At 38.4% G+C, this 144,179-nt stretch overlaps 1 protein-coding gene and 1 pseudogene across 4 annotated transcripts; one reads left to right on the top strand and one right to left on the bottom strand.

Moving 5' to 3' along the window:
- The first annotated feature begins 22,999 nt into the window (after positions 1 to 22,999).
- FAM184A (family with sequence similarity 184 member A) lies at positions 23,000 to 143,482 on the top strand. Of its 3 annotated transcripts, XR_013830837.1 has the most exons (19): positions 23,000 to 23,307; positions 79,926 to 80,780; positions 81,491 to 81,626; positions 83,062 to 83,243; positions 87,398 to 87,595; positions 91,216 to 91,338; positions 99,461 to 99,622; positions 101,824 to 101,945; positions 102,410 to 102,560; positions 122,059 to 122,271; positions 124,306 to 124,435; positions 128,127 to 128,254; positions 129,618 to 129,802; positions 130,246 to 130,392; positions 136,684 to 136,801; positions 138,766 to 138,870; positions 141,358 to 141,560; positions 142,420 to 142,514; positions 143,152 to 143,264. XR_013830837.1 is itself a non-coding variant. In XM_079939502.1 (18 exons), the coding sequence occupies exons 1-18, from the start codon at positions 23,140 to 23,142 to the stop codon at positions 143,231 to 143,233; spliced, it is 3,408 nt and encodes a 1,135-aa protein (XP_079795628.1). In that variant the 5' UTR covers positions 23,000 to 23,139; the 3' UTR covers positions 143,234 to 143,482. The 3 variants fall into 3 exon arrangements, 2 of the variants coding, with proteins under 2 accessions (XP_079795628.1, XP_079795629.1); XM_079939502.1 differs by lacking the exon at positions 142,420 to 142,514 and having other exon boundaries at positions 143,152 to 143,482; XM_079939503.1 differs by lacking the exons at positions 130,246 to 130,392; positions 142,420 to 142,514 and having other exon boundaries at positions 143,152 to 143,482.
- On the bottom strand, positions 67,783 to 68,802 carry LOC307195245 (spindlin-1-like; annotated as a pseudogene). The gene has a single exon. The product of its transcript is annotated as a spindlin-1-like (transcript).
- Positions 143,483 to 144,179: the final 697 nt, after the last annotated feature.

The following is a 144,179-nucleotide window of genomic DNA, read 5'->3' as shown; positions in this document are numbered from 1 at the left end:
GAGGGAGAATGGGGCATTCTGAGGGCAGGAAGTAGTATAGAGGAGCAAGGGTTAGAACTTAGGATAAGGATGGAAAGGTTTACCTTGAAGATCTGAAAATTCAGGGAGGAATGAAAGAAGAATCTTAAGATCAAGGGAGAAGGTCAGGGATGAGGTCAAGTTAAGCAGGGGATGTTCACATGCCCTGTTCAGTGCTGGGGCTGACTCGTGTCTGATTTGAGAGGCAGTATGCATAGTGGTTATAAGCAGTTGGGCTGAACATTTAAATCCTGGTTACACTAATAACAACCTTGGACAAGTTACTTGGACCTGTTTTTTTCTGTTTGTTTAAAATTTGTAAAATGGAGGTAACAGCCCATAGGATTGTGAAGACTAATTAAATGTTTGCAAAGGGCTTGGAATAGTGCCTGACAAGTAAGAAACAAAGTTAGCCATAGAGTTCAGTCAGAACGGGTGCCGTCTCTTTCACGGCACTGTTACCGTCTCATTTTGAAGTTTATAAACAGTGTGCAGTATGTGATAAGGCCGATTACCTTTAGGCTATTGCAGTAGAACATTTTGAAAATGTATATTCCAAAATTTGAAAAAATGTACTACCAAAGTAAAATTGCAGTAATTTGATTTGTACATACAGAAGCAGCCCTTTAAAATCTAATGATTGTAGGATTGGAGTCCCTGGTGCAGTCAACAGGTGACAGATGCAAGCCTGGAACCCCGATCTAGGGCCTCTTCTCCACTGAAGTTTGCCCCAAACCCTTAGACTCTTTATTCATTCCTACTAGATAGGCTTGAGCTCCTTAAGTCATACAATTAACTTAAACCTAATTTTTTGGAGAAGAGGAGCCATGATTACCTTCCTGTCTGTGGAGAAGATACTGATGTACTGTGCAGATCAAGAAGACAGGAACTCGTTAAAGGACTTTGTAAGCCAACTTTTCATAACAGTGTGAACTCCTGCAATGGGGGCTCACCTGTAATTCCAGGTTATTCTCCCACTAGTTGAAAATAAAATGGTTTCTTTGCTTGGTTCCAAAAAATAGAATACATAAATAAATATAAATTAATTAATTAAAAGTAAGCTAAGTCAACTATACTCCAATAAAAAATTAATTTTTAAAAATGTAAGATAGGGCTTCCCTGGTGGCGCAGTGGTTGAGAGTCCGCCTGCCGATGCAGGGGACACGGGTTCGTGCCCCGGTCCGGGAAGATCCCACATGCCGCGGAGCGGCTGGGCCTGTGGGCCATGGCCGCTGAGCCTGCGCGTCCGGAGCCTGTGCTCCGCAACGGGAGAGGCCACAACAGTGAGAGGCCCGCGTACCGCAAAAAAAAAAAAAAAGTAAGATAAGAGAGTTTAGAGAAAATATTCCAGAATCAGAGCACCTGGTAGAATAGAACTAAATAGGAGGAGGGGCAGAGGCTCAAGTGCTAAAACCAGTTCTAAATCTATGACCTTAATTTCTTTACTAAGAGCAGGCTTTTGTATTTGTAAAGTGAGAGATGTGAAAAGTCTCATGACACTTATAATTTAATTTGGAGAATAAAAAATCTAAGACACATTAACACTAGAGCAAATAATGGGGCACAACATGTAGTTAATGGCTAAATCATATGGTTCAGAGGATAAGTGCTATAGAGATTGCGAATATAAGACAGAGAATATAAGACCAAGGATATTCGAGAAAGATCTTATGGAGGAGATGGGAAAAGGGAGAAATCAGGAAGGGAGAAGTTTAAAAAAAAAAGAACTTTCCAAATAGAAAGGCAAGGAGGTATGGACACAATCAACTTCTTTGTGGGATGCAGAGGAAAGCTTGTTTGGGAAAATATGTGAGAAATAGATATAGATTTGTGGTATTGGGTCAACTCATAGGTGCCCTCAAAAGCTAGGAAGAAAAAGTTTTGAAGCTGAATAGGAGAAAGCAATCCTATTTCCTAGAGAACAGAGATTGTTGGTTCTAGCATTTCCAGCTCCACTCAGGCACTGGATGATTGGAAAGCCTAGCAGCATCCCAAGGTGCCCAAGCTTGTACTGAGTCTCAGCTTGTACTGATCAGCGGCTCTCTTCACTCTCCATCAAACCATCCATCCATCGAAGCCTGGTTGATTCCTTCCAAAATAGAAGTCAACCCAACCTCCAGAGGGCAATGTCATTTCCAATCCATGGTGAGGGGCTGGGAAGCCAGCTAGTTTCTGCAATTTGAAGAGAAGTATACAATTTGAAAAGGTAGATAGAGAATCCTAAAAAAAATTCAAGAAAAAATTCTCAACCTGGGTGGGATATAGAGCATTTAACAGTGTTTCAGAAGAAAGAAGAGACACTAGGTCCCTGGCTATGGTTCTACTCTGCTCTAGGCAAGCTCTCCAGTTCCTCCCACTTCTACATCCTCATTCGACAAAAGTAACTATTTAGTAAGGGTGTCAAGGGGAATTCACCCATCCTGTATCAAGGCATCAAAAGGTCTAGATGAGCTACCTATATCAACCACAAATAAGAGGAAAAGGAATGTTATGGCAATCATGCAAAAACTCTGCATGAAAAATTACCATCATCATCATCATATCATCGTTAGTGCTTCTCAAACTTTAGAATACACAGAATTATATGGAGAGCTCATTAAAACATAGATCTGGACCTTATTCCCAGAACTCCTGATTCTGGTCTCTGGAGAACCTGGCCTGACTGACCTTTTATTCCAATTCAGTTTATATTTGTAAAGAATGTTGCTACCTAATGAATTGTCTTAAATTTCCTCAGACTATTAATAGCAGGAAAAAAATCAATGCCTTCTTAATTTATATCACAAACTCAAAAGAAGAAAAGTTTGGAGATTCTCTACTCCATCATCCTTCTTAATACAGAAATTCCATCTATGACATCCTTTTAAAAATATGCCCATCAAATTTATCCTTGTAGCCTGCAGTGGTGGAATGCTACATTTCACATTTCAGCCCAACACTTTTGGGGAAGCTATAAAATCCCCCCCTGGAGATGCTAGTCTTATCTTCCCCTGGAGAGATTTATTTATATTTCAAAGGGTAAGAGCAAGAACCTAGGATCCTTCTCAAGGAAAAAAGGTTTTTGTCCCCATCTTTCAGGATAGGAGGAGAGACAGCAGTCCTTTTCTACATAAACGCCCAGATTTATATTTTCAGGGTGTTTAACCATATTACAAACGCTGATATGTGTGGGATGATGCTAGATCTACCTCTTGTCATGTTGCTGTATGGTTAAGAATTAGGACAAAAGAGAACTGGCACAGTTATTTGCTGTAAGCAAATATTAATCTTCTCTGCTTCAGAAACCTTGAGTTTACATTCGGGTTAATATTAATAAACCATGACAACCTAGGAAAGTAGTATGAACATGAGTATCTATGAGAGAAGTTACAGGCTTTAGCAAATTAAGATCATGCGGTATTTTTCATATGCAGTTTATACATTTAATGTTTACTATATGTTAAGTGGTATTTTCAATTAATTATTTATATTAATTATCTTAAATTTTTATTTATTTATTTATTTATGGCTGTGTTGGGTCCTCGTTGCTGTGCACGGGCTTTCTCTAGTTGTGGCAAGCAGGGGCTACTCTTCGTTGCAGTGTGCAGGATTCTCATTGCAGTGGCTTCTCGTTGTGGAGCACGGAATCTAAGCACATGGGCTCAGTAGTTGTGGCTCGTGGGCTCTAGAGCACAGGCTCAGTAGTTATGGCTCACGGGCTTAGTTGCTCCACGGCATGTAGGATCCTCCTGGACCAGGGAGTGAACCTGGGTCCCCTGCATTGGCAGGCGGATTCTTAACAATCGTTCCACCAGGGAAGTCCCTATTAATTATCTTTTCTTACAAGTTTAGGATAAAAGATCTAACCCCAAATTTTTATATTCCCTTGAGAGCTGGGAAAGGAATATATGGCCTACAGAAACATTCCATAAAGTGAGTAACCTGGATAAATTAGTATAACAAATATAAATGGGCTTTTTCCCCATTTTTTGGAAAAAGTTACTCCCAGTTACTAATCTTTCCTCTTACAGAATCTTTCCCATTCACCATAACTTCTGAGATTTTTTTCAGTGAATGTTTTTATTTACAAAGAACTTTTAGTACTCTGAAAAATAACTTACCTACCATATAATTTTCATGCCTTATTACTTTACTTATCGTCATGACAACTTTGTGTCATATGAGATAATTACTAGCCATCATTCTTAGAGATGAGAAAACTGAGACAAAAAAAGATTAAGTAATTTACCAAAGTTCATCCAGTTAATTAGTTCTAAAGCTAGTAAGAGCCAAGCAATTATGTAAATATATTGAGTTTACTCTGAATATTTCATATGACCTCTAATTATAAGAGTTGAACTAGTAAAAACAACCTAATGGCATTGTCGGTACTTGGCTTCCTATTTTCCAAAATCATAAGAAAACAGACGAGAAGACAAAAGGTAACATTCTGAGTAATAGCTATACAACAGTAGCTATTATTATATAATAAGTTCTTTTTAAAAATAAGTCAGTTTGATTTTTTAAATAGCATTTCTCTTCCTGGTAATATCCAATTCACAAATGACAGTTTATAGAAAACATGCCAAAAATCCAAGACAATTCCCTCACCTTGGATAGTGGTACAGTTTCTTTAGTCATAGAATTGGTAACTTACTGACACTTGGCTGTTCATGATTGATGCCTTTAGGTTAGTTACACATAGTTAATTAAAATTAATGTTTACCAACTAACTTACTATGTATCTTGGCAATAAATGTACTTGATATTTACTGTCAAACTACAGATTATTATTAATTTCTGTGATGTGAATATGCTTCTGTGTGTATGTCTATTACTGGAAGGGCAAAAACAGCTTTGTATGAGATGGAAATTATCGGAAAAACAGGAAACTAGAAAGCTAATATTTCTGTTTTGACTATTTGTAGCCCATATATTTTTAAAATAATTTTTTGAACTATTTTAGATTTACATGAAAATTGTGAAGATAGTATGGAGAGTTCCCAATATTCCATGTCCAGTTTCCTCTGTTATTAACATTAATGTATGGTACATTACTATTAACTAAAGTCCATAGTTTATTCAGTTTTCCTTAGTTTTTACCTAATGTCTGTAGTCTGTTCCAGGATTTCATTCAGGATACCATGTTACATTTAATAGGTATGTCTCCTTAGGCTCTTATTGGCTGTGACAGTTTCTCAGACTTCCCTTGTTTTTTATGACCTTGACAGTTTCGAGGAGTACTTGTGAGTATTTTGTAGAATATCTCTCTACTGAGATTTGCCTTACATTTGTCTCGTAATTATCCTGGGCTTATGAGTTTTAGGGAGGAGAATCACAGAGCTAAAGTGCCACTTCATCACGTTGTATCAATGGTACATGCTATCAAAATGATGTATCACAGTTGATATTCACCTTGATCATCTGGCTAAGGTAGGGTTTGTCAGTTTCTACACTCTAAAGTTATTCTTTTCCCTTCTTTCCATAGTACTCTTTTGGAAGAAGTGTGCACTCTACACTTGAGTGGAGACCTATATACTTTTTACAAGTGAATAAAATGGAATTTAAAATTTTGAAAGCATGCACTGTTAAAAAATGAAATAATGAAAGTCCTGGTGAGTTTTAGCATCTTGAAACTTTGAACAGTTAAGATTCTATTCTTGGAATCTTTGTAGGAATACTCTCTGTGTGATACCATTTGGATACTCTCTGTGGGTAACTAAATTTTCCCAGTTTTTTAATTTTTAAAAAAATATTTATTTATTTGGCTATGCCGGGTCTCAGTTGTGGCATGTGGGATCTTTGCTGCCGCATGCGGGATCTTCGTTGCGGCATGTGGGCTCTTAGTTGTGGCATGCAGGATCTAGTTCCCTGACCAGGGATGAAACTGGGGCCCCAGACATTGGGAGCGCAGGGAAGTCCTCCACCAGGGAAGTCCTCCTAGTTTTTTAGATTATTTGACAACCCCTTATTTATTAGGCACTATGCTGAACTCTGGGAATACAAATCTGAGACATCATCCTTGCCCTCAAGAGGTTTAAGTCCCATCATAGATTCCACGTCCTGAAAGCCAATACTTTCTTCATTTCTCTTGCTATGGTATCTAGAATATTTGGAAATTCAAATTAATCTTCTAAAACTAACTATCCTCACGCCCCCAGCTAACATCATATCAAATGGTGAAAGGTTGGAAGCTTTTTCTCTAAGGTTATGAACAAGACAAGGTTACCTAATCTCACCACTCCTATTCAACATAATACTGAAAGTCCGGGCTTCCCTGGTGGAGTAATGGTTAAGAATCTGCCTGTCAATGCAGGAGACCTGGGTTCGAGCCCTGGTCCAGGAAGATCCCACATGCCGTGGAGCAACTAAGCCCGTGAGCCACGACTACTGAGCCTGTTCTCTAGAGCCTACGAGCCACAGCTACTGAAGCCCAGGCGCCTAGAGCTCATGCTCCACAACAAGAGAAGTCACCACAATGAGAAGCCTGCGCACCACAACGAAGAGTAGGCCCCCCTCTCTGCAACTAGAGAAAGCCTGCATGCAATAACGAAGACCCAAAGCAGCCAAAAATAAATTAATTATTTTTTTTTTAAAAAGAGAGAATCAAAATCAAATTAAATTAAATTTTTTTAAAAAAATACTGAAAGTCCTAGCCAGAGCAATCAGGCAAAAAAAGAAATAAAAGTATCCAAATCAGAAATGAAGAATAAATAAAATTGTCTCTTTTTGCAGATGACATGGTTTCATGTATAGAAAATCCTAAAGACTCCATCAAAAAACAAAAATAGGCAACTCTGACATCAATGCCCTGCTCACATCCCCTCAGCTCACCCCAGAGGTCAGCTGTGTTTGGGTAGACAATTTGCTTACCTCCAGCGACTCCTTACCTTAAGTATTTCTCTGCCTGAGGGCTCCTATGGAGTTAAAGTCCCAGGAGCACATCTTCAACCATTAATGAGTGGATATTGATGGGAAAATACTCCCACTTCCTTGTCCTTTGTTGGAACTACTTCGACTGTGTTTTACACAGCCTCCCAGAGAGTCCACAGTGGTAGTGAAGGCCAGTTGCTCACCCCAGTAACCTTTGCAGTAACAATGCACCATCCTGCCCTGTCTCCTTCCATTTTCTGTCTCACTTCCCCCCTCTCTCACCCTGCTTCCGTGATCACTCCCCAAATAAACTCCTTGTACCCAAATCCTTAATGCAGAATCTGCTTCTGGATGAAACTCAAGAGAAGACATCTCAGTTTTCCATTTTCTAAATTCAGTGTCAACATGTGAAACTTGTTTTACAGGCGTTCGTTGTGATGGCTCTCAAATTGTTTCAGTCTTCGCTTTTTTTTGGCGGTTCGCGGGCCTCTTATTGTTGTGGCCTCTCCCGTTGCGGAGCACAGGCTCCAGACGCGCAGGCTCAGCGGCCATGGCTCACGGGCCCAGCCGCTCTGGGCACGAACCTGTGTCCCCTGCATCGGCAGGCAGACTCTCAACCACTGCGCCACCAGGGAAGCTCCAGTCTTTGCTTTTAATTGCTCTTTTTATAAAGGTAGCCCGAGAAACTGGAGAGTAGGACGGGAAGAAGATAGAGGAAAAGTGGTGAAGAATTGAAAGCTAAGCTCTTTTACTTAAGTGAATAAGCCTTTTTGAAAAAGGAAGTATCACTTTTCAAGTTGTAAATAAAATCAGTCATGAGGCAGAGGTGTGAGAAAACAGTGTGAACCGCTGGATGGAAAGGATGGAAGATAATGTCATCATTGTTCTGACCCAAATACTCCTTTAAATATAATTTCTCTAAATCTGGACTCTTCTCATTATTGTCTCTTCTGGCCCCTACTCTGTACTCCCTTCATTCCTTCTTTTTAACTCCGTTTCTCATCCCCCTAGGGTGACACATCAACTCTTCAAATGAGAAAAGAGAGGGAGCTTTGATTAGTATGTGCCAAAATCTACTGCTTTGTGTCTAAGCTATGAACTTGGCTGGGCTGCCTGGAGACCAGCCCATATCTACCAATGCCAAGGACAGGCCAGGACCTGAGAGGAGCAAGTGTGGGGGGCAGAGGGAGATAAATATGTATCCAAACATCTACCCAAAGTGCTGTCTCTCCCACACTGAATGTCAGCCAAGATTCAGACACGATGCTAATGATACTCTTAAACACTACCCTTTTCTTTCTTCCTATTCTTCCCATTCTCTGGAACGATGGAATGTGGACCAGAAGTTCACCAAACAGTACAAAAACCTGTATTATTTCTCATCTAGATATTTTAATATCTTCTCTGGGAGAGGCCCTCCCAGAGACTGTCATGAAAAGTGAAGCAAAATTCTATCTCCTGGACACTGGAGTTTTGAGCCTGGAGCAAGAGATTGGACAACTGATAATCTGCTTAATGCTCTTCCCCCAATATCTTAACACAGGTTAACACACACACACACAGACACCTGACAGGAAGTCACACCATCACACAACTCCTAGGAGCAAGGATCTTTCCTGACCTCAGCACTAACTTTATAAAATGTACATAGATTGTTTCTTCTCTCACTCAGTGACTTCGAGTAGACAGAGGTTATTCTGGTAAGAATGGATGCGGCTTATAAAACTGGAATATTAATTCAAGGAGACTAGGAGACCACTTACTGGTGTGTGGAACTGGCTTTGGTGATGAAGCAAATGCTCTTAGTAACCTGCGCTGTGTCCACTCAGCCCACCTTTGATTTTCGCTGCAGGAGTAGTGGATTTTCCGATGCGTGCTGACAGAGTCCCATCCCAAGTGCCCTCTTCATCTCTCTGGCTTTCTTTTCCAAGTCTTTCTCTGAAGCAGTGGGAGCTTATACAGTGTGCAGGAAAAGCTCAAAATGTAAGGAAGAAATGCCCCCCAGGTATGCTTCAAACAACGGGGCATGGAAGCCAGGGGATAAATGCTTCAGCCTCCCATTCATTGGAGGAATAATTCTGAGGTGTATTCCACAAGGTTCTTCAGAGGATCCTCAGAAACTTGAGCTCTGTTCTCCTCAGTGGTAGTAGTTAGCTCAATAGCATAGCTTTCACTGACTTTATCCAGTCTTTCTTTTCCTTTCTTTCTTTCTTTCTTTCTTTCTTTCTTTCTTTCTTTCTTTCTTTCTTTCTTTCTTTTTCTTTCTTTCTTTCTTCCCTTCCTTCCTTTATTTCTTTCCCCTTCCTCTCTTCCTTCCTTCCCTCCCTCCCTCCTTCCTTCCTTTCTTTCTTTCCCTCTTTCTTTCCCTTTCCCTTACTTCCTCCCTCCCTCCCTACCTTCCTCCCTTTCTTTCTTTCTTTTTACTGAGGTATAATTGACATACAACATCATATTACTTTCAGGTGTGCAACATGGTACACTATTTGTATATATTGCAACATTATCACCACAATAAGCCTAGTTAATGTCTGTCACCATGCATAGTTACAAATATTTTTCTTGTGATGAGAACTGTTGAGAATTACTCTCTTAGAAAAGTTTTTTTTTTTTACAGTGTAATAAACATAATTTATTTCATCAAAAATTACTGTATCATAGTAAACATCATTTATTTCACCATATGTTCTCGGGTATACCATGGGTTGTCCTGATAGTTGCATTTGGCTCTTCATACCTCAAGGAAACAGTAACACCCTGTAGGTTTCTGGATGATACCCAGGTCTTTCACTTTTCAGTTTAATTTACTGACCTTTTAAAATAATAACTTTTTACTCCTGTTCCACCTCATAGCAATTAATAGTTGATGAATGTTTAAGTGTACATAAAGTCAGGTGACATGACTCGCGAAACTTATCCTTATGAAGAGTTATTGAAATCTATCCAGGCTTTCTTTAAGCCCAGTAGTAGTTAATTCATAAATGTGAGATTTGGTGAGATATACCAGGTATATATACAATACTGATGATTATGGAATGGGATAGCTCAAGAAGATTCATATGAGGCCAAGAAAACTTGGGACATATATGTTTATAGAATGGATTCTTCAGGGAGATTGACCTTTATGAGGTTTCTATAGTTCTCCAACTCAAATTCTTTTCTTATTGCTTTTCTAACACCCTTACCTATAACAAAATACTCACTAGGGTTGTTAAGAGTTAAAGCTGGGTATGAAATGATAGATTTGGCTTATTTTACTGACTTGATGAGTACAGGAAAACTGTAAAAAAGACTTTGAGATAAAGAATATGCTATGCTTTTTAAAAAATATGTTAACTTATTCCAAGTATATTATAATAGAAGTCAGTAGGGGAAATAAGATTTGATATATAATTATTAGATTTTTCTACTGAGAATTAATATAATATGTAAAATTGGGTCATTCTATGTGCCTTTTTAAAAAAATACTTAACACCTAAGTGCTACTTGTATGTTTAAGATTCTTAGAGGTTTTTGGTTTGGTAGCAAGACAAAAATTCTTCTTTCACTTATTGTGTGTCAGAGATCTTGGAGAAACATGGACTTGAGAAGCCGATTTCATTTGTTAAAAACACTCAGTCTAGCTCAGAAGGGGCATGCAAGCTGATGGTTAGATTGACCAGGCGCACTGGTTGGAAGTAATAAACAAAATTAATTGAGAATTGTATATGATTAAAAAGAAGTACTGCTCTTTTTCTTTTTTTAACTTCTTTGGGTTATAATTGACCAAAAATATATTGCACACATTTTAAGTATAGAATCTGATGTTTTGCTATAGTTATGTACCTATGAAACCATCACCTCAGTCAAGATAATGAACATATCTGTCATTCCTAAAAGCTATGTGTTGCTCATTTATAATCCCCTCCCTCCTCCTGCTTCTCCCCTTCACAACCCCATCTCCTCCCCAGGCTACCACTGATCTATCTTCTGTCCCTACATATTACTTTGCATTTCCTAGAACTTTATGTGAATGGAGTCATGTAGTACACACTCTTTTTGGCTTCTTTCACTCAGCATAATTATTTTGTGATGCATTCATGTTGTATCATGGATCAATAGTTTCTTCTATTTTATTTCTCTCGGCAACTTTAAAACGTGTAATGCAAATAGTATTATTAAATGTAGTCGCCAAGCTGTATATTACATCTCCATGACTTATTTATTCTATAACTGGAAGTTTGTACCTTTTCACCACCTTCACCCATTTTGCCCACCCCTACCCCTCCCCTCTGGCAATCACCAATCTGTTCTTTGTATCTATTGGCTTGGTTATTTTATTTTATTTTTTTAGAATCTAAGTGAGATCATATGGTATTTGTCTTCCTATGTCTGACTTATTTTACTTAGCATAATGCCCTCGAGATCCATCCATGTTGTTACAAATAGCAAGATTTCATTCTTTTTTTGTGGCTGAATAGTATTACGTCACATTTTCTTTATCTGGTCATCATTTGATGGACACTTAGGTTGTTTCCATGTCTTGGCTAGCGTAAATAACGCTGCAGTGAACATAGGGTGCATATATCTTTTCGAGTTAGTATTTTTGTTTTCTTTGGATAAATACCCAGAAGTGGAATTGCTGGATCATATGGTAGTTCTATTTTTAAATTTTTGAGGAAATGCCATACTGTTTTCCACAGTGACTACACCAGTTTACATTCCCACTAACAATGCACAAGAGTTCCCTTTTCTCCACATCCTGGACAACATTTGTTATCTCTTGTTTTTCTGAAAATAGCCATCCTAAGAGGTGTAAGGTGATATCTCACTGTGGTTTTGATTTGCATTTCCCTGATGATTAGTGATGTTGAGCAACTTTTCATGTTGCTGTTTGCCACCTGCATGTCTTATTTGTAAAAACATCTATTCAGATCCTCTGCCCACTTTTAAAATTGAATTGGTTTGTTTTTGCTTTTTTTTTTAACTTTTGAGTTGTATGAGCTTTTTTTAAAAATATATTTTGGATATTAACCCCTTATCAGATATATGATTAGTAAATATTTTCTCCCATTCACTGACTTTTTCATCTTCCTTCTCTCAATAAGCTTACTCACTTCCCTCCTATTTTCTGGAGTCATCCAGAAAATTAATTACCTAAACTCAAGTCCTTCAGGCTCGCTTTTGAGGAACCCCCAAACTAAGACAGTAATACCAGATATAACCCTAGAAAGCAGACCTCAGGATAGTATTCTGAAAATGATTTATTCACCAGTTAGATGGAAACAAAAACTCCATTGCTGGTGGTATTTGTAATGTCCATACCTCTGGCATAAATACCAAACTCTCAACTGTGGGGGATAGGATGTAGAAGAAGAGGGAGATTTGCTTATCCAGTATCTCTAATACTGGCATGAAAAGGGGCAATGGTATTTACACATGGAGTGAAATTGGATGGCTCTTGTAAACTGCCTTAGAAGCCTTGAAGAATGATTTAAAGGAAAAGAGAGATAAGTTCAGTCCAGCCAACTATCAACTCATGGCATTCTGTGAAAATCAGAGTCCTCCGTGACAGACAGTAAGGAGATCCTGTGGCAAAAGGGCAGGCTGTGCTGAAAGCCAGGTTCCGAATTTAATATTAAGAGTGACACAATGGCAAAGGAGAATGAACATGAGGGTCTCCCTGCTCAAGTGACAGCTTTGAGAGAGAAAGACCGGGACCCCAACACCTGGAATGTAGGCATCAGTGAGGACCTTAAACCCTGGATGCTCTTGAGTCATGGAGGCTGTAGAAGCCAGTCTCCTCCCAATGGCTAGAGGACAGCAGTCTCCCCTTGCCTCAAGAGGATAAACATCTCCCTGAGAGGAAGGACGTACAAGATGATGCCGTCCTCCTTGGGATCCCCTCCACTGACTCCTCCACTTGCTTTCAGATTGATAATGTGAGTCAGGACCTAGAATATGGTAAGAGGGAGGTACAGTCTCTGCTATGGGAAGAAATAACCATGAAAGAATTACAGTATCTGGTTAGTATGTACTGACAGGAATGAGGGAAAGATCTATGGGAATAGATTAAAAAGTGTTAAATTGAATAGTGAGTGGGATATAAGGGTCAATAGGGGAGAGTTTATTGGAAAATATAACATGACACAGGATTTAACATCCTTTCAATTGTCCCTGGAGCTTGTCCCAACACACTGCTAAGATGGTGCTTGGAAGCTTGGACAAGACAATGACTTAGAGATGCCAGAACTGCCATCAGAGTATAGAGGAACAGGTCAGAAGGCTCAAGGAGGTAGCATATTAGAATGAGCTTTTTATGTGAGACCCACTCTTTGACTGTGTTTCCCAGAATACTCCCTTCACTAGGGCAATAAGAAATGCACTAGCATTTTTTAAAATCTCAGTGTCATTGTTGTCTATGAACCAGGGTTCATGGAATAAAAGGCTGCCACAGAATTGGGTTCCCTAGAGTCAATGGGATTGAAAAAATTCCATGATATTAAAGGCCAAGTAGCTGTACTTAAACATCAAAGGCATAATTACTATAATAGGCAATAAGATTAGAAGGGTAACCAGGGTGCCTGGACCCAGGGATTTGGAGTAATTGCTAATAGACCTTTATGTTCCTAGGGATAAGATAGATAGTCAGCCTGCAAAAGTATTACTTGACTTTCATATTCAGAAAAAATTAAAAGCAGGTGAGTAGCAGGCGAAGATCAGCAACCGTAATAGAAAATCATAATCCTTTGTTGAGTTTCCATATCTGAGATAGTTCTCAGACCCAGACCCACTGCCTGAGGGGGAAGCCTGATCCCTCTTGAGGAAAGACCCTGAAACTCCATTATAAATAGATACATTAACTCTTCAGTTCTTCCCCTAAAAAAGCCTATGACCTTTTACCCAAACCTTTCAAGGGCTGTTAGATACAGCATTTAAGGTGACACTGATAACAGGGAACCTAAATGCCAACATGGCCCCGTCAGTAAAGTGGGAGCTTAAGGAGGTCAGGGGATAAATGGAGTCCTGGTACAAGGCATCTCCAGTAGGCTTGCAGGCCATCTTATGGTTACTCTCCCAATTTCCGAGTGCATAACTAGGATGGATATACTTAGTTATTGAACTTTGTATTCCTAACATTTAGAAAGAGGTACAGCACAAATTTGGTCCTTAATTTTGGAGGCAGCAGATACCACATGGGGTATACTGTTCCAAACCATTTATTGAGTGACTCAGAAATTTTCCAATTACAAGTAGGGTCCAAAGCAAGAGAAGACTTTATGGCAGCTTCAGGCAGTGGTACAAGCTTCCTTGTATCTAGGACTACGTGACCCTACAGATTCAGTGGTGCTAGAGATACTTAACAAAAGAGTGGCAACTCAGAGATCTGAGAATCTGAGTCAAGACATGACTATTGCTACAGGGAACCACCCAGTGTTTGAAAAACAGTTTCTGTTATATTCCAGGGTCCTAGTACAGACTGAAAACATGACCATGTGACATCAAGTGACTGCAACTGGAAATGTCAAAACATCTAAGTTACAAGGTGAGCTTGCACAGCAGCAATTCATCATATGATAGAAATGGTACATACAGGATGGGGCCTGAGAAAGTCCAGGAGGCACAAGTAAATTTTATAAACAGGTAGTCAGATTCTCATGTCACTATCCTCTGTTGCATCAGTGAGTCTCTATCAGTCCACATCCATGGCTTCGTGGGATGTTCCCTGTGACCAAGCGATAGAGGAAGAAGAAAATCAGAGCCTATTTTAAAGATGGCTTGGCTCAATATGTTGGTACATGTGCAAATGGTCTGCTATTGCACTATACCCCATTCACAGGTAGCCCTAAAAGACAGTGATGAAGAGAAACTCTCACAGTGCTCAGAGCATGGAATAGGCACTGGGTGTATGGAGGAAGAACTAGCCTAACCTAAGGTTATATATGCTCTCTTGTGCAGTTGTGAATTATTAGGCTGATTTGTCAGAGGCCTAGAATGAGCAAGATCATAATATTTAGTATAAAGAGATTTGAGGAAAAGGCATATGTAAGTACCTAAAGGAATAGAAACAAATATGCACAGCTGTATGGCTCACACTAACGTCTATCATAAAGCATCTTTCACTGAGTAGGCTCTTAAAAACCACACAGACAGGATTCTCCTCAGGTAAATGTCAGCCAGCCTCTATTCTTTTTTTTTAAATTAATTTTATTGGAATATGGTTGCTTTACAATGTTGTGTTAGCCTCCACTGCAAAACAAAATGAATCTGCCATACGCATACAGATATCCCCTCCCTTTTGGACTTTCCTCCCATTTAGGTTAAGCCAGCTTCTTTTCTTGACATCTCAGTGCTAGTGCGATGAACCCATGAATATAGTAGCCTTGTTGGCAGGTATAGAGACTATACATGGCCCTAATAGTATTGGCTGCTTCTAACCAAACTGACATAGCTACTGCTTCTGCAGAAGTTCTGACTTGTCAGCGACAAAGACCAGTACTAAGCATTGGGAAGGGTATCAATCCTCAAGGACACAGCCAAGCACTTAGTGGCGAGTTTGTTACATCAGATCTCCCCACCCCCACCCCACAGAGGAGGAAGCAGTTCATCCCTACAGGAAGCATCTCCTATTCTGGATATGTGCTTGGCTTCCTTGCTTATAGTGTATCTTTCAGGATTATTATCTGAAAGCTAAGGTTAGTTTGGGACAACATCCTGCATGGTTGAGAGTTGTCCTACAGGATGTGGTATATGCGTTTAGCCAATGACCGATATAGGGTGCTGGGTACCAACAGCTAAAATACATGAGTCTGGGAACCAAGGAGGGGAAGTAGGAATGGCTCCTCTCACCATCATACCCAGTAACAGAAATACTTGCAGAATTTGTGCTTCCTATTCCCATGTCCCTAGGCTTTATGACATTTTTAAGTCTTGGTTACTGCTAAAGGTGGGAGAAAGAAAATCACTTCTAGTAGGGGACACAGTAAGAGTCTCACAAAACCTATAGCTGTGACTACCACCGGTTCACTTTGGCTCTTTATTCCAGAAGATCAGCACTTAAAGAAAGGCCACTTTTTATACTGGTAGGGTAATTGATCCAATTATCATGAGCACCTAGGATTTTTGGTAAATAATGGAGAAAAGGAGGAGTCTTTCTAGATCGCAACAGATTCACTGGGATTCACCTTATCCTTCCATGCTTGGTGATAGCACCGCATGAAAAATTGTAGCAACCTCAGCCTGACATGGGCAAAGCTTAAACTCCTCAAGGTTGAAGGCCTGGGTCTCCCCACCAAGCAAATAACTTATATCAGCAGAAGTGTTTGCTAAGGGTAATAAGGAATGTAAAATGGGTGGTGGAGAAGGAACCTGATGAATGTGTTATGGCCTTTGGACCAGTTGCAGCAAGGGACATCTGCTTGCTACACTAACTCTCTTGCCTTAACTCCTTTTGAAAATTAGCAGCTGGCCGTGACCTTAAAGAACCGGTGGTAGAATGGACTTTACACACGGCAAAAAATGTATCTGAAAGGTGCAAGTCATAGGCTACAGCAGATAGTTTTGGCGTACTGTGCCACTTCCTTTGATTTCAGCTGCAGAGGTGCTGGACAGTTCCTACACAGGCCGCGGTACCCAAGTGCCTGCTGCTGACTCACAGCTCTCTCCAAAGCCCCAGGAGCTAAACCCATACTGAATGACCAGACACACAGGGAAGTTAATTCCTCTGAGAGCCACTCTCAACCAATGAGTGAAGCGATATAGTGGATAAATATGTCAGCCTTCTGTCCCAGCAGGGAAAATTTTGATATGCATTCTACATGGTTCCTCAGAGAGTCCTTAGTGAGATTGAGTCCCAATTGATCAAAGTGGTAGTCAGATCAATAATGTATCTTCTAATGGCTTTTCCTTCTTATCTTTGTCAATTTCTCTGGCTCCCACAATCACCTACGGGGTAAATTACCTGATTCAGTCTCTGCTTTCAGAGAAACTCACACAAAGCAGGTTGATAAACCAGTTAGCTGCTGGTTGATCATGATGTTTATAGAAAAATTTGGCTTTGTTAATAAAGGAAAAACTAATAATATTTTTGGTGGATGAAGTCAACTAAAATTCAGAAACAAACAGTTATTAAACATTTGTTATGGATTGTGCCCTTTAGAAGGTATTCAATACTATTTTCAGTTGATTGATGTGACAGAGATTAGTTTTCTGAGCTCAAGGGGAAGGAAAAAAAATAACAAAGAGGTTAAAAAGAGAAGGAAGCACATAGCAAGACATCAATGAATGACAATCAAACTCATTTATGGTGCTGTCTACCAGCTTGTAGCCATCTGGATTTATCTGGACAGATTCGAAACCTGATTTAGGATTATACTGTGTACCATGCTTTGGGTGTGTTAAAAGGTGAAAGTGAAGGTTGGGACATGATTGATTTGTGGTATATCCAAATAAATGTAACAAAATTATGTTCTAAAAATACAAGGTAATTCACCATGTAATATGTGAGAAATATAAGAAACCCTCAAGATCATTTGGGCAATGTCTTTGCTTTAAAGATGAAAAAAAAAAGAGGTAGCTTAGTGGCACAATCAGGGCTGGACTATCAGGATTCTGATACTCTTTCCAATTATACTTGGAGCCTTGCATTAAGAGAAGAGTGGTCATCTGAAAAATGTTTAACGCAAAATATTTTCTGTATTTGTGTGACATCTTACACAGATCTACTGTGTTTATTGATTCCTCTGGAGTTCAGTTGCTGGTAGACAGTCTCTATTGATTCTGAGTTCCTTATGCAACTAAGCCTTGTTGCATGACCTTAGATTAAGTCCCATTCAAGTACTGAATGTTCCCAAGAGGCTTAACAATGTGATGCAGATGAGAACAAAAGGTTCCTTGGAGATCACCTGGCCAACCCCACTTGTCATGCATTTTTGTAGATATTTAATACCATTTTTTTTTCGTGGTACGCGGGCCTCTCACTGTTGTGGCCTCTCCCGTTGCGGAGCACAGGCTCCGGACGCACAGGCTCAGCGGCCATGGCTCATGGGCCCAGCCGCTCCACAGCATGTGGGATCTTCCCGGACCGGGGCACGAACCCGTGTCCCCTGCATTGGCAGACGGACTCTCAACCACTGCGCCACCAGCGAAGCCCTTGAGCATCTTTTCATGTGCTTAGTGACCATTTGTATATATTCTTTGGAGAAATGTCTATTCAAGTCCTCTGCCTATTTTGCAGTTGTGTTGTTTTGTTATTGTTGAGTTATAGTTCTTCATAAGTTCTGGATATTAATCCCTTACCAGATATATAATTTGCAAATATTTTCTCTATGGGTTGCCTTTTGACCCTGTTGGTGAAGTCCTTTCATGCACAAAAGTTTTAAATTTTGATGAAGTCCAATTTACCTGTTCTTTCTTTTGTTGCCTGGGGTTTTGGTCCACTAAGTTTTGAGTATGCATCTTGATCCTCATTTTAAAAAAAATTTTACCATTTAAAAAATTTGAAGTATAGCTAATTTACAATGTTGTGTTAGTTTCAGGTATACAGCAAAGTGATTCAGTTATACATATATATAAAATACATACGAAATTCTTCTGAAAAATAATATATATATATATTTTTAGATTCTTTTCCATTATAGGTTATTACAAAATATCGAAGATAGTTCCTTGCACTATACAGTAGGTCCTTGTTGTTTACCTATTTTACATATAGTAGTGTGCATATGTTAATCCAAAACTCCTAATTTATCCCCTTCCCCCCACTATCCCCTTTGGGAACCATAAATTTGTTTTCTATGTCTGTGAGTCTGTTTCTGTTTCGTAAATAAGTTCATTTGTATCATTATTTTAGATTCCATATACAAGTGATATCATATGATATTTGTCTTTCTCTGTCTTACTTCACATAATATGATAATTTCTAGGTCCATCCATGTTGCTGCAAATGGCATTATTTCATTCTTTTTATGGTTGAGTAATATTCCATTCCAGTCCTCATTTTACTTCTTAACTTTAGGTACTGCTGCCTGGGGTTAATCTAGGTTTCCTGGAGCCTGAAGTATACACAATTTGGGAAGTTTAATGGAAAAATACAAAAAATGTTATCTTTATAAATTTTTACTAAATTTTATAATCATGGTATCACTCGTGAGGACACATCCTGGAAGGAATCACGTGAGCCTCATTAGCTTCATCATTAATTGGTCTTTACAGTGACCACTACCACTTTCTTCTTCCCTCCTCCCACCATTTCTAACAATTCAGAAAGTGTGTAGGGGATTTGCAAGCCTGTGCGACATCATTGCAAATATAAATCATAGTTGAAAGATCAGTGTATGGAAATATTAGCATAAGAAATGTCTAGTTAAAGAATACCAGAACAGAGATTCTCTGATAAACAGCTTTAAACTATTGTTTGGTAAACCAGAGAGAACTGGGGTTTAAAATATCTAGGTCATAATCTAGCTCTAACTGGTTTTTAAAATCTGTGCAACTCAACATTTCTAATCTTTAATATGTGTAAAATAAGAGACTTGAAGTTCTGTTCCAGCTCTAATCCTCACAATTATTTTTACTTCCAGCTCATTCCTCTACTTGCTTTCAGTGACTGTTCCCCTGCATCAGCCTCTACTCCTGCTGTGCCCAAATTCTGCATTAAAAGCCCACTTCTCAGGTATCATTCCCTTGGGCCTGATGCTTCCATCTATGGATTACAACTACTTCTCAAGGATAAGTTCTATCATGTCATGGATGACAACCCACCTAGACAGATGCTTCTTTTCACATACCGATGGCTTCTGGTCTTCTCACGTAAGCAATGCTTACCTTCTCTTGTTGTATTCAAATTTGATTACTCTTTTTTGTCTTTTTTTTTTAACATCTTTATTGGAGTATAATTGTTTTACAATGGTGTGTTAGTTTCTGCTTTATAACAAAGTGAATCAGCTATACATATACATATATCCCCATATCTCCTCCCTCTTGCGTCTCCCTCCCACCCTCCCTATCCCACCCCTCTAGGTGGTCACAGAGCATGGTGCTGATCTCCCTGTGCTAAATGTGATTACTCTTATTACCTCTCCTATTCTATATTCAATTGCAACTGAAATCTCCACTTAGGCGTTCCACAGGCATCTCAAAGATAACACGTTCTACCTTGAACTTATCACCTTCCCCCACCTCTTCCTCCTTCTCCAGTCCCTGTCTCAGGGGGAGCCCCTGACTACTCTCTCCTCCTCAGCCCCAGTGTCCTTTCTATTTTAACTTATGGTTGTTTCAGATCCATCCATTTCTTTTATTCTCACTGCCATATTTTAGGTCACTGGTCCATCCTCTCTTACCTGAGTAAGTGCAATAGCCTCCCAGCTAACTAGTCTCCATGTCTACAAAGTTGCCCATGTAACCCATTTTCCACAGTCACAAGAGTTAACGTTACTAAACTGTGAATGTGATTATTTCAGTCACCTACTTAAAGCCCTTCAGTGGGTCTTTATTGCCTTTAGAATAAAGTCCCAACCTCTTTATCAAGGCAAATAAGTTCTCCTTCCCGAATAATCTTGCTACATACTCTGCCTCATATTTCGACATCCCATCAAACCCTTTGCTTCAGCCATATCATACCACTTGCTGTTCCCTAAATGGGTTATGCTGTCCCTCATCCCCAGGGCTTTGCCCTTGCTGTCCTCAGAGCCAGCAGTCCACATCTACTATCTCTCGTAATCCGAAGAACTCATCCTTCAGGAGTCCATTCAGACAGGACCTTTTCACGTGTGTGAAGCCTTCTCAACACTCCAAGGCTGGGTTAAGGGCCCCTCTTGTGAGTTCCTTTAATTAACACTTACCACACTGTATTGCACCTTATTACTTGTCTGTCTTTCCCACTAGACTGCTAACAGAGACTGATTCTTAGTCATCACTGCAGCCTCAGCACCTGGCACACAATAGGCTTTTGAGAAATATTTCTGCATAAACCATCTCACGGGAGATACAGGTGCTAAACAAAGATTTCTTGCCTAACTAGCTTTTCCTCTTTTCTCTCTTATTGCACAACTTCTTTACTGAATTTTTAAAAAGTGTGATTCTGAGTGATGGGATTATGAGTGTATTATATTAGACTTTATATTTCTATGTATCATTCATAATTAAATAGAATTCTGTATCAGATGACCTGTTTTAGCCCACTGTGGTCAGGTAGAACTATCTGATTCATGGAATGACACTGGGTGTCTATTGAGCAGAGTATTTAGGAAAAGGCTCCTCCTGGGCTATGCTGTATAGCAATGGCAGGAACTCTTGTGATGGGGTTCAGAGTGAACTACTAGTGGACCAGAGTTGCAACCTTTAACTCCCAAGTTAGACCGGGAAGGGGCTGATAACACTCTGCAGAGGATGCACTTGAGGGATGAACAAGATTGGTGACTCAGTTGAGGCTACATGTTGGTCTTATTTCCAGTCCTATATTCTTTCCACTATATCATAGAGACAAAAACAAAAAACACCTTCTTTGCCCTAGCAAAAGTTAGCTATAAAAATTTAGGGAAACTTAGGAGCATTTGGAGCACACACACTTCTGCATAGAATATAAAGGACACGAGGGTTCTAAAATGATTGTGAATATTCCATGCCTAGAATTTGATGAAATAACTCACCTTCTAATTCTCTTTAATTTCATTTAATCATTAGAGCTTAAGAAGGGAGCAAAATTTGCATGGTATTTGTTTCTGGCCATCTGCTCCATTCAGGACCTTGGAACTAGACAACTTATTTTCTGAAAGTTCTGTTAGAGGGAAGGCTGAGTACTTAGCATCTGGGAAAAGAGGTAGCCAATTTCAAAATTCCTTTCTGGAATTCCAACAGTTCCAGAAGTATTTCAAGATCCTATTTGACCTTCATCTTGTAGGTTTAGATTTTGTCACAAATACTTTAATATGGCCCCCAATCGGATTTGTTAATAATATCAGATTTATATGGTGGTTAGTTGCATGCTAAAGAGAAATTACATATTATAACAGGAGAGGATTCAGACAATGCTCTAAAATGACTGATTTACTTCAACAGAGGACAGTACGTTAAAAAAAATTATTTGACCTGCAGAAGTAGAGATGTTAGGAGAAAATTAGTAGGAAATAACACATTTAGTAAGGTGAAAATGCACAAGTAATGACACATTTTAGCCCAGCTCCAAATCCTTAAGGACATCTTGTTCAGCTTCTGTTTTCCCCTTTACTTGCAGCCAAGTAGATTTCATATATAATTGTCTGGGGCTCCATTAGACTGGGAAGAAGTAGTGGTGCAATGCTATACCAATTGACTGATGAAATGTGTTCTCTCCACATAGACACTTGGTGTTGAATGAGGGACCAGTGCCTGGCACGTAGTCGGTCAGCCTAAGACACTCTTAACAATCATGTTTGTGTGAGTTTGAAAGGAAGGGTCTGGGTAGGGGGTATCGGATTCCCCGCGACTTCATTACGCACGTCTCCGGTGCTGAGGCCATTGTTGGGAGGGAGCGGGATGTGAGTTTGCCGCTTTTCTTGGGGAAGAGCCACTTGGGCCCCGCGCACGCGATGATGCACGTGGAAAGGCTCGGTAAATCGGCACGCGCTCTACACACCGAAGGTGACCACGGCCCAGTTTTTTCTGGCACGCGCGGCACACGGGGCTTACCACGAGCCGGCCGGAGCTCGGGGCTCCCCGCCGCAGTGGTAGACACTGGCTGCGAGCCCCGCAAGAGGAACCCGTGCCGGTAGCCGGGCTGCGGGGCAGGCGGCGGCGCGGGGCGGAGCTTGGCTGCGGGGAAATGACGTCGCCACCCCGCGCGCTCCGCGAGCCCTGGTAACGGCGGCTCCGCGGCTCCCGCGTCCTCCTCCAGGTCCCCGCCTCCCCCCGCAGCAGCCCGCCCAGTCTCCTCCTCCCTCCGCACCTCCCTAGGCGGCTGTCCCTCTGGGTGTCGGGTGGGAGCGGGACCTGCGGGGCCACGCTGCCCACGTCTCCCCTCGCCAGGCGCGAGCTGAAGAGAGGGTGAGAGCGGATAGGGCCCGGGGCCGCCGCCGCACCCTGGGCATCTGCCCCGCGCCGGTGTCACCCGCAGCTTCGGGCCGGCGGGGCAGCCCCGTCCCTGGACGGCGGTGACTCGGGGTTCGCGGGCGGGGTGGCGCGGGCGGCCGCGACTGGCGGGCACCGGGTGTCGGGTCCGGAAGCGGCCGCCCCGGCTCCTGCGCCCCCGTCGCCGTTGCTCGGCGGGCCGCACCCCGAGCGCGGGCACCGGTGCCCCGGCCGGGGTCTGCTGGGAAGATGGCGACCCCGGGCATGAGCTGGCAGCAGCACTATTACGGCGGCTCGGCGGCTGGGGCGGCCAAATTCGCGCCCTCGCCGGCCGCCGCGCAGCAGGCGGGGCACTGCATGGACTACAGCCAGGACTTGCACCTGAAAATGAGCAAGAAAATCGCCCAGCTCACCAAGGTAAGGGAGCGGCTGCGGGGTGGGCACTGCGGAGACGCCGCGCGGGGCCCACCTGCCCGGTTGGGAGACTGCGCGCCCTGCGCCCGGGGCGAGTTGAAAGGGGGCTGTTTTGGGGAAGCAACAGCCAGAGGCTTACCTCCTGTAACCGTTCAAACTTTGGAGCAACGCCGGTGACGTTAATTTAAACTAAATTAAACCCGACAGCAAAGCTGGGTTTATGGGACTTGCCCCCCGCTACCCTTTTGGGGTAAGCCAGCACAGAACAAATTAGGATTTACTTCTTTTACGGCACAATAATAAATCACTTTAGTTTTGCTCTCGTGCATCTGCCAAGGCTCCACGAGGCTTTACTGTAACTGTATAAAGTACAGTACCGTATTTACCCAATATGATCCGGAGTCTTCGAATTCCATCAGTATCTTTCATTGGTTACGTAGTTAAGGGGAGAATAAATCCTGCTGAGCGATGTAGGAGGATAAAACATACCTAGCGTGCCATTTTCAGGATGTAATGAGTCATTCCTTATACTGACAGAATGTCAAACAAGGCTTTTTAGATGAATCATGTGTCTGCATTTACTTAAATGTTTCAGTCTATCAGAAGATAATTGTCAAAGGGCAAATACGCCCGCAGATTTGGCCAATTGTAGTTTAGAATCGTCTTTGGATGGTGAGCTTTTTTTTCTGCTTAAGGAAATGTTGATAATGAGAAACAGTTGGTATCTGTGAAGCAGGAGCAACTTAGATCAATTACATTGCTCTCTTTAGAGCTCAGGAGCAATCTTTCAATACCCATTACGTGAGAAGTGATTCGTGGTTTCTGAAAGCTAGTAGAAGTGATAGACCTTGTTTAAGTAGAGTTGGCTAACCACTTGTTAGGAGTGTTGGTATGTGAAGAGAGGCTGGCATTGTGGGGTTTGCTACTAGATAACCTCTGAAGTCCGACTCTTTCAACTTCAAGCAATTTTGCTTGTTGGTGTTTGGTTTTTGTTTTATGTCAGCACTGTCTCAGAGGTTGCTACGTGTCCAGTTTTTACTTTTTCTCTTTTGACTGAGGGTCCCCAAATTCAGAGAAAGGAAGGCCCAAGAAGGAACAGTAGTATACCATCAGAGCATTTACACATTTGGGAGCTAAAAGCCAGGCTTTCTGAGATCATGTTTGGTCTTTAGAATACTGATGTCCAGAATGAAGCACATGTATATTTATTTGTTCTGATTTTCTCTTATATTGTGTCCAAAACATCCATTATTTTTGTTTTAGGTTGTAACCCTCTAGGGCCCTGCTGTAAGTCATAGAAACACTCAGTAAGCTGGTAGTGGAACTGTGTACAGTTTAACAAATGAAGTTTCTTTTTTCTCCAGCAAACTACTTTTCTTTTTACTTATACTTTTTCAATTTCCTGTTCTTTTATCAGAAAAAAAAATCACAACTGTGAAATGTTGGAGTACTACTAGAAGTTGCAATCACTTTCTTTACACTACCCACCTCAAACCTAACAAAGCAGGAGGCTGCCCTCTTGCCAGCGCTCTCATCACGGCTTGAGTGCTATATCTAATCTTTCCTGAGTATTACTGGACTCTGATTTAGTGTTTATAGTTACAGTCTCTAAACACTCACGCCACCCTCTCTGCTAAGTGCCTCAGACATTTAATCTCACACTAGAGTTTCTCAGCCTCGACACTACTGACATTTTAGACTGAATAATTCCTTGTTGGGAGTGGGCAGGGCTGCCCTGTGCACTATAGGATGTTTAGCACCATCCCTGGTGCTACCTAGCAGCTTCTACTTGTAGTCCCCACATGCACACACAGTAGTGACAATACACATGTCTCCAGGCCAATTTATGTTGCCAAATGTTCCCAGGGGAGGGACGGGCAGGTGGAGAACCGCTGATTAACACTGAAATATCCCACCCCGTCTCTTAACCTCTGTTACTAAGACAATGCAGGAGACTGGAACAGTCTGATAATAGGGCTGTGTTTCAGCCAACACCCTTCAGTTTCTGAAACATACAATAAGACCTGCTTGCTTTAGGTACCAACTTGGAAACTGTCAATTTTATAGTCACATATACTTATGGTAAATACCATAAGAATGATATCATGGGTAATATATTGACTGATAGAAATTTTACTGCTATCTGCTTTATAGAGTTTTCACTCATGAAGAGTTTATTAATAAATTCACACCAGTAGAGGTTTGTTAATAGAACTATGTTTGGAGCTTGGCAATAGCTTGTATTTCAAAATTAGACATTATAAAGGTAACCATTAAAATAAGATTTTATTTCTTTTGGAAATGAGTCAGCAGAACTCACCTCTTCAATGTTATTGTTAGCATGGCTTGGGAATCTGACACACTGTCTTGAGTTAAGACTCCTGCTCTACCATTTTTTTTTTTTTTTTTTTTTTGCTGTACGCAGGCCTCTCACTGTTGTGGCCTCTCCCGTTGCGGAGCACAGGCTCCGGACCCACAGGCTCAGCGGCCATGGCTCACGGGCCCAGCCGCTCTGCGGCATGTGGGATCTTCCTGGACCGGGGCACGAACCCGTGTCCCCTGCATCGGCAGGCGGACTCTCAACCACTGCGCCACTAGGGAAGCCCCAGTTGTTGCACTTTTGATATAGTTTAGTCCAGTTATCACGTACGGATGTAACTAGTATAAGATTGGGTATAAGGTTGCAAAGAGCAGGAACAGTTGCTTTGTGTTCTCTGTGCTTAGCATCAAACCATTCTTAAAAGTCTTCTTTTAATACCAAACTTCTGTGTCTCCTCCCAAGAACTGCCCTGACCAACCTGGGCCTTTTTGGGTTTGCCTTACTCTGAATTACTGTAACATTTATTGTCTGTACTTCTTATTTGATACTTAATAATACACATTTGCACACTATTTATTGTGTTTATAAATATACTTTGTTTCTCTAATTTGGCTGTAAGTTCCTCAGCTGTAGAGACTATATATTTCATGTAACCTTAATATGAATGTTTTGCACGTAGTGTTTTAAAAGCTTAATAAATATTTATTGAAGATAATGATGTACCACGTAATTTTGTTATATAGTAGAGTAAGTCAGTAAATATTTTTGAGGAGTTGTATCTGCTACTCTTCTGGATTAATGCTAGATCATTTCAGCTGAGTTAAATTACTCTTAAATATTTAAATATTTGGCTTCCCCTTAAACTGCTTCAAAAAGCTATATATTATTTTATTATTTTTGATGCAAAAATAAAAACATAAAGCACTTTGTCTAAAATATAAATATTATTTATCATTTCAAAAGGAAGGTAATTTATATGCCAGATTCTTAGCAAATATGCAAAAATAGTCTTTTGATCATTTAACATTAACTCTGCTTTTACTATATTCAAAACCTGAATGTGTTTATATAATACCAAAACCAGTGAAATTTTCAAACAATTCTGTTTTCTCTATGTTAACTTCAACTGAGTTCTCACTAGTTGGTTTGTTTGAATTACCTAAATACTGTTTCATAATAATATTTAGTTTTGGTTATGACTTGGACTGTTTCAGCTTGGCATATGCCAAACGTGGCATCTTTTTTTCCCTTCTTTGTTACATTGCAGCTTTGTCATTCTGTTATGCAGCAGCTTAGGTGTAGGTGTAATCTTTTGGTCATAGCTGAGTGGTTTGAGTTAATTTCCTGTGTTTTACTAATGGGCACAAAAGCATGATATGCTATTAATCAGTTGTCTAAAAACTTATAAATCGACTGCCTTTAGAGTTAAAAGGTTTAGAGCTGGAAGAAACCATAGATTCTTACCAGCCTAACCCTCTCATTTTACAGGTATGGAAGTTGAGGGTGTAAAGTCATTTGAAGACTATATAGCTTGTCACTGGCAGATCTTGGATTCGAACCCAGGTCTCTGGAATGGTCTAGGAGAGGGGCAGCCATACAAGCAGGTGTCTTTTTGCTGTGTATGCCTTCCTTCTAACTAATACTACCCACTCAGCTCCTAAGAGGCCACGGGGTTTTTTCCCCATGTTGGAACTGTTTTGCTTACCATTTGAATCACAGACCTGATGAGAGTGAAACCCGCCTGCCTCTTCCATACACTGCACAGTTTCTGGATATGTGGGTTGTACAGTTTGTGACTGTGGCTTTGGTAGATTTGTAACAGCTATTTTTTTTATATTCTCAGATAAATGTCATAATATTTTCATGTTTTTATTAACAGCTTCAGTCGTTCCAGACTTTAAAAATTCTTTAATTAGGTTGATTTAGATACTGTCATACTTGGTGTCCAAGTTACTACTATGTGGTTATTTTAATTATTTTTCTTTTGACTGCTTGCTTTCTTAATTGGATTGTTGCTTAAGTCCCATTTCTGAGGGCAGTATGTTGGAAGTTTTCCAATTTTTCTCCCCCTGACCCCTCTCTGTCTTATTTGTTTATGAAAATCTTGTGCTGTCTTCTAAATTGTCAACCTCTAAAAAAGTAGTATGAAGGATAATGGTTCAGCAAAATTTGATTGAAACAATTTATTTATTTTAATTAATAAGTAAATTTCTATGCTTTCTTAAAATTATGAGTATTTCTGAAATTTTCGTATCTTAAATTTGAGATGAGAATGGAGTAACCTGGGTCTGTAAAGCCAGTTAACTTCCAAATGACAATAGGAGGTAATGGGGGTGGGGTAAGAGTGGTAAAGTACTGTTATTCTGCCCTTTCAATTTATGTTATGAGATTAAAAACCTCTTTTATCTGTGAGCAAATAAACTTGAATATTATGCCATGAAAATGGGATTGATGTGAATAATAGAAATTCTTTTTTTTTTTTTTTTTTTTTGCGGTACGCGGGCCTCTCACTGTTGTGGCCCCTCCCGTTGCGGAGCACAGGCTCCGGACGTGTAGGCTCAGCGGCCATGGCTCACGGGCCCAGCCGCTCCGCTGGGAGCGGCACGTGGGATCTTCCCGGACCGGGGCACGAACCCCTGTCCCCTGCATCGGCAGGCAGACTCTCAACCACTGCGCCACCAGGGAAGCCCAATAATAGAAATTCTTAATTCCATATTTGTTTTTTCATCGGAGAAAGTTTCTATCCTTCAGGCTACTTTTGAATGAAAACAACAGTGAGTCTATTGGAACTGGTGTCCCCCATCCCTTTTGGGAGACAAACACCTGAGGAGAGATGGGAGAAAATTGCTAACTGAATTCAGTGTTTGTTTTTTTTTAAATAAAAACTTTTATAAATATGTGGGGAAAATACAACTTTCAGGTGTGCTCTGAGCCATAAAGTTTTTTTTTTTTTTACTTTAACTCCATAACTTAACGGTCCTTTAAAATATTTTGGAAAATAGTCTCTGACTGTCAATCAATTAATATATAGAAATGAATTTTGGAAACACCAATCTTTGCAGGTTGAGGATCACCAGTTATTGTCAGTTAAGTTTGGTATACTTAACATTTGAGACCAGAGCAAATATTTTAGAAAATAAACCTTTTATTTTTAGCTTTCTATTAAACCACAGCAGTGAGTACTGTCATTTGTAGGCCTCAAACTTATTTCATTAATGATTACATCTTTCTTTGCTACCAAAACTTTAACAAGAATGTATAAAAAGTGGTGAAGTTGAATATGTGAAAAATTTTTGTTCTATATCTTTTATTACTGTCATTTTGAGATATAAAGGGAGGCTGAGACTACCAAAGGACCTATAGTGGATGGAAAAACAAGACTTAGTGATTAACCATAATACTTGGGATTCGGATAATAGACTCAGCTACGCGGTAACACCTTATTTATTATAAGGGAGATAGTATTTTAATGACTTTTAAAAATTACTAATCTGTATTTCTATATATGTACATCTCTGTTTTGAGGTTTAAGAAGGTTTGAAAATAAAATGTTGGTTCATAAAGTGCATTACTAATATTTAAATTATCAATAAAATTGCTAATTTTAGTAAAATATAAAGATAAATCCCTATTCAAAATTGTTGGATAATGAATTATTTCAGTTAACAAGAAGTTAACCATAGGGATTAATGATTTTCTGCCTTCCAAAATAATATACTTACATTCAAGTCATACCATTCATAAATTATGTAGAGTCCTTTATCACTTCCAGGTCCTTGTTGATGATCAGTATATTTACAGATTAGGCCAGACATATACCAGTCCTTTGCCAAATGCTGAAACTTTATTTGTGAATAAATTGTTATTTTCTTTTTTTTTGCGGTACACTGGCCTCTCACTGTTGTGGCCTCTCCCGTTGCGGAGCACAGGCTCCGGACGCGCAGGCTCAGCGGCCATGGCTCACGGGCCCAGCCGCTCCGCGGCATGTGGGATCTTCCCAGACCAGGGCACGAACCCATGTCCCCTGCATCGGCAGGCGGACTCTCAACCACTGCGCCACCAGGGAAGCCCTACTTTCATTTTTTATTTGACATGTCTCTCTTCCTTATAAAATGAAGTGCGGAGTTTGGATAGTTACATACTCTAGATATTGGGCTTTCCCGTTGGAAAGATTTTGTTTATTCTGCTAAATGTGTGTCTGAGTGTTCACAGGTATTTGCATTTTGCATCCTGTTTCTCCTTAAGCACAGTCTTTTTTTTTTTTTTTCTGTACGCGGGCCTCTCACTGTTGTGGCCTCTCCTGTTGCGGAGCACAGGCTCCAGATGCGCAGGCTCAGCGACCATGGCTCACGGGCCCAGCGGCTCCGCGGCATGTGGGATCTTCCCAGACCGGGGCACGAACCCGTGTCCCCTGCATCGGCAGGCGGACTCTCAACCACTGCGCCACCGGCGAAGCCCCTTAAGCACAGTCTTAACAGAATCTCATTTCTTTCAGAAAACATTTCATAACCAAAACACTAAATAGTATTCTATTCATTTTTTTTCTTTTCAAAATTTTTATTGGAGTATAGTTGACTTACAGTGTTGTGTTACTTTCAGGTGTGGTGTACAGCAAAGTGAATCTGTTATACATATATATATATATATCGCCACTCTTTTTTAGATTCTTTTCCTTTATAGGCCATTACAGAGTATCAAGTAGAGTTCCCTGTGCTAGTCAGTAGGTTCTTATTAGTTATCAGTTTTATATATAGTACTATGTATATGTCAATCCCAGTCTCCCAATTTATCCCTCCTCCCCCCTTGCCCCCTGTCTATTCTTATATATTTTGCCTAGTGAAGCACTATGTAGACAAAATACAAGCAATTTTGAGAGGAAGTTGTGTATTCGTGTATGTTTAATATAATGATCTACTCAGAGCAACAAGAGAAGATATACTTAAATATGACTAAAATAGAGCATGTAGATCTAAAAGGTTGGTAAACTTTTGTTGACTGTCTAGTCCTTGAAAGATACTGTGCTGGGCACTATTAATTAATACTATCAATTTATAGTACCGTTTTTAGCCTATATATTTAGCCTATATATTTTTCTCATTTTTTTCTATAGACTTTTTTTTAACAGCACGTTCTTATTAGTCATCAACTTTATACACATCAGTGTATACATGTCAATCCCAATCGCCCAATTCATCACACCACCATCCCCACCCGACCACAGCTTTCCCCCCTTGCTGTCCATACGTATTTTCTCTACTTCTGTGTCTCAATTTCTGCTCTGCAAACCGGTTCATCTGTACCATTTTTCTAGGTTCCACATATATGAGTTAATATACGATATTTGGTTTTCTCTTTCTGATTTATGTCACTCTGTATGACAGTCTCTAGATCCATCCACATCTCAGCAAATGACCCAATTTCATTCCTTTTTATGACAGAGAAATATTCCATTGTATATATGTACCACATCTTCTTTATCCATTCATCTGTCGATGAGCATTTAGGTTGCTTCCATGACCTGACTATTGTAAATAGTGCTGCAATGAACATTGGGGTGCATGTGTCTTTCTGAATTATGGTTTTCTCTGGTTATATGCCCAGTAGTGGGATTGCTGGATCATATGGTAATTCTATTTTTAGTTTTTTAAGGAACCTCCATACTGTTCTCCATAGTGGCTGTATCAATTTACATTCCCACCAACAGTGCAAGAGGGTTCCCTTTTCTCCACACCCTTCCCAGCATTTATTGTTTGTAGATGTTCTGATGATGCCCATTCTAACTGGTGTGAGGTGATACCTCATTGTAGTTTTGATTTGCATTTGTCTAATAATTAGTGATGTTGAGCAGCTTTTCATGTGCCTCTTGGCCATCTGTATGTCTTCTTTGGAGAAATGTCTGTTTAGGTCGTCTCCCCATTTTTGGATTGGGTTGTTTGTTTTTTTAATATTGAGCTGCATGAGTTGTTTATATATTTTGGAGATTAATCCTTTGTCCATTGATTCGTTTGCAAATATTTTCGCCCATTCTGAGGGTTATCTTTTGGTCTTATTTATGGTGTCCTTTGCTGTGCAAAAGCTGTGAAGTTTCATTAGGTCTCATTTTTAAATTTTTGTTTTTATTTCCATTACTCTAGGAAGTGGATCAAAAAAGATCTTGCTGTGATTTATGTCAAAGAGGTTTCCTCCTAGTTTCTTCTAAGAGTTTTATAATGTCCGGTCTTACATTTAGGTCTCGAATCCATTTTGATTTTATTTTTGTGTATGGTGTTAGGGAGTGTTCTAATTTCATTGTTTTACATGTAGTTGTCCAGTTTTCCCAGCACCACATATTGAAAAGACTGTCTTTTCTTCATTGTATATCCTTGCCTCCTTTGTCATAGATTAATTGACCATATGTGTGTGGGTTTATCTCTGGACTTTCTATCTTGTCCCATTGATCTATATTTCTGTTTTTGTGCCAGTACCATATTGTCTTGATTACTGTAGATTTGTAGTATAGTCTGAAGTCAGGGAGTCTGATTCCTCCAGCTCCGCTTTTTTCCTTCAAGACTGCTTTGGCTATTCGGGGTCTTTTGTGTCTCTATACAAATTTTAAGATTTTTTTGTTCTAGTTCTGTAAAAAATGCCATTGGTAATTTGATAGGGATTGCACTAAATCTGTAGCTCGCTTGGGGCAGTATAGTCATTTTCACAATATTGATTCTTACAATTCAAGAACATGGTATATCTCTCCATCTTTTGGTATCATCTTTAATTTCTTTCGTCAGTGTCTTATAGTTTTCTGCATACAGGTCTTTTGTCTCCTTAGGTAGGTTTATTCCTAGGTATTTTATTCTTTTTGTTGCAATCATAAATGGGAGTGTTTCCTTAATTTTTCTTTCAGATTTTTCATCATTAGTATATAGGAATGCAAGAGATTTCTATGCATTAATTTTGTATCCTGCAACTTTACCAAATTCATTGATTAGCTCTAGTAGTTTTCTGGTGGCATCTTTAGGATTCTCTATGTATAGTATCATGTCATCTGCAAACAGTGACAGTTTTACTTCTTTTCCAGTTTGTATTCCTTTTATTTCTTTTTCTTCTCTGATTGCCGTGGCTAGGACTTCCAAAACTATGTTGAATAATAGTGGAGAGAGTGGACATCCTTGTCTTGTTCCTGATCTTAGAGGAAATGCTTTCAGTTTTTCACCATTGAGAATGATGTTTGCTGTGGGTTTGTCATATATGGCCTTTATTATGTTGAGGTAGGTTCCCTCTGTGCCCACTTTCTGGAGAGTTTTTATCATAAATGGGTGTTGAATTTTCTCAAAAGCTTTTTCTGCATCGATTGAGATGATCGTGTGGCTTTTATTCTTCAATTTGTTAATATGATGTATCACATTGATTGATTTGCGTATATTGAGGAATCCTTGCATCCCTGGGAGAAATCCCACTTGTTCACGGTATATGATCCTTTTAATGTGTTCTTGGATTCTGTTTGCTAGTATTTTGTTGAGGATTTTTGCATTTATATTCATCAGTGATATTGGTCTGTAATTTTCTTTTTTTGTAGTGTCTTTGTCTGGTTTTGGTATCAGGGTGATGGTGGCCTCATAGAATGAGTTTGGGAGTGTTCCTTCCTCTGCAGTTTTTTGGAAGAGTTTGAGAAGGATGGTTGTTAGCTCTTGTCTAAATGTTTGATAGAATTCACCTGTGAAGCCATCTGGTCCTGGACTTCTGTTTGTTGGAAGATTTTTTGTTTGTTTGTTTGTTTTGCGGTACGCGGGCGTCTCACTGCTGTGGCCTCTCCCGTTGTGGAGCACAGGCTCTGGATGCGCAGGCTCAGCGGCCATGGCTCACGGGCCCAGATGCTCCGCGGCATGTGGGATCTTCCCGGACCGGGGCACGAACCCGTGTCCCCTGCATCGGCAGGCGGACTCTCAACCACTGTGCCACCAGGGAAGCCCTGTTGGAAGATTTTTAATCACGGTTTCAATTTCATTACTTGTGATTGGTCTATTCATATTTTCTATTTCTTCCTGGTTCAGTCTTGGAAAGTTATACCTTTCTAAGAATTTGTCCATTTCTTCCAGGTTGTCCATTTTATTGGCATAGAGTTGCTTGTAGTAGTCTCTTAGGATGATCTGTATTTCTGCGGTGTCTGTTGTAACTTCTCCTTTTTCATTTCTAATTTTATTGATTTGAGTCCTCTCCCTCTTCTGCTTGATGAGTCTGGCTAATGGTTTATCAATTTTGTTTATCTTCTCAAAGAACCAGCTTTTAGTTTTATTGATCTTTGCTATTGTTTTCTTTGTTTCTATTTCATTTATTTCTGGTCTGATCTTTATGATTTCTTTCCTTCTGCTAACTTTGGGTTTTGTTTGTTCTTCTTTCTCTAGTTCCTGTAGGTGTAAATTTAGATTGTTTATTTGAGATTTTTCTTGTTTCTTGAGGTAGGCTTGTAGAGCTATAAACTTCCCTCTTAGAACTGCTTTTGCTGCATCCCGTAGGTTTTGGATTGTCGTGTTTTCATTGTTATTTGTTTCTAGATATTTTTTGATTTCCTCTTTGATTTCTTCAGTGATCTCTTGGTTATTTAGTAACGTATTGTTTAGCCTCCACGTGTTTGTGTTTTTTACATTTTTTTCCCCTGTAATTCATTACTGATTTCATAGTGTTGTGGTCAGAAAAGATGCTTGATATGATTTCAGTTTTCTTAAATTTACTTGGGCTTGATTTGTGAACCAAGGTGTGATCTATCCCAGAGAATGTTTCGTGCGCACTTGAGAAGAAAGTGTAATCTGCTGTTTTTTGGATGGAATGTCCTATAAATATCAATTAAATCTATCTAGTCTGTTGTGTCATTTAAAGCTTGTGTTTCCTTATTAATTTTCTGTTTGGATGATCTGTCCATTGGTGTAAGTGAGGTGTTGAAGTCCCCCACTAGTATTGTGTTACTGTCGATTTCCTCTTTTATAGCTGTTAGCCTCTTTTATAGCTGTTGCCTTATGTATTGCAGTGCTCCTTTGTTGGGTGCGTGTATATTTATAATTGTTATGTCTTCTTCTTGGATTGATGCCTTGATCATTATGTAGTGTCCTTCCTTGTCTCTTGTAACATTCTTTATTTTAAAGTCTATTTTGTCTGATATGAGAATTGCTACTCCAGCTTTCTTTTGATTTCCATTTGCATGAAATATCTTTTTCCATCCCCTCACTTTCAGTCTGTATGTGTCCCTAGGTCTGAAGTGGGTCTCTTGTAGACAGCATATACATGGGTCTTGTTTTTGTATCCATTCATAAAGCCTGTGTCTTTTGGTTAGAGAATTTAATCCATTCACATTTAAGGTAATTGTCGATATGTATTTCCTATGACCATTTTCTTAATTGTTTTGGGTTTGTTTTTGTAGGTCCTTTTCTTCTCTTGTGTTTCCTCCCACTTAGAGAAGTTCCTTTAGCATTTGTTGTAGACCTGGTTTGGTGGTGCTGAATTCTCTTAGCTTTTGCTTGTCTCTAAAGCTTTTGATACCTCTATTGAATCTGAATGAGATCCTTGCAGGGTAGAGTAATCTTGGTTGTAGGTTCTTCCCTTTCATTACTTTAAGTATATCATGCCACTCCCTTCTGGCTTGTAGAGTTTCTGCTGAGAAATCAGCTGTTAACCTTATGGGAGTTCCCTTGTATGTTATTTGTCATTTTTTCCCTTGTTGCTTTTAATAATTTTTCTGTGTCTTTAATTTTTGTCAATTTGATTACTATATGTCTCGGCGTGTTTCTCCTTGTATTTATCCTGCCTGGGACTCTCTGTGCTTCCTGGACTTGGGTGGCTATTTCCTTTCCCATGTTAGGGAAGTTTTTCAGTATAATCTCTTCAAATATTTTCTCAGGTCCTTTCTCTCTCTCTTCTCCTTCTGGGACCCCTGTAATGCATATGTTGTTGCATGTAATGTTGTCCCAGAGGTCTCTTAGGCTGTCTTCATTTCTTTTCATTCTTTTTTCTTTATTCTGTTCCGCAGCAGTGAATTCCACCATTCTGTCTTCCAGGTCACTTATCCATTCTCCTACCTCAGTTATTCTGCTATTGATTCCTTCTAGTGTAGTTTTCATTTCAGTTATTGTATTGTGATCTCTGTTTGTTTGTTCTTTAATTCTTCTAGGTCTTTGTTAAACATTTCTTGAATCTTCTTGATCTTTGCCTCCATTCTTTTTCTGAGATCCTGGATCATCTTCACTATCATTATTCTTAATTCTCTTTCTGGAAGGTTACCTATCTCCACTTCTTTAGTTGTTTTGGGGGGTTTATCTTGTTCCTTCTTCTGGTACATAGCCCTCTGCCTTTTCATCTTGTCTGTCTTTCTGTGAATGTCGGTTTTGTTCCACAGGCTGCAGGATTGTAGTTCTTCTTGCTTCTGCTGTCTGCCCTCTGCTGGATGAGGCTATCTAACTTCTATAGACTTTTGAGAAAATGTGACCAGAATAAAGTAGGTGAACATTTTAATCAAGAGATTAGTTTAATATGACAAATTTTAAATGTTTAATTATTGACAGCTTTTTCTGTTTGGTTTGTTTTGAGTAGAATATATATATATATAATTTTCTTAGAGAAACTATGCTAATACCTTTCAACTTCTTCTTTAATAAGGCTTTTGAGAATAATTTAAAGAATAAGGTTGACACATTCTCTGGTTACAAACCTTTGTAATGACCAGGGGTAAAGGGGATGAGGGAAATTTCGGTTTTTTGAGTCCCAGGAGTTAATCGGTATGTTTTGGGTTTTGGTGTCTAGGTTGTGGGCCAGAGAGTGACGTTCCCAGAGCCACTGGCCCAATAAGGCAGCAGTGCCTGCCATACGGGTCAGAGGTGTGGTTCAGTGGGTTAGACAGACCCCAGTTTGAATTTCTGTTTCACCACTTACTAGGCTGTGACCTTTAGTAAGTGTTTTAACTTCTCAGAGCCTCAGCTTCATCATCTGTAAAATAAGAATAACAAAGCTTATTTCATAGAATTACTGTAAAGATGAAATAAGGTAATTTGTGTAGGAGAGGAGGTCAATAAATGTCGATTTGTACCCACTCTCCTGGCCTCTCCCATTTGGTCAGCCTCTGCTGACATTGTCTCTAACGTATTTGTTTTTGTATATATTTTCTCCTCTGATGGGGATATATTCTACATTATTAGGGACCACAGCTATCAAAAGTAAAGGTTGGACGGACAACAAAATACATTTGACTGTCATTATTTGAGGTAGTTATATTCTATGAAGTTATATAGGGGAAATACGGGGTTATGGTCCTAACACCCTGTGGTCACATTTTCATCAAGCCATCAAGACATAACCTTGTTTTACGTGTATTTCTGTTTAATGACACTTTACTTAATACATATTGTTGATTCATTAACAGAGTACTCACAGCAAACAGCACTATCATTCATGCCTGAATAAAGCTTGTCTAACATATTGTGTTAGATTTTGAGGTTACATGTAAATTTTAGCAAGTAGCCGAATTTGGAAATATGGAATCCATGAATAACGAGGATCTAGTGTATCTAAAAATGGATGTAGAACTTTGCATCTGCTGTTTACTTAGTCCTGCTCTGGTTTGTCAGATGTTGTCATGGGCCTGTATGACTATGACTCTTATTACACCCTAAACACCCTCATGTGAGTGTGAGTTTGACTTAATATTTCCCTAAATACCCTTAGATGAGAGGGCTGGAAGGGATGGTGGGGATGGGAATACTCATCTTTTGTGTGAGTTGCCAATCACCTAGCAGCCACCCTGCAATCATAAGCATGGGATAAAATTACAATCAGATTCTCTCCTTGTATGTAAATTGTAATCTGCATAACCTGAACTTGGATCTACCATATTGCCCTAGGTCAGAAAAAGGAAATGTATAAATTATTTCATGGCATGGAGAGAACCCTTTAAAAATATAATGTTGACTTAATTTAAGTAAAACAAAGCCTTATTTTTTATAGTCATCATTTGCTTAAAATGTTTGCAGTTACAGTTACTTTCTTTCCAGCACAAACTGTCAGTGTGGGAGTTGGTTTTGTTAAAAGCCTTTGTCTAGGCACCTAAAGATAACTAGAAATCTTTTACTCACTGAGACTACAGCACAATTGGTTGGATGTTTCTGGGTTGACTTCATGCAACATACAGAAAACTCTTAAAAACTATTTATTCAAATATAGAATGTCTTTGGCAGATAATTAGTCTTACTGGTTTCTATTCTGACATATATCTTCCTTAAATGACCTAGAAGAATGTGCACTTTCAATGTTGTTAATTGTAAGGTATGTTCAGATCGGTACAGGCTTTCTTGTCCCAATCTCCTGGTGATAATCAGAAAATACTGGTGAAAAAGGAGCCCAGATAAGACTACTCTGTGGTCATGAAGGAATTAGCAAAGTTAACTGCTATAGAAAAAAATAAGAATTTGATCTGAAGCCAAGCCTGTCCCTTTAATATTGCTCTTTAGGACTCTACATATTTTTAACCTTCAGTCCTGCGTCACACCTGCTATTTGTTTTCTCTGTTTGTATTTCTGGATTGTGGAACATCGCTAGAGCAGATTCTGGGACTGGACCATGGCAGAATACTGCCATCCTCCCCCCACCTCCAAGACGTCCCCGTCCTAATCCCTGGGACCTGTGAATATGTTACATTACATTTACGGGTATCATTAAGTTGAGGATCTTGAAATGGAGATTATCCTTGGTTATTTGGATGGGGCAGTATAATCACAAGGATTCTGCTGAGCAAAAGAGGGAGGCCGGAGAGTCAGTGTGAGAGTGATGGGGTGTGAGAAAGACTTGACAGCCATTGCTGGCGCTGAAGATGGAAGGGGACCACGAGCCCAGGAATGCGTGACCTCTAGAAGCTGGAAACAGCAGGGAAACAGATACTCTCCAAGAGCCTCTTTTCAGACTTCTGACCTTCATAGTTATAAGATTAATAAATTTGTGTTGCTTGAAGTCACTAACTTTGTTATAAATTGTTACAGTAGCAACAGGGAACCAGTGCATGGACTTCTATTGCTCTACAACATCATGTAACCCAGTGTTATCTAATCAACATCACGTAACTCAGTATGGCTGCGCTGTGCCATGTGGCCGTCTCTGAATTGTCCACAGTTGTATCCTCTCCTCTTTCTGTATACATATTGAGTAGGTCAGCTACTTTCTATTTTACTAAAACTATGAAGACTATCAAGCCTAAGTTACTTGTGTACAAAGACTACAGAGTCATCTAATCCTTGAGAGAACTTCCTCCTGGTCCTGCCACCGTAACTCTTGTGTATGTGCTGTTTCTCTGTGTCTGAAATAGATCACACTTGACAGGGACAGATGAGAATCAAGGAAACTAATTGGGAGTCTATTGTAATATAGTATTGGTGAGAATTGTGAGGGCCTGAATTAGGACTATGGTGAGAGAGGGAAAGAGGTGATTTGGGAAATCTCAAATATGAGGGGCAGATTGGAGAAACGTTTTGGAGATAAACTTGTAAAGATTTTATGACAGTTTATTGTAGGGAAGATTGAGGATAACAGGTCTCTGTCACATAGTAAGTACTCAAATAATGGTTAAATGAATGAATGAGCAACTAGATAGATGTTGATTGATGTCAACTGAGATAGGAATATAGGAAGGACATCTATTGTTGTGTAACACATTACCTCCAAATTTAGCGTCTTAAGACAACAAACGTTTATTATCTCCCAGTTTCTGAGGTCCAGGAATCCAGGTGTCACTTAGCTGGGTGGCTCTGGCTCGGGGCTTCTCGTGCGGTTGCAGCCACTCTGAAGACTTAACTGGGTCTGGAGGCTCCAGCTTCAAGTTGACTCGTGGCTGTTAGTGTGGGACTTCAGTGCTTCACCAAGTGAGATTCTCTGTAGCACGTGTTGCGAGGGAGTTGAGGAGAGATTACTAAATATGAGGGGAAGTGTAGTAATCTCCCCTCATATAGGTGATTATTAAAATCATGAGTGACTGGGGCCTTAAGCAGAATAGAAAACATTTAGAATAGCTGCGGTGGGAAGGAGGAGAAAATAGCTAACCAGATTCAAGTGAAAGGATCAGTGAGATGTGTGGTTGTCCCAGGAGGAATTTAGATGTGATATTTGGTATCAGTTTGAATGCTGCGCAGTTTTCTGCAAAGTCCTGCCGTACTGTGGAGAGGACCATTGTTCACCAAATGTAGGAGAAAAGGCATGTTATTAAAGGATTAATCCAGAGTCTGAGTTTTGCCTGAGAGGTGTAGCAGAACTGGGATTTAAGAGACTTAAAGAGCTTTGATAGAGAATACTTCAGTTAATCTACCCTGGTGTGCTGCAGGGGGAAGGAAGTGAGGTTTAGGATGGAGCTAATAGATAAAGGAAAACTTAGGAATTGAGAGGACCATCGGTGTGTAATGTAGATAATGGCCAGTGGTTGAGGGATAACACAAGGAGTTGTAGCATGAGAGGGAGCTATATGAAGATTTCTAAGATGGACTAAGTTATAAAAAGATCCAGGGCACAGTCTTGAGAATGTTTATGGGTGAGTGAGGTTCTTAGAGTTAGGAATCCCAAAGAACTTTAAGTCTGGTCTTTTGGATTCTACATGCATTTTTGAAATCTCCAAAGATAATGGCAGAGTTGGGATAGGAGGATTTGCGAGTCCCATGGCTAAATTTATTCTAAAGTGGGCAGTGACTGGGAGCCTGGTTTGTTACTCTGATGAGGCAGGTGGAGTGAGTGATAAAGCTAAGTAATAAAGCAAGAGGCTGTTTTCATTATGGGGGAAGAATAATGATTTGGAATGGTTAACAGTAAATACCATTTTTAAGCAACGATTTCGTGTTATTTTCTTATGATATTTAATTCAATTCTTACCATACCCTGTGAGGTTATTAGACTTTATGAGGAAGTTGAGCATTAGAGAGTTTAAGTGACTTGCCCTGGGCCCTGCTGCTAGAAGAGGTAGGAGTTGAACCTCGGTTGTCTGACTTTTTAGAAAGCAGCATTAGGCAGCTAGGTGAAGGCCCGCATCACTTCCAGACCCCATGATGTATTAGGTACAATGTAAAGTCCAGCTTCTGTTGGAAGAGAATCTGTGTCTTTGGCTGAGAGAGACAGAGATGGGTGAAGGAACCAGGGAGTGAGGATGGATACTGGAATTTAATTTGCAGCCGTTCTGCATTCACATGTCTAACTAAGCTGGAATATATGGTCTTAAAACGCAGAATCTTATTTTGCTTAAGCGTTTTTTTTTAGCATCAACTAGAAAATTATAGGTATTCAACAAATGTAAAACAAGGGGCTAGATTTTTTGAGAAAAATGTGATGCTTTTAAGTGAATTATTTGCTCAAATTGTCTTTTCAACTTGATTGTTAACTTGTTTATACAACATTTCTGGATAGTTTGTCCTCCTAAAAATAGTGAATAACGTAAATAAAAATGCCTATTTACTAAATATCTGGGACTTTTTTTAGATTGTCAGCTTTTTGTTGATTGATACTTAATCTTAAATCTGAAAATGACAGTTTATAAAATCTAAGCATCTTTTAGAAAACTAGCATAGAAGTTATTTAACAAAAGAAGAGATTTTGTGCAAAATGTAGCCTCTGGAGTGAACATCTCTGAGGTGTGGGACTTTGCCTTTATCCCTGTATGGATAGTCATTCAGCAGCCATTCAGAGTGTCTGACAAATACTAGACCCTGTGGGGGACACGAGTAAGTCAGGAGCACGTCCTCCAAGAGCCTGCAGTCTAGCAGAGGTACGAGACAGAAGTTACCTGAGGCAAAGCGGTATTTGTATTCAGTAAACCGCTTAATGGTCAGTGTTATCTGAGTGGAACTCTGGTCAGATCAGCAAGAACGTTCTGAGTGCTTTCATCCTCTACTGAGCACAGCTGCCTTCACCACAGATGGGAGGCAGTGGGACTGACCAGCCTTGCCTCCCACATACCTGGTTACGGTTTCTTGGGAGGACCACGTCAAGAACAAAAGCCATTAAACCAAAAAGCGTATTGCGCACTAAAGTGTATCAGGCCCTGTATTAAGCAGTTTACTTGTATTGTTTCGTCATCATACGTTTATGAAGTTGGCAGTATTCTCTTCACTTTACAGAAAAAACCCCGAGGCTTGGAGACGTTTAAAGTAACTTTCTCACAGTTGTACAGTGGAAGTAAGAAGGCTGGCCTTCTCTAACATACCTGGGATCCTGTGTAAAACCCACAGTCTGCTGTGTTCAAAATGGTAAGACCAGAGCCCATCTTGGAAGCTTCAAGCCAGCTCTTTCTATCTTACGTCACGTCTCTGTCCCTGGACCCGGCTCCACATATAGCCCCCTGGGTCATCTGGCTTATCCTCAGGCAGTTGTGCTTTCTTCTCCCGGACACTTGTTGGGTTTTTATATTTGCTCTCTGGAACTCTTATTCCATGCTCAGCAAACTTCTCTGCAGCCACATCTCTTCAGAAAATATGCCGTCTTCTTACTTTAATTGAAAACCTGGCTCCCTCCCCAGGATACTGCCTTCCCCTGCTGCTTTTGCAGGTGACTACTACTCATTTTCACACATTTCATCAACCAAATACTCATAAAGAAAATGAAGTTCCATTAGGAAAATGAAGAATTTGATTTTTTTATGCTGTGATTTGTGAGTGACCAATTTATACTTATTAAATATAGTAGTAAGTTATAAAATAGGCTGTACTTACAAAGATGCAGTGGTTTGAAGAGTTTATATTAAGATTATATCTCAAATAAGAATAGTCTTTTTGCTGAAAATAGTAAAATGTGCTTTTCTGCCAAGATAATTCTTATGGGTAAGAGTAGATAAAATTCAGTATAGCCACTTCTTATTAACACAGCATTTATAATGATAAACGCCTGAAGTACTGGTATAGTTTATTGTTATGATAAGTACTGAATAATTCTTATGCCTGACAGAATATTTACTTATCATGGTATAGTTGGGTGCACAGCATTTGCTTCAAGTTATTATGCCTTTAGTCATGACCTAATTCAAACACAGATTGGAATAAAAGGGTGAAAAAAACTGAAATAATTCCAATAAGTAAAGAGGGATGTTAGAAAGAAGCTTTTAAAACAAATAAGCTGGGAATTCCCTGGTGGCACAGCGGTTAAGAATCCTCCTGCCAGTGCAGGGGACACAAGTTCAATCCCTGGCCGGGGAAGATCCCACATGCCATGGAGCAACTAAGCCCATGAGCCACAATTACTGAGCCTGCGCTCTAGAGCCCGCAAGCCACAACTACTGAGCCTGTGTGCCACAACTACTGAAGCCCATGCGCTTAGAACCCATGCTCCACAGCAAGAGAAGCCACTGCAATGAGAAGCCTGTGCACCGCAACGAAGAGTAGACCCTGCTCGCCACAACTAGAGAAAACCCATGCACAGTAACGAAGACCCAGTGCAGCTAAAAATAAGTAAATAGGGCTTCTCTGGTGGCGCAATGGTTGAGAGTCTGCCTGCCGATGCAGGGGACACGGGTTCGTTCCCCGGTCCGGGAAGATCCCACATGCCGCGGAGCGGCTAGGCCCGTGAGCCATGGCCGCCGAGCCTGCGCATCTGGAGCCTGTGCTCCGCAACGGGAGAGGCCACAACAGTGAGAGGCCCGTGTACCACAAAAATAAATAAATAAATAAGTAAATAGATAAATTTATAAAACAAATAAGCTGAAGACCAAACCCTAGGAAATAGTTTTATTGGATATGATGGTTTCTAAAGTTGAGCTGTCAAAATAAATTGGGGAAATTAACAGGGACATCTAAAAAAATATATTGGAAATGAAAGTTTCAGTAAAGTAAACGGGAAGAAAAATGTGGACTGTGGTCATTAAAGTGAGGAGATGGCCATGTTACCTAACGTACCTTCCAGTTACCTATTGCTGCCTTTCACACCACCCAAAAACTTGTATAAAACAACCACCATTTTATTCTCATACATTGTTGGGTTGGGAATTCAGAGAAGAAACAGTGGGGATGGTTTGCTCCACAATGTCTGGATTTTCAGATGGGAAGACCAGAATAGCTGGGTATGACTTGATCAGGGGGAGTTGAAACAACTGGGGCTGGAGAATACACTTCCAGGATGACTTCTTTACTCGTGTGGTGCCTGGACTGAGATGACTTGAAGGCTGGGCTCAGCTGAGGCAGTTGACTAGAGGAACTACATGTCCTGTCCAGGTAGCTGGAGCTTTTCACAGTTTGCCGGCTTCTGGAGACTGGGTCCTCCAGAGACGAAAGAAAGCTGCAAGGCGTCTACTGATGTAGGCTTGGAAGTCTCAGTATCACTTTTGCCACATTCTGTTGGTTGCAAGTGAATCATTTAGGCCAGTGTAGATTTCAGAGGAGGAGAGTCAGACTCTACTTCTTGATGGGGGAGTGGCAAGGTCCCACTGCAGAAGAGCATGTGGGATGGGAAATGTTGTGATCGTTTTTGGAAAATACAGTCTGCCAAAACATACACTTTCTGAGAAGAGAGGAAAAAATTTAACTCACACTTACAGCTTTTTCAGTGATTAACCACAAACTTTCAAGGGATTAAAAAAAGAGAGATGGTACCTAATATACATTACTAGGAAATAGCTCTTACTGCCATTTTATTTTTATTTATTTATTTATTTATTTTTTACATCTTTATTGGAGTATAATTGCTTTACAGTGGTGTGTTAGTTTCTGCTTTATAACAAAGTGAATCAGTTATACATATACATATGTTCCCATATCTCTTGCCTCTTGTGTCTCCCTTCCTCCCACCCTCCCTATCCCACCCCTCCAGGTGGTTACAAAGCACCGAGCTGATCTCCCTGTGCTACATGGCTGCTTCCCACTAGCTATCTACCTTACGTTTGGTAGTGTATATGTGTCCATGCCACTCTCTCGCTTTGTAACAGCTTACCCTTCCCCCTCCCCATATCCTCAAGTCCATTCTCTAGTAGGTCTGTGTCTTTATTCCCATCTTACCCCTAGGTTCTTCATGACATTTTTTTTTATTCTTAAATTCCATATACATGTATTAGCATACGGTATTTGTCTTTCTCTTTCTGATTTAAATCACTCTGCATGACAGACTGTAGGTCCATCCACCTCATTACAAATAGCTCAATTTCGTTTCTTTTTATGGCTGAGTAATATTCCATTGTATATATGTGTCACGTCTTCTTTACCTATTCATCCAATGACGGACACTTAGGTTGTTTCCATCTCCGGGCTATTGTAAATAGAGCTGCAATGAACATTTTGGTACATGACTCTTCTTGAATTATGGTTTTCTCAGGGTATATGCCCAGTAGTGGGATTGCTGGGTCATGTGGTAGTTCTATTTGTAGTTTTTTTTTTTATTTTATTTTCTGAAGTCAGAAGATCACATTTTGATAGGCAACCATTCAATTAAAGTATGCTTGTTTTTTTTTTTTTGACATCTTTATTGGAGTATAATTGCTTTACAATGGTATGTTAGTTTCAGCTTCACAACAAAATGAATCAGTTATATATATACATATATTCCCATATCTCTTCCCGCTTGCGTCTCCCTCCCTCCCACCCTCCCTATCCCACCCCTCCAGGCGGTCACAAAGCACCGAGCTGATCTCCCTGTGCTATGCGGCTGCTTCCCACTAGCTATCTACCTTACGTTTGGTAGTGTATATATGTCCATGCCTCTTTATCGCTTTGTCACCGTTTACCCTTCCACCTCCCCATACCCTCAAGTCCATTCTCTAGTAAGTCTGTGTCTTTATTCCTGTTTCACCCCTAGGTTTTTCATGACATTTTTTTTTTCTTAAATTCCATATATATGTGTTAGCATACGGTATTTGTCTCTCTCTTTCTGACTTACTTCACTCTGTATGACAGACTCTAGGTCTATCCACCTCATTACAAATAGCTCAACTTCGTTTCTTTTTATGGCTGAGTAATATTCCATTGTATATATGTGTCACGTCTTCTTTACCTATTCATCCAATGACGGACACTTAGGTTGTTTCCATCTCCAGGCTATTGTAAATAGAGCTGCAATGAACATTTTGGTACATGACTCTTCTTGAATTATGGTTTTCTCAGGGTATATGCCCAGTAGTGGGATTGCTGGGTCATGTGGTAGTTCTATTTGTAGTTTTTTAAGGAACCTCCATACTGTTCTCCATAGTGGCTATACCAGTTCACATTCCCACCAGCAGTGCAAGAGTGTTCCTTTTCTCCACACCTTCTCCAGCATTTATTGTTTCTAGATTTTTTGATGATGGCCATTCTGACTGGTGTGAGATGATATTTCATTGTAGTTTTGATTTGCATTTCTCTAATGATTAATGATGTTGAGCATTCCTTTGTGTGTTTGTTGGCAGTCTGTATATCTTCTTTGGAGAAATGTCTATTTAGGTCTTCTGCCCATTTTTGGATTGGGTTGTTTGTTTTTTTGTTATTGAGCTGTGTGAGCTGCTTATAAATTTTGCAGATTAATCCTTTGTCAGTTGCTTCATTTGCAAATATTTTCTCCCATTCTGAGGGTTGTCTTTTCGTCTTGTTTATGGTTTCCTCTGCTGTGCAAAATTGGTCTTGTTTATGGTTTCCTTTGCTGTGCAAAAGCTTTGAAGTTTCATGAGGTCCCATTTGTTTATTTTTGTTTTTATTTCCATTTCTCTAGGAGGTGGGTCAAAAAGGATCTTGCTGTGATTTATGTCATAGAGTGTTCTGCCTATGTTTTCCTCTAAGAGTTTAATAGTTTCTGGCCTTACATTTAGGTCTTTAATCCATTTTGAGCTTATTTTTGTGTATGGTGTTAGGGAGGGAGTGATCTAATCTCATACTTTTACATGTACCTGTCCAGTTTTCCCAGCACCACTTATTGAAGAGGCTGTCCTTTCCCCACTGTGCATTCCTGCCTCCTTTATCAAAGATAAGGTGACCATATGTGCATGGGTTTATCTCTGGGCTTTCTATCCTGTTCCATTGATCTATATTTCTGTTTTTGTGCCAGTACCATACTGTCTTGATTACTGTAGCCTTGTAGTATAGTCTGAAGTCAGGTAGACTGATTCCTCCATCTCCGGTTTTCTTTCTCAATATTGCTTTGGCTATTCGGGGTCTTATGTGTTTCCATACAAATTGTGAAATTTTTTGTTCTAGTTCTGTGAAAAATGCCAGTGGTAGTTTGATAGGGATTGCATTGAATCTGTAGATTGCTTTGGTAGTAGAGTCATTTTCACAATGTTGATTCTTCCAGTCCAAGAACATGGTATATCTCTCCATCTGTTTGTATCATCTTTAATTTCTTTCATCAGTGTCTTATAATTTTCTGAATACACGTCTTTTGTCTCCTTAGGTAGGTTTATTCCTAGATATCTATTCTTTTTGTTGCAGTGGTAAATGGGAGTGTTTTCTTGATTTCATTTTCAGATTTTTCATCATTAGTGTACAGGAATGCAAGAGATTTCTGTGCATTAATTTTGTATCCTGCTACCTTGCTAAATTCATTGATTAGCTCTAGTAGTTTTCTGGTAGCATCTTTAGGATTCTCTATGTATAGTATCATGTCATCTGCAAATAGTGACAGCTTTACTTCTTCTTTTCCCATTTGGATTCCTTTTATTTCCTTTTCTTCTCTGTATGCTATGAATAAAACTTCCAAAACTGTGTTGAATAAGAGTGGTGAGAGTGGGCAACCTTGTCTTCTTCCTGAGCTTAGTGGAAATGCTTTCAGTTTTTCACAATTGAGGACGATGTTGGCTGTGGGTTTGTCATATATGGCCTTTATTATGCTGAGGGAAGTTCCCTCTATGCCTACTTTGCAGGGTTTTTATCATAAATCGGTGTTGAATTTTGTCCGAAGCTTTCTCTGCATCTATTGAGATGATCATATGGTTTTTCTCCTTCAATTTGTTAATATGGTGTATCACGTTGATTGATTTGCGTATATTGAAGAATCCTTGCATTCCTGGAATAAACCCCACTTGATCATGGTGTATGATCCTTTTAATGTGCTGTTGGATTCTGTTTGCTAGTATTTTGTTGAGGACTTTTGCATTTATGTTCATCAGTGATATTGGCCTGTAGTTTTCTTTCTTTGTGACATCCTTGTCTGGTTTTGGTATCAAGGTGATTGTGGCCTCATAGAATGAGTTTGGGAGTGTTCCTCCCTCTGCTATATTTTGGAAGAGTTGGAGAAGGATAGGTGTTAGCTCTTCTCTAAATGTTTGATAGAATTCGCCTGCGAAGCCATCTGGTCCTGAGCTTTTGTTTGTTGGAAGATTTTTAATCACACTTTCAATTTCAGTGCTTGTTATTGGTCTGTTCATATTTTCTATTTCTTCCTGATTCAGTCTTGGCAGGTTGTGCATTTCTAAGAATTTGTCCATTTCTTCCAGGTTGTCCATTGTACTGGCATAGAGTTGCTTGTAGTAATCTCTCATGATCTTTTGTATTTCTGCAGTGTCAGTTGTTACTTCTCCTTTTTCATTTCTAATTCTATTGATTTGAGTCTTCTCCCTTTTTTTCTTGATGAGTCTGGCTAATGGTTTATCAATTTTTTTATCTTCTCAAAGAACCAGCTTTTAGTTTTATTGATCTTTGCTGTCGTTTCCTTCATCTCTGTTTCATTTATTTCTGATCTGATTTTTATGATTTCTTTCCTTCTGCTAACTTTGGGGTTTTTTTGTTCTTCTTTCTCTAATTGCTTTAGGTGCAAGGTTAGGTTGTTTTTTCGAGATGTTTCCTGTTTCTTAAGGTAGGATTGTATTGCTATAAACTTCCGTCTTTGAACTGCTTTTGCTGCATCCCATTGGTTTTGGGTCATCGTGTCTCCATTGTCATTTGTTTCTAGGTATTTTTTGAATTCCTCTTTGATTTCTTCAGTGATCACTCCGTTATTAAGTAGTGTATTGTTTAGCCTCCATGTGTTTGTATTTTTACAGATCTTTTCCTGTAATTGATATCTAGTCTCATAGCGTTGTGGTCAGAAAAGATACTTGATACAATTTCAATTTTCTTAAATTTACCAAGGCTTGATTTGTGGCCCAATATATGATCTATCCTGGAGAATGTTCCATGAGCACTTGAGAAAAGTGTGTATTCTGTTGTTTTTGGATGGAATGTCCTATAAATATCAATTAAGTCCATCTTGTTTAATGTATCATTTAAAGCTTGTGTTTCCTTATTTATTTCCATTTTGGATGATCTGTCCATTGGTGAAAGTGGGGTGTTAAAGTCCCCTACTGTGAATGTGTTGCTGTTGATTTCCCCTTTTATGACTGTTGGTATTTGCCTTATGTATTGAGGTGCTCCTATGTTGGGTGCGTAAATATTTACAATTGTTATATCTTCTTCTTGGATCGATCCCTTGATCATTATGTGGTGTCCTTCTTTGTCTCTTCTAATAGTCTTTATTTTAAAGTCTGTTTTGTCTGATATGAGAATTGCTACTCCAGCTTTCTTTTGGTTTCCATTTGCATGGAGTATCTGTTTCCATCCCCTTACTTTCAGTCTGTATGTGTCCCTAGGTCTGAAGTGGGTCTCTTGTAGACAGCATATATATGGGTCTTGTTTTTGTATCCATTCAGCCAAACTGTGTCTTTTGGTGGGAGCATTTAGTCCATTTACATTTAAGGTAATTATCGATATGTATGTTCCTATTCCCATTTTCTGAATTGTTTGGGGTTCGTTATTGTAGGTCTTTTCCTTCTCTTGTGTTTCCTGCCTAGAGAAGTTCCTTTAGCATTTGTTGTAAAGCTGGTTTGGTGGTGCTGAACTCTCTCAGCTTTCGCTTCTCTGTAAAGGTTTTAATTTCTCCATCAAATCTGAATGAGATCCTTGCTGGCTAGAGTAATCTTGGTTGCGGGTTTTTCTCCTTCATCACTTTAAATATGTCCTGCCAGTCCCTTCTGGCTTGCAGAGTTTCTGTTGAAAGATCAGCTGTTATCCTTATGGGGATTCCCTTGTGTGTTATTTGTTGTTTTTCCCTTGCTGCTTTTAATATGTTTTGTTTGTATTTAATTTTTGACAGTTTGATTAATACGTGTCTTGGCGTATTTCTCCTTGGATTTTTCCCGTATGGGACTCTCTGTGCTTCCTGGACTTGATTAAGTTTTTCCTTTCCCATATTAGGGAAGTTTTAAACTATAATCTCTTCAAATATTTTCTCAGTCTGTTTTTCTCTTCTTCTTCTGGAACCTGTATAATTCGAATGTTGGTGCATTTAATGTTGTCCCAGAGGTCTCTGAGACTGTCCTCAGTTCTTTTCATTCTTTTTTCTTTATTCTGCTCTGCAGTAATTATTTCCACTATTTTCTCTTCCAGGTCGCCTATCCGTTCTTCTGCCTCAGTTATTCTGCTATTGATCCCATCTGGAGTATTTTTAATTTCATTTATTGTTTTGTTCATCGTTGTTTGTTTCATCTTTAGTTCTTCTAGGTCCTTGTTAAATGTTTCTTGCATTTTCTCTATTCTATTTCCAAGATTTTGGATCATCTTTACTCTCATTACTCTGAATTCTTTTTCAGGTAGGCTGCCTATTTCCTCTTCATTTGTTAGGTCTGGTGGGTTTTTATCTTGCTCCTTTATCTGCTGTGTGTTTTTCTGTCTTCTCATTTTGCTTATCTTACTGTGTTTGGGGTCTCCTTTCTGCAGGCTGCACGTTCGTAGTTCCCGTTGTTTTTGGTGTCTGTCCCCAGTGGCTAAGGTTGGTTCAGTGGGTTGTGTTGGTTTCCTGGTCGAGGGGACTAGTGCCTATGTTCTGGTGGATGAGGCTGGATCTTGTCTTTCTGGTGGGCAGGTTCACATCTGGTGGTGTGTTTTGGGGTGTCTGTGGCCTTATTATGATTTTAGGCAGCCTCTCTGCTAATGGGTGGGGTTGTGTTCCTGTCTTGCTAGCTGTTTGGCATAGGATGTCCAGCACTGTAGCTTGCTGGTCGTTGAGTGAAGCTGGGTGCTGGTGTTGACATGGAGATCTCTGGGAGATTTTCGCTGTTTGATATTATGTGGAGCTGGGAGGTCTCTTGTGGACCAGTGTCCTGAAGTTGGCTCTCCCACCTCAGAGGCACAGCACTGACTCCTGGCTGCAGCACCAAGAGCCTTTTATCCACACACCTTTTGGGAGGTCTGAGGTCTTCTGCCAGCGTTCAGTAGGTGTTTCGTAGGAGTTGTTCCACGTGTAGATGTATTTCTGGTTTATCTGTGGGGGGAAGGTGATCTCCACGTCTTACTCTTCCACCATCTTCCTCTTACTGCCATTTTAAACACAAATATAGAATCTCCAGATTAGCAGAGACGCTTTTCCCATTTAACGAAGGCATTATTAGATATGTGGTAACATATGGTAATAAGAAAACTTTTATTGTAAGTGTAGGGGAAAGTTAGAAAATATACTGGTGTGCATTTTGGATATTGTCACTGCTTAGCCACTTGCCAGTCTTACTTACCTATTGGGACAGTAAGCAAGAAGACAGTAATTTCAAGGCCTTTGGAGATTACTTCCAAGATTTCGGATCTTTTGTAATGGTGTATGTGTGTATTTGGGCAACAACCTTTATTGGCTTCAAGTTACAGTACATTAATATTTAACCATATTGTGGAAGAAAATTTTCAATCTGATTAAGCTCTTATTTCTGTCCTCTTTGAGAAGGGGGCAGATGGTAGTATTTACATAAGTAGTGTGTCAGGAAGGAAGAGAACCGAATCTTTAACACACTGGTGAGTTCCCACCAAGCCAGGATTATCTAGGACATAGTTCCGTCTAGGGGGATTTAAGGAGGTTAGTGATATTGTGGTTCGAATACTGAATATTTATGACAGCTCTTTCCTTTGTATTTGTCCTTGGCTTCATTTTATCACAGTGTAAATGCTCAGCATGTTTGAGTGCCCAAATTTACATCACTTTGGAAAGGGATAAAATACTTGGTATATTATATGAATAATTTTAATTTGGGAGATATTTGAAGATTTTTGTGACAGAGCTGAAACTAACTGCATGCTGGAACTGTGATTCAGTAGCCAGTTACTTTGATGCCCAATGCCAAGTGATGCCCTTGAATAAGACGAGAGATATATTCTGGTGAGCATAAAATGTTGCTGTGGGGTGGTAGAACTCTAAATTAATTTTAGGAAGCTTCTGTCCATTTAATTTTTAAGACTGCCGCCTGTACCTGGATGTCTGCCATCACCTGAAATACCACATGTCCAAAATTGAATTAATCATCTTCTCCATCAGACATCTCCCACATGCCAAAGAATAAAAGAAATAGGCCAAAAAAAAATCTAGTTTCCTTTCTCTACTCTAGCATTTCTGTCTGACCCTGCCTTCCTTTGAGAGTGGAATTTGGGGATTAAATTTTTCTTTTTAAGTATTTTTGGTTTTTTCTTTGGTATTTCTATTAGATTTTCCTTTTCATTTGCATTCCCCCAGGTAGGAATCAGTGTAGACCTTGTTTTTGTAGTCTCCTGACTTTCGTGCTCTCCCTGTTTCAATTTATCTTGCTTTTTAGTGCTGTGGTACGATTAATAAATGTAATCCCCTGCATGAGTATTCATTTTCTCTTCTTTGTTCACTAGACCAAATCTAAACTCCTCTGCATGTTTTTTGCTTATTTGCCTATTCGTGGGACAAGGGGCTTCCAGGGCTTAAGTATAAGTCAGATTTCTCCAGAGAAACAGAGCCAGTAGGATATATATCGTTAAGTTAATTAAACAAGGTGGCTCTTAGACTAAGGTGGCTCTAATGCCATGGTGGCCTAGGTAAGCCAACCAAAATCTAAGCCTGTAAATGCCTCAAGATTATGAAATCTAAGCCTAAGGAGAACCCATCACAAAGAGCCAGCTAGGCTTTAAGCTGTAGCCAATCAGATAACTTCCTTGCTTTGCTTCTACCTCTTCTCTGTTAAAGCCCGTCCCCGAGTTCCTGTTGGTGGAGTGCTCCCAGTCACTTCCGGTTTGCTACTGCCCAACGCGACTCAGTTTTTTCTCAAACAAACTCTTAAAATTTTAAATATCCCTCCGTTTATCTTTTAGCAATATATAATAGGATATATAAAGATGATTTATTATTAGGTATCGGCGCACATGATTATGGAGGCTGAAAAGTCCCAACAGCTGTAGTCGGCAAGCTGGAGACTCAGGTGAGCCCAGTCCAAGGGCAGGAGAGGACAGATGTGCCAACTCAAAGGGCACAAAGAAGTTCCCTCTTACTCGGCCTTTTTTATTCTATTTAGGTCTTCACTTGGTTGGGTGAGGCCACCCACATTAGGGAGGGCAACCTGCTTTACTCAGTCCACCAATTCAGATGTTAATCTCATGCAGACTAACCCTCACAGACACACTCAGAATAATGTTTGACCAGATATCTGGGTACCCCATGGCCTAGTCAGGTTGACACAGAATTAACCATCACATCACTTCGATTGGAAAAGGTTTTCTTCCATTATTGCTTTTAGTCACTTGCAACTCAAATGGCAGACAGACTCCAGGCTGTAGTGAGAAGTGGGGAGTAGAGAGCAAGAGTGGGATGACATTTCATAGTGCGTAGAAGAGAGAGTCAGTGAAGGGCTAGGTGTAGCGCTTGTGGCCTGAGGCGTGTCAGGAGGGGGAGACATGGAGAGGACCAGAGGGGCACAGAGGAGGCTGGAGTCACAGGGAGAGGTGGTTTGGAATGTGGAGGAATTAGGAAGGACTTTGGAAATGTGGAATGTCAGACTGGGAAATGGAAGAGGGAGTTGAAAGAATGGGAAGGACTGGAGTCTGCAGAGTTAGGACTGACAGAGTCTACTGGTATGAGGGCAGGGCTCTCTGAGGTAAAGCGGAGTATGTGTCGTTGGGTGGGAGCAGGAAAATGATAAAGACCAGGCTTCTCTGCAGAGAAGAAGTGGGTACTGCAGGCCTTGTAGGAGGGAGAAGAGAGTAGTGTGTTAGACAAAAGCTATGGCTTTTGGGGAGGCAGTCAGGACAAGGGCTGAAAGGGTGGAAGAAGCCCGCAATAAACCACATCCACCGCAGAGAGTAGTAGAGGGTAAAAGAGCTTGTTGTAATGCCGAAAGAAATGTAGAATATGAGATTGGACACCAGAGAGATGTATTATCTGTACCACGTGTACTTTCAAGGAGTTAGGTTGCCGTCATTAGGGAGCTGCAAGTCAAAACCACAGTGAGGTACCACTTCACACCAAGTGGGGTGGCCATAATTTTAAAAGTGACCAATAAATTGTTGGCAAAGGTATGGAGAAATTGGAGCCTCATGCATTGCTGGTGGGATTATAAAATGATGTTGTCACCTTGGAAAATAGCTTTTCAGTTTCTCAGTAGGTTAACATACGTGAAGTTACCACGTGACCCCTCAATTCTAGTCTTAGGTATATACTCAAGAAAATTGAAAAGACGTCCACACAAAAACTTGTACATGAATGTTCAGAGCAGCATTACTTATAATAGCTAAAAAGTGGAAACAACCCAAATGTCCGTCAACTGATGAATGGATAACAAAATGTGGTATGTAGTAGAATTTTGCTTGGCCATAAAAAAAAAAAGGAATGAAGTACTGATACATGCTAAAACACAGATGAACCTTGAAAACATCCAAAGTGAAAGAAACCTGACACAAAAAGGCACATATTGTGTGACTCCACTCTCTGAAATGTTCAGAATAGGCCAGTCCATTGAGACAAAGGGTGGATAGATGTCACCAGGGGCTGTGGGGAAGCGGGAAGTGGGCATAACTACTAATGGTCATGGGTTTCTTTTTAGGCGAGGATACTCTGGAATTAGGTAGCGGTAACGGTTATACAACCTTGTGAATATACTCAGAACTGAGTTGTACACTTTAAAAGGGTGAATCTTCTGGTATGTGAGTTATATCTCGTCGTTATCTTTTTAAAAGGGATTGTCACACTGTTCAGCTACTCAAGGCTCAGAGCAAGAGCATTCCTGAGTATAGGACCTATAAGACAAGGTGTCTGTGTGAATTCCTCTGCCTGCTTCAATCTTACCTTACGCAATAATATATGACTTCACAGATTTGATGTGCTACTACTGTGTTATTTCTAGGGACCATTAAAATAAATATATTGAATACTTAAAGTCATCTCGTGTGTCACACTTTGGAAAAATCTAGATTATTGTATCTAATTACTAAGCCAACCTGCTTTATTTTATTGTAATTCACTCATTTATCTTAGCTTTCCTTTCAGGGTTACATACAGTATTTTCTTTAAAATTTGCTGATAAAAAAAGCAGAGACAGGGGCTTCCCTGGTGGCACAGTGGTTGAGAGTCCGCCTGCCGATGCAGGGGACACGGGTTTGTGCCCCGGTCCGGGAAGATCCCACATGCCGCAGAGTGGCTGGGCCCGTGAGCCATGGCCGCTGAGCCTGTGCGTCCGGAGCCTGTGCTCTGCAACCAGAGCTGCCACAACAGTGAGAGGCCCGTGTACCACACACACACACACAAAAGCAGAGACAGGATGGTAAAAAGAGGAATATGTGGGGTTTTTTTGTTTTGGTCATTAATATGAATTTTTTTCTCTAAAGAATTTGAATATTGACAACTTTAAAGCTCTTTTCTAGAATTTCATTACCTTTCTTCAGATCCTTTCAGAATGGCACTGAGGTTTTCTCAGTAGGAAGAGCATCATAATATTCGTTTCATTAAACTATATGTAGTTCCTGCTGAGAAATAGAGACCTGAAAATGTTTATCATCGTAAAAAACAACAGAAAAAAATATTTCAAAAACACAGAGTAACTTCTCTTGGAACTCAGTATAGGATACTATTGTTACGTTTCATAATTCTTATTCTTATAGAATAGGTTGGCATAGTGTTTCTTCTTTTTAATTGAATTAATTTTATAGGCCCTTATCTTTGCATTTAGTAAAGCAGCAGGTAGTTCTCAATCTTTTCAAGCAGGGACTTCCTTGGTGGTGTTGTGGTTAAGAATCTGCCTGCCAATGCAGGGGACATGGATTCGAGCCCTGGTCCGGGAAGATCCCACATGCCGCGGAGCAGCTAAGCCCGTGCGCACAACCACTGAGCCTGCGCTCTAGAGCCCGCGAGCCACAACTACTGAAGCCCGCGAGCCACAACTACTGAAGCCCGCGCGCCTAGAGCCCGTGCTCCGCAACAAGAGAAGCCACCGCAATGAGAAGTCTGCACACCACAACGAAGGGTAGCCCCCACTCGCCGCAACTAGAGAAAAGCCTGCGCGCAGCAACAAAGACCCAACGCGGCCAAAACTAAATAAATAAATATTTTAAAAATTAAAAGAAAATCTAGCCAATCAGTCAGTCCCCTTGGTGGGTGTGTGGATAGCCATCTGAAAGGGGAGGGGAGTGAGTGTGTAGTGTTTTAAAAGGGCACTTGCTGATTCTTATACCGTGTCCTACCCCTACATCAGGTTGAGAATGACCACCATAGTGATCACAAGTTATTAGTGGGAGTGTAACAGCCCTCTGGTTGTTGAGTAGAAAATAGTTCAGCACAGCGAGCCGTAGTGAAGGCTAGAGAAATTTGGGTGGTGTGTTTTTAGAAGTGCCCGCTCTGCTGGGAAGATAGATGCTCAGAATGGAACGGTGGACCTGGAGTCAGAGGCTCCTGCGTTACATCCCATCCCAGCCCAGAGATCGCCAGTGGGGCGGGGAGCATGTGAGTAATCTCAGTGAGGGGTGCCATACGAGTCCCTGTAACTCGTCAGATATGAGCCCTGCTTGAAGCTAGAATAAAATCTGTAGAGGTCCATAACCTCCTTGACAGACTGAACAACTCGGAGAGGGTGTCTCTCCTCCCACCTTGAATCAACCACCAGATTCTCATGCTATGTCTGACCTCCTGAACAGCTCTTCAGTCAGGTCTCATCCCTCCCCATCAAGATTTGTGTAGGAACCTCAGGCTGTTTCCTGAGTTATTGTGATGCATTTTCACTGTTCTTTAGTCTCCTCCCATTGCATATATCCTCCACAAGGCAACCAGAATTTCAGTTTCTAAAATGCAAGTCAGATCTAGTTATTTCTCTGCTTAAAATCCTTCACTGGTTCTCCGTTACGTACAAAGAAAGGCATGTTTATTGAATTCTGTGAAGTGTTGGTACCTTGACTTTTGATTGATTCATTATATTGGGGTACTTCCTTTAAGAAAACTCAGTATATAGAAATTCAGATGCCCCATGAGTTTTACACAAAACCTCTCTCAACACAGCTACACAGTTGGTCTCTCTCAGCTACTGCTGCTTCCTGACCTGTCTCTGGTGGTATGTTTGTTGATTCCTTTGGTGAAAGTGGCTTTAGGCTTAGGTCAGGAGTGGGTACCAGATCAAGTACAACTTTGAAGGCCACAGAAAAGGATTTTGGCTTTTTTTTTCCCTGTATGTGTGTGATGGAAAACTATTAGAGGGTTGAAAGCAAGGGTTAGTTATGATTTATATTTTGAGAGGACCACTTTGGCTGTTGAGTGAGGAATGGATTGCAGCACAGCGTAAATGGGAGCCGGGAGGTCATTGAAGAGACCACTGCAGTGGCCCTTGCTCTGGAGCCAGTGGTGATGGTGGCTTGCACTAGGGTGGTTGCAGTGGAGATGGAGAACTGCAGAGATTCATGATATATTTTGTAAGTATAACTGATAGGACTTAACAACAACTTCATGTGGGAGGTGAGGAAAAGAGAAGGAAGAACTCTTAGGTGACACATTTGTATATTTTCATTCTAAATAGCATATTTAGGTGTAAAACGAGGAAATGAGAAAAATATAATATAGTTGTCTACATCCAAAACAGATAATATTATTTTAAGTCCTTGAATTATGCTTGAGCAAGGGAATACGTGACTTAGAGTACATAAGGGTTAGTCAAGGGCTGACATAGTGGAGGGCCCAGTCTGAGAGACTGATTGTACCTCAGGAGCTATTCAGGAGTCCATACCCCAGCTCAGGACCTGAGTCTTCAACACTGGTGTCTGGGGACCTGGGCCTCTGTATAGGGCCACTGGCTCTGAAGGCTCTGATTTTTCAAGGAGGGTGTCTCCCCAAATTCAACCAGGTTCTAAAGAGCTTAGTGTATGTTGTATGGAATAATATTATTCCAATCTTACATGACTCACCTTATTGAATTTTGCTGACATCCAAGCCCTTATTCAAACGCCTACTTATTTGAGTCCAGTGGCCAGACAAGATAACACACTATAGCCCTCCTGTTCTAACTCCACCTCTCCATCCAGTGGCAGAATATTCTTACCAATAAAGATTCTACAGTCTTGTGGATCCTGTGATGTACCAGGTAATTGTTGTAGTGACATTCACTCTTCTTAATATCTTTTCTGCATTCCTGGCCATTCAGAGGCACATTATTGGAGTATGCAAGAGTAGGGCTGGGACCCAAAAAAAAAGGATTGGGGTCTGACGTGGCTTCTCCCAAATACTGGAGACATGCCAGTCATAATGGCTTCACTCTCTTGATATGTGGCACAGGGAATGCATGCTTTTGATGTACTGCTTCTTGAAGTAAGAAGCAGGAAAATTGTAGAAGAATCAGCTTCCTGCCTGGACCTCCTGAAAAGAAGGTACTTGTCAGCTGCAGGAATGTTACACTGGCTTCATCTTCCTTCTTCCTGGCTGATGACACTTTACTCTTCATCCTGTTTCCACAGCACAGGATCTTTGGAATATTATTATTATCCTGTTTTGTATATCTGATACAGAACCTTCTAGGACTTGAGTTAAAATGTTGGTTAACAATTCACTAATACTGCCCAATACACATTTACATATGATACCTTATATATCCAGTTATTGCAAAGGCTCTAAATATAGGATAAAAAATAGATTTTTATGGGGATGGGATATATTATATCACGTTAAATAAGTACCGTAGTGGAGATATGTTCAAAATATTATAGGAACCTACATATTGTAGGTCTCCCTAGGATTCATATGCTGGTTGGAATAGAGGTGATATTATGGTAGATTTAAAAATACTTTTACATAGCCTTACCACTTCAGTTTTGACAGTATTGATTAGTGTATTATATATTATGCATGTCTCTGACTGAAATTCCTTTGAGAAGAAAAGTAGAAATGGAGAAGAGCAATACTACAGGAAGTTGGATGGGTATCATAAAAACTATGGTGCATAGTTATGGTGTATTTGGGTAATTTTTTATTTGGTGGGCATAACAATTACTACAAAATTGTCTGTTCATCCGAGGATCAACTTGGTAGAATTAACTTTACAAAGTATACCTTTTCCATCATAGACACAACTTTTTCTGACTTCTTAGGTTACAAGTATTAGTGTGATTTTCATTCTTCTTTGTACTTTGTTCCCTGTTTCCAATCTCTTATAAAATTCTGTTATAAGGAGAGAGGTGAAAAAAAAAAAAAAGGTAATTGTAATAGGATAAAGGGTGACAAATATTTTTTCCTTTTTTTTTTTGTTGTTGTTTTTATCTATTCTATTGGGTTGGCCTAAAAGTTCGTTTGGGTTCAGTCAGGTTTTTCCATAACATCTTATGGAAAAACCCAGACAAGCTTTTTGGTCAGCCCAATATTTTTCAAGTTTTCTACGAGGCACAAAGATTACTTTAGTAATCAGAAAATATATAGAACATACAACTTTTTAAAAAGATAGTTTTTGATAATTGGACATAACAAGAGGAAGACATTCCAGGGAGAACACGAGTATTGGCAAAGGTTCAGAGAAAAACATAATTAGTTATGAAATACTTATCTACTTCCCTAATCCAGATTTTTGCAGTATAAATGTTTTTTAAAAAACAATTGTTCATTGTATTTGAGAAGATGGTTTGAGTTGAGCTTGAAAATATAGGAAATCTTTTTTGTTGCAGCTTTGTTATTTGCCATTCTCATTACTAAATTCATTGTGGTGCCTTATGCATCGTCTGTCTGTGAATGAGGATGGCAGGCACTCTGGTCTCCTTTGCCATTTTTGTAGCCTACTCCACATTCCCTCTCCACTAGTATTCCGACTCCTCCAAGTCCAAGCTGCAGAATGCAGTGCGTGGGCTTCTCATTGTGATGGCTTCTCTTGTTGCGGAGCTTCTCTAGGCGCACGAGCTTCAGTAGTTGTGGTACGAGGGCTCAGTAGTTGTGGCTCACAGGCTTAGTTGCTCCGCGGCATGTGAGATCTTCCCGGACCAGGGCTCGAACCCATGTCCCCTGCATTGGCAGGCGGATTCTTAACCACTGCGCCACCAGGGAAATCCCTGTGGGTGATTTTTCTACTGGAGAAATAGGGTTTGGTAGGGCAGGGAGTGTTGCCAGAGTGGCTTTTTGAGGAGACCTGAGCAAGAGCCAGCCCTATAAGATGATCATGTAAGCTGCTCAGCAGCTAGGAGGAGGAGAAACAACTAGAAGCCAGTAAGTGGTTTAAAAAAAAAGGCTAGTTTCTATTAGGGTCTCTTTCCTTGATCTAATTAGAAGAATAAAACAAAAAAAGAAGTTTTGAGAGACTCATGGACAGTAATAGCATTTTGTGTTGGTGAGTGGAAGAGAGGAACAAGCCTTCCTTTACTCTTGATTTATTTTTATCAATATAGCAAGGGTTTCCTAGCTTCTCTGTAATTAGGAGCTAATTTTCTTTTCCATGGGTCTTTGAGATGGTTCTTTGACCACAGAGCCATGGAAGATGAGTAGATGAAGGAAGGAATGTCACTTATGGTTTCACTTGCCTTAAGCCCGCACACCGCAACGAAAGAGTAGCCCCCGCTCGCCACCACTAGAGAAAGCCCAGGCACAGCAACGGAAGCCCCAACGCAGCCAAAAATAAATAAATACATAAATAAATTTATAAGAAACAAGCTGCAGTTTGCCAGTCCATTTCAGCTGCGTCTCAGAAGTTTTGATATGTTTTGTTTTCATTTTCACCCTTGCCCAAAAGGTTTTACTCTTTTTCTCTTTCCCCAGACTCGGTTGGTTATCACCTGTGCCCTGGGGGGAGGGGGGAGGTAGGGCCAATGGGGAAACAAGGTTGGTTGCTCTTACCCGGGTAGCTTACGGCTCTTGTTCCTTAGATGATAAGGATCTGGGTGGGGTTTTGTGCTTTTTCAGCTGAGGCTGGCTGGCCTGTTGCATGGAGGAAGGCTTTCTCTTGTTTTCTGCCCTGTCCCCAGTCTTTCTTGTGGTCACCCACTGAGGTCGTGGCTGAGAGCTTGTGAGTGTGCGCAGTCCCGTGTGCCTGTGGCATTCGTGGGTTCTGTGTTCTCACACTTGCCCATTGTAACTTTGTTAAATTAACATTTGTAACTTTGTTAAATTTGTTAATTTAACTTTGTTAAATTAACATTTGTTAACATTTTTGATGGATGGTTCAATAAAAGACCACAAGAGAATTGAAATCGAATTGATTACTTTACAGGTCCTGGAGGAGGTACACGGCACACCTTAAGGGGCCATGAGGGAGGTTAAGGCAGGGTGTAGGCAGCGATCGGGGGTGGATCCAGGGGGAGTACTTCGGGGGATCCCAGGCTAAGGCCAGATTGGTCGATTCAAACCAAAAAGGAGGGGGGAGGTGGTTGGTAAGCTTCTCAGGGGCCTGTTTTTATCCAAGGGGCACAAGAGGAAGACCCTGGGAGGTGGGGGAGACTGACAATCACCAGGGCAGCTGGGGGAGTCACATCAGGAACTTCCATTTACTTACAAGCCCGTGGGCTGTTTTCTAGGGCATGCATGCTAGATGGAGAGGATAGTATCAGTTCAAGGCCCTGCAGGCCGATTGGCCACACAAAATGCATGCTGAGGCAGCAATGTTGTGGAGTGGTTTAGCTAAGCCCATGCTCTACTCTTAACAGCTTGTTATAAATTTTAGCTGAATTCTTCTTACTCACTTGTATGAGAGCCTCATCTTACGTCTGTGCTCTGCCGTAAGTTTGTGTCCTGTGTGTCCTGGGAGGCTTGTCTTAGATTTAAAGCCAGGAGGAGTGTTGTGATTTCAGCTCTTTGATAGGTTCAAGAAAACTTACGATTTTGTAGGTTGTTTGGTATTTTTAGTTGTTACTGAGGAGCATTGCTCTTTTCATCTTTCTGCATCCTGCATAGAAACTGGAAGCCCCTCAGATGATTTTTTTAATTGAGCACACACACCCAAATGTCATTATGATTAGGTTTTTTGCTTTGAGTGGTTCACTTCCTCCAGAGGGTTCTTTAGTCTGCTGCCAGGGGCCTGTTCTAAGCCTGACTCCTGGCATTTGGCATCTAGGGAGGGAAGGGGAATGGGGACTCACTGTACAGGCTGCAGTTTTTATTAATAGGCTATATTTTAGAGCAATTTTAGAGTCACAGAAAAATTGAGCAGAAAGTACAGAATTCCCACATACCCTTCTCCCCTAATGGACACAGCCTTCCCCACTATCAACATCCTGCGCTAGATGGATAACTTTGTTAACTGATGAGCCTACATTGACACATAAACACCCCAAATACATAGTTTACGTTAAGGTTCACTCTTAGTGCTGTATATTCTATAGATTTTGACAACTGTGTAATGACTACTACTATTATAGTATCATACAGAACACTTTCACCGACTTAAAGATCCTCTGTGCCCTGCCTTTTCATCCCTCCCTCCTTTTTGGCAACCACTGATCTTTTTACTGTCTCCATAGCTTTGTCTTTTCCAGAATGTCATATACATACAGTATGTATCCTTTTCAATTGGCTTCTTTTACTTAATAATACGCATTTAAATTTCTTCCACGTCTTTTCATCGTTTGATAGCTCATTTCCTTTTAGTGCTGAATAATATCCCATTGTCTGGAGATACCACAGTTTACTTATCCATTCATCTACTGAAGGATAACTTGGTTGCTTCCAAGTTTGGGCAATTATGAATAAAGCTCCTATAAAACATACATGTGCTAGTTTTTATGTGGACATAAGTTTTCAGCTTATTTGGGTAAACACCAAATAGCAAGGTTGCCAGATCATATGGTAAGAGAGCATTTAGTTTTGTCAGAAACTGCTCAACTGCAAAATGGTGCAGCCACTTTGAAAGGCATTCCTGCCAGCAGTGAATGAGCGTTCCTGTTGCTCCACTTCTTCATCAGGATTTGATGTTGCCCGTGTTCTGGAGTGTGGCCATTCTAACCGGTGTACAGTGGTAACTCACTGTTTAATTTTCAATTCCCTAATGACATGTGATGTTGAGCATCTTTTTATATGCTTATTTACTACTGCATATCTTCTTTGGTGAGGTGTCCAGATCTTTTGCCCATTTTTTAATCAGGTTATTCATTTTCTTATTGTTGAGTTTTAAGAGTTCTTTGTATATTTTGGATAGCAATTCTTTATCAGATGTCTTTTGCAAATATCGTCTCCCAGTCCGTGGCTCTCACTGAATTCTCTGCTCTTAGTTTCATGCCTTATCACCTGCCCTCCTCTGGTTCCCCAGGCTGGAACTGCTCCCGCTCATTTTCCCCATTCACTTCTCTTCTGTTTTTTTACCAGCATAGAGGAGGGTTAACTGCTTGGTACAAGTGATGACCTGAGGGCTTAACTGCTCTTGACAAACTTGGAAACAACCTCTTTATCATCAGCCCCTGGTTTTACCCCGTGTTTTCTAGCACTCTGCTGGACAATTCAACTTGCTTTTCAATGGCATTTCTCTCTCTCAGCATTTAGGTTTTACAGCTTGTACTCTGACGAATAATTTACTATTTCTGCATTTGCCTTATATCCTCTGGTCTCTCTGGCTTGGACTCATCTTCACTTTCTGTGTTAAGAAAGTCAATTTAGACTTGTTCCTGCGCTTTCCTACTGTAGACCCTCAGGTTTCTTCTGTTCCTTGTGAGCAAGAGGTTCAGACAATTTTTTGTGGAATTGAGAATTGATTATGTTCTACTTTAAACATAAAAGCCTTTACTCATTCGTTTGTTCTGATGACTTCATAGCACTCTTGATTCGTGGTGGTGGTTGATTCTTTTTTTTTTTTTTTTTTTTAAGGTTACAGAGAAGAATTTTTTTTTTTATGGTTTTTTTTGGTTGATTCTTAAGATGCATCATTGTTTTATGTACCACTTAGAGGGAAAAAATGCTGTCCATCTGTGATACACAATTGATTATAAGATTCTTCTCAACTTACGAGATGTTTAAATATGGGGGAAAAGACATGTATGTCTTAGAATCATTGTCCAGCACCACTGTGAGCATACAGACCGAAAAATATGTATAGATTCTAAATCTCTAAAATTCTTAGAGAGACTCGTTTCCCAGTTAAATTGCAGGGACAAAACGCATCACCGGGAACTTTTTGACTCTACTCTGGCTTTCCCTGGCACTCACGCGTCTCTCTGTTCAGGATTATCTGACCATACCAGCCACCCGCCAAAACCATTCCTGTCTTGTGCCTTAACTCAGGTTGCTTTCTTCACAGTTCTCTCCACCGGCCTTTGTCCTTTCAAGCCTTTCTGTTTACTGCAGTCTTCATCCAGTTCCTCTACTGAAAACCTCTCATGCTATATATACAGTATTCTGTACTCAACAGCTTGACACTTTACGTGTATTATCTAAAATTGTCTGCTGTTAAGTTTGTGTGTGTGTTCAGCAGTTCTATTTAAGTAAGATTAAGTACGAACATGTATACTTTTCTTTATCATAATGCATATTTAAAAAGTGCTGAGAACATAGTAAGGCATTCACTCAAAATTTGTTGATTGATTTTTTTTGTTGTTTTTTTTTTGGTTAAGGTTTGGTAGCACAGATCCCATTGCATGGACCTTAAATAATAAGCCTTATAATAAGACTTCTGTTTGCTATTTCAAAAGTCAAGTTAAATTTTTCTTGGAGAAACAGATGTATTCTCTATTACCATCAAGGAAAATACCTCCAATGTTATTAGACTTTATATTTTTAAAAAGATTCTTCTAACAATCATTATAGAAATACATAGAACAAACATATCTTTAAAGGTAATTCTTTCCCAAAGCAATTGGATTTCAAAGGTCTTTTTATTTATTTTTTTAAATTTTTATTTATTTATTTTTGCACATAAAGGGTTTGTTTTAAATGTTTTAAGGATAGGATAGAGTTACATCATAATTATAAAAATTACAGCATTAACAGATTTATATTGTTTATACTTCTAAATGCAGAGAACAGGGAACTGTCTACACATTGTATAAAATAAAATTAAAAATGAATTCAAGCTTGAAAGATGAGGTCATTTACCTAATTTTAAAATGCGAACACAGAGACCTCTGAACTATACACATTCGTTCAAACTGCACTGATGATGGAAAATACAAAAAGCGCAGCATTTCCAAGGAACCACAGACATTTCGACCGTAATTATTTTCTGTTACAATAATTCCTGTCTTGTCTTTGGAGAACTTTCTTTCTTTCTTTTTTTTTTTTTTAAGACAGTCAGCTTGAAGAATGTTTTCAGGCACTACGATTTGTGACAATCAAAACAGTCTTCTAATGGGTCCACAGCGTTCAGAGATTCAAGACCAATGCCTTTCGGGGTTTGGCACGTAAAACAATAATAGAAATGAAATCTGATTTAGAAGCAACTGTGATTGTTTTAAGAATGCACAGTCCCTTCAAATGCTGCAGGACATACACAACTGGAAAATCACCTTCTGTTGGCACTACATTTGCTTCACCAGTGCATCTTTATCCTACAACCACTAAAACGGCACAATGAAGCAAATATACAGAAACTGAAAACAAATAAAAACAAAGAAAAGAAAAAACTGAAATATATTTAACATGCAATTTTAGTTAGTTACATTGAACATTCTACTTAGAATAGAGCACGCAAAAAAGGATGGTCTGCTTTTAAGGTTTTCCTTTGAAGCTTTACATGGCAGCCAGACATCACACACGCATACACACACGACACAATAATACTACAGCAGGTCAATGAGAAAGGCCAATACATTTTATACAGAGTTTCATGTCTTGTGTTGTCACAAGTCCCATGATAATTTTAGAAATTAATGTTGTATTCCTAGAACAAGGAACCAACATTCCGATACCAGGAAAATGCAAGCAACGCATGCAGATCTGAAACATGAGCCTAGACGAAGGCTGAAATACTCGGCCGGGGAGCAGAGTTAGTCACGGCATCAGGAAGTGTGGTTTAGGCCACCAAAAGAAAAAAGAATGGGGAAAAAAAAAGGAAAAACAACAACAAAAAACCCTTCCCCCTCCTTCAACCCTAAAGGCAATAAATGGAACAGTGATTAAAATAATGATGATAGTAAATCACACGTCACATTCATCTAGAGAGATCACGGGTATTAAAAGTTGCTAAAGGTACTTGCAGCAAAACCACAATGCAAGTCATTAAGTAATGCCAGAAATGTTTCAACTGACCCAACCCTCAGGATACCTCCAAAGGACTTTGTTTTTCAGTCTGAAGTCACTGTGTCCTGTTCACGCAGTGCACGCTGGACAACTCCCTCTCTGGGCCACACATGTCCACTTGGGCACGGGGAGCTCTGCTCAGCCTTGAGATTCACATGCAGGAACTCTTACAAGAGCCACCGGGAGAACGGATGACAGATCTGTAGCATGACACTTGTTTCAAGCACAGGAGGAACATCTAAGACCTGGGTACCCACTGCATGGAGAAGCTCACCCCTGGCTGCCCTCGGTGAGGCACTGGGCATGCTGGAGAGAAGTGGGGTGCTGTATTTACGTGGTGAGCGAGGTTACCACCCACCAGCACAACAAGGCACAGCCTTCCTGAAGGCGAAAATGGGCATCACACAAACCTCGCATAGCGCGGCCTTGAAACTACAGAATCTCTTAACATCAAGAACAGCCATGACGGACGTCACACAGACCTGGTGTTTGGCTGAGATTCATATGCATTTAAGCTTTCTGCCCAAATCTTAGGTAAGATTTTCAATCTCCACAAGACTGGTTTCACAAACCATCTTTGTCCTAGCTTTCAAACTGCCAGGGACCATCCAAAACAAAGTGATAGACTGACGTTTTGCTTCTAAACGAACCACTTTTGCAGTTCTATTTTAGTTAAGGACAACTTGCAGGAAAGGATTCAATGGCTAAGGGCTGCTATCAGTCGCACCCACAAGCCAGTGCAGGTGACTGACCCTGATGTGGTAGGACCCACCAAATGGAATGAATCCACATGGGCAGCACGCCATGAGCAAGAACATACAGCACCACAAGAGGTGTCAGGAATTCAAGCTGTTGTTTGTCTAGTCACTCTTTGAGGGGAAAAGCCTTCTGACCATAATCATATATCAGTAATAATAGTAATAAAAATAAAGGTATCCCAGAGAACTTGTTAAAAGGCAACACCGCCATTCTTAAACTTACATTTCTAATATAAAAGCACTATGTTCTTCCAGGAACTTACCAAATACACAGAAACCACTGATACACTGTTGCCTTTTAAATCCATGTGCTAAAATCCAGATTACTAATTTATACAAATAATGGACCAAATGTGCCATCCAAAATACACCTGCATTACACTGTGTGGACCAAGTACCTGGGCTTTGCTTAAAAAGAAGTATTTATGATAAAAAAAATGTAAACAAATAATGTACAAAGCTTAGAATTAAAGGCAGCCTTTTACCCAGATTTCTAACTGTTTTGTAAAATTCTAATGTGGGTAATTAAATGTTCCCAGGTGATTCATATTTGAATTTACACTTTAAAGCCTCCAGACTGAAATGGTGCTCTGAACTTGACTTTCAAAATAAGCTGAATGTCCCGATGTGCTTCCTGTGCCCAAATTTAATTTTGAATAAACAGCAGTAATACACTAAATACACTGAATACAAACGGCTTGGGTCAGCACTCCTGTTAAACTGGAGAAAATTATGTAAGCCCCACTCCAACCCACAAAGAAAGGACTGCCTATGCAGTGCGTGTGTGTGTACACACAGATCTGTTTGTATGTACATATACATTATGTATGTATACACACAGATATAGATAGGTAGGTAGATATAGATACATGTATATCTCAAAAAAAGCAATAACAAAAATACCAAACTATGCTTGCATTGTGGCAGCAGAATAAGAGTGTTAAGCATGAAGGGGAAAGTGGATAAGATCTACTGCAGTTTTAAATGACTGTGATACTAGCTTAACTTTTACCGGACTTGCCTGTAAGTCCCTTCCAAACGGATAGGCTTCTTTTAAGAGGAAGGAGTTCCTTACGCAAAATGCTTTGTGTTCACCTAAATCTGTACTATTCAGAACAAAACCAGTTCTGCTGGCAGAGATTGTGGCTTCACAGGGACATATAAGCTTTCATTAAACTGGAAAGCAATCAAGTCTTTATGTCTACAAATTATACATTTAATAGTTCCACAAATTTGGCAAAGTCCGTGATGACATCTAGGATGTTTTCACCAAATCGTAGACATAAATATGGAAATCATCATCAAACTTGATGAAATAGGTGGTTTGGCTTCTACGTGAGGAATGACCACGCCAGTCCTTTTAGCGTCATCTTCTTTGGCATATTCCACTTGTTTGCCTACCAGGCTGTCCACAACTTCTCCCGGTTCCCTTTCTGCTGGAGGTGAATCATTAGAATCGGGCATAATGCGAAGGTCACCTTCTTTATAATCATCGAAGAGCTGGTACATGTACAAGACAGGATCCTTTTCATAGGTGATGTAAAACCATGTGTTCATTAGCTCGTGCTAAGACCATTCCCCTCCACTCGTCTTTAGAGCCATCCTCCGTCTCAAACATGTGCTCCACTGCTTTGCCAATCATCGTGTCGGCTAGGTGTGCATCACTGATTCAAGATGTTGCAACTCTATTAGGGAGGACTTCAAGCGCAGAAACTCTTTCATCTTTATTAAGTTCTAGTCCATAAATACAGTCAAATCCATCGTATTTTATAAGATACAGAGGATTTACAGGCACCTGGTCCAGAACGGTTCCTTTCCACTGGGTGATGGGGCCATTCCCCTCTTTCCACCCATGCTGAATCCTGCAGCCTACGATGTTCCTCCGGGGCTGGGAAACAGGTTTGCTCGGCCGCACACTGGTCCGGTGTTTTTTGTGGGATGTTTGTTTCTTCATCATGCTTGCAGATACACCAGCATGGCCTGCATCAGCTCTGGACCGCTGGCCAGGTGTCTTCCCGAATGGGGTCTTCATTCATCTGTATTTAAGTGAGCAGCAGAGCTGCTGGACTAGGATGAAAATCCAGTATGCTCCAATTTGAAACTTTTCACAGAATTTCAATGTTCTTCTTAATCCATCATCCCAAGCGTGTGTGTGTGTGTGTGTGTGTGTGTGTGTGTGTGTGTGTGTAAGTTCAGCAAAAATACGTGAAATCCTAAGTACTCGGCCGGCCACCTAGGCCACCGTCGGCAGCCCGCTGGCCCTGCGGTTCCGCACCGAGCTCCGGCCCCTGCCCGACCGAGCCTGACGGCGCTGCCCCGCCCCCGGCCGCACAGCGCATGCGCCCTGCGCCCTCCGATGGCCGGACGGCCGGGCCGTACTACCCAAAGGTCTTTTTAATTTAGAGTTTTATAGTGCCTTTGGCTTAAATAAATCCAGATGAGCTTTTTATTTTGTTAACTGGTTCGTAAATGTTTTGTTTGGACATAAGTCTGTTGTTGGAATTAATTTGATTACATAATGAATGAAGAACAGACTTTGTTTAAAAAACTTTTTTTTCTAACTTATAACAAAAGAAACTGGACCAAGAAAAGAAAAACGTGGAAGTAATTCATTGCTAGGAGTAAACTACTGTATATGGGTAGCATCTGTTCCCCTTCCACTCACCTTGAACTACACATATTCTGTGAATCTTCCTGGTAGGTCCAGTTCCATAGTTAATAATGGCAAATGAATATGTGGCTTAATATTTTGTGAGCATATGGGTTAAAAGGTTTACATCTCATATCATATTCCAAAAGACTGTTAAAATTCTCTCTAAATACCTAGCCTGCCAGTTGCCTTGTTTCTTCACCGTTCTCTCAGCCTCTTTAAAAAATCCCCTCAGAGTTACGAGCAGTTCATGCTTGGCCTTTGGACAGGTAGCCCACAGGGGGAGCTCTTACTATTCAGGCAGCCCCTTTGGAGGGCTTGTCACGTATAGGTAGGATGGGTTTTCATAGGGACTAAACCTTTTTAAACAAAATTAAATTCGTTTCGTCATTTTTTTCTCGTTTCTTTAAACTGAGTAGGAAGGACATCATGAAAAAGGAACAGTGGGTTGGAAGAAGGTTGGGAAAGAGTAATAGTTGAAAAGAAGACTGATAAATGTGCCCTCATAATGTGGTATTAAGTACTCTAATCACCAATAGGGTGGATTGAGAAAGCACAACATAAAATTTCCACAAAGAGGAACTTGACATAATTCTATGAGTCTGTATCATATGTATTCTACAAGACAGCCAGCCTGGTCTCTTCAAAAATGTCAATGTTCAGATTAAAGGAGACTGAAGACTCAGTACAGTGTGGGATCCTTGATTGGATCTGCACTGATAGAGAAAAGCTGCTATAAATTTTATTATTGGAATAATTTGGTAAACCTGAATATAGTCTGTATATTAGTTAATATTCCATTAGGCTGAACTTCTTGGGTATAATAGTGCTATTGTCTTTGATCTTAGGAAATATATACTAAAGTATTTAGGGGTGACAAGTACCTGGAACTTATCTTCAGATGGTTCAGAAAAAAGTGTGTGTGTGTGTGTGTGTGTGTGTGTGTGCGCGCGTGCACGCATGCACATGCTTAGTGCTGTATGAGTTTGGGATTTTTTTCTTTCAGATACTTATTTTACACTAAATGATGTTCTATGGGTTTTGCTTCTTGTTTTTTTTCTTCAGGATGAATGGTCATTTGTGACCTCATTTTATTTTTTTCCTTTTTTCCACCTCATTTTGCTAGCATGGAGCTGCTTGAGGCTAGTTCTTGAATTCAGTTCTGTAAACTTTTCTTACATTGCAATGATTAATCCTATAACCTAGGTAGCATAAATATATGCTATTATTGATCATCAGTAGAATAGTGAAATATGGATGGATTTGTGCAATTTCATCACCTCTAAAACACATTTTAAATGCATTTGATTAACATGCCCTTAAGGATGCTAATAATAGGTTCCAAAAAGTGAACCATTTTATAGAAACATTAGATTCTCTAAGTTAGCTACTTAGAGCTCATCAGTTATATTTAATAATTTGTGAAACATTTACTTGTAAAGCTGGTCTGGGAGTGCCATTGAATGTAAATTGAGGTGCAGAGTTCTCTGGTCTGTGTTATTGCTCTAGAACAGATAGAACAGACCCTATATGGCAGAGGTCAATAACCCACTGTTTTTGAGAAGTTTGAGAGACTCTTTTCAATATTCTTTAACTTTGGTGGCTTAAGGACCAAGTAACCTTTTGCTAATTGTATCTGAGTGCTTAATAATAAAAACAGAATTATAGAAACATATTCTTCCTGTGTTTAGGGCTGCTTTTTAAAAAATATTTATTTATTTGGTCACGCCAGGTCTTAGTTGCAGCTCATGGTCTCCTTAGTTGTGGCTCATGGTCTCCTTAGTTGTGGCATGCGAACTGTTAGTTGTGGCATGTGTGATCTAGTTCCCTGACCAGGGAATGAATCCCGAGCCCCTTACATTGGGAGCGCAGAGTCTTAACCACTGCGCCACCAGGGAAGTTCTTCCTTTGTTTAAAATGTATGAGATCTGTTTTTTTAATTGAAGTATAACTGACCTACAACACTGCATTAGTTCCAGGTGCACAATATAGTGATTCGGTATTTCTATGTTACAAAATGATGTCTGTTACCATCTGACATAATACAAAGTTATTACAATATTTTCTATATTCCCCATGATGTACATTTCATGCCCACGACTTGTTTATTTTGTAACTGGGAGTTTGTACCTCTTAACCTCCCTTACCTATTTCACTCACCCCACCCCCACCCCCGGCCCTGCCCCACCCTGCAACCACTTGCTTGTTCTCTGTATCTGTGAGTCTGTTTCTGTTTTGTTATTTGTTCTTTGTTTTGTTTTTTTAGATTCTACATGTGTGAAATGATATGGTATTTGTCTTTGTCTGGTTTATTTCATTTAGTATGATACTCTTTAGGTCCATCCATGTTGTCTCAAATGGCAAGATTTCATTTTGTAAATAAGTTTCAAATGAACTTATTTACAAAACAGAAACACAGACTTAGAGAACGAACTTATGGTTACCAGGGGGAAAATGCAGGAGGGGAGGGATAGATTGGGAGTTTGGGATTGACATGTACACAGTATTATATTTAAAATAGATAACCAACAAGGCGCTGCTGTATAGCACAAGGAACTTGGCTCAATATTCTGTAATAACATAAATGGGAAAAGAATTTGAAAAGGAATGGATACTTGTATGGGTATAACTGAATCACTTTGCTGTGCACCTGTAACTAACACATCATTGTTAACTATACTCCAATATAAAATAAAATTGTTTTTAATTTCATTTTTTAGGGCTGAGTGGATGGGTATGTGGGTGTACCACATCTTCTTTATCCAGTCACATATTGATGGGCGCTTAGGTGGCATCTTGGCTGTTGTAAACAATGCTGCAGTGAACATAGGGGTGCATATATCTTTTTGAATCAGTGTTTTTGTTTTCTTTGGAAAAATACCCAGAAATAGAATCGCTGCATTGCATGGTAGTTCAATTTTTAATTCTTTGAGGAACCTTCTTACTGCTTTCACTGTGCGTCGGTACATAGTGACTGCACCAATCTGCATTTCCACCAACAGTGTGCAAGGGTTCCTTTTTCTTCACATTCTCATCAGCACTTGTTATTTGTTGTCTTTTTGGTAATAGCCATTCTGACAGGTGTTAGGTAATATCTCACTGCGGTTTTGATTTGCCTTTTCCTGATGATTAGTGATGTTGAGTATCTTCTCTATGTCTCTTGGCCATCTGTATGTCTTCTTTGGAAAAATGTCCATTCAAGTCTTCTTTCCATTTTTTAATCGGGTTGTTTGTTTGATGTTGAGTTGTATGAGTTATTTGTACATTTTGAATATTAACCCCTTATCAGATAGATCGTTTGCAAATATCTTCTCCCGTTCAGTAGTCTGCCTTTTTGTTTGGTTGAGTTTCCTTCACTGTGCAAAAAGCTTTTAAGTTTGATGTAGTCCCATTTGTTTGTTTTCATTTTTATTTCCTTTGGCTGAGGAGACTATCCAAAAAGAATATTGTTAAAACTGATCTCAAAAAGCATACTAACTTGGGGCTTCCCTGGTGGTGCAGTGGCTGAGAGTCCGCCTGCCGGTGCAGGGGACACGGGTTCGTGCACCGGTCTGGGAAGATCCCACATGCCGTGGAGTGGCTGGGCCCGTGAGCCATGGCCGCTGAGCCTGCGCGTCCGGAGCCAGTGCTCCGCGACCGCAAAAAGGAAAAAAAAAAAAAAAAAAAGCACACTAACTACATTTTATTCTAGGAGTTTTGTGATTGGTTTCACATCTTACATTTAAGTCTTACATCCACTTGGAGTTTATTTTTGTATATGGTGTGAGAAAGTAGTCCAGTTTGATTATTTATTTTTGCATGTAGCTGTCCAGTTTTCCCAACACCATTTATTGAAGAGGCTGTTTTCCATTATATATTGTTTATCATAGATTAATTGTACCAGAACTTTAAAAAAAATTGTCGAATCTGAGATTGCTCCTTTTTGCTTTGTTAAGTAGTCTTGTGCCTCATGTAGTACTTATATACTCTGAGGGTGAGTTTTTCTCTCTCTCTCTTCTGTTGGTCTGTCTGACTGTCTCTGACATTGATCAGAAAAGGAAAGTGAACAAATATCCAGAATTTTCGAATAAGCAAGAGATAGAGGAAAACATCACCCTGAGGAGCAGTGATGACAGGGTCTGCTCATGGTTGCTGAGTGGTTGAGTCTGTCGTGAGACAGACATACTGGGAAGACTGACTGAAGCTGGCCTCACCAAGGTGAAGAGCATCATCCGTGGCCAGTGGAGAGAAGCTGCTGATGGCTTCTGCACTCTAAGAGTGTGATCTCATCTCCCTGTTACGGAGGAGCATGCAGCAGTCAGACGGGAGCTGCCCGTCTTCCCTCTCCACCTCTTTAACCTTGCTCTCTCGGGAGGAGTTTTTCCCTACTGTCAGTCAGTGCCAGTCTCTGCCTGTGTCAGGCAATCCTAGCCTCAGACTTTCTCCATGACTTTGGTACAACAATTAGCCCTTCCCTAGGATACATTTTCAATTCCTCTTTAAAAAAAAAAACAAAACAACTCTCCCTGGAATGGACGCTGCTGCCCCCTAAGCCATCATCCTAGTTGTCCCTATGTATTTCCTTCCTTTGACCGACTATTTCTTGGAGTTTTTTTTTCTGCTATCTGAGCGCCTCCATTTACTCAGTATCCACTTGTCCACTCGCTCTGCCCTCACCACTCTACTGAATGTGCTCCCTCAAAGATTATTTCTGAGATTGTGAATGCAGGGGCTTTAAGTGTTCCTTTTTCTTGACTTTTGTGCAGCTTTTGACAAGACGCCCTGCCTGTCCCTCACACCGTGGACTGTGATTCCCTGCTTCCACTCTTGCTCATCTCTCTCAGCACGTGGCCTCTGTCTGTGGGTCCTCATCCTCCTCCCGCCGCGGAAACCCACCCAAGGCCTGGTCCTCGGTCTTCTTCATTCTTCCTCAGTAGCTTCTCCCTCTTGATCTTGTCCAGCTCAGCAGCTATGAGTATCTCTGCAGTGTGGACCATGTCCACTTTTCTAGCTCCAGAGCCCATCTTTCCTTTCACAGAGTCCTGTGCTCACCCATCGGTGTGTCTGTCGCTCATACCGTTCCTTCAGCCTGTAATTCCATCTCTATAGCCTTCCCCTTAACGTTTTGACTAAAAGAGATTCTGGTTAAAATATCCTGTGATAAACCATAATGGAAAAGAATATGAAAAAGAATATATGTATAACTGAATCACTTTGCTATACAGCAGAAATTAACACAGCATTGTAAATCAACTATACATCGGTAAAATTTTTTTAAAAAAGAGATTCTGGTTAAGATAAAGAAGCATTTTACTCAGAATAAGGGAAAACTCATACATTACCATCCTCACTCCCACCCCAGCAAAGACTCATTTTGTATTTCTCCTCCTTTGTAAGACTTATCAATATTTCACTTTGACAAATTGAGTAAATATTTCTTTAAGGCTAGTCTCCACTAAGCTGCAAGAGAATAGACACCACACATATGCATCCAGTTCACCGTTGTGCCGATTGTAGGTCTTGGCACATAGCAGGTGTGCAGTAAATTTTTGTTGATGGGAAGAATGAATGAAGTAGGAATTGACCATTAAAGATTTGCTAGTAAGCTATCAAACTTTATCTAGGTAATTAGATTTTTTTTACATTTCCAAAATACATGTTCTTTTTTATAAGTGTAATGATTAATGTTCAGTATTCTTGAAAAAGTTTAAGGATGATTTTTATAAATCAGTTTTATTTCAGTCAGTGATTTTTAAGGAAATTTGAAGGGTATCTGTTGGAATTAACGTTCCTTTAACTTTCTGTTTTCATTTTCATTGTCATGTTTTTCTACAGCTAAGGCATTTCGAGTATTGATTCATTCTTTTAGCACTGTTAATGTTAGTCTTTGAAAATGGTTTATTGTTTTCTGATTATAGTAGTAACATGCATTCATTACAGAAGGCTTAGAAATACTGAATATCCTCAGTTAAAATTTGGTTAATTTCTTAATACACCTTTAAATATGCATCTGCACACACATGCACATTCATTGTTTTCTCTGTATGCGATTGGATCTTATTGTATATAGTAGCATGTGTATTTGCCTTATACTACAAGCTTTTTCTTTGAAATATCCTCCTAAATGAGATGTGCTTTTTAATGGTTTCATGGTTTTACATTATGGGAATGTACCATCATTTATTCAACGATTCCCTTACCTTAGCAGGGTTAAACCTGTTGGTATAATATGCAACAATTGAGGTCCACTTAAAATATTTTAAGCTAATATAACATACTTATCAATGAACATGCTTTATTACTAATGAGTTAGCTTTTAGTGGGAACATTTATATTGCCAGTGTATTTGCTCTGTCGACCATAGCAGAATACTGTAGAACTTCTTGCTGTGTCCTCACATGGCGGAGACAGAGAGAGGAAGCAAGAGCTCTGGTGTCTCTTCTTATAAAGGCACTAAGTCCTATCATGAGGACCCCATTCTCATGACCTGTCTAAGCTTAATTACCTCCTGTTATCTCCATATAACATCATGTTGGGGGTTAGGGCTTCAGCATATGAAGTTTGTGGGGTTGGGGGGAGACACAGTTCAGTTCATAGCAGTCAACAGTGAGAAGTATTTCAGACACTTTTGTTTTTACCTAAGTAGCATTTTTAAAATTAGGATCTAGAATTGTTCTCACTTTATCTGTGGGTAAGAGTACCTGAAAATCTTCATAGAAAAAATTAAAATTACTCACAATTGCTTACTCATCATGGGTTATATAGTTAACTTATGCATCACTGGCATAAAATGGAACTGTGAAATTGCATGAAATTGCTGAAATGATTGTACTGTCCCATTCCATGAATGTTCATAGTTCCAGAAAAATTGCGAATGGCTCTTAATGTCTTTTAAAATAGTTTATGAAAAGAGACATTAGAGAATTTCCTTTTCTATGTGGAAAATCATAGCCAAGTTTTTGGATGATTATGATCAGTTACTGAAGTTTCTTTTAAAATTAGTCTCGTTCTCTCCATAAATAAATGATACAACTAACAAGGAAGGCTTAGTATCTTATAGTGCTTTATATTTTTAACAATATTTATATAACATCATTTTAAAATGTCAATGATAAGTTGATCTTATAACAGTGTCACTAGGATAGAATAAATACAATCTCCATTTAATATTGAGAAACTTGAAGCTTGGAGAAATTATTTTACCTAGGGTCAAAAATTCAGTTTGGGTCCATTCTGTTACTTCAAGTCATATATCTTCTATGTGTTCAAAGAACATAGAACCATCTATATTACCTTTGTCTGAGAAATAATAATTAATCAGAGAAAGATGCTAACAAATGGTTACCTTTGTAATTATGTAGAAAAGTGAATAGCTAGAAGATACTTTGTATAGTTAAGGTACTTGAAAATTCATATATAGCATTCTCATTTAAAAATAATATAATTAGTGGTATATTTTATATGGTCATTTCTAAGAGCACTGCTAATTTGTTATTGTCCTTGCCATCTTTTTATTGTTCCTTTTTTAAGGTTTTAGAAATTTATTTTAACGTTGCTTTCCTGGAAGATACAAATATACGGTCAGCATGATACTGTATTTATTTTATGTAATATACTTTCAGAATCACATAATTGGTGTTGTCAGTGTATGAGTTGTAGTGGTACAAAGCCTAGACTGTTTAGTAGAGAGTTAACAAAGCTAGTGCAAAATCACTTTTTTATTTTTGGCTGCCAGTTTTGGCTGGTAAGATAGCTATGTATAGGTTAGGACAGGAGTTGGTAATAAGGTCTTTTCCACAACTCAACTCTGCTGTTGTAGTGGGAAAGCATCTGTAGGCAATACATAAAGGAATGGACCTAGCTGTGCTCCAATAAAACTTTATTTACAAAGACAAGCAGCAGCCATATTTGGCCTGTAGGCTCTAGTTTGCTGATCCCTGGATTAGAATATATAATGAAATAGAACTTCTCACCATAATATTTCCCTATTATTTATCAGATGTTTTGTTTACTTAAATTCTGTTTTAATTTAATGCTTTAATTCGTAACCTTGATCCCCTTTAATTTCACCTTTTTATTCACATTTTTGTGTGCTCCTGAGCTTCTGTACCTTCAGCTACTTTTCTAGGCTAACATCATCACACAGCTTTCCAGCCTTGTCAGGACACCCCAAATTAAACCAATCTAACATTTGCTGAGTTTCAGGAATGAGTGGTGGTAAGGAAATGGTGATGTTGGATATAAAGAAAAGATAGAATCCCATGGATGTAGGTGGCTTTGGAAGGCTTATTAAAAGAGGCAGAACTTGAGCTGACTCTTGAAGACTGAGGGAAATTAAATTAGAAAAAAGAGAAGAGTATTTCAATAAATAGTTGGCAAGGGGAGGCTCACATGTTGCTTCCCTCTCCCTTTTCATCACCAGTTATACAGAATCCCACCATGGACTGGTCCTTTTCATGATCATTTCCTGGAGCAAAGTGCTAACAGCGTGACTTATTTTCTTTGGGGATCCCATCTCTTGGGATTATCTCTTTTCCTTCCACGTGCTTATTAGTAAGATGAAGAGGGAATGCATGCAGACATGCTCTGGGAAGGTCTGCAACCTGTGGGCTCGACCAGCTCTGTTCCAGGCACTCTGGCAAATGGACTTCTCTCCAGCTGGTTGGTGTCTTTTTCCGTAGTGCCCCTTCCAGTCTTTTCTGGTGTCAGTGTGGTAGACAGGTATGACCCTGAGGGAAGGGAACAGGAAGCCACCCAACTTTCTTGGTTTACAGGCTACCTTTAAGATTAAAAGTGTAAATAAAAGGAGTCCTCCATGGGGATGTGTGTTAGCCCATTTAGGGACATAACGTGGAATTTGGAATTAGGTTTATTAAAAAAGAGAGAGACACTGTGAATAAGTATTTATTTTCCTCTGTGCACATGTTTTCCTGTGGCCCTTGTAGGAGAAGGGTAGTTGTGGCAAGACAGGTAGAATCTTGCCATCTCTCAACCTTTTTTCTTTTGGTATGACCACATCTCAGTCACGCTGAAGAAAATAGATACAGCAGACCTAGCTGAGTGTATGGACAGGGGACTGGGTGTGGAAGACAAAGCCCTGTATGGAGGGAGTGAAGCCCCTGCAGTGGGGTAGCTCCAGTGTGTATTCTGCCTTCTGCCAGTGTAGCTGCAGGCTTAGCAGGCGACAGCCTAGATTTAGCAGCAGGATTTGGAGTTACCAGGATCTGTGGAGAGCCAGGTAGTTTGTCTCAGTTGCCTTAGTCTGCATAAACAAGTTCTCTACAAAAAGGGCAACACTTCCTCATCTTAATTGCAAAAGTATTTGGTGCTGGGACTTCCCTGGTGGCGTGGTGGTTGGGAATCCGCCTGCCAATTGAGGGGACGCGGGTTCAGGCCCTGGTCCGGGAAGATCCCACATGCCGGGGAGCAGCTAAGCCCGTGTGCCACAACTACTGAGCCTGCGCTCTAGAGCCTGTGAGCCACAACTACTGAGCTTGTGCTCTGCAACAAGAGAGGCCCCCGCTCTCCACAACTAGAGAAAGCCCATGTGCAGCAATGAAGACCCAACACAACGATAGATAGATAGATAGGTAGATAGATAGATAGATAGGTAGTATTTGGTGCTGGACTTCATTTCTGAAGCCAAAGTAAGATCATATTAAAATAAGCGAAGTTCCAGGACGCTGATTTTTAGCCTCTGGATTTTTGCTGGAGTGTATAATATTTACTTTTTTTTTACTTCAGAAGAAAGTAGGCACATCTCTAAGCCTTAAGTAACAGTTGTGAATATTACTGTTGGACCGTGGGGCTATGTGGAGGACATCAAGGAACATATGAGAGTGGGAGTGTTACTATAAAAGGAGTATGTTGTCGTTGGAATTAAGGTGGGGAAATCTCAATGGAATCATTAAAACCCAAGGACAAAAATGAAAATAAAGACCTGTACTCAGAACACTCTGGCTCTAGGAATCTGGCTTGCTTGGAGGCGGAGGGAAAATTAGGCAATGAGTAAAACTACAACATTTGATAGGTGAGCACAAAAGTACTAATTGGATTTTGTAAGGAGACCACTTGGGAGTGAAAAGGATCAGCTCTAAAAACAGACCATAATGGAATTAGAAAAGGAAATTTCTAAATTTAAAATATACCAGACTTTAGGCAGTTGAAAGAGGCCTTTGGGAAGACGTAGGGCCTAGAACTTCCACTCATGCAAAGCCTCCTTCATCTGTAGGCCTCCAGTGCAGGGCAGAGACTTACCATGAGGCTTTTCTCCTGATCCCACCACAGTCCCCAGGAAGCTAGACTGGGCCGTAGGAAAACTCCATTCTCATAGACCAGGTAGCCTCCTTTGTCTCTTTCCTCCTCACTGTTTCATTTCTAGGAAAACATTCTTAATTTTGAATGCTTTAAAAACCTACTCAAAAAGTCTTCAAGTACAGATTTTAAGATTGGGCTATGTAAATTTGCTAAATAAATCTATGAGTACGAAAACAGTGCATGAAGTTTTAGTATTTAATATTTACCATAGCCAATGTTATCTGCATAGAAAAAAATGTCAATCCAAATGAAAGAATTAACTTCAATTAGAAAATAACATGGTTTACTGAATTCTTCTCCCTTTTTCTTTAAAACCATGCAGGTAATATATGCTTTGAACACTAAAAATGATGAGCACGAATCTGCAATTCAAGCCCTCAAAGATGCTCATGAAGAAGAAATCCAACAAATTCTTGCAGAAACAAGAGAAAAAATATTGCAGTATAAAAGCAGAGTATCAGAGGAGTTAGACCTTAAGAGAAAGATTCAAGTTTTAGAAGCATCATTAGAAGATCACATAAAAATGAAGCAGCAGGCTTTGACAGAATTTGAGGCTTATAAGCACAGAGTTGAGGACATGCAACTTTGTGCAGAAGCCCAGCATGTCCAACGCATAGTAACCATGTCTAGAGAGGTTGAAGAGATCAGAAGGAAATTTGAGGAAAGATTACGGAGTTTTGGACAAGTCCAAGTACAGTTTGAAAAAGACAAACGGTTGGCATTGGAAGATTTGCGAACTGCTCACAGACGGGAGATCCAAGAGCTGCTGAAGTCACAGCAGGATCACAGTGCCTCAGTTAGTAAAGGACAGGAGAAAGCAGAGGAGCTGCACAGAGTGGAGGTGGAGGCCTTAAACAAGACACTGGAGGAGCTAAGGCTCGAGCGGAAAAAGCTAATTGAGGATTATGAAGGCAAGTTGCGTAAAGCTCAGTCCTTTTATGAACATGAGCTGGATACTTTGAAAAGGTCACAGCTTTTTACAGCAGAAAGCCTCCAGGCTAGCAAAGAAAAGGAGGCAGATCTTAGAAAAGAATTTCAGGGACAAGAAGCAATTTTACGAAAAACCATAGGAAAATTAAAGACAGAGTTACAGATGGTACAGGATGAAGCTGGAAGTCTTCATGACAAATGCCAGAAGCTTCAGATAGCACTTGTTACAGCAGAGAACAGTGTTCAGGTGAGTAAAGAATATTACATTCAACACATGGATTTTTTTTTCCACTTTTTTTCTTTTTGATTAGACCACTTTAACTTTTTTTTTTCCATTTTGCTTTTTTTCTACTTTTCTTTTGTGACAAAATCAGTGAAAAGGTAATCTTTATTACCCTGTAGTGTTATTTCCTACAACAATTTCGGATATGAAAGGCCCAAAAAGATAAGCTTGAAACCTTATTGATTGTTTATGAAAGGATTTTTTAATAACATGTTAATATTTTCCCAGTGATTTGGGAAGTTTAAAATATTGGTCTTTAATTATGTTTTTTTCCTTTTCCTCCATTAATGATGGGGTCTGCACATCAGTTGATGTCCAGACACTGAACAAAAAATTAAGATTGCTTTATAAATAGGGGTATGGCACAAGTCTAAAAAAAAAAGCCAAAAAGTCTCTCTGGCAAGTCTCTTTGTTTCTTGGCATAGAAAATTTCATAGGTATGTTTTTAATATCTGCGCAGCATTTAAATATATTAGAAAGGGTCGAATAGCCTTTCATGATTGGGTCATATGACTTATGAAGATAACAAGTTATGTGTCACTGATACAGATTCAAAACTAGGTATTGTTAAGTGTGACTTTTGAATAAGAGAAAGTTGCTGCTCGTAGTTTAAATGAATTTTTTAGCTTAGCATCATTCTTGCATATTAATAATGGCTATTTGATTTTTCTTAGGTTCTTCAAAAACAGCTTGATGATGCCAAGGAGGGAGAAATGGCCTTATTAAGCAGGCACAAGGAAGTGGAAAGTGAACTAGCAGCAGCCAGAGAACGTTTACAGCAGCAAGCTTCAGATCTTGTCCTCAAAGCAAGTATGTCTGACCGCAGTTCTTGGTGTATTCCTCAGCTAAAACCAACACTTAAATGTTAATTCGAGACAGATTAGCCTTTTCTTCTCATATTTTAAAATTATTTAGATTCTAAACATGTTAAAGGGTTCTGTTATCTTGTTAATCAATCATAAGATAAGCAAATGATAACTTACTTTTAGGAATATATTCCTATAAAAAAATTAAGAATTATAGGTTTTAGCACCAATAAGTCAGTCACTAAAAGAAAAACACTCTAAGAGGCTTTGTCCTTTAAAAACATGTCCTTTTAAAACATAAATATTTGAAAATACTTAAATTAGCGGAACTATATTTAAATTACAACAGCCTCATTTCATTTGGCTTATTAATGAGGATCATGTTACGTACTAAAGCTGGGTCGCCCGGCCTGACGTGGCTGACATGCTCGCTTCGAAGCCCTCCCTAGAGGAGGGGGGTGGCCTGTATCGATCTGGAGTGACATTTCGCTGGGGTGTTTGGTGAGCCAGGGGAGGCCCTTGAATGAGTTCTGGGAGGATGTCATGTGATTGACTGGCTCATTGGTGAATCCCAGATTGCCCTCCCCCTGAAGCAGAAGCTTTTCGACTTTAACGTGTATGAAAACCACCTGGACAGCTCGTGCGACCACAGACGCTAGGCCCCAGCCCCAGAGTTTCTGACGCAGTAGGGGTCTGGGGCGAGCTTCACTTGTGACCGGTGCTCCCAGGCGCTGCTGGTCCAGGGCGCTTTGAGAACCGCTGTCCTAACGCATATGCCTTCTGAGCATATTTTCTCATATTCACTTTCCATCTCTCTGTCTCTGTTCATACCACCCCCGCACACTTTTGTCTTTTTGCTGTTGTCACTTTAGGTTTTCATAGCCTTGCTGTCCTTCTCTGTCTCTTGCTCTGCCTCAGTTCTTTATCAGGTCTTTTGTCTACAACAAATTTAGTTTCAGCCAAACAGCTGCCTGCCGTCTTTCCTTGCTGCATACAGATTTCTTCTTCTTTATGTTAGAATTTGGAAAAAAAGAGATTAGAAAAGAATAAGTTACTCATTTTAGTGCCATCGTGCTACTCAGTGCATCTTCTCTTACTTTGCTTTACTCCCAGGACTTTTATATGTACCCTGAGGAGTTGTTTCTACCTCAACCTGTAGAGCTTGAAATCTTCAAAAATGATTGGAATGGTCCTAGGTGCAGGGAGCAACATCAGCGATGTGAAAATGGACTGCTTTCTAGTTTAAGTAATTCTACTTGGATAATAAGTATTCCCATGGTAAATATTTCTGTTGCATACAGTGAGGAAACCAAAGAACTATTTGTACATGCAGACCATTTACTTTACTTCCATATTAAGTACATTGTGTCATTAACTATAAACTGTTTTATACCACAATGTAACAGATTTTAAATTGGGGCTTTCTTTTGGGGGGGTAGGTCATATTGGAATGCTTCAAGCAACTCAAATGACCCAGGAGGTTACAATTAAAGATCTAGAATCAGAAAAATCAAGGGCCAATGAGAGATTATCTCAGCTTGAAGAAGAAAGAGCTTTTTTGCAAAGCAAAACCCAGAGTCTGAATGAAGAGCAGAAGCAGCAGATTTTGGAACTGGAGAAGGTAAAGAATGATGGAGAACTCCACCCCCCCCATGAAAGAAAAGAAAGAAAAGTTCAGTTTTCCTCTTTTTCATATTTTATTTAGAGTGTTTACTTCTATTTCATAGTAACAGTCTATGTCTTAACTCTAGGAATTTTTTGTTTTTATTTTGAGGAGAAAAGGTATTGATATAAAGCTGGGCTATCCCATATTGTGTATATGTTCAAAATATTGCTGATAACAATTTATAACGTAAGAACTTAGGACATTTCAACCTATTTCAAGCCAGAAGCTGAATGAACTCTTACTTCAGTGGGATGTACATTACGGTTAATCGTATTTATTTTTCTGTTGATGAAACGTATTATTGTGTATACACCTAGGAAATGTCTGTTAAACTGAAAAGGATGACCAAAATCAAGCCCTGAAAACTCATATACCAACATACTTAATTTCTAAATGAAATAAATAAGACATATGATGTGTAGAGTAATTGCTGAATATTTATTCCAGTTTTTCACATATCTACAATACCAGGTGAGGGTTTGGGACACTCTTCCTCCTTCTCTCAGCAGCCAAGTGTATTGAAAAGTGTCTGTTCTCCTCGCCCTGGTTCGCCTCCCACTCACTCCTTACCTCTTGTGGGCTGGTTTCTCCTGCCACCACTCCACAGGCTCGACATTGGCCTCAGCCTCCAGTGACGTCCTGGCTGCTGGACTGGGGGGATCTTGTCTTCCTGGGATACTGACTCCTCTGATTTACAGCATCTCTCTTTGGTTCTCTCACACTTTCCTCCTGTCTCCCAGGCCCTGCAGTCCCAGGCCCTGAGTCTGTGAGCTTCCCTCTTCTCTCTGTGGTCTTACCTTTTTTTTAAAAAAATTTTTATTTAATTTTTTATTTTTTAATTAAATTTTTATCTAATTTTTTTTAAAAAGTTTTTATTGGGGTATAGTTGATTTACAATGCTGTGTTAGTTTCAGGTGTACAACACAGTGAATCTGTTATACATATACATATATCAGTCTTTTTTAGAGTCTTTTCTGTGTCCTTACCTTTAATGTTCCTCCTGCATTCTCATCTCATTCCACAAGCTCATCCATTCCAGTAACATCCGCTGTCATGTGGTCAGTGATATCTCCCAAAGCCATTCGTCTAGGCCAGATCTTTTCCCTGAACTTGAGTCCTGTGTATCTAACTCCCACTAGATATCTGTTTCTCACAGATGTGTCAAATCAACCTGCCTAGAACTTTCTCCCCTCAAAATACTATATTTCCTTTACTCCTCTTTTCAACCAGTAGCACTATGGTCTGTCTAGTTCAGTAAATCAGAAACCTGGGAGTCATTCTGGATTACTTTTTCCTTAATCCCCGTATCGGTTCCCAAGTCATGTCAGCTCTGCACTCTCCTTGCCTTCCGTCAGCTCACTAGCCTACTGCCAAGATGATTGTCTTTTTAAAAATGTCAGTCACTGACGACATTCTGCCTGTGGACAGCAGCTTTAGCCCACGCCCAAGAGTTCCTGCCCACCCTTCCTGATGGCCTCTCTCTTCCTCAGCACCCCTCCCCTTGTTTCTCCGTTCTGCTTCTCTGGTTGAGCCCTGACTGGTACAGTTTTATAGGTAAAAGCTATGATCTATGATGAGGGGAACTTCATGTCTGAGCCGGGAAACAAAAAGACCTGGGGGTGATGTTGGTAAAAGAACCTTAGAAGTGTTGTATTCAAGTAGGGGCTCTGGTTTCTGGTGACCCCAAGTCAGGGAGAGCTAGCAGAGGGATTGGGATCCAGTTCTAGAACACTGCTCTGAGCCCTGAGCCCCCAGTACCCCCATCCCTGTAGGGGAGGCTTGAAGGGAAGAGCTGACACCCAGTCTGGCCCAGGCAAGAAAGAAGAAGCTGGGAGTTTCTGTTTCCTCTGTCTACACCTTCTGGCTTTGAAAGGAAAGAAAGTCCAGTGCCTTACATTCAAGAATCTTCCCTAGGGCTTTCCCCCCTCATTGGGCCTTGGGAATAATGATAATCTCTTTATTATGTAAAATAATTGCTAACAACTATAAAATATTTACAGTAGGCTGGGTATATTGCTAAACATTTGGGGGCACATTATCTCATCTTCAGCAACCCTGTAAAATAGGTTCTTCCTTATCGTTCCCATTTCACAGATGGAGAAACTGAGGCCTATAGACGTTATGCACGCATGGTACCCCCAGTCACATGGCTAATAAGTGGCAGAGCTGGAACTTGAACCCAGGTCTGTGAGACTCCAAAACCCATGTTCTCCACCTCTGCAGTGTGCTGCCTCCTATGACGTGAGGACCTTTTATTTCCACCTGGGTAGTTCTAGGGACCTGCAGACTGAGCCAGGCAGGCAGGTGCTGTAGAGGCCAGACAGCAGGCTCGCTCTGCCCATCCAGGAGGAATTAATGATCCAGATGAGGTGTGTCTGTCTTCCGAGAGTCTTACAGAGCATCCAGGTCGGGGGGATCTGCTCCAGCCCCTAAAGAGATTTAAAACATCTTTCAACCTCATTTTCTTGAAGTTTTACTTTCTCATCTTCCTCTTTTGTAACACCATATAAGTTCTTCAAAGAGTAGCCTTCATCCAGTACCTCCATTTCCTCCTTTCGGCCTGGCTTCCCCTCTCCTGCTCTGTTGTACTGGGTCCTAAGGCATCAGTGGGAACACAACCAGCACGCCCAAAAGCTGTACGCATTTTCTCAGCAGCACTCACAGCTCTTGGCCGCCCCCTGCCCACCCTTTGTCTCTGTGACGCTCTCCTCCTTCCCAATGGCTCATGTGCCTCCTTCACTGGCTCCTCTTCCTCCTTCTGCTTCCGAAATTCAGATACTTCCCAAAGTTCTTCCTGTCTTTGTTTCCTTTCTACTTCCTCCCCTTGACAAGTTGTCTTGGTTTGCTGGGGCTGCTATAACAAAACGCCACAGCCTGGGTGGCTTAAACAACAAACATTAAAAATAAGTAACTTGGGCTTCCCTGGTGGCGCAGTGGTTGAGAGTCCGCCTGCCGATGCAGGGGACGCGGGTTTGTGCCCCGGTCTGGGAAGATCCCACATGCTGCGCGGAGCGGCTGGGCCCGTGAGCCATGGCTGCTGGGCCTGCACGTCTGGAGCCTGTGCTCCGCAACGGGAGAGGCCACAAGTGAGAGGCCCGCGTACTGCAAAAAAAAAAAGTAAATAAAAATAAATAAGTAACTAAAAATTAAAAAAAAAATTTTTTTAAATGTCAGTTTCAGTGATTTCTCATTGCCATCAGAATAGAATCCAGAGGCCTTAGCATAAAAGACCCCTGGTCATCATTTGACCCTGCCTGCTTTGGAGCCTCATCCCTCTCCACTCCCAGCCTTGGATCCTGTGTTCTAGCCACACTGCTCAGCTGCATGGGTTTCCATCTCGCTAACTTCACCGCCTGGTAAACTGCTTCTCAGCTTTCAAAATGCTGGAAATGGTCATGAATGCAGGCTTTTGACATCAGATCTAGGTTTGAAATTTTCTCATCTCTTGTTTCCTGGTGGGCTTGTGAGAATTAAATGAGAGAATGTGTCATCATCAGCTCAGATGTTTTCTCTTCTGGAAAGCCTTCCCTGATCGATCAATCTCACTCTGTCTCTGTCTCTGTCTCTCTCTCTCTCTTTCTTTGTCTCTCACACACATCACATTGTTTCCCACCCCATCCAGATTAGGTTCCTTTCCTGTATACTCTCACAACATACGACGCATGCTCCTTTCAAAGAACTTAAAAAATTATACTGCCACACTCTTTTGACTTTTTTCATCATTAGACTGTTCATGCTTAAAAGGCATATAATTGGCACACAATAAAATTGTATTGAATAGTATCATTTGAGTGGGTAAATTGGTAAGCCATTTTGTGTACAACTTTGACATCTAGGAAGCCTTTTTCTCTTAAGCCTGCAGATGTGCTAACTCGCACTTGGTTCTAACCTAATAATAGTGTATTTTATCATTTGCTTTAAAATTACTCATTTTGCCTGTGCCAGCCTGTCATTTTCTGAGAACACCCAATGGTGTATTCTCATGTACCATATCTAAATCCTGTAGCACTCAGTTCATCCAAGTTTATTTACTGGGTATTCAAAATACTAATAGCAGTAATGAAAAAAGCAGATGCCAATTATTGATCTTTATTTTTGTTCAATTTTAGAAAGTAAATGAGGCAAAGAAAACTCAGCAAGAATATTATGAGATGGAGCTAAACAACCTGCAAAATAGACTGGAAGGAGAGGTGGCCCAGTTAAATGAGGCCCATTCTAAGACTTTGGAAGAATTAGCTTGGAAGCACCATATGGCAATTGAGGCTGTCCACAGTAATGCGATTAGGGATAAGAAAAAACTGCAAATGGTGAGTAAAAATTCATCTAAGCATTGCATTGTAAATTGGTGGGCTTTCTATAATGATCTAGCTGCTGTCTTGTAATCACTCTGTAAATCTCGGTTCAAAGAGTAACATACATAAAAGTTTTTATAGGGGATGTAGTTTATTAAATTGATATGAGGCATTTCTACTTGGTGTAAGCCGTAATAGAAACACTTGCTTGATCTTGAGACAGCAACATTGGTGTCCTCCTCAGGAAGCCTCACTAGTTGAAGCACTTATTCTCCTGTAGACAGTTTCCTTCCCTGGGAAAATGATCTGTTTTGTTTTGGTTTTGCCCTCAAATAAGTAATCAGCTCGCTAATAGTAATACATGGCAGACAGTAATTATATAGTAGAGAAAGCAAGGGAGCTGACAGATTGGGGCCTTACACTGAGCTCTTTGCTTACTAGCTGCTTATTCTTGGGTCCCAAAAGCTATGCCTGAGGCTCTCTGCATTTGACAGACGAAGATAAGATCCATCTTGTGATATCCCTGTGAGGGTTAAGTGAGGCAAAATGTAAAAACCCAGACATGTCTGGGCATATAGTGATAAATAAGTGTTAGTATTTCTTACTGTGTGTGCCAGACACTGCCGGGATGTTTTACGTTTATTTTTTCATTTAATCCTTGTAACACTGCTTTTGGTTTCCTTGCTGTATCCATTTTACTGAAGAGGAGGTGGAGGCACAGAGGGGTTAAATACTTGCTCAAGCGCATGCAACTAGTAAGAATCAGTCAGACCTTGAATTCAGGTCTCAGGCATCAAACCCTGAGGCATTTAGCCACCACATTGTGTAGGCATGTATTAATGATGCTTGTTAGGTGTTTATATAATAGCACTTGACAGTTTACTGAAAGCTTTCTTGTATATTCCTTATTGTTTGTGTCTTGGAGATTAATGACATTTTTATTCTATGGGTGGTGAAATAGGTTTAATAAACCTAAATGATTTACTCAGAGCCACAAACCTAGTAAATAGAAGAGGTAGCATGTGAATTGAGATCTTCTGCCTCTATATTTCTTCCTTTTCTGACAACCAGTTGGAAAAAATAACACCTAAAGTTAATTAAAAATTCAAAATAAAACTTCCGTTTAGAATATGTCTATCTAAACATACTGTTATATGTTTATATAACTAAAGACAAAACTTGATGGTATGTTATTTCTCAAAGTTGTGGTTGTCCTTTTTTCTGTGCCAGCTCACTATTCCAGAACCAATCAGTACAGCTTTAATTGATTAGTTAATTAATTAAGCATGTGCGTGCTTACCGACTCTGGGTATATGTATCAAGTGTTCGAGGTTTTATAGTAAAGGATTTAGCAGTAACTGTGGCTTCAGTAATCTTTCCCGTAGCTATTTTTTGTTACTCTTTTTCATTTTCTACATTCTCTTTTCACCTTAACCTCCTCCTCTCTTACTGGAATATTTAAATTGCAGGTGCCTTTTGCCTCTCGTTATTCCTCTGTATTAAGTTCTAAGTGCTAGAATCAAGGCATCTTTCATCAATATAATTTTTACCTCATTACTACTCTTCTAATCATCCCTTCACCCATTAAATTTCAATTTCTGAGCTACCTGAAAATCTACTTTCATCCATTTGCATTTCTTACAAACTTTCATTAAAGCATGGTTGCCACAAGGCAGATGACATGGATTTCCTGTATGTGAGCATAGTCAAAACCTCTTAGGATAGCCTCATCTTTACCCTTGTCTTTTCTCAGAATAACTTATCACTTGCTGCTTCATTCCTTTCTTGCCCAGCTAGTTCATGTCTGAGCCTAAGCTAAAACCAGCCTCCTTCCAAATAGTCTTTCAACTATGTCAAATTATCTTTTAAAGAACATTTAGCTAAAAGTGACTTCACTATTCCTTATTACTTAGCTACCAAAAAGGATGTGAATATACAGAGAATCCATGTAGAAATGAGCTAACATAGCAGGCCTGAAACTGCCATCCTTAGAAAACATGGTGCAAGGTTGGCCCTTGGCTGGTGTCTAGAACTTGAATTTCAGGAGGGTTCCCACCATTCCCTGATAAGAATGGCTCCCTGTGCCTAAACTGTTCATGCAAACAATATGGTTTATCCTGAACATGTACTTTCTTTCCTGGAGTCTCGAATTTTGGAACATGCTAAACTGGCCAGCCCCCAGTAAGAAACCTGGCACTAAGTCCCTCATGAGCTTTCTTTTTTCCCCCAAGTATGTTTATTTGGGAAATGAAGTTAATGATCATGAAACTAGATACCTAACCACCTTGGCTGAACTGACAAAGTTCTGTACCATTTTTATAGACACAAAAGTAATTTTACAAATCCATCCTAAGTGTAAGGATATCATTTAGGGTTAAGGTAAATTTATAAAATAATAATTATAATAATGTATTTGTTATATTTCTCATATTTAGTTATTTACCAATATCTGATTCTGTGAAAGTTTTCTTTTTTTCTTTTTAATTTTTATTGGAGCATAGTTACTTTAGAGTGTTGTGTTAGTTTCCTCATGAGCTTTCCTAGTGGACATTTCACATGTGTTGTCCCAGCTTGCAGGAGAGTTCTGTGTGAGAGGACTCTTAGAAGCTTGAGGCTGGCTTCCTGCAGACTTTGCCCCATGTGCCTTTTCTCTTTGCTGATTGTGCTTTGTATCCTTTTGCTGTAATACAAATAGCTGTGAGTACAACTAAATGCTGAGTGCTCTGAGACATCCCAGCAAATCATCAAACCTGGAGTTTGTCTTGGGGACACCCAACATAGAACCCTATTTATTACTGTTCTCACCTTACACTGTAGAAATACTGAACACCTGTAACATACCTTGTTCTTTGCTACCTCCATGGTTTTTGCACATGCTTTTTCTTCTGCCTAGAATGTTATATCTCCCTCTTGCTTCACCACCTTTTCTTACTGGTACACCCCAAACTATGCTTAGGAATTGCTTTCTCTGTGGAAGTTTCACACCAAGCCAGCACTTATCAGTTCCCTATTCATATACTCCAGTACTCCCCATTACATCTAATTTTAATCACATATACTTTAATGAGCCTATTAAGGGCAGGGACCATGTCTTTTTGCCTTTGTATCCCAAGTAGTTAGTAGCATGTCTGGCAAATAGTAGGTGTTCTTCAGTAAGTATCAATTTTAGTAGTATTGCTCTTTAGATACCTTAATTTCTTAGTTGTTAATCATTGACCACATTCCAGTGCTAGACCACTGAGTTCCAGAAGTGTTACTAAATTTTGTATTTTTATGTAAATATAAAAGAATTATGAACCCAAGAGATAGTTAGAATTTTTTCTCATCTCACCAAATTATCATTTATATCACACATTTCTTTTTTTTGACTTCAGGTTGATCTAGACTAGTCAGATATTCTTACCATTTAAAAAAATGACTTAACCACTGCATCATAAGTGATTCAGAATGATAGAGTCTAAGCCCCTAGGATTAAATAGATTCACTGTTAACTCTGATATTAATAATTAAGTATAAGACTAACTTGAAGAGCAAGGCATCAAAATATAAAACAGAATAGTCTTTTTCTTGGAGTCTTCGAAGTATACAATATTTACAATTTTGTTAATTTCTAAAAAAAAATTTCTTTTTCTAAGGAATTGGAGGCACAACATAAAAAGGAAAAGCTAAACCTGGAAGATGATAAAAATCAGCTTCAACAAGAGCTAGAAAACCTGAAGGAAGAACTGGAAGACAAGCTGAATTCAGCCAATCAACAGGCAAGAATTCTTTAGGCCAATCAATCACCTATGTTATATCTCATTGATAGTACCTTATTTGGTAACATTGTATAAGTAGATGAGCCTCAATGAAGGTAACATATCTGGAGTAAAAATAATCAAAAATTTTCTTTAATGCTGAAATTTTCATAGTGACGTTGATTATATCTCACCAGGTAAAAATTTACCACAAAAAATGTTGGACCAAGATGCTTTTGTGGGGAAAAGCAAAACAAGGGAGAATATCCCGTTACACGAAAGAAAACAAGAGTTTTTTCTACCCTTCTGCAAAACATTGACTTTGTATTCTCTACCCTGGATCTTTAGGTAGTGACATCTAAAATAATTTTTAAATTCTATATGAAAATAGTATTGTTTAGCTTGGAAAAGAAAAGACTAAGAATAGAATAGAATAAAATGTTATAAATCAAAAAGTTGTGAATAGAAGAAATGTAAAGACAGTTGAAAAGCTATAATATTGCTTGTTCCATCCCTTGCTGTCCTGTGTCCTTGTTCATCTGTGTCCTAGAACAGCCCCCCTACTGTCCTCTTTTCCTTTCTTTCCAGCTCATCCTTCATGGGGCTCATAGACTGGTCTTCCTAAAACAAGTTCTTGTCTTGATGTGTCTCATCTTGTCAGCTGTTCTACCTCACTAGCCTCAACTTTCCCAACAGTCTTTAAGTCCTGCTTTCTCATCAGTCTGCTTCTGCTCACAGAAACCACATCAAAACACATGAGTGCTCCTGGGCAGTCTAATGATTTGCACTCAGTATTCTTTAATTATCTTTAAACACTTATCCAGAGAAGGTACCAAGCACGACATTTGGATATAATAGAGAATTAATGTTGTTACTGGTATTAGCTCAGTCTCTCTTCGATTGCCCAAGATCATCCACTGCATACCTCTCTCGCGGTCTGTGATCCTTGTGGTTATGGTGTCCTGCTGTCATTAGAAGGTGGTTTAGTGACCATCTGTGTTTTTCATGCATGTGCCCTGGAGTTCTACTCTCAATTCCAAGTGGTTTCAGCATTCCTCCAACCTACATATTATAATCTCACTGAGAAGAGTTCTAATTAATATGTAATTGATTTTGCTTCTAGATACATTCTCAATTATGTTTTAGCACCTTGGTAATATTTTGGTGCTGCTTTAGAGTGGCTCCCAAGAATCTGCCTGCCTCATCCCTCTGTATGTATCTGCCTTCCCTTCACGCTGGGACATTTTCTTTCTTGTCCTACTTTGCTGGCTAGGATCTCCAGAGACAGTAAGCATTCTTGTTTTGTTTCTTGCTCTTAAAGTGAAGGGCGTCAACATTTCACAGTTAATTATGATGCTTCTCTGAAGCTTTATTTTGTAAATGCTCTTTATCAGGTTTAGAAAATTCTCTTGTAATTCTGGTTTCCTAATTCAAAAAAAATTTACAAATTGATGTTGATCTTTCTGCATCTATTGGGAACATACTCATTTTTCTTTAACTTGTTAATGTGGTACCTTACATTAATCAGTTTTATAATTTTAAATCAACTTCGGAGTTCTAGAATGAGTCCTAGTTAGTCATGACAGATTATATATATCTTCTTTATATAATACTAGATTCAGTTTTGTAATATTGATTTTAGGATTTTTAAGCCTAGGCTTAAATAAGATGGCTTCGTACTTTTCCTTCTTTATACCATCCTTTTCTGGTTTTGGAATCAAGGTTATATCAAGCCTCATAAAATGAAGTGGGATTTATATCCTTTTCTGTTCTCTGGAAAAGCTGTGTGAGATTGAAATGCTTTTGTAACCTTAATTGCATTGTGGTTCATGTGAAAACAATTTTTGAAACTTGTTAAGGCCTAGCATTGTGACCTCACACATAAAAGAAGTTTAATGTTCTGAGTGCATCCACTCATTTAATGCAATGTAGTCTGCATTCTGGTTCATTAAATCAAGATTTGAAGCTATTTTCTTCAAATATTCTGTATTCTTTTCAATTTTTATCTTCTTGATCTGTCAGTTTCTAAACACTGATACTATGATGGTGTATTTGCTTATTTCTTCTTACATTCTATCAATTTTTGCTTTGTATATTTAGAGGCTTTGTTACATGCATACAAATATAAAATTGTTTTAGCTACTTAACGAATCATACTTTTTGGCTTAGTCTGTGTTATCTGATATTGTATAAGCTGTCTGGTATATCTTTTTTCATCCACTGACTCTCTGTTTTTCTGCATCCTATGTTTACGTGTGCCTCTTGCCCAACACATATAGCTGCATTTTAAAAAATAACTCGTCAGAAATTTTGCCTTTTAAATAAAAATTTTATTCCACTTACATTTATTGGATGGAAAATAGATACATCTGTGGAAAGACAGGAGGAAAGAATTAGGGGGGTAGTTCATAAAAACAGAAAGTGATTGTTTTAGAAAAAATTAAGGAATGTACTATCTTCATAAGTTGGTAGATCTTGATACCCTTCCAAATGAAATAGCCTCAAAATGTAAGTAGTTCAACTGTGGATCTAGATGATAAATTCATAAATGCCAGAATCATAATAGTATATTAAGGGAAGCTAGTGAGTTTAAAATCTCAGGTGGAGGATAACCCTGTTATCCTATGAAATGTTATTTTGGGATCACCTTTGAAGATAAAATAGTAGGCTGAATCATCAATAATTCTGACCATTATGGTCTTTTAAAATGTACTTATAACATTTAAGTTGTAGATTTTCTTCTGGAAATAAGCTTTTTAAGTGGATATATATTTTTTCAATATTTTGTTAAAATGAAAAGCATTTGGATTTGTTTATTATAAGATGTTCTATCACAGTTGTTATGCTGCCTGACACATGGTAGGAGATCAGTAAATATTTGACATCAATTGTAGTAATATTTTTTGGATCTGTTTCCTAAGGTAAAAGAAATAAAATCAAAAATAAACAAATGAGACCTAATTAAATGTTAAAGCTTTTGTACAGCAAAGGAAACCATCGACAGAAGAAAAGACAACCTACCGAATGAGAGAAAATGTTTGCAAAAGACATGACCAATAAGGGGTTAATGTCCAAAATATATAATCAGCTTATACAACTCAATATTGAAAGATAAACAACCCAATCAAAAAATGAGCAGAAGACATAAGTAGTCATCCATATGTCTACTTTGGAAAAATGTCTAACAGGCATATGAAAAGATCTGCAACATCACTAATTATTAGACAATGCAAATCAAAAACAACAATGCCACGTCACCTCTTACCTGTCAGAATGACCACTATCAAAAAGTCTACAAATAACAAATGTGGAGAAGAGGGATGTAGAGAAAACGGAACCCTCCTACACTGTTGGGGGGTATGTAAATTGGTGCAGCCAAGATGGAAAACAGTATGGAGGTTCATCAAAAGACTAAAAATAGAACTACCATGATTCAGCAATTCCACTCCTGGGTGAATATCCAAAGAGAACAAAAACATTAATTCAAAAAGATACATGCACCCCTCTGTTCATAGCAGCATTATTTACAATAGCAAAGATATGGAAGCAACCTATGTGCCCATCAACAGATGAATGGATAAAGAAGATGTGGTATATATTGGATTGGCCAAAAGGTTCATTCAGTTTTTTCCACAAGATGGCTCTAGTAGCCCTTAGTTGTCTTTAACTTCATTTGAAACAATTTTGTTAGATTGTATGTGACAGCTGTCATATCAATGTGCATTTAAAAAAAGACTTACCAAAATTGGCTAATTTTTATATAGCCATCTTAATATTGAAGATGGAAGAAAAGAAAGCAACATTTTCAGCATATTACGCTTTATTATTTCAAGAAAGGTAAAAACGCAAGCGAAACACAAAATAATATTTGTGGGACTTCCTGGTGGTGCAGTGGTTAAGAATCTGCCTGCCAATGTAGGGGACAAGGTGGGTTCAATCCCTGGTCCAGGATGATCCCACATGCCGTGGAGCAACTAAGCCTGTGCAGCACAACTACTGAGCCTGTACTCTAGAGCCTGCGGGACTCAACTACTGAGCCCACGCGCCACAACTGCTGAAGCCTGTGTGCCTAGAGACCATGCTTCACAACAAAAGAAGCCACCGCAATGAGAAGCTTGTGCACCACAATGAAGAGTAAGCCCCCGCTCACCGCAACTAGAGAAAGCCCACACGCAGCAACGAAGACCCAGTGCAGCCAAAAAAAGAAAGAAGATTTGTGCAGTGTATGGAGAAGGTGCTGTGACTGATCGAACATGTCAGAAGCGGTTTGCGAAGTTTCGTGCTGGAGATTTCTCGCTGGATGATGCTCCACGGTTGGGTAGACCAGTTGACGTTGATAGCGATCAAATTGAGACATTAGCTGAGAACAATCAACGTTATACCACGTGCGAGATAGCCCACATACTCAAAATATCCAAATCAAGCATTGAAAATCATTTGCACCAGCTTGGTTATGTTCATTACTTTGACGTTTGGGTTCCATATCAGTTAAGCAAAAAAAAACCTTCTTGACCATATTTCCGCATGCTATTCTCTACTTAAACGTAACGAAAATGTTCCGTTTTTAAAACAAATTGTGACAGGCGATGAAAAGTGGATACTGTACAATAATGTGGAACGGAAGAGATGATGAGGCAAGCGAAATGAACCACCACCAACCACGCCAAAGGCCAGTCTTCATCCAAAGAAGGTGATGTTGTATATATGGTGGGATTGGGAGGGAGTCCTATATTATGAGCTCCGTCCGGAAAACCAAACGATTAATTCCAACAAGTACTGCTCCCAATTAGACCAACTGAATGCAGCACTCGACGAAAAGCATCCAGAATTAGTCAACAGAAAACACATAATCTTCCATCAGGGTAACACGAGACCACGTGTTTGTTTGATGACCAGGCAAAAACTGTTACAGCTTGGCTGGGAAGTTCTGATTCATCTGCTGTATTCACCAGACGTTGTACCTTTGGATTTCCATTCATTTTGGTCTTTACAAAATTCTCTTAATAGAAAAAATTTCAATTCCTTGGAAGACTGTAAAAGTCACCTGGAACAGTTCTTTGCTCAAAAAGATTAAAAGGTTCAGGAAGATGGAATTATGAAGTTGCCTGAAAAATGGCAGAAGGTAGTGGAACAAAAGGGTGAATACATTGTTCAATAAAGTTCTTGGTGAAAATGAAAAATGTGTCTTTTATTTTTACTTAAAAGCTGAAGGCACTTTTTGGCCAACCCAATATGTATATAATGGAATATTACTCGGCCATAAAAAAGGATGAAATTTTGCCATTTGCAACAAGGGATGGCCACAGAGAGTATTGTGCTTAGTGAAGTAAGTCAGATAGAGAAAGACAAATACTCTTTATGTTAATGCTTATATGTGAAATCTAAAAAAGGAAAACAAACAAATGTATATAAGAAAACAGAAACAGACTCACAGATACAGAGAACAAACTAGTGGTTACCAGTAGGGACGGGGAGTGGGGAGGGCTTAGATTGGGTATGGGATTAAGAGGTACACTCTACTATGTATAAAATAAGCTACAAGGATATATTGTACAGCATGGAGAAATATAGCCATTATTTTGTAATGACTTTAAAATGGAGTATGATCTATAAAAATATTGAATCACTATGCTGTGTACCTGAAACTAATATAATATTGGAAATCAACTATATGTCAATAAAATAAAAAATAAAAAAATTTTAAAATAAAATTTATAGGGCTTGATATGGTGAGTATATAGAAAGTGACTCAGGTATCTAGCTTAGGTATTTGGACAGATAATAATGCCACTATTGGAAGATAGGAATCTGTACTTCCTGTAGAGGAAAAATACATTGGATGGCAAGACATCGAGTTGTTTGTCTATGCTGACTTTGTGGTGATTGTGAGACATCTAGGCTGGAACTAAGTAGAGTGTGCAGGCTTGGAGCTAAAGATCGGGCAGTTCTGGAAGCCATTTAAGTAGAAGAGCTTACCCAAGGAAGGGTAGCTAATGAGAAGATTGCTGGTAACAAGAAGTGCACCAGTATTGAATTAACAGAGCCAGGAAAAGCGATTGAAAAGGAGAAATCAGAAGCATGAGAACAAGGATTAGTGGATATCAGAAAAGCATGAAAGCAGACACTTGCAAGAGGGTGGAAGTGTCAGTGTCAGACAGTGATTAGGATCAGACTGTGAGGCCTGAAAATGTTATGCAGCCAAGAGTTCTCTGAGGACTTACCTGTAATGTCAGTAGAATAGTAGGATAGAGGCCAGAGTTAATAGGTTTAATCTGAATCATAGTGGATGACAGTGCTTTCTTAAGACTGTATGTAAATGGAAGAGAAGAGGAGAATGAAGTTAGATTCTTTCTTCAACCTTGTACCAAAAAAGTTCCAGGTGGGCTAAGCATTGAAATGTAATATTAAATCATGAATATAAATACAAATAAAATACAAAACTCAAGTGACAAAATACAAGGACAAAGAAGGCTTTTTGAAATATGATGGCAGTGTCATGAATTAAAAACACAGAATATTTGTACAGGTATCAAAACACACCATAAGCAAAATTATGAGAGGAGAAACTGGGAGGGGTGGAATAGGTGATTGGCAAATTGTGTCAGTATTGATTGGTACCTAATATTTGTATGTTGCTTTCTAGTTAAAGAACCTTTTCCCATATATCCTTGAACTTAATTATCATAGTAACTCTGTGAGGTAGGTATTTTTACTGCTGTTTTATACTGGCAGACCCAGAACTTGAAACTAGATTTTCTCCTAAATTCAGTCCTCTTTAACTCTGTTAACAGTCGCTTTTCTTCCATTCATTCATTCACTGCTGCAGAACACATTCTGCAAGCCAGACCAACACAAAAAGTAGAGAAGATACAAGTAATCTATGTAGACTAGGGAAATGTGACATAAATACAGTGACAGAGAAAATTTTACAGCATTGTAAATGAATATTATTTACAAATATGCTAGTTAATTTTCAAATTTAAGGAAAACTGATGTCTTCCTATGGGAATTTAAATTTCTAAAATGACTCAAAGTAGTTGAACAACCTGGCCAAACCAATTATAGCCATGAAAGAAACTAACTAGTCCAACATGTATCTAGAGAGGCACTAGACCCAGAGGATTTTAGTGGATGAATTATACTAAATTTTCAAAAAACAAGTAAATCTTAGCTATGAAAATATTTCAGAGCCCAGAAAAAAATGGAAGCTCCCAGCTCATTTTATGAGGTTGGCATGTCTTTAAAGATACTAACAAGATAAAATGCTACCATCACTGGAATTGTTCAGCATGTGCATATGTCTGCATGGAAAGGAGACAGGAAGTTGGGGGCAGGGGATTTCAGGTCAGAGAGGGGATTAGAGAAGGATTTTCAGTTTTCTTTGTGATGTCTGTATTTACAGTGAGAAATACTCAGGTATTATTTTTTAATTACCAGTTGTCATTTCTGTAGAGTTTTGATAAGCTTAGCTGTTTTATAAAAATGAGATTTTTACTTCGTAATATTTTCTTAGATAATTGAAAGTATTTCATTTACTGATTTTATAATAGTTCTCATTACTTGAGGTCTGCTTAATCAACAAATTGTCTATTAGCTCCTAATTTCAAGAGTGTGTGAATTCAACTCTTAACAATTTCAAGACACACATTTTTTATGGAAACATAGAGATCACAACATATCCTAATTTAAGCTACATTTACCAGTTTATCAATATTGACCTAAATCTGTCACTTTTATAAATAGATGGAGAACAGGGCTCAAATGAAATATAAGTGATTCAATTTTAGAGAGCAGTTTAAAAAATATTTTTGTCTAAAAGGTCCTTTTTTCTCAATCTTGGGTATGATCTTTATCTTCAGTTCTTTTTTATAGGTATTTGATTATATGATAGAACCAGGAATTCACAGGAGCTTGAGGTATCCATGTATTTACATGGTTGCCATGACAAAGGGAAATCATAAATATAGAGGTCTTTTCAAAAAACAACAAATGAAGACTATCATGGTTGAGTGCTTCTTCCAAATTCATCAAGAAAGATCCATCAGTAAAATTACATCTAAAGAAAAGACTTTAAGAAAACAAACGTGACTGTTTGCTAGTCAATTACACTGAGGTGTATTAAAAGTACTGTATTTACTTGCAGATTGGCCACCTCCAAGAAATGGTAAGCAAAAGTGAACAAGGTCTTGGCTCTGCAGAAGGACTCATTGCTAGTCTTCAGGACTCCCAGGAAAGACTTCAAAATGAGCTGGACTTGACTAAAGGCAGGCTGAAGGAGACCGAGGATGCTCTATTAAATGCTGAGGTAACGTCATTATCCTGTTACAATCTAAACATCAGCGAGGTAAAAATAGAATTTACTTTGCTTAAAGTTTATTACAAATATCACATTTGTATATAATTATTATTCGTTTCCTAGGACTGCCATAACAAAGTACTACAAACAAGGTGGCTTAAGACAACAGAAATTTATTCTCTCAGAGTTCTGAAGATTGAAAGTTCAAAATCAAGGTGTTATCAGGGCCATTCTCCCTTTTAAACCTCTAAGGGAGGATCCTTCCTTGTCTCTTCCAGCTCCTGGTAGCCCCAGGCGTTCCTTGGCTTGTGGCAGCACAACTTCAATCTTTTCTCTGTCTTTGCATGGCATTTTTCCTGCGTCCTCACATCTTCTTGTAAGGACACCAGTCATACTGGATTACGGGCTTACCCTATTTCAGCTTGGCCCCATCTTACCTAATTACATCTTCACTGACCCTGTTTCCAAATAGCATCACGTTCTGAGGAACTGGGGTGTTAGGACTTCTACATATCTTTTTGGAAACACAGTTCAATCCGTTTACAGTTAGTACGCACAGTTCTTTTACTGGTAAGAGTTGAACTCTCGTGCATAGCAACTAAGTGATTCTCTGTGACCTACAGATTTTGGAAAAGATTTGTCTTTCCTCTTCAGGGTCATGAAGCAGAGCAAATATTTAGACTGCATTAGAAGGTAGAGAAATGAACCATACAACTAGGGGGACAGTAGCTAGAGATTTATCATTTTTTCTTTCAGAGAGATGGTTTAAGGCGTGGGCTCTGAACTCAGATTGGTTGGGTGTGAATTCTGCCTCTGTCACTTAGTGTGTAACTTTGGGCAAGTTACTTTTTCTCAGTCTTAATTTCTTCATCCACACAATGCAGGAGAGGCGGGGGATGATGAGAATGCACGTCACACTGCTGTTGTCATAACTGACTGAGGTAAACCATTACAGCACAGTGCTTAGCTAAATAGTAAGCACTCAGTAAATGTTGCCTTCAAATTTTATTTTTTTAGCTTGGAATTGGATTCAGTTTCATTTCTTTAAGTTCCTTGCTCATATTTACATTGTTCTTCTATCAAATAGTAGAACATAATAAAAGACTTAAGCAAAACCTTATCAACTGTTCATTTTCTGTTCTGCTGGACAAATTTAATCGAGAAAATATAGGTGCTGCATCACAGTTTACCATAACTGAGTAAGCTTCTTAAGAGTAAGTGTTTTCTTCTTTTCCCACCCCAATAATGTCTAATGAAGTGCTTTGCATTCAGTAAAACAAATACTCTTTGAGAAATTCTACTCCATTCAACACTGTCTTTGGTGGAAAAAAATAATTCTTAGAGGCAGAGTACTTAGTGAAAATGACAGTTGGCTAAGATGGCTGACTTCAGGTTTCAGTACTTACTGCTTACTAGCCAGGTCAACAATTTCAGCACTGACTTGCTACTTTCCCATCAATCTGGATATGCCCCTCAACAATGCTGCAATGTGCTACTGGCAAGTGGGTGATCCAGAAAGGGTCATTGTGTTAACAGAAGGATGGACCATCATCTCTTCCTTTTCCATTGTACCCTAAGAGCAGCTACACTGCTGGCAGGGATCGATGGTTGCCAGTGTTGTCCAAACAGGTCATATCCAGCCCCAAGCTCCAGAAAACCACTTGATTTATGCTACTCTACAGAGATTTCATATATATCATAATAACACTAAACCCATGGACCACTGGTTTGAAGTTACAGGATGAAAATAGAAACCTAAATTTCTCATGATTATTTTAATCACGTCAGTGAGATACAACGATAATGCTTAAGCTTTGTAGATAGCATACTTTTGATATGAATGGGAATGAATTTTAACAGCGTATCTGCCTAGGTAATGTGTGTACAGGTGAAGATAATTGAATTCTTAGATACCTATGATATGGAAAATTTAGTTAAGATTATTCATTTAATGCTGACTTTAAATTATTAAAATAATTTGCAAACTTTTAAGCCTTAATAAAATATAGTTTGCACAAGGACATTTAAAATATTAAATGGGTACCATGATTTTATTGTCAGAAAATCTCAAGTAATTGTCATAGATAGCACTATCAATTATTGTGCTGTAGAATTTAAAAGTTATAATGCAAGCACTCTGTTATTTGAAATAAGCAACAGTGACTTTGCTTTTGAAGACTAGTCTTCATTGAAAAGTTTTTATTCTTCAGAGTGAGCTAGAACAAGAAAGGCAACAGCATGAAGAAACACTTGCTGCCATGAAAGAAGAGGAGAAACTGAGAGTGGACAAAATGGCCCATGACTTAGAGATAAAATGGACTGAAAACCTTAGGTACATTCTTTACTCAGTAATGTAATCTTACCTATACAGACGTGCAGAAAATGGTTTTCTGTCATATGGCTTATATTGTCTCGTTGTTGAAGCTGTAGTAGCAGCATTTTTAATGAATTTTTCCCATGATTAATTGCAGAGAAATTGGAATTCGCTTTTTCTGCTTAAATATAGATTACTTTTTATTTCATTTCCTGGACTATAACATAGGAAGAGTACTCACCTGAAGTCAGAGGGCTTACTGCTCTAGTACCTATTCTGCTGTTAATAATTTGATAAATAAATGATCTTGGATAAGTTGCCAATTTACTTTATGGTCCTTAACTATGAAATAATCACCTCTTATTCTGAGTTGGCTTTTGAGGAGGATTAATTAAATGCTTAGAAAACCTGCAAGCAACTATACTGCAGTTATTGAGAGGAATAATTCTCTTCACAAATTAAGTGCATTTGTTCTATTTTAGACAAGAGTGTTCTAAGCTTCGCGAAGAGTTAAGGCTTCAACATGAAGAGGATAAAAAGTCAGCGATGTCTCAACTTTTGCAGTTGAAAGAGCGAGAGAAAAATGCAGCCAGGGATTCATGGCAGAAAAAAGTAGAAGATCTCTTAAACCAGGTAATTAATAGTCTGTAGATTATGGAGGTTCATTTTCCTTGACATTCTCTAGCTACAGAAATAGAAAACATTGTATGTTAATTCACTGTATTTTGTCATTTTTCATCGGGCAAACTTAATTTTTTAAATGTATAAAATCAAGGAGACATGAACTTATGAAACCGTGTGCTAAATAATTATGTTACATCTGCAGTCCTAAATACTGAGAAGCACTTACGGTTTTTTGGTTTAATATTTGAAATGAATGCATTAAAGATTTTAAATGGAAAACTTTTATTTTTTGAAAGTATAACATCTTTTTCCAAGCCATTAGATATCATTTGGGCAGTGGAAGGTAAAATTTATTAGATGTTATTCTGATTTCCTAAACTTACCAGAAGTGAGTAATTTACTTTCTCACCAACAGGAAGTTGCCTCTTATGCTTTAAAATGACATAAATGAAAGGTGGTTTTCTAAATCTATCTTCTTATGTCAGGCTTGTTATTTCCAGAACATTTATAACTATAATTAAAAGAATTTGCACATTTTCACTCATTTACACAACTTCTAAATTTATGAATTCTTAATAGTCTCCTGCAAAGCCAGTAATTAAATAGGACTGACTGCATGAGTCACCACTTGATAAGCAAGTGCAGAACTTGGACAAGAAGCAGCTCAGCAATTTAGTGCCAGAAATCCACTATTATCTTTCTATTGTGATCATGCTGAATTTCAAAATAAACAGGGCAAGCTTTTTGTTAGATTATTTATTACATAGGTACATACGTGCAGTGTCCTTCAAGAGTACTTTGAGCCTGCCAATTTGTGACTGGTATTTCATAATAACTTATAATGTTACTCTGGAAAGGGAGTATACCTACATGAATATTTATGAGCTTTTGTGAATAAATAAATCTGAAACCTTTGAAACAAAAATAGGAAAACAACAACTCTCATTAGAAGTTGGTCAGCATGTTAGCATCGCTTATTAGTTACCTTCTGTATACTTACATTACATTTCTACTTCGGGATCTAGAAGGACAAGTTTTACTGGGTAGAGTGGTACTACTCCTCTATGATGTTCTGTACTTTGGAAGATTTAATTTTATCATATAATTCAACTACATGATAAAAATGGAAAACATCCTTAAAAGTCCGCCTTGTTTTTCAATCAGGAAGTATTGACATAGACATTTTCTGGCTAGATATGGCAATGTAAAGAGGGCCCACCACTTCTCCCACCTGTTTTCTATCAAATTATTTTATTCATTATTCATTTACTCTTCCTTATATTAAATTGTCAGATTTCATCCATGCTTCTCTGATATTCTTTTCTTGTCTTGTCTTTTTTTTTTTTTTTTTTGATACCTAGTCTACATTGTTCATTCCCGAGAGGACATAATGCTTTGCATCTTGTTCGAGGTCTGTGCATCATAAAATACTTTATTACATGTGGCTCCAATTTTTACTAGCTTGATAGAAATAATTTTTTAATCAGTTTTCAAAGCAGATTAACCATAAATATCAAGATAACGAAGAATTAATTGCCTCCAAAGGTAAAACTGTTCTGTGCTGCTTCAGGCCATCAGGCCATTTCCAAAATTACAGTATCTTCCTTTCTCGCCACTTCTAAAATATGTAGGCCACACACATTACCGTAGATAAGCTGGAAAATAGCTGTTGCATCCAGGATTGTCTACCTGAGGAAAGTTAAGAAAACAACTAAACAAAGGATTTCACGTTAAAGTGAAAGTGGGTATTATGTTAGAGGTTTCACTCTTTGTAGACGTATGAGATGACAACGGTTCTAGCAAGCCAGCAATTTTTTAATGGAACTTTGTTTTGGAAAGAAGACCCTTCCTGGCCCTTTGGATCTTGTTCTCTTGATTCTTTCTGATAGTTTCCTAGAGGCTGTGCTCTGACACCTGCTCCACCACTTTCCACTTGCCTGACTCCTGCTCAGCCCAGCTCCTCAAACCTTCCACCCCCGACCCTGAGCGCTACAGCCACTCCACTCTATTCACCCAGCACAGCCTGCACCCCTCCACACTTAGGGAAAACAGACGTGGCTTGGGGTTCGTGACATTAAGGAAGTAAGAGTAGGGAATAGAATGGGAAACAGCCAGGGCCTAGGCAGAAGCGTATGTTATGAAAGGTATCAGAAGATCTGCATTTTCATGTATTTTAATTATTTCTGAGTGAACTGAACACAAGTCTAACTTCTGTGCCTTAGCTTACATGTATTTCATCCTACTTAGAGCAAAGAAGAATTTGTCTTTCACATGAATTTAAACTCTTGAGAGTTAAATTTGATTTAAACTAACCCTCATAGCCTACGTATCAGAAAAGTGGGCATAGAAAAGCATAAGAATTTCATTTTTCTTTAATCAGATGTTTTTTACTTTATGAAAAGTTCCAAAAGCTATGATTTTCATTCTGTGCTCCAATCAGAGCCTAATTTTTTTTTTTTTTTTTTGCTGTACGCGGGCCTCTTACTGCTGTGGCCTCTCCCGCTGCAGAGCACAGGCTCCGGACGCGCAAGCTCAGCAGCCATGGCTCACTGGCCCAGCCGCTCCGCGGCATGTGGGATCTTCCCGGACTGGGGCACGAACCCGTATCCCCTGCATCGGTGGGCGGACCAATCAGAGCCTAATTTTATATCTTTTAGTTTTCTTTTAATAGTTCATTGTGTTCTTTTTTTCTATTCAATGATTACACTTTAGTGCAAAACTAATTATGCTTCCTGGGCTGATCAGTGCGTACATTTGAATTCCTTGAAAGCGAAAGAACTACATTGTTATTTTTCAACTCAATCTAAAGCAAAGCGATTATATAGATTCCCCTGTGATCGTATTTTCTATTTGTGATCCTAAACTGTCATCATTTATTTCTTTATTTCACCTTTTTCAAGGCAGATTTAATTTTGGAACCAATATGACTTCATATTCTAATGCCCTCATTCAGATCAGTGGACTGAGAAATTTGAGAGACACACGGATCATTCAGGCATAAAATTATGGAATTTTGTAGTTCATGTGTGACTTTCCATTTTGAACTTTGCGGCCCCAAGGTCATTTAGCTGGTTTTAGTGATGTATATGACACAATTTTTACTCTCCACATATTTACAGGGTAATAGGGGAAAGATTTGTATACAGATACCTACAGTAAAAGTCACTGTGTAGTAAGTGACTTTATAAGTGGTCTGGACAGTTCGTACTGTAGGAGCAATGGTGCAGCAGCTCTACCAGCTCACCAAGCTTGTCATGCACATACCTTCTCAGCTTCATATTCAGGGTCATCACGGCGGTGGCTTGCAGTCATCCATGGTGGGAGTGTTTACATCACAGATACAGCACGTGCTACAGCTGAGGGCTTTGTTTTTCAGAGAGCTGTTAAACATTTACCAACATACTGCTGGGTAGGAGAAAAGAGTAGAGAAGGAGTAGTATAACCAGTGCGATTGGGAAAGAGTTCATTGAGGAGGTCAGCTTTAGTGTGACTCTTGAATAAGGTGAAGGATGAACACAAATATTTTTATTCATTTACCAAACATTTAATTGAATATACTCTTATTTCTCAGGCATTGTGAGAAATACAGAAAAATAAGAGGACAGTTGGGGAGAGAGATCATTGTGAAAACCTTTGACTTCTAGGCTTGGGAGTTCAAAGTTCGCACAATAAGCTGTGAGATTCTATCAAAGGTTTGTGGACAGAGGAATAACATGCTGAAATTTTTATGTTAGACAGCTTAATATGGCTGTGATGTTGAAGTGAGGATGAAATGGAGACATCTCGATATAAATCCCTAAGTTGAAGTGTCTGAAGCAGACCTCTTGAATGCGTGCCATGCACCCCTCTGCCATGCCAGCCTAAGGCAGCCCGCCCCTCCTTAGACCCCTGCCGTTCCTCACTGCTCAGCCTCCTCTTTCACACCAAACAGCCAGCCTGTCAGCACTTCCTGCTCTCTACCTTCAGAGTAAGTAAGCGCGGATCTGCCCGTGTCTCACCACTTCCTGCACTACCAGCCCAGGCCAAGCCATTTGCAGTTCTCTTCTGCACTGCACCTGGAACCTACATTTGGTCTCCCTGCTTCTCCTCTTACCTACCTACAAATTGCTTTCCAGCCGGCCAAAGTGGTGCTCTTAAAATTTTACGTTGGGGCTTCCCTGGTGGCGCAGTGGTTGGGAGTCCGCCTGCAGATGCAGGGGACACGGGTTCGTGCCCCGGTCTGGGAAGATCCCACATGCCACCGAGCAGCTGGGCCCGTGAGCCATGGCCGCTGAGCCTGCGCGTTCGGAGCCTGTGCTCCGCAACGGGAGAGGCCACAACAGTGAGAGGCCCGCGTACCGCAAAAAAAAAAAAAAAAAAAAAAAAAATAAGTTGGATGAAGTTATTCTTCTGCTTCAAATCCACCAGTGGCTTCGCGTCGCGTTTAGAACACACTCCACACTCTTATCATGGCCTGCAGTAGCCTCGTGATTCGGACCTTGTGATTTGGCCTCTGGCTGCATTGCCAGTGTCATCTTCTGCCACTTTCTCCCTTCCTTTTTTACAGTCATACTGGACTACTTGGAGTTTCTGGACCACACACACCAAGCTTAATCCATCTCAGGGCCTCTGCATCTGCCAGTCCCTCCAAACGGAATCCTCTTTCCCCAGATCTACATGGCTTGTTCCTCAATTTGTTCAGTTCTCTGCTCAGATCTTAACTCCTCAAAAAGATCTTCCTTGACCACTTTAAATAGCACCCGCTGTCACTGTCTGTCTTCTTATTCTGCTTTGTGTTTCTTCAGAACATTTGTTACCACATAGCATCATATTGATTCCCTTCCCTATTAGAATGCAGTTCCATGAGAGCTGGATCTTTATCTGTACTGTTCACTGCTGCATCCCCGGCAGTTTAAACTGTGCCTGGCATGTAGTAAGCCCTCAGTAGTTGCTGAATAAGGAAAAACTGAGGCACGGCATCCAAAGAGGAAGTTGTCACATATATGAAGTACAAATAATTCTACCCAAATAGCACCTGAGTTAAGTTTATTTCACTGAGAATTACCAGAGAAACTGTAAAGGAACAAATCATGTAATTTGATGGAATACTTTGGTAAAGGAGAAGGAAATGTTAAAACTGACCCAGGATTTGAAACCAGGATAACGAAAAGAAGACCATCGTCTGAGACAGGGAGGTCACGACAAACCACTTCACTGAAGGGGGCTGAGGTGGTGAGTGTGGTTTTAGACGCATTGATTCTACAATCCCAGGGTATTTTGGCATTTGTCACACTCAGTAGGAAAGAACAATGACATGAATAAGAAACAGAGCATTAAAATCAATGCTCTTGATCAAGAGTGACTGAAAAGCCAGTTTCTTAAGGCTGTTGCAGACCGCTTTCTGCATTTTAGTGCTGTCTAAAATGGTAGTGACAGGCCACCTATGACTGTGCAGCACTTGAAATGAACTTCATCCAATTTCAGATGTCAGTGTAAAATTTATACCGGGTTTCAAAATTTTAGTGTAAAAAGAGAATATGGAATGTCTCACTAGTACTTTTTATATAATTTCATGTTGAGATGCTAGTGTTTGGGATATATTGGGTTACATATATGCCTAAAAATAATTTTACTTTCTTTTTAATATGGCTACTAAAAAGTTAAAATTACATATGTGGCTCTGAATTATAATTCTATTAGCACTGGACTAGACTATTTAGAACGCAAAATTTTGAGTAAATTTGGCACTATAAGCTCAGGAGGACTCATTCTGCTGGCTCTTTCTCTTAACTCTTTAAGAAGTTTTATGTTAGGAAGAAAGGAATTCTCTCTCTTTAGAAATCATATTTCTGTCTATTGAAAAAAGATTATATTTTCATCAGTTTTATGCCCATTTTAAATGAGTAACAGTACTATCTTTTAATGGAAGAAGAGCTGCAAGCAGATTCTGAGGTAGAAGGAATAGAAAAGGACTTGGAATAATCATCTCTTCTCAGCTAATTCGAACCATGACCTTGACAGAAGCCCTAAGCAGTGCCAGGAGATCAGTGAAGCTGACCCTGAAGGTTCAGAATCCTCTCCCAAGAAATTAGGAGGAGGGCAGGAACTATGTAAAAGAAGCATCAGAGATCCAGCCTGAACCCTGGGAAAAGAGAGAACTTGGGTAAGGAAGAGGGAAGTCAAAGGAAGAAGAAGCAGGAAGACGAAGGGAAATACCATGGAGAAAAGAGAAAAGCCAGCTAGAACAGAGAGTGGGAATAGCAGGCATGGCTCAGTTTTGCTTTCTCAGAAAATGTGGAATGGAATTAAGGTCTACCAAAAACCAACCAACATCCATTATACGTCATTCTTCCTACTTCAGTTCCTGGATTCAAAGTTAATTTGCAATGTTTTCCTTAGTAAATATGGAAGTTTAAAATTTTTCTTCAGTCAAAAAAATTAATGACATTCTTATTTCAACTATGTTATATCCTCTTTTATCAGACCTATGTTATTTTTCTGCTTTTTTTTCTTCTAAAATAAATAGTACTAAATTGCTTTCTGAATTAATTTGCAAATCTAAAAATATTTAATTTTCTTTTCCCTGCCAAAAACTCCCTTTTGCAAATTTAAGTCTATCCAGTTTTTATATTGACATCTTTAGGAGAAGAGAGTGAAGAGATGAAACTATGATATCTATACCTAACTTTAAAAGAGATGTTAAAATACTGGGTAGTTTTAATGTGTACTGAGTGTGTGTGTGTGTGTGTGTGTGTGTGTGTGTGTGTGTGTGTGTGTGTGTGTGTGTGTGTGTGTGTGTGTGTGTGTGTGTGTGTGTGTATCTGTTCTGCAAAATACTATAGTAGGACTGTGATGAAATGCAGAACAGTTTGTGCCTTCAGGGGTACTAGGGCCCAGAACACACCTGAGAAACACTTAAGAACTTCTAGGTGGCATTGTAGTAATAAATCAATGTAATCTATCTCTATTTCCTATGGCAAGATACTAAAAAGAATTAAAATATTTTGGATATGAAGGCGTTTAATGGATGTATGATTATAAAGTTATTTAAAGACGTAGTCTCTGAGAAGTGTTAAGATTACCTAACATATTAGCTTTTCTCTACCTTAATTTCATTTAAAAGCCAGTTATTACTAATTTAGTTAAAACATTAAACAGTTGTTCATGACTTTTTCTTCTATTTTTTGCTTCGGGAGAATTATTAAAGTTGTGATTCCTACGTCTAATCTTAGGTTTATGGGTTACTTTTCTCTAGATATTAGTATATTTGAAATTAATATTAGAAAAAGCTTTACATAATTTAAGAAATTACAGTATTGTATATTAAATATTTAATTTTGGAACATTTTATTAAGATCTAACATATTTTACTTGAATTGCAACATAAGATTAGTGTAGATATTGCTTCAAGGAATTTAGAAATTTAACAAATGACATTTCTTTTGTTAGTAATGAAAATTTTATTCTATATATTGGCATTTGATGACATTTTGACATATGTCAAAAATTCAGTGCTTCTGATATGCCATGCACTGTGTCAGACCAGTGATGGGGTTGTAATGATCTCTGCCTTCTCATTGCTTATAATCTAGAAAAGAAGGCAAATAGAAATAACAGTGTGACACATTAATTCATTACAACCATGGGACACAAGTGTATGTACCATGAGGACCTACCATAGTCTGGGAACTTGGGGAAGCCTTCTCTGAGTGGGGGATCCTTTACCTGAGACCTGAAAGAGAAGCAATAGTCAGGCCAAGAGGGGAAGGAGAACAGCAATCTGGGGAGAGGGGGAAGTACGTGCAGAGGCCCTCAGCCTGCCCCCAGATACCTTTGTTCTGGGGAATAGAGAGCTAGGAAGGGGGTAGAGGTAGGCAGGGCTGGATCTTGTTTGCCTTGTTGAGACTTTAAAGGGCAATGAGGAGCTACTGAAAGGTTTTAATCAGGAGCGTGACGCATTCAAATATTGAAATTTCAAAACTCTGACTGCAGTATGGAGAACAAAATAGAGCAGGCCAAGATAGGTGCCATTCAGTGTATGTTGCTTCCCTCTTGGCAGTCTGTTCAGATGAATATTTTCTGAACAAATATTTACTATACTAATTAGTTCATTTCTCTGAAGGGCTACATTTCTAAGTCTTACATTCTGTTGGCTTTTGTCAACAGGATTTATGCAAGATATACATATTTTTTCTAAATAATTTCTTTTTCGTTATCTAGAAGTTTCTCATTACTGCTTATGTCACTGTGGGGAAGGGGAAAAGGTAGAGAGTAGTAAGAACTAACTCAATAATAAAAGTCCATGTCATTCATTTAGTTTTTTAGTAAACGTTTATTGACTACTTACTCTTTGCCAGGTACCAAGTCTGGCATTTTGGATACAAAATATGAACAAGGCAGGGTCCTCTAAAAGCTTGTAATTCAGTGGATTTCAATAGTTATATACCAATATGTTTGCAAACTACAAAAATGTAAAAAACCTTGTGCTATTTTCTAAATGAATAAACTGAGGTTTAAAACAATGAGATTACTCCTAAGAGCATAGTTTCTTAGGTACAAAGCTGTAAATTTCTAATTAAGTGCAGCAATTTTTAGTTATTTTCAGTTTTCTTCCTCACTTAGCTGAAAGTCTTATTATATTCGTCCTTCAAGACTAGAAATGCTGAAACACATTAGTAAGCCTTCTATGCTGAAGTATCCAAGTGCTCTCAGTGAGCTGAAGAGGACCTCTTGAGGCCCTTTTCACTCATCTCAAAAACTAACAAGTAGCTTAAGATGCTTTAAAACAAATTGACTATTATATAGGGCATTGATATTTATTAGCACGGATCTTGCTTATATAGAATATTGCCAAATAATATTTTTGCATACAGATTTTTAGTACATCCGCTATTCTTTCAAGCAAACATTTACTTGGGGGATCTCATCCAGTTTTGTGGTTTAAACACCATGTGTATGTCAGTGACTTCCAAAGTTAAATCTCCAGCCTTGATGTCTTCACCTAAATTCAGTCACTTGGTTGTCTAATAGGCATCTCAGGCTCAGCATGTCTGACTCAAAAGTATTGATTCTCAATCTCCATCCCATCATCTTTGCTTCTTGGCACTGCTTTTTGCTCAAAGGATGAGGCGTCATCCTTGCTTTCCCTCTTTCCTTTATCTCATGTAAATGTCAATCCTGTTTATTCCACCTCCCAGCGCCACCTGCTTCCACCTGCCTTAGAAAACACTAGTCCGAGACACCATATAACAGCCTTCTATCTAGCCTCCCCAATTTCACTTTTTTCCACAAACTTGAAGTAATCTTTTATGATGTAAATCGGATCATGCCATTTTAAATGTCACGTTTTTCAAAAGATCTTTTCTTACCATCAACCCAGTATCACCTCTAGTCGTTTCCTGTCACATCAACCTTTTTTTGTCATAATATTTACCATGAACTTTTTCTTATTTTTTGTGTATATTTGTTTTACTATCTTATTCAGTTCTCTATATCACTCTGTACTTCCTGGAATATAATAGTACACTAATAAAAAATTTTTAAACAAAAGAATAAATCTTACTTCGTTTATGTACTCATCAATAAGGGTACTGTGACCCAGCACCACTGTTGTGCCTTTTCTAATTGCTGTTGCCAGGTCTATGGTGTAAGTCACCCCAGGGCACAGCTTAGCGACCATGCCTTTGGTTTAGATATTTCCATGGCCTGCCAACAGTATGTTGACAGAGTTAGTGACCATATGAGTTTAGATTCCAAATGTTCAAATATACTCTCAAATAAAATCTAAAATCTAGAATTCCTACAGAAGAACCTCTGATCTTTCATATTGGTCTAATTTATCAGTTAGTTCAGGAATCCTAAATAACATATATATTTTTGTCTGATGATACCTTAAAGAGTGAAAAAATCTACTTTATAAGTAAATGCCATACATTTTACATTAACTTCTAATGCCAGAACATCAATTCAGAGAAATACAAAGAGGTAAAAAAAAAAAAACTACAACTAAAAATCCCTCAGATTTTCATAAGTTTTGTGAAGTCTGGAGAAGTTGTGTCTCATTAGTATATAAAGCATATTATGAGTATGAGAACGCATAAAGAAAAAAAATAAAATTAACAAACTAATTTATTTAAAAGTATGAGCGTTTAAGAAGTTATGGTGTAATCAAATAGAAAGTTAATCATTTTTCTCAGCTTATTTTTTCAACTCTGAACTATATCCTAAACTATATTTTGTATTAGTCTTAATTTATTGGTAAAAAATTGTTTACCAAATAAAAGCTAGCTTTAGTTTATGACACACCAAGGGATATTCACATTATGAGGAAAAAAAGAAAATTAAGTTTTGTCTGAAAATTTGATTAGTGTCCAAAGTAAAAACCATTTTATAGGAACTTTTCTAGTTATATTAATAATATAAATTTAAAATACTATTTTGTATCCTTGGAAGGCACAAAAGTGAGGCAATTGAAAATGAAATCACATTTTCCCCACATTTGGGGGAGGGAGAGTGTGTGTTTTTCCAATGGTTTGTCACTCAGAATTCCAGTGAACTTCTTAAAAATGAACCTAGATCATACATAATTTTACCAAATATATCCTAGAGAATAGGGTTGAAAAGATATGAAGGCATCTCTTCTTCCTTTCCCCTGAGTATAAAACCTGATTATTATCAAATCTTTACATTTTCAATGATTATCCATATTTATTTCTGGCCCCCAAATTATGTAGTCAATCAAGTTAGTGTTTCAGTTCTCATCTGCTCACTTCTCATAAGAGAAATCCTTCTAAAACCTACTCCAATGCTGAGTGAAATGCTTTGAAGCATTATATTGCAGATTTCTGGGAGGCATTTAGAACAGTAATATTCCTTCTAGGTGCTTCAGTAACCATTATCTTTTAAACTGACCTCTGGTTTACTTGTACTAGCCTTTGGTCTCTTGCATAGGTAAGTCTGCCAGCCCACAAGCATCAGACACTGTTCTAAGGGACTATAAATAATTTAGACTCTATGCTGTAAATTTCTTTTTGTCTGATTTCTTTTTCAGAACTGTTTTCAACTTATTTTTTTCTTGAGCATATTGTAATTAATGTTCTGTATGTTACTCTCCCTTTTTATTCTTCTTTCTTTCACTTAGTTGATTTCTGAATGTTTCCCTTTATTCCTGTGATCTTTTTCATAGAGGCACTCTCTGGGTGAAGCTTTGCATAAATCTATCAACAATGTAAGTGAGCGGCACTTACAATTTGTACATAAGGGCATGTTGCACTTTTGGTTTTGCATAAACATCATCACCGCTTTAAGGCTTTAACTTATGATTTTAAAAAATACACTTTTTGGCATTCGGTAAGATATGTTTTGTATATGGGTAACAAAAGCTTCTAACTTTCAGGCATGCATTTGTGTATGTGCATACATCTACCACATTGTATTGATAAGCATGTATTTTATTTTAAAGCCAAGCAAGATTTTACCTCTCACACGTAAACTTCATTATTTTAATGTTTACTTTGAAAGATATAGTAATATTTTTGAAAAACTATTAAGTTGTTGCCTCTCATAAAAATGGAAATAAATGTATTTCTTCTTTTGTTAAACTAGTTTATTTTTTGAAAAAGTAGCATCAATTGACTTCTTAGATAGAGTGTTAGATAGTTGTGCAGGTTCATAGATTTAGAACATATTTTACATTTTAAAATTACTAAAAGATTTAAAGCAAATGGAGTAAATCCCTTTCCTAAGAATTGGCAAAGCTATTCTTCTACTTATGTACACTAAAATGTGCAGAAATTAAGCGTCAAAGTTATATTCCATTTAAACACATTAAAATTTTTTTTCTTTACACGTGAAGAGAGAAAATGAGATTTATTTTCACATCAAACCCATACCCAACTTGTTTTTTTAAAATAAGTTAACAGAGAGCTAAGTAAGCATCTTTGAATATTTTTCTTGCTATCCTAGGGCAGAGGTCAGCCAGCCTCTTCTGCCAAGGGCCAGACGGTAAATATTTCTGGCTCTGTGGGTCATGCAGCTTCTGTGGCAGCTACGGGATTCTGCTACTGTGTGAAAGCAGCCACAGGCAATATGTGAATGAATCCGTTAATCTACAGAAACAGACTGTAATGTGCCAATTCCTGACCTAGAGGAACCAGGTCTTGAGTCTAGAGATAGCCTGTGAAATTTTGATAACTTCAAAACTTATGTTCTCATACCTTTCTAATTTCTTCCTACTATGCAAGAAAAATTTTATCTACTCTTTAGATTCAACTTTACTGTCTATGTAAAAATTAGAAATACATGAATACATTTAAAGCCAGCTTCTTTAATATATTTTAAAGTAAGCAATAAAGATATTTATCTCAATGTTGGTGAAATAAGGCTACATTTAGAAATTTTTTTAAACAGTCACATAGAACATAGTAAGAATTTGGGCATGATTGCTATATTAATCCAGACTTTTTGACATATGTGCTAATTGGGATAGAAATACAAGCCCAAATAAGATATGAGTATTGTCAAAAATTAGTTGAATTGTACTTCAGAATACTTGCAACGACATAGTCACTTCTTCCTAAATAGTTATAAATGAAAAGGTGTTCATTAAAATAAAAACCACCTCACTGAAGTTGAATCTATTAGTAATTGAAATGAGAATGCGTTGACTCATCTCCTACAAAATAAGTAAAAGGGGTTTGTAACACACTGACATCCCCATTCATTAGTTCTCTTTTGTAACATCGTAGTCATTGAGGATGAACTCATCACTCAATCATCAACCGAACAAGATGTGACCTTGTCAGTGTCATTCAGCAGGGTGAGATCTACCCACCCGCTCCACACACCGTCCTCAGCCAGCCTTCCATGGAAGAAGTTTCCCACTATATGCTGTCTTGTTCTAAAAAAACAAGTGATTGTTGATTCCTCTGTTCTTTATAAAAGCTTTATAATTTTTTTCAACTAAGAATGAGAGGATAATTAGAAACATATTCCAGAAATATCTTGAGGACATTAATTAGGCATTACTGTGGTTCTTAATCAACTCAGTTTATAGGTCTTAGAAAATACCAAAAAAATTATGAACAATTCAGAATTTTTCAGGATGGTCATAATTCCAGAAGCTTAAGTTTACTTTTCTTAGCTAGACTCTCCAAAAATAGCAAATCAGAGGTTAAAAAAGGAAAAAGCATAGAAAGAATTAAAATATTCAGACACCTTCAAACATTTTACATGAGCATTTATGTAAGTTGTTGACATAGTAAATTAGCCTTACTGTCCTCTACTAAGCCTATGGTAGCAGTTTTTAATGTTGCTTCATATATTTGAAAGTATTGCACTGAATATTAATATCACGTGGTTTAGACTTTCTAGTAATTTGTGTCGGCCTTTCTTGTCAAAATTAATAAGTGTTCTGGCTCAACACAACTCCATACCTATAACTTACTGAAAAGCGAAATTATATTTACACATCCTATTTTTCAAATTGCTTTTTCTTACAAATTTTCTTGTTTTCACAAAAATGAATGAACCCTCTCACACAAAACCTCTACCCTAAAAAGCAAATCATTTTTGAAAAATCATGATTTATGGAACAGCCTTTTTCAAAAACACACAGAAGCACAAGATAGACAGTTCACCAATATCTTGATAAATTGATCAAAACTACAGGAAGAAAAAACCATAGGTAATACTACTTGAGGAAAATACTTTGTTTTCCTCCTTGATCTCATAAAATGAACGGAGAGCAGAGGACAAGTAAAAGGCCAGGGCTTCAAAGACTTCTCTAGACATTGCTTTAAGATCATCATTAAAGAACCAGCCAGAGTCTTTCATTTTATGAATTCTGGGGCAGTGGTTCTTGACTGTGACTGTGCATTAAAGTCATCTATGAAACTAAAAGAGAGTTATGTACAGCTTTCTGATAGACTCATATGTGTGTGCATTTAGACCATTTGTGGTTTTTGGGGGGGGGGTGGTTTGGTGCAGTGTTTATAATAGCAAAACCAGATGAGATGATCTGAATTTCCATCAGTAAGAATTAAAGTAATTATAGTGTATTTATACTTTGGAATGATGTCTATTAGGATACATTTGGCTATAGGCAGCAGAATACCCAGGTGACAGTGGCTCAAGCTGTCAAGATAATTGAGTGCTCAGGTACTTTCTGTACTTCTGCTTTGCCATGCTCAATGTGTTAACTTTTGGACCTCAAGTTTGTCATGTCATAGTTGCAACATGGCTGCTACAGCTCCAGCTGTCATGTTCTTGAACAACTGTGCTAATGCAAGAGACTCTCCTTAAGCATTTTTTACTTTTATCAGGAAATAAAGTCTTTCCCCCCCCCCCCCAAGTTCCCCACATACTTTCTTTGAGCTTATTAACTAAAACAGAGTGATATGACCTTAGAGTTAGATTACCGTGACTTTCTTATCCCAGTCACAATTCACTCCTTGGTGCTGGGAGAGGGGCGTACCACCTTGAAGATAGGGATTTCCATTTAGTCCGTGAACAAACTCAAGAGTTCAGCTAACTGGGAAGAAAGGAAAAGGGGGAGATGGGCACTTGGGGAGGCAAGAAACAGTGCCTGCCATTCGCATTATATGTAGTCATTGAAAAGAATGGGGCATGCCTACATGTCATGGGTTATGTACCCTAGAAATGTCACCGTGCAAGGAAAAACAAACCTCTAAAACCAAACTTGTTGGCCTCCCTAATGGAGAAATCATTGACCGTCATTGAGTAAATCCATGAGTATACGCATCTTGAAGGGAGCTACATAGACTTGAGTGTTTGAAAAGCCACTCCATCACATAGCAACACCTGCAGGTCTGGACACCCTCCCTCATGGTTTCACAAATGAAGTAGTGTTTCTTTCTCTGTGTAAGACATAGGGAATGTCTGTCCCAATCAGCAGCCCCATGGGTCTCTGTTCCAGCTACCTTGGACATTAAGCACTGGTCTCTTGAGGTGTGCCCTGGGGACCCCAAGTAACTTTTGTGTGTAAGACATAGCCAATATTTTGTCATGTCATGGCAGCTGTACTCTCTACATGGTGGAAAGCATCCACCCGTTTACACACAATGTAGTAAAAAAAAACAAAAACAAAAACAAAACAGGAAATTATATCAAAAGAGAAATAAGTCGTAAGAGTCTGGGGAGATAACAAAGTGGTAAAACTGGTTACCCTTAGGGATTGGAATTTGGCAAGGAAAAGGGAAGGAAGGAGACTTTCATTTTATAAACTACTTTATTTAAAAAAATTTTTCACAATGAACACTTATTACTTTGTTAGTTAGGAATAAAAATATATTAGGTAGCCTGGGCTCAATTCCAGACCTATTTAATCAGAATATCCAGGGATCAGGGCCTGGGCAAGTACATTTATTAACATCTACAGAGATAATTCTGATATACAACCAGGTTTGAGAACCACAGATTACATTTACTATCTCAAGAAATGCTTTGTTTCGAGGATAAACTATTTGTATACTTTCTGTATTCTTTCATTTCTGTAATAAGAGTGATTTTTTTTAAAGGGGGGAAAAAAACCCCAACAGTGCATCAGAAACGTAGGATGTACATAATTAATGACATATCTCATGTTGACATCCTATCATATCCAGTACCTCAGATTTGATGTTTCAGTTTCTATTTTGAGGGATTTCTGCAGGCACCGTTGTAGAGGTACAGAATCTTTGTGAAACTGCCTTGTAGGAAGTAGGTAAAGCTTTCCCTTCTTCAGAAAAATGTATCCATATGTTTTTAGTTTTGTCTTTTTGAAATTTTTACAACATTTTATTTTCAAAAAGATAGTATTTTAAATGGTAGAGATCAGAAGGTAGCAATCACTATCAGCAAAGTTTGGCTTTTAAAATTGTTTGAAAGTATCTGGTACCTCCTTGATCAGTAGAATATATTATATAATTCATATCTAAACTGCTGTGGTTAGAATTTTTTAATTAGGATTAAAATTTTTACTGAATAAATATTCTCTTTGGTTTATTTAAGATCAGCAAAATAAAAAGCCTTAAGATTTAAAATTATAACAAATGTGTAGAAACTAGTACCATATGCTTCATAATTTGAAAATATAATTTGAAGTAACTACTTCTTCTCATTTATTCAACACGTGCCTTTCTATAATACTGTAATAAAAGTATTGATCAAGGTTACCAAAAGTATTTAATGCAAAATCTATCGTTCTCTTTTATTTTGAATTAATGAAATTTCATATTATTTGTATTTCTGTAAAGTAGACTAAACTCTGCTGTTTTAAGTTATAGCTATAAAACATTAGTTCATTTTACGTTGCTTTGCTCATTTCTGTCTTTAAAGTGCCATGTAATTTTCATGCTGAATAAAGGCTGACAATAGGATGCAATCTACTAATTTATTGATTTGTAAAAAGAACAAAATAAGTAAGTTTTGATGCTGCATTGCATGATAAAGGCTTCCTGCTTATAATTCATGTTACTGTCTTGAGCATGAATCCAAAGATTTTAAAATAGCCTTAATATTATTTTGGTGTGCTTTCAAAATTAAGAATATAAAAATATATAAACTAAGTATACTTGAACACTAAATTGCATGATAATGTCTTTTTGCATATACTTTATGTTTTCTTGAGTATAGATAATAAAGATTAATCATATATCCTAAAATGAAAAATATTACTTTGGAGTTCTTTCAAGGTAAAGTATATTATGATATAAAATATTTAAGTGTATTTTATTTAAGCTTGAGAGGTTGGAAAGTGTGCTTAGATTTTAAATGTATAACTGTTATATTACTGTGGTACTTCATAATATGTTATAATTCTTGATAAATTTCATCCTTAAATGGTTCAAGTGTGAGTCAAATTATAGTCAAATTAACATGTGGGAGCTCTTTTTGACACAGTGAACTTTTGAAGTAGGTATTTCAGAAAATAAGTTACACTGCTGTGTGGCTTCTTACTAACCTGAGTGCACACTTCATTGGAGGACAGAATCCAAGGCCACTGCTAGCCCATATAGTACCTGTGTACACATCAGAAAATCATGCCCGTTTTCTTTGAGTGGAGACAGATGCGTACCAGGCCAGATAGCGTGGTGAGCAGTTCATTCACTGGGTAGATTAGTCCTCACGTGGCCAGTGGCCAGATAATAGCTTTGACAATATGAGTCATTATTCTACATGTAACAGTAGTCTTTTCCTAATGTTCTCATATGTGTTCTAACAAGTTGTCACCAGAGACAAGGTAGTCATGTGGGTCCCTGTGCTGGGTCTGGGACTAGGGTTGAGCTTGGGAAGAGAGTGGCTAGGTGCCTTCTCTATTTCAAGAACCACCTAGCTGGGAAGAAAATGGCTCTGTCACTTTACACATCAGGGTTCACAAACATTTTTATTGTCTTTTACCCTTTTATGATTTGTTTTTTCTTTGTGGATTGTGTTTAATATTCATTTCAGCCTGATTTTCTTTGCATAAAATGGTAAGAAATCACATAGTATAATTTGTTTTGGTCCTCCTTCTCCACAAATAAGGCTTAGCTGTTGCTTTCTACTGCAGTTTTCACACTTGCAGGGTTTATTTGAGCTGTAAATCAGGAGTGGCCACTGCCATTTAGAGGTGTAGGGAGTTGCATTGCCTGGGGTCAGAGTGTTGCAGTTCACCGTGACTCCAAACATATGAAATAACCTCTGAAATCTTAGGCTTATGTAGAAATTAATAAGTAGAATTCATATAACTTTCAATAGGTAAACTTACTTCTTTGGAAATACGTTAAAACAGACTGAACAGGGCTTCCCTGGTGGCGCAGTGGTTGAGAGTCCGCCTGCCGATGCAGGGGACACAGGTTCGTGCCCCGGTCCGGGAAGATCCCACATGCCGTGGAGCGGCTGGGCCCGTGAGCCATGGCCGCTGAGCCTGTGCGTCCAGAGCCTGTGCTCCGCAATGGGAGAGGCCACAACAGTGAGAGGCCCACATACCGCAAAAAAAAAAAACAAAAAACAGATTGAACATATGTCAGTTGTATCATTTCTCACCGGTGCTTGACCCTTTACACAAAGGCACGTGCTAACCTTTACAACTAATCCTGATGTATAACTTTGCTCAAAACCCTTCCAGACAGCTGTTATCCACCCTAAGCTCACTACAGTCTGTGACTGTTTCCAGCCGCTGACCTCTGACCTCTCCTGTCTTCCAGTTCCTTCTTTCTTTTCTTTCTTATTTTGCATCTCTGGTGATTCTCCACCCTTTCTCTTTCTTTCCCAGGTACCTTCCTTGGTGAGACATGTGAGGCAGACTATATCTGCCTTCCATCAATCGAAAGAAAGTCTTTTCTCATTTACAAAAACTCACTTTAAAGTTCTCTCTTTCCATTAGCTTTCTTGGCCACAGAAACGGTTTTACTTGTGTATAAACACAGTATCTTAAGTTATTTAATGGAACACATTTGACACCTTTTTATCTGGTTCCCTTAAGTTCCCCTTAGCCTCAGACATCTAGAATATGATTGAGTTATCTAGTTTCAAGTTTATAGTTTCCTGTATATTAGAAGAGAAATAAATCAAATAAAAATTTGGTTTCAACAAATGTGTAAATGAACACACACACACACACACACACATACAGATGCATGTATTTTGTGCTTTTAGTCTTTAAAATGGACTTAAATTTAAGTATTTTAAAACACATAGAAGCAATGTGGACATATTAAGGGTGATTTGTCTGTTTTCAAAAGAAGGGACAAATCAGTTTTCCATAGTGAATGAAAAGCACCTGTCATTATTAGAAGGCTGTAAGTGGAGGATTGTGAGGAGTTTGTGATTTTTAAAAAGCTTGAAAGTTTGAAATCCTTTGAATTAAATCAAAATTCAAAAATAAAAACCTTTTTTAATATAAGAATTCTAAATTATAAACTAATAAATCTTTTAAAGAGTAGTTTTTTAATCCTCAAATAATCTTAGCTAGCTTTCATTGAGCACTTACTACGTTGCAGGGGCCATTCTGAGTGAACTGTGTGTAGTAACACTCTCCCCTCTGACACAGCCTGGTGAGGTATTGACAGTGGCAAGTGGCAGAGCTACAATTTTAACTCAGAGCCCACAGTCCTAACTACTCAACTTTGCTGCCTCAAAAATAAGCAGTTTAACTTCTCATACTAGATAGTGTGATTCCGTAAAGTGACCATAACCTAGTAAATACGTTAGCTATCTTTGTTTTTATTTCACATCATGAATTTTTGTTGCAGTGCAGCACAGGTATTTGTTGTATTTTTAAAATGTGGGTTGCAGTGTTCTTTAGAGAGTCTACAAGCTTAATACCACTCAAACAGTCTATTTTTAGGATAATCACTGAAAACAATAAAAGTGGTAATACCTAAAGATTAGTTATCTGTGATATATTATAAAACATTTTAAGTGGACATTTTGTTAAGGCAATTATTTTGCTCTTGTTAGTATCTTTGAAATGTTTTCTTCCTTAGATAGGCAATGTGTGAAACATGCCTTGTATTTATTCTTCTTTGTGTACCATTCTGTGGCATAGATTTCCTTGCTGAAACACAATCTGGAGATGCAGCTTTCCCAGTCTCAGACCTCTCTGCAGCAACTGCAAGTCCAGTTTACACAAGAACGACAACGACTTACACAAGAGCTTGAAGAATTAGAGGAACAGCATCAACAAAGACATAAATCTTTACAAGAAGCACATGTCCTTGCATTTCAAACTATGGAAGAAGAAAAGGAAAAGGAACAAAGAGTAAGTTTAAAGTGACATAAGTTCAAATGTAATCAACAGCGTAATAATTGTTAGCCTTCTAATTTTAGAGTTCATTTTTTGCTCCAAAAAATTATATATTGCTTTATTTGTGTTTTCTAGGCTATGACTTCTTGTAGGGGGTCACAGTAATTAAACACAGACACGAATTATACACTATAGCAGACAAATTTTATTTCTGTTTCCCATGATATTGCCAAGTTCATGATGAAACTAATATACCGTCTGGCTTGTCATATGTTAGCAGTGATGAAATAAATTTAGTTGTAACCACTGTAATCACTTAATACTATCTTGAACTTACAATAGTCTTTCATCAAATTTTTAATTTTTCTCTTTCAGTCTGGATCTACAAAAGACACATGTACCCAAGGAATTTATATTTTTTAATCTCACTTTTTTGTCCCTCATACTTTTTCTTATGCACAGAAGTCACAATGAATCGAAATGGGAGACATTTTAAAATAGTATAGTTCCCTATATACAGCCCTAACAGCTATATGAAAAGTAGTGATACAAATAAATCACTAAAAAAATACTTAAAAAGATACATTATTTGTTTAATTATATGCCAGAGTTGCCCCATATCCATTATTTAGTTCTGTGTTAAAATGTTAGTTTGACATAGCCTTAGTGTGATTAATTTTGGTTTAGTTCACTTCTTAACACTGTATTTTTCAATTTCTTCTGGGGACCTTATGGATAAAGATAAAGATTTGATAGAAAAAGTGTTACTAATTTTCACCATGTATAATTATTACAGTTATTATTTGGGTATAGATACTATTTTAAGAAATGGTATGTTATTTAAAGATTGTTAAAAACAAAAAAGTCATATTCTTTTAAAAACAACTCATTTGCCTGTACAATAAGTTGCAGTCTATTGATCTTATCCAGAAAATCAAGGAAGTTCCTTTGGTTAAAAATTCGACCTGTTCGCATTAACTAAATAATCTATTCATTGGATTCCATTTGTGAACTGTGATAACTTGTAAGCTTTCACATCAGTGCTTTAATTTTACACATTCAGTCTTTTCAAAACTGTAATCATTTTTCAAAAGAAATCGGAACTGGCAGTTTTATTGTCTGTCGTTAGGTAGCCAAGCTTACCTGAGTCATGTTGTCTCTACGAGAAGTCCTTTATTTTTACCTGTATCCAAAGGAACTTATGCTGTACGTTTCAGAAAGGACATAAGTAGTCAAATAATTTTTAAAAGCAGCATTTTAGAGTAGTGGTTGAAGAAACACAGCCCTAGTTAGAATGTGGTATCTTTCTCAGAAACCTTTCATGTTATAGATTATAGTAAGGAAAACCCTTCCTGGCTGAGTGCTACAGTTCACTCTAAACTTGAAGTACCCTGAGCTCTGTTTTTTTTCTCTTGTGGCCATATATCTTCTCTTCGTCTTGGCCACGTGTAGTGTGTTCTCTCTGGCTAGGCTTTTAAAATTAATCATATGAAGGGCTTTAGTTCACTTTTCCAGCTGCCTCCTCTAGCTTTTGCTTCTGTTCACAAATGCAGGAGCAAAGAATGACTACAGAAAATAGCTACAAAAATTTTGTTAAGGTTGGAGTAGGAAAAGCCCTCATCTCTCTTTTCCTGATCAGAAGATCTTTTCTGATCTGCCCTCCCCGACCTCTTTCCTAAGTCTAAGTCTGCACACAGAGGAAGTATTCATTCATTTTAGGTGGTTTATGTCCCTTAGCAGCTTCAGAAAACAGCTTTATTTGAAAACTGCCTTCGGTAAAGGGTCTGTATCCCAATTCGAACACTGTATATTGACTCAACCTGATTTCATGATGATTATTCTACTGAAGTGAACCTACTAATTTATTTTCTAATGATGATCATTTATATCTAATATTCATGAAAATGAATTAAAAAGACTTGTTTTCCTCGAATAATAACTGAGTTTTAGTAATTTTTCTATTTTGTTTCCATTTCCTTCCCTATATTCTAGCATAATAATTTGAATATGTTTCTCTCATTCTATGCTCTTGAAAATCATTTACAACAGAAACATTCTGCAGAGCTTCAGTCATTAAAAGATGCACACAGAGAGTCAATGGAGGGCTTCCGGACAGAAATGGAACAGGAACTTCAGACGCTTCGATTTGAATTAGAAGATGAAGGAAAGGCTATGCTTGGTATTTTGAAAAGATTATAATCCTGTCATATTTATTTTTACATCCTTCTAACTTAAAATTCAACAAGAAATCACAAAGTTTTATTCTTAATTTTTGAAACATCAAAATGAACATCTAAGTGTTGTTCATATTTTATTTGAAGTTACTGGGTGAAGGAGCAAGTATGGCAGAGTAGAATGGATAGAACACAAACAGTAAATTGAGGTCCTCTCAACGTTCTCCATACTCTGGCTGTGTGAGCAACACCCAGTGGTGCTTCCATTTGTCAATAAGGGACTAAACGGAGTCAGAACATTCAGGCTTCCCACTATCCAGTGACTGAAAGGAATAGATAAGGATGGAGCCACATGTCTTTAGACTAGATCATCATATTGGGTTTTTTTCCACTTAAGGATTTTGTTTTCATGAGAAAAGTCATGTCTAGGTCTGACTCTTTGTTTGGATATTTTCCAGAATTTTTATTAAATGGACTTTTATCTTTGAGGTATTAAAATTACTATAGTTTTTATAGGAGATCAATTGAGTTTGGAAGAAAAACTGAGTATGTATTTAAAGGATTTTTTGTTTGTTTTTTAGTGTCATTCAATGACTTTTTATTCCTGTCATCTCATTTTCCTTCTGTTTGTGTTTTTTTCCAAATTCTCCTAGTGTTTTTGACGTCTTTTGTCACACCTCAGTGGCACACTCTTTTCCAAGTAAGAATTGAGAAAAGAAGACCAAAGTGTTCTGAATATTTGGGGCCTCAAAGGGAAAACCAGTTGACCCAATTCATCTTCTCTACTATTGCTCGGAGTTCTAGGCCAAGTCGTTATAGCTCTCTCCTCTTCCCGAGGAGAGGTAAAAATGGGCGAAGTGTTGGAACTTGTATCCACTGAAACATGATTTAAATACATTTGTCTTTGTAGACAAAAGACTTTTTGTGGTTTCTTAAACTTTCTATTTTGAGATAATTGTAGATGCACATGAGATTATAAGAAATAGCACAGAGAGATCGTCTGAACCTCTTACCCAGTTTCCTTCCATGGTAACATTTTCAAAACTAAAGTGCATGTCACAGCCAGGGTGTTGACATTGATACTGTCAAGACACAGAACATTCCCATCACCATGGTATCCCTGCTGCCCGTTTATAGCCACATGTACTTCACTCCCTGCCCCCACCATTAATCTCTTCTCCATTTCTATAATGTTGTCATTTTAAGAATGTTGTGAATGGAACTGTACGATACGTAGCCTTTTGAGATTGGCTTTTTTCACTCAGCATAATTCTCTGGAGATTCATGCAGGTTGTTGCATGTATCAATAGTTTGTCCCTTTTTATTGCTAAGTAGTACTTCATGGTATTGGCCTACCATATTTGTTGTCCTTTACCTACTGAAGGACATCTGTGTGTTTTCAGTTGTGTGCAAATTTAAGTTTTTATTTCTTTGGGATAAATGCCCAGGAGTTGAGTTGCTGGGTCATGTGATAATGGTGTGTTTAGTTTTTTAAGAAACTGCCACTGTTTTCCAGAGTGATTATTCCATTTTACAGCCCCACCAGCAATGTATGAATGATCCAGTTTCTTCACATCCTCACCAGCATTTGATGTTGTCATTATTTTGTTATTTTAGCCATTCTGGTAGGAGTGTAGTGATACCTCATTGTGAATTTTACTTTGCATTTCCCTAATGGCTAATGGTGTTGAACATTCTTCCATGTGCTCTTTTGCCATTTGTGTATCTTCTTTTCCAATTGTATTGTTTCTATTTCTACACACACATCTATGGCTTCAATGGCCATCTGTTGTGCTTGTGACTCCAAATATGTATTTCTAGACCAATCTGCTTTCCTTGTGAATTAGATTTATATTTTTTACTGCTTATTACACTGTTAGATATTCTAACTCACACTCTGTTTTAAAATATTAGCTCACCATCTCCCTCAGGTCTAAAATATATTTCCATTCCCATACCTCCCACTTGAATTTATGATATCACTGTTTACTGAGTTGCCAAAACCACGAATCTGGGAGATGCATTCAACCTTTTTTCTTTTGCTTGCATGTCGTGTTAGTCCCTCCTCTTAAATATTCTCTGTATCTATTTCCTCTTCTTTCATCCTTTCGCCACCCTTAATTCAGGGTCGTATCATTTCTCACCTGGATTATTACCGCAACCTTCTTGCTGATCTTTCTTCCCACGGTCCATTCTCCAAACTCCAGTTGGGTTAATTTTTTAATTTTTTTTTTTGCGGTACACGGGCCTCTCACTGCTGCAGCCTCTCCTGTCGTGGAGCACAGGCTCTGGATGTGCAGGCTCAGCGGCCATGGCCCACGCGCCCAGCATCGGCAGGCGGACTCTCAACCACTGTGCCACCAGGGAAGCCCCAGTTGGGTTAATTTTTGCAAGACTCAAATCTCACCATGTGACTTCCCCACTTTAAATCCTTCAGTGATTCCTCATATCCTTCACCAGGTCCTGTCAATTTTTCCACTGAAGCAGCCCTTAACAGCAGGGGAAACTGAATTTATGCTGTACATGAGGGTCTCGGGAGGAGCCTAAGTTGACTTGCTACAAGCACAGCATTTCTTTGAAGTCTCATGTTTCAGCTTTGAAATTTGTAACTTGTATTTTACTCATATATTCAGTGTTAACATTAAAAACAGTGGCTTTTCCAAAAATCTTCATGTAAAATTCATGTTTTGGAAGATGATCATGTGTACTCTGAAAGTCCCTCAGGCACACTGCCACACACATCTTAGTTTGAGGACCATGAATGTAAACATGGAGTGAAAATCATTTTGTACTAAAGCTTTCTCAGGCTGGGCTCCATTTTCTTTCCAGTATGACCACTTGCTCTGTGGGTGCCTGCCATACCAAACTTCTTATAGCTTGTCTGACAGAGCGGGTTCTTTCTGCTTTTGCATATGTTACTCCTTCTTCCTGAATGCCTTTATCTTTCTCCACTTGGAGAACCCCAGCTCAGTCTTTTAGACTGTGTTACTGTGACAATTCCTTTGTTGATAGCATTCCCAGTTTCCCTCTCCTAGGAAATCTGGGTTCTTACACCACCCTGCTTTCATTATAACTGAAACACTGTATTTCATTATAATGTTCATCTCTGATATCCCACCTAATTCCTTGATGCCCTTCCCTCTAGCCTGTGCAATTATAAGAACAGGGTCGTATTTTATTCTCCCATAGTATAGTACCTGGCATTCAGTAAGTGTGGATTGTATGAAATAATCTCAAATTCAGATAAAAATAATGACTTCGAAATCACTAAGAACAATCACCAGACAGTGCTTAACATCTTTGAGGGATATCATGGAAGAAGTCTTACGTGTGTGGGAAGTTGCCTCCTAAATATACGTTATAGTACCATTCAACCCTAAAATGTGTTATTCTACTAGTGAGTGAGAAGAGTTAAAAATTTCCTCTCCATTAGCACCTTACTTGCAAACTGAAAACATATATAGAAAACCTTGATCCATTTGAGCAGCTGAAAATTTTCTTACCCTCTTCAAAGCCAGATGACCTCTAAATTTATATTTTATGATAGTATGTAGTATTTTAAGAGGCATAGACAATCCTATGATATTTTAATGGGAATATGTGTCCTAATTTTAAAAAGTAATACTCTTTTATGATGTTTATCTAAAATACTAATATTTTAAAAATACACTAAATCTTTTTTTCCTTGGATTCCAGCTTCTTTACGCTCAGAACTAAACCATCAACATGCAGCTGAAATTGAGTTGTTACGGCATCATCATCATCAAGAATTGGCCGCTGCTAAAATGGAATTAGAGAGAAGCATAGATCTCAGCAGAAGACAGGTGAAGAACATTCTGTTCTGTGATGTCTTAAATAAATGTGAATAGACTTGAATGTTCACAATTTTCTGAAAATTATTTTGTAATAACTAGTATTTTCACTAGTAATTATTTACTATCTATATTAAAGAGTTTTATTTTTAAAGGGAGTTAGGTAATTCAGCTTTAGTATAATGGTCAGTTTATTTTATGACCTTTTAATTGAATATTTTGAATTTTATTTGCATCTTGAATGAACAATGAAATGTAAATAATACAGAGTGAAAACAGAATACTATAAAACAGCAGTGTCTGTCCAGTAGAACTTTCCATGATGAGGGACCTCTTCTGTATCTGTGCTATCCACTATGATAGTCACAAGCCAAATATGTCTAGTGTGACCAAGGACCTGAATTTTTAATTAAATTTTACTATTTAATTAATTTCAGTTAATTTAAACAGCCATATCAGATAGCACAGCTGTCGAAGTAGCAGGTCCTTAGGAAAAGAAGATAATTTATATGTCCATCTCACTAGCACAGCTACTATTCACACTTTTTAAATTTTGCTCATTAGCCAAGTGTACTTTCTTTAATTAGATGGTTTGTGATCCTGAATGTATGTCTGGATGAATGGATTTCTAGTCATAGTACAATGAAGGCTATTCCCTGTTTATTAGTTTATTACTTATGACTTTCACTTTGTTAGTCTTCAAATATGTTAAATGATCAGCTCAAATTTTTCTTCATTACTAGAAAGTTTTAAATGAGCCACCTTATAACCATGGAGGGAACTTATATTCTCTCCAACTAGGCTGCTGCTGAAATTGACAATGTCTAGGCCTGCAGAATTTGCAGAAAACAGTGACTTGTAGGAAAGTGGAAGGGAGCTTATCTGTCAGACAGGATAACTACTAGATCGGCATGAAGCAGACAAAGTCTTCTAAGCAATGGGATGTGTATATACTGGGATGGCCTCCATAGATGCAGGTCCTTTTAAATTAAAGGATGATGGCAGCAGCATTTTACTGCAAGACCATGTAACTTATTGAATACTTAAGAGCCCTGTATTCTAATATCGGCTCTGCCATTGATTATAGATCATCCTTGGACAAATCATCTCTTGGGTATTGGTTTCTTCAACAGTAAAATGAGGGAGATGTGCTTATATGGTCTTTTGGGTCCCCTGTGGCCCTGTGGCATCCATATAAACACTTCTTGTATATTGATTATGAAAATAGAGGAGGCCTCGAGGTTTCCTTCTTTCAGCAGTTTGCTTTTGAAGCAATGTCAGATTTACGTTTGACATTCCAGTATGTCATTTTCTTTCCCTTAAACACAGAAAGTAAATATGCAGAAAACTTTTAAAAACTATTTGTATTTTTCAGAGTAAGGAGCACATGAGTAGAATAACAGATCTACAAGATGAAGTAAGGCACAGAGAGCATCACATCTCAGACTTGAATAAGGAAGTACAGCACCTTCATGAAAATATCAATGCCCTAACCAAAGAATTGGAACTTAAGGGAAAAGAAATTCTCAGGATAAGAAGTGAATCCAACCAACAGATGAGGTATGCCTTCAGTCACCACAGAAGGAATTTGCAGTGTTACCTGAAAGACTGTTGCAATGGTATTTAGCAATACATGCCTATTTTTATGACTAGATAGCCTTCTAGTAAGATATTGAGGACCACTTTTTACTTTATTTGTTGCCTATGTTATAATTTGGATGTAGAAGAAATGTTTATATTTTGAAAGATGTATATACATTCACTAACTTTGGAAATTGTATGTAATTAACTAAAATCTTTTAAAAATGTTATTTTAAAAAGCATTAAAGGAGACAACTTTAACAAGCTAGAAGATTAGAGCAAAGTAAGTACTTTACTTTAGGCTGTTTCCACTAATTTTCTGTATATTATACCTAAAACCATTTCAAATCTGTTAGAATATAGAAAGTTTTGAAAGCTCGATTTCAGAATAACGTTTTCTTAACTAAAAATAAATTAAACAGGTTGCATGAACAAGATTTAAACAAGAGACTTGAAAAAGAGCTGGATGTCATGACAGCAGACCACCTCAGAGAGAAAAATATCATGCGGGCAGATTTTAATAAGACTAACGAGCTACTCAAGGAAATAAATGCAGCTTTACAAGTGTCGTAAGTCGCATTATATTAAAGAAAATTCATGTGTGGACAATAAACTGAGGAGCACTGTGTCTAACCTCAGATTAGCTAGACTTTTGAATCTAATTAAATGATATTTTTAAAAGAAAACTTAAGTGCTATATTTACAGATGGTAACTGCAATATGATGTATTCTTTAATTACAAGAAGGCAGTTGAACAATTATGTTTTATCAACTGCTACTGCTATGGTTCTACTAGGACAATATGTGTCCAAAGACTGTCCCTCAGGATCATGAACCTATCATGCCGTGGTGAAAACTCAAAAGATACCCATTATATAGTGTTAAGTAAAAAAGAGCATATTGTGACCAATGGGGTTATTATGATCCTATATATACACTAATAATACATATTTTACAAAAGTATCAAAAGATGTTGAAGAAACAAATACAAATTTTAATGGTAGTGATTCCATCTGTGGACTGGATTAGGAGGTATTGGAGATGGAGAAGAGCAAAAACTTCCTTTTTATTTTATATACTCTACTTACACATTGTTTGAATTCCTACAACAAGCATTTGATTGTTTTATGATTTTAAAAATCAATAAATGTAAAACATCACAAAGTTAGTACTCATATATAGTAGCTCCAATATCATTAAAACCCAAAGTTCTAATTATTGCTTTATGTTTTAAAAAATATTTAATAGCCCCTCTCTTTCCTACACACTTATTTATAAACTTCTATAGCTAATGCACCTGGCTTCACTCCATCTCTGTGGCCTAAACTGTGGTCCAGTTTAAGTTATCTCAGAAATAATTTACTCTAAGCTGCTGCAATGGTTTATTCACTTCAGTCTCTCCTCTTCCAATCAATTAAAAAGCCTTCATAAAAAAATATAAATATCTCCATATACTTCAATAAAGTCAAAATAGTGACTTATTCCCATTACCCTCAGTGTCAAAGTCAAACTTAAAGTCTTAGCTCCAGCGTGCCGTCTCCTGCCTCATCCCACAGTCACCCGTATTCCCTGTCTGCTACCTTTGTGTCAGCCACACTGACGCTCACAGTTTCCTTCTAAGAGTCTCCTGTGTTATCCTCTACAGTCTAGAATAAGCTTCTATGTCATTCCTACCTATTACCTTCCTCCAATCTAAAAATCATCTTGCATTTCATCCATTTAACCAGCTAAGCCTCCCAGTAAGTCTTGTTAAATTTGTACCACATATGCCCACATTCACTTCAGCTGAAACAGAAAACAGACCCCCCCCCCCCCCAAGTCACTGGCATTTACTTCAGAGGCCTCTGAGGTGAGGTGTTCTTTCTAATGGACACATACAGAATTTTCACATCAGTAGGCACTCAATGAATATTTCACAAATAAAATCTTTGAGGATTCCCTATAATATTTACCACTTCATAAAGTTACCCTTGAAATGGTAAAGAGACTCATGAGGTCATTTCCCCAGTCACAGTGATTCTGGGTGTTTGCAGGTATTGGGGGTAATTTTTAAACCTTGTGGGCTGCAGTAAGAGCTTGCACACCTGCCGTGTCGAAAAGCTCATAATCTCAGGCATTTTGCAGAGATGAGTTACAGTGAACCCCAGTGACCACAGTGTTGTTTATCAGGCAGAGGCTAAAATCCTGGTATCCCCCTCTTCATACTCTGAGAAAACATGCTCACAGAAAGAATAACCTCTGTCCGTGTGTCCGGTCTCCTTAGGAATGTTACGTTACAAAGAGTAAGGGTTATATCTTTGTTTTTACTTTATTCCGTTTTTTATGGTTTTGCGCATTATGAACTTTCAGTAGATAGAAAATAATTTAGTATTTTAATATTCATTTTTAATCAAAGGATTAGTGTGACTCATAAGTCAAATATTTTATCTGTTTTTCTAGATCTACCATTTGTTTTCTACTTCAACTAGGTCTATGCTAACCGACCATATTTCTTTCTTCACCTGCTGTCATTATGTAATTAACCTCTAGTCTTAGGTATCTACTCATTTAGTTAAAAACAAACACATATACAACTGTATTTAGGCTAGCAATGTCTAGTAGATTTTTCTGTAATAACAAAAATGTGCTGTGTCTGCTCCGTCCGGTATAGTAGCCTCTAGCCACGGAGGCTGTTGAGCACTTGAACAGTGGCTGGCGCAACCAAGGAACTGAATCTTTAACTTCATTTAATTTTAATTAAGTTAAATGTAAATAGCCACATATGGGCTAGTGGCCTCCATATTGAAAAGCACAGTTTTAGACAGGTGGATATTTCTGGCGCATATCCTCAGATGCAGCCTGCTGGGATCTGCTGAATGGTTTGGATTTAAACAGATGGAAAGCAGGGAGGGTCCATTCCAGTTTAAGGAACTGGGGAGAACAACTTTTGAACTACTCTCAGCCTGTTTCAGAGAACTAAGGGTACCCTACTGAAGTTCCTAATCAACTGCATGCTGACTTTAAAACTTCAAAATCGGCAAAGCCCTGTGGATTCTTGGCAGTGGGTATGGTGGAGGGACTGGAGGGGCACGGGTCAGCCTGCCACCTGAAGCCTGCAGCTGCGGGGCCTCTGGAGCAGCTGGACATTTCTTCTGTCCCTGCCCCAAACCTTGTTGGACTCCAGGGAGATGAAATGGGGACAAAAGTTTAAAGGAGGGACCGTACCCTCTAAACATCGTTGAAATGGTGGTAAGAGTTCTGTGTCTCTTACGGAATTATTACTAGAAATCCTCTAGTGCTGGGTATTAAAGTCTACTTAGGTTTTCAGATATGCTACAGAAATTGTTTTATTTTCTTGAGTGGTATAGTATCTTAGTAAAAACATTGTATCTAAGAAATATGTCGTGTTTTTTGTTTTAGAAGCAAATGAGGATGGGCTGTTTTAAAGAACTTTAAGCTAAATGTAAATATACACAGAACTTGGAGTCGTGGCAGATCTTTATTATGCACAAAAGGTAGTTTGGTTCAGAGATTATTATTGTTTAGGGTTATTTTACCTTAACTTCTCACTGTACTGAAGCCAAAAGGTAATTTCTTATTGGGGGAAACATTTGAATTTCTGTACTTGGACTTTAAGTAGGTCAGTAATACCTGATTAAAAAGAAGCTCTCCACCACACCAGAATTACTTATTCCTTAAAAGTTGTTTGAGTTTTTTAAATCTATAATACCCTAATAGTTATAATAATACCCTAATACCATACAGCTTATTTTCATAATCTTGTGAGGTAAGGATGAAGTCGTTCTATTGTCACAAGTCTGAATCTGTGCCTGTAATTTATGGGAAAGAGAAGTTTGACGTTAAGCTGCTTGAATTACTATATTTCCTTTACCTTAAGGCTGTAGGAGATAGTATACTAGAGTTCTTTCATTTTATACAATTAAAATTCTAAAATAGATATGACTATTTTAGAATTTAGTCATATTTTAGAAATTAGTCATTAGTGACTAATAATACTGTTGTTTGGCTCTAAAATCTCAACTTACTGATTTTTTTTTGTCATTTATTTTAAAAGTGTGGAAGGACTATCAACTGGGAAACTTTTTTATACAGCTTTTTATGCATTCATATTTTTGGTTTGTGTTATCCATGAGCCGTAGACACTGACCTATATATTCTCAGAGCCAAAAAAAAAAAAAAAAAAATCAGGGCGTGCGTGCCTGGGGAGAATCAAGCAGTGACCCTAATTAGTAATTTTATATGTTCTACTTCTGTCTGTCCTCTCTTTGTGTTACTTCTAATGGGAATCTGTATTTTGAGTAAAAGTCTGTATGTACTTGTGTGGTTCCCTCAAGGCAGTTATTTCCCAGGCTTTAATCCTTCCTATACAGCCTTTGGGAATTTGGTCATTTCTGGCTACCTATGATATTATTGTCTTAATATTTTTAATCGACTTGTTTTAACTTAATCAACTTTTCCTGTTAAATTTTTAACTCTGCAGTAAAACCATTATTACTACTGAAAAATTTCACCCATTATTCTAAATAGAAGTTAAGCCATAACTATATAAATGTGACTTCTGTGAAAATACAACAGTGTTATTAGATCCTGGCTAGCACTGATGCTTGAGGCCTGCCTGAGTGCTGTGAAACAGCGTAATAAGCATATATGCTATGAAGACCAGTCAAGATACACAGAACCTAACAGACTTTCTCCTTGTGGTCAGAAAGATTAAAGGAGAACAAACTAAACTGTCTCCTGTATCACTAGTCGTTCACACCTAGTCTTTGGGAAGCAGCTGGCTTAGAGAGTTGAGTGGGGCAACTGAAAGGGAAAATGTTGACTGCCGGGTGTTGGCCTGAATGGGCTTCAGAAGAGGACGAAGTGTGCTTCCCCCATCAGGATTTTGAAAGACTAATAATTCTTGGAATATGTTTGCAGGTTAAATCTACATCATATTACTTGTTCTCTCCTTTAATGCTTTCCCATTTGTGTTTATATGGATGTTTCTTCAGTTTAATCAATTATTTTTTTCCTTTTACTATCCAGGTATCTTTTAAAAAATTTTTTGGTGCTGTAAAGGTATTTTGTGGAGAAGATTAACTGATAATAATTTTGTAGGTAAAGAATGTTGAAACTAAACAAAAACATACACTGGAATTTAAGTTCAGAGACCTTTATTATGCAAAAAAGGTGGTTCAGGGATAGTAACTGACTATTTTAGACTCACTTTACCTTAACTTCTCATTGTACTGGAACAAAAAGACATAATAGTTATTGTTTTTTTTTTTTAACTTTACAAATGAAGTACATGTATTTATTTACACCCCAAGAAGATGCTTTCTGAATTTTCCATACTTAAAAGCAACATTCAGAATTATTCTAAGACATCATAGTTTTAAATAAGGCTTTAAATTGAGTTTTTTAGTGACCATTTACTACCAAGTATTTTTGTTCAGCTGCAGGAAACAGTTCAAAAATCTTGTACCTTGTTTTTACTGATAAAGTACTCCAGTGACATCTTGTGGCTACTCTGGTATGAAACGCAAATGCCTTTTTCCACGTTTCTCAAGCTTTTCAAAACCGTTGCCCATAAAATATAAAACTTTGCCCATATAATGCCACATCATGATAAAATGCAAGGTTAGTTTATGTGAGCTCAGTGAATTGTCACAGAAGAACAAAAGTGAAGATAATGAAACTAGCCTCACACTGAACTGACGAAGTCCCAACTGATCCTGAGAGTCACTCCCTAACCCCACACTTCCTCTCCCTCATACCTCCCTACTTCCCAGATTAGAACTTTAGCCGTGGGGCTGGGTAGGGAGCCAAAAATGTTATCTCCAAGTCTTTGGCTTGAGCTGAGTTAGTGGAATTTACTAAAAGTACTCAAATGCACAGATTCTGGTATGCCTCTGGAACTGGAGGGTGGGAGTGGATCACTGATACCTAGAGGATAGATCATCTAGAAGTTACTTAATATTTGTTGACTGAATAAATTTTTCTGTGACTCTTCATTAACCATAATTTTGTTGAGCTTAGTTTATTCTTCGTATTTGGAAAACAAGTTTTAAGATTGTTCTAATTATTTGAATTTTCTAAAATCGAGAGTGCTTTTTTTCAAACTACACTAGCAGTTTCCATTTGCACCCTCTTCATTCTGCCCTGTGCTATATTCTTAGACTCTGCAGGGTCCATGGCACCTCTGCTCATAAAAAATGGCCTCTATTCTAGAGTCTTCAGTGGCATTTAGTTCTATTACCTTCTCATTTCATTCAGGGCAGAACAGGCCTAGAAGGAAATATGATTCTTCTTTTATCTGATGAACTGGGTTTTTTTTTTTCCAGTTTATATATTCAGTGTATTAACTGATATGCAGAATTTGTAAACTGCATTTCCCATAAACCAGGAAAGAATGATGTCATATGTGTGTGTCCTTTGTACCCCTTTCCTCTGTATCTTCTGTCCTTTTTATATATGTTAACAAACTTTATGTCATCACACAATATTCATATATGTGGTAAGTTCTCCTAATAGTAAGCCTACATTTCCAGCATCAAGCCTGCATTGCTAGGTTAGTATTATTCAGTATATTATTTCTTCTACAGAGCATACCTCACCTCATTCCCATATACACTTAAATGACTTAAAAATGAGTGAATTCTTCCAAAGTAATCTGCAAAGCCTTTAATAACATCATCTGCACTTGGAGAGCCTTTCATAACACTACCTCTTGAGGCAATCATGTTATTATGCTTACAAGTTTTAACGGAAAAAGTTTGATTTTAAATTTTTGTGTGTTCAACTGAACCAATTTGAAAAATATAGGCATCGCAAAAGAATGTCTGCATCATATCAATGAAAGGTTTTCTTGTTTTTAGACTAGAAGAGATGGAAGAAAAATATCTAATGAGAGAATCAAAACCAGAAGATTTACAGATGATTGGAGAATTAAAAGCCATGCTTACAGAAAGAGATCAGGTCATAAAGAAACTAATGGTAAGTTGTTTGGGTTTGGGGGGTAGGGGGTTCTGGTGTAACCATGTTAGTAATCTGTAGACTGTTGATTGGGAAAACATGAGAAAATATTTTTAAGTAATGCTAAACAAAAGTTGAAAGTACAAAATCTATGTATTGTGATTGAACGTTTATTAAAATGTTTATGAATGAGGATAAGAAATACAAAGTAATTTTAAATTTGGTATTATGGTAAGGAGATTGTGTCTTTTTTCAGTAATTTTTAAAAAGAAATACTTTTTAATACATATTGAATGTTTAATAATATGTTATTGCCAGTGTACAGTTAATATACTATTGAAGTGTGTGTGTGTGTATTGTACATGTAGAATTAGAATTGGATGGGAAAGAACGGTCAACACATACATGCACAAGCCTGCATTGCACACTTCCAGTTAGTCCTGTTAACTTCCTAAAGTGTGTCCCACTAAAACCTGATCCAAAGACATACTTCATGGAAAAAGGATTCTATTTTCTTAGGGTTCTAGACTAAGAAAAGCTACAGGCTCTGTCTTGAGAGTCTCAGTGCACACTGAGATGTTAGCGGCTCTGAAAAGTCCATCAGGGAAGAAAATACAGATTTTACAATAAATACACTGCCTTCATTAAAGTCATTATTCCTCAAGAATTAAAAAAACACAGATGTTTTAAAATAGATAAAACATTTCAGAGTCTTCTAAAATTATATGACCTGATCAATAATTAAAATATTGCTTTTTACTGCCACTAACAAATAAAAATCAGTAAAACTAGAAATAGAGTGCTAATCATTCTGTTTACTCATTGATCTCTTCATGAAAACTTTGGACATTAGCATGCAAAGAGAGCCTAAGAGCATTTATTTCTGAAGTCCTTTTTCCTTAACATATTTATTTCTCTTAGCATTTAGGAAAGCCATCCTGTTGTATGGGACTAGAAGTTCCTGCCAAAAAGCAACAGGTAGTTGATTGGGGTTCATAGATGGAACCCAGGAGCAGGCATTGGAAAGACAGAATATGTGCTACTTCATCCCAATAACCACCCAATTTTCCAAGCTTTGTGAACATGAGCACAGGCATCATAGCTTGCTCTGTCTCTATCTGACAACAGTAGAGTCATGAAAAATTACCTTATATTCTACATGTGAAATTAGCAAATGTATTACTACGTTTCATCTATGGTAGAAATAGCTGTTGATTTTCCAATTCTAGCCAGGGAATGGTCTACACTCTTCTCACTACACCCTAAGTCTGTGGACTGTGAGGCACATGGGCTGAGATTAATGATGGTCAGTGGTAACTAGGAGGGGGTTGAAAATCTAGTTCTCCTAGAGCACACAACCCTGCCTTTCACACACACAGTGATCCATTCACTTATGTGTTTACTTCCTACACATAGGAAGTCTGGTTGTTCAGTTAGCACCTGTTGGTGAAGCCAAAGGCAAAGGGTTTATCTCTGCATGGGCCATTCACTTTTTCTCTGTTCTGTGGTTACCATTGCTGTAATACATTGACGTCTCACAGAGGAGATTAGGCAGATCAAATACTTTTCCAGTACTCAAGCATAATGATATACCATAGTGCCATCTTCATGTCTGGAAACAACTCAGCCATGCACAGAGCAGCTCCATGAATGCAGGTTAAGCCTGCTCAAAATGCACAGTCAGCCCTCTGGAAAAGAGATGGGCCAAATAAAACATTTAGCTCTAGCCTTGGAGGGAAAAGGTATGAAAGGGTAGAGAAGAATCCCGGAGCACAGGGTTTGAAATGTGTTGAAAACTCACCCACCAGCAGACTTTAAGATTTCTAAGATTTCTAGACCTGACAGGTCTAGAAATCTTTGAATAAGGTATATAAATTTTCATTCAGGTTTTATATTAAATTTTGAATGAAATGGCATTTATACAATGAAATTTTTAAATATTCAATAGAAAATGTTTAAGAAATGTTTGTAATTCTTTTTTATAGGAGGATAATAAATTTTATCAGCTGGAATTAGTCAATCGAGAAACTAACTTCAACAAAGTGTTTAACTCAAGTCCTACTGTTGGTGTTATTAATCCACTGACTAAGGTATGTGCTGTAAACACTGTAAAATAGGAATATGGTTTAAAACTTGATTAAAATTTTTATAAAATATTAAGAGCAGCAGAAGATAAAGCTTCCAAAAATGTTTTCTTAAATTTAATAATCTAGGACTAAAATCTATGAATTCTTTATACACTCATTTTCAAATGAGATGCTAATAATATTCATTTATTTGTTGAGAATTCATATTCCTTAAAACAGTATTTTATTAATATTATAAAACCTTGGTTATACCATTTTGTTTTCTTATATCTTAAAAAAAAGAAAACTCACTTCTGAGTCGCTTCAGGATAACTTCTTGTCATTTCCTTAGTGTTCACTGTCCTCTATGGGGTCTTGAAAAGTACCCCAAGCCCTGTATACCCAACAGCTCTCCCTGACTTAAGGCCTGCCATTTAATGGGCCTTGGGTTGGACATGTATTTTGTTGCCCACTAATCTTCAGAGAAGGGCCTTACTTCTCACAGTCTTAATCACCTTTCTTGACAATTAAAATTGAACATGACCTATTCTTACATTTTGTTGCTGTCTTAGGACAGATAGAAGAGCCTTGCAGATAAATGAAATGGACATGGCTAAGTCTTATACATTTTTGTACCCAAGCTTCCTATGACTCCCATCATAGTGCTATAGGTATAGTGAGTACTAAGTAAATATTTGTTCAGTTGCAAAATTTCATCATGTTTTCTATAAGTTACTACAAATTATTCTAGTGAATAAAGCAAGTAATAAAGAATGAATAATTATGTATATGGGCTTTATAGGGATTACATATCTTTTAGCAGGAATCAGTAGTAGAAATAAAAATGCCCATGCTAAAGCTATGTTTTGGATTCAGATTTAATTAATTTGCACATCATATCTAATTTCTCTTAGGCCCTTAGCCAGAAAAATTTCTGCTTTCAAAGCTCATAAAACTTCTCTATTAAGAAGATGGAATCTATCCTTTCTTCACAACTTAAAGTGCTCCAAACTTTAAACTTAAATGTTTATTAAAACAGAATGACTTGAATGATTTGCAAAATGGAATGACTAAAGTCAGGAAACCTATAGCTGTATCTCTGGAGTCCAAAACAGTGTCTGGCACATAAAGGCCTCTCAAAAAAAAAAATTGGTGAATGAATGAATATAGTTTCAGTTTTTAAATTCATTATTTAGGGTGAAATAAGCTTTTAATTAAAAAGCTAGGTTATGAGACTTGTTGAAACAAGATTAGAAATATTTCCTTTTTACCTATTTTATTGGAATTACATTTTAGCCACAAAACCATTACTGTAGAACTTTACCAATGATACTTTTGATTTCTTAAAATAAACCTTAAGTAGGTTTAATTATGCCCTCTCATGACTAAAACAAGAAAATGCTAAAGATACATCTTTGTAAATTAGGGACTCAATTTTCACAAATAATTCTGAAGAAGATATTGTTCTTCCTTTCTTTTTGCAGTTATGCTAAAATAGGCTTCTTTTCAGAGACTTTGTGGTTCACAGAAAATGACAAAGGACAATGTCTAGATAGTTGAGATCATTATAAGCAAAGGAAAAGGACCATCTTGTCTATTAATTGCATTTTTTTCAAACTCTGGAATCATTTTGCAAAAAGTTATTTCATAAATTAGCACACATTTATGTTAATTTTTATTACACAAAGCAAGATGATGTTCATTGAATCTACAGATGAATAGAGACTAAAGTTAATGATTTGAAAGCTGATAGATTTTAATAATCTGAAATTGTATTGCTCTTTTCATCCATCAATTTTAAAGACCAATTAAAAGAAAAAAACATTGATCGCTTTTGTTTTATAACCTTTAATTTTTTTTCAAAGATTGTGAGCTAATGGTGATACTACCAATTAATTGGTAATTGAGACTTAAGTATACAGATTTCATCTTCCCTCTTCAGAGAGATGATGCAGTGAATTTAAAACCAAATTATTTCTCTAGGTCAGCTCTAAGTCTTAGGTAGAAATGTGAGATTTGATTCAAACTACTTTGCCAAGCATTTTCTCAGTCCTTTTATTTTCCAGGCAAGGACTGCCTCCCTTTGACAGATGGCTAAAGTTCACAGACCTCTCTTTTAAAATTATGTTAACTTTTCACCTTCTCCTAATTTTAGCCTAAACCCGTTTAACCTCATGGTATCCATGAGATCTGCTGTTTCCTCCTTTCCCTTTTCCTCCCAATATTCTTTATCCCTTGGCCTTCTTTCCACACCCTCCTCTCCTCCCCATGAACCATTCCTAAACATTTCTTCCTCATTCTTTCTGACCTAGCAGCATGTCTGTCTGTGAGGATTCCATGTAGATAAAGAGCACCTCCAAGGATCCCCAGACCGCACTTTGGGTAACACTGGTTCATCTTAACATCCAGCTTCCGAAATTTTCCCATGCCAAATTTGTATCTTCTATTGTTCCTATTTTCTCATTCGTCCTTATGCAGGGACTGTCCTCACATGTATTATTTTTAATACAGCAAAAGAAGAAGAACAATAAATCACCAACAAACAGGTTTGTGAGTGTTCCCAATCTAAGTGCTCTGGAATCTGGTGGAGTGGGCAATGGACATCCTAACCGCCTGGATCCCATTCCTAATTCTCCAGTCCACGATATTGAGTTCAACAGCAGCAAACCACTTCCACAGCCAGTGCCACCCAAAGAGCCCAAGACACTTTTGAGGTGAGCCCCGTCTCACCAGTGATTTCTTTTCTTTTCTAACTTGAGAAATTTACTTTCTTACATTGCAGAAATCTACTACTTTAAGAACAGCCTAGGAAAAGAAATTTTACTGTGAAATATTTTCAAAATATATTCACCACCTCTCTAGAGAACTCCTTTTTAACTCTGTTAAAAAGATTTTTTGTTTCCTTGTCAATTTTCTAAATGCTTAAAGAGGTACTAATGTAATTCATATGCTTAGACTTTTAATATTTATATTTATGGACCGGTGCTTCATTTTTAGAATTATCACCAGTTTTTCATTAATAATCCATCCCCCTTATTACAGAAATTCAAGATATTTTTTATTTATTAAGTGGCTTTTGTTTCTTATCTGTTTATTTTTCCCTTGCTTATTTATAAATATATATGCACTTATTGCCAAAATAAAAAATATATAAGCTCTGGGAACTTAATGACAGAAGTAGGAAAAAAATTTTATAATTAATATTCCAGTTTTATCTCAGAGTCCTTGAATAAATGTATTAACAAGTAAAATTTGAATGAAATCCAATTGTTTATCCATTAAATAATTAGTCAGAAAGTGCTGTCATTTTGTGCTTACCTTACTATTACTGATCTTGTGCTATTTTAAAATTTATTTTTTGACTTATTCTTACTAAGTCTCAGTGTCACTAGTAATAATCATACAGGTAGACTACTTTTTTTTTTCTAGGCTAAGTGATTAATGACTAGTTAATGACATTATTTTAAATAGAAAAAAATAGCAAGAATGAAAAATAGTCAAATACACCTTTGAATGTGTCTCCTGCTAAATATTTTGTGTTGCTTATTTTCCCTTGTGCATGGGTATGTTCAGGTATCAGTAAGATGCATGTGCATGGGCTCAAGGAACATGACTACTGGAGTTTCCATTACACATTGTTGCGTGCCTTGTAATTTCCCCCAAAGACGGTAGGGATCCTTTTATTTTCTTAACTAGCCCAAAGAATCTTTAGTTAGAGTTAAGATAAGTATAAATTATATAACTTTGAAGATGGAGGGGAAATTGGCATTTTAATGTACTCCTTTCCCCTAGAGTATCTGCTTATGGAATTATGAAAGTTTAATATAAACATACATATATAAAAATATTATACCATGGTTTAGTTACTTAATTTAGTTATAATTAAGGACACATCTGTAAGAAATGCTTGTGTCAGATTCTAAAAATTTTTTTTTTTTTTAATTAACTAAACGAGAAAAGGTGCTGAACAAGAAGAATGTTACCTGGTTCTCTTATTTCCTACAGTTCCTCCTGAACTTTTTTATTCCAAGAAGGTCACCTGACTTTTCTCAACTGTTTGATTTTTTTGTTTCTTGTAATTGTTGTAATGTGGCTCCTCCTTCACGGACTTCATCTGAGCTGCTGCTGCACTCTCATGGAGTGGAGAACACAGTCCAGTGTAGAGGAAGTAGCAGATCTTTAAAATGCATCTCCTAACGTAGGGAACCAGTTGTGGTCATCTGCACTGATGTTTTATGTGCTTTTCCCTTCATTTTGCAAAACAGCTTAATGCTGGGTTACATGTCTCTCTTTTTATGAATTCAGTCCTCCTCAGAGTGAAGCTTCCCCGGTGGCTTCTCCAGATCCCCAGCGCCAGGAGTGGTTTGCCCGGTACTTCACATTCTGAAAGAATTGCTTTGGCACAGTTCTAGGCGGACTGTTACTAAAAGCATGACCTTATGCAGATCGTTATGTGAACAGGGTTTCCTATGTCAGACACGGTGAAAGTATTTGTCTCTCCAATTGAAAATGCCCTGTATTTCCTGTGATATTTATTGGAATCACTCTATAAGGTACTGTATTATGTGTGTAATTATAACAGTTATTTTTATTTGAGATGGGAGAGTCTTTAATCTTTGTAATTATTGCATAATAAATTTTGTTAGAACAAACAGTCTTTCTTTTTTGCTAGTAAGTTTGTTTTAACTTTTAAATACTTTTTAATTCCAGGTAAGACTTGCCAGAAAAAGTTTTACTACAAAATAATCATACAATATTAAATTACTTCAATAACAAAATCAGGACAGGGAAATATAACCTGTTAATTTGTTTCATTTCCGTGTATAACTGTAACTGTGTTCTCTAAGTTTACAAGGCTAGAATGAAAACACGTGGAAATTATGGACTTTCAAGTATATAAAATACTGCCAACTTATTTATATTGTTTTTTAAAATTATTCTGATAGTTGAGAACCTAGGATTTCTAGTACAGCATCTATGCTCAGTGTTACGAAGCCAGCTTGTTAGTTTTCTAAATAGGCAATTTGGTACTGACACATGAACATGGACCCAACTAACCACTATCACATGTTAATGAGACCTTAAGTTTTCAGTCCACCTTGGCAGGCTACTGTATTGTATTCCGTGGCCTGAAAGAGTGCATCCATTTCTAAGAGTGCTAAATATAGTTGACTCAGTAATTATAGTTGACTCAGTAATGTAGATTTTAGAAGAACCTGGGTGAACATGATCTATGAATGATTATTATAATGTTAAAGACCAACTTTTTAAATGATTGTTGTGTGTCAGGCACTGTGCTGAGGGGCCAGTAGAAAGATTATCTCATTTAATCC

The sequence above is a fragment of the Stenella coeruleoalba genome (genome assembly GCF_951394435.1).
Source record: "Stenella coeruleoalba genome assembly, chromosome: 12".
Taxonomy (NCBI): Eukaryota; Metazoa; Chordata; class Mammalia; order Artiodactyla; family Delphinidae; genus Stenella; species Stenella coeruleoalba.
The sequence above is the reverse complement of the archived record's forward strand: the minus strand, read 5'-3'. Positions and strand labels throughout refer to the sequence as shown.

Excerpts from the sequence above, each read along its gene's own strand:
- FAM184A (XM_079939502.1), top strand. The coding sequence starts at position 23,140 with ATGGCGACCCCGGGCATGAGCTGGCAGCAGCACTATTACGGCGGCTCG. Across the intron at positions 124,436-128,126 it reads TGAAGGAAAGGCTATGCTTG|CTTCTTTACGCTCAGAACTA; the intron begins GTATTTTGAAAA and ends CTTGGATTCCAG. Across the intron at positions 138,871-141,357 it reads TTATTAATCCACTGACTAAG|CAAAAGAAGAAGAACAATAA; the intron begins GTATGTGCTGTA and ends TTTTTAATACAG.